Here is a 116,153-nt window from a genome sequence, read left to right as displayed (position 1 = left end):
TGAAGGCCCCTAGGGTCTTCGTTATGACTAGTGTCTTTACATGGAAGGCACCCAGGTACTATAGCCATGGGCATCAGGCTACACTCCTCAGCGGATAGGTGTGTGTTATGACACATCTAATGACATAGCATCTGCTATCTCCATAGAATCACAAGGCCAGATGCTGATACCTTTCCTCACAGTGAGTAGCACCTTAAGCTACTTCGTGTGATTTCAGTGGGACCACTCCAGAGAGCGGGGGGGTCAGAAATAGAGCTGGATGGGTGACTATGCCCCGTCCTGCCTCAACCACTCAGGAAAATTTCTCCATTTCTTAATTGGTTCCATTCCCCCAGTTTGTCCCCTGTGTATCGCACGACTAATTCCTCTCCCTCTTTGGTGTTTACATCCTAGCTCAGACTGCTTTCAGGGCTGGCTTAACCAAGCAACAGAGCTTCAGCTCTTCGGATAAGTCAGTGCCCTCCAGCACCTGGCTCCTTCTAGCTGCTCCTCCCTGATGTTCAAAGCTCTTTGCAAACATCAGCTAATTGAGCCTCCCAGCACGCCGGGGAGAGCAGTGCCTTCTTTCTGTATTGTGAACGGCCATAAAAAAACTGGGGGGTTTATCTTTTGTGGGCTGAAGCCGGAAATTTCATTTCAAGTCAGCACGTCCGTAGGCGCAAGACACACTCAGACCAGTAAGGGCTGTGTAAAACAGGAGGGAGTGCCTCTGGGTTTGGCCCACTGGACCTTCAGGCTGAGTGAGAGATGCTATTTTGACCATCCACACTGAGGGGGTTGCATATCATAGTGCAGAGATGTGTCATACTTTTTTTTTTTTTTCCTGAAAAGCTAGAACTCTGGCCAATGCTTCAGCTGAGTGTTAAACTGCAGTGCAGGATAAAGGGGACTTTATCAGCGCCGCCCAGAGAATTTAGAGGGCCTGGGGTCCTGCCGCCGAAGACCCAGCACTTCGGTGGTGGGTCCTGGGGCGGAAGGACCCCCCCGTCGCGGGTCTTCGGGGCACTTCGATGGCAGGTCCCGGAGCAGAAGGACCCCCTGCTGCGGGTCTTCAGGGCACTTCGGCAGCAGGTCCCAGAGCGGAAGGACCTCCCACCGCCAAAGACCCAGAGCAGAAGAAGCTCCAGGGGCCCAGGCCCCGCAAGAGTTTTCTGAGGTCCCTCGAGGGAGTGAAGGACCCCGCTCCAGGGGCCCCGAAAAACTCACATGGGGGCCCCCTCCCTCGGATGGCCCTGGACTTTATCAGCATGTTTTGTGTTCTCGCAGACCCTTTTACATACAGACCAGCACAGCCTGTCGCCTAAGAATTCTCCTGGCTTTGATGTATAGTATCCACGGTCAGGGTCTGATTCTGTCACCCTCACTCATGCTTTACTCAGAAGAGCGAGCCCAGTAAGCTCTTGTTTCAGGCTGTGGGATAGTCTCAGAGAGGAAGGCCTTCCTCTGGAAAAACTAGACCCCTAAAACATCCTGCAAGGGCACAATCGTGTATTAGCCACAGGGAGATGGGCTGAGCCTTCGTATCTCTAACCTCTCTGATTCTGTGACAATGAAAAGTGCAACGTCACTATGGGTTTGCTAACATGTACTGCGCACAGGTGTCAAGTACATGCATTAATAGCTGGGAGTTTATTACAAAAGCTTGTGTGGATTTTTTAGTGTTAATGGTGGGGAGGCCCACACCTGCCTTCCCTTTCCCACACACCAGGTGCTGGGATGCTCAGCTTTGCAGAGAGGATCCCTTTGCAGAACCACAGACAGGTTGTGCACAGAGAGAACTATTATCAAGCTAGCCAAAATTGTCCAGCCCTTGAGCATTATCCATCCCTGTAGCCCATCCATGCCTGATGAGCAGAGCAAATTGTATTTTAATCGCGTTTCCAGAAAAGATGGTACTTGCCCAGGACTGGGAGAATTTTGCAAATCTGCGCTTCCTGGAGCTCAAAAGCCAGCCTTCTGTGACGGCCGCGCTCCGTTCAGAACAGGCCAACTCTCTTTTTATAGCGTTTGTTGGTAGTTGTTATTCTCCATTAGCGTGTCCTCTTCTAGAGAGTAATTGACTGGACCTCTGCTGCACTGCACACACTTGACAAGCTCCTGCTTTTGATGTGGGAATGAGTCATTCATTAACGGCTGGGACAAGATGTGCATGCAAACGCCAGAGCCGATTGTTCTGCAAAAGGGGAAAAGTCAGACCTCAACAAACGGGTCTCCTTTGTTCCTGATGTAGGAATTAGGATTGATCCAGCACCCCTCTACCCAAGGGAGGCCTTGATTTATTTCTTTTACAAGAGGCAACATCACATCACTGTAGGGAGAAGAGGGAGAGTAATATGTGGCCACAAAGCAATACCAGCATCATTACATAACGGGCATGGAAACGCAGTGATACATAATTTTTCATTAAAGCACCAGAGATCAAACTCCCCGCTGAATTGTTGTTTGAGTTTTCTGTCAAGGTAAAAACCGTTGCTGCTTGGGATTTCGTTATATTCATAAAGATTAAAAATGAAGCTAATTAGAGAGAGGTTGGCAAGAAAAATAGCTCACTGAGACCAGGAGGGGACGGAAGCTGTACATGAAGCATTTACAAATGACTCCTCTTCAGAACTGATCGTACCCCCTAGCAAGTGACTAGCCCTGACACCACACGTCGCTGCTATGGGGCAGATATCACAGTGCTGGTTTTAACTCCTCTCGTGGCCTGCTGATTTGAACAGTATCTTGACAAGGGTGAGGCTGCTGATGTGCTGAGGTCACTGTCTGTCATGCTGATTGCTGTTGTCTCCTCGTTTCCTCGTACTCCTTCATCAGTCTGTACCCATCTGTTGATTCTTGTCTTGTACTTAGATTGGAAGGTTTTGGGGGAAGTGCCTGTGTTATAAACAGATAAGTAAGAATTAATAGAACAGAAGTACTTCATATCTCTTTTGCCTGTAAAGGGTTAACAAGATCAGTGAGCCTGGCTGTCACCTGACCAGAGGACCAGTCAGGGGACAAGATACTTTCAAATCTTGAGGGAGGGAAGGTGTTGTGTGTGCTGCTAGTGTTTGGTGGTTGTTCTCTCTGGGTTCTGAGAGTGACCAGACGTGCAACCAGGTTTCTCTCCAATCTCCCTGATACAGGTTCTTATAGATTCAAAACAGTAAGTACTAGGTGATAAGGTGAGTTAGGCTTATGTTTGTTTTCTTTATTTGCAAATGTGTATTTGCCTGGAAGGATTTTACTTTGTACTTGTATACTTAGGCTCGAAGACCCTGTAACATATTCCATCTGAAATTTACCAAGATAATTTTTACTGTTTTTTCTTTCTTTAATTAAAAGCTTTTCTTGTTTAAGAACCTGATTGTTTTTTTTTATTCTGGTGAGACCCCAGGGGACTGGGTCTGGATCCACCAGGGAATTGGTGGGGAGAAAGGAGGAAAGGGGGAGAGAGAGGCTAATTTCTCTCTGTGTCAGGATTACTTTCTCTCTCAGGAAGAGTCTGTGAGGGGGAGAGAGAAGGAGGGAGGAAGGTGAATTGTTCTCTCTATTTTAAAATTCAAGGAGTTTGAATCACAGTGATCTTCCAGGGTAACCCAGGGAGGGGAAGCCTGGGAGAGGCAATGGTGAGGGAAAGGGTTTACTTTCCTTGTGTTAAGATCCAGAGGGTCTGGGTCTTGGGGGTCCCCGGGCAAGGTTTTGGGGGGACCAGAGTGTACCAGGCACTGGAATTCCTGGTTGGTGGCAGCGCTACAGGATCTAAGCTGGTAATTGAGCTTAGAGGAATTCATGCTGGTACCCCATCTTTTGGACGCTAAGGTTCAGAGTGGGGAATTGTACCATGACAGCCTGGCACAATGAGGTCCTGGCCCATGACTGGGGCTCTGAGGTACTATGACAACACAAATAATCAATAACAATAATTTGCTGGATCTCCAAGCTTGCTCTCAGCTAGCTCTGCTGTAGCTGGTGGACAAAACAGCCAGTTCTAATGAAAGGCCATCGCTTACGGCGACACAGCTATAGCTGTTTAGGAAATCTTTTCTTTTTCTCTGGGAAAAATGTGGATTGAAAATGGAATTTCATTTTCTTTGACCTTTTTGGGGATTTTTGTTGGGGAAAAAATGTTTTGGCTTCGGCAGCTGAAAATTGAGAAGAGGTTTCCAAACCTGGAAAATGTAGTTGAAAATTGATATTTCCTGTGGAAATGCCCATTTGGACACATCTGCTAGTTTCCACCCAAAAAAACCCCTTTTTAATGGGAAATTCTCAACCAGGTCTAAGCACAAACCCTCACAGCGCATCTGCTCCCTCGCACAGCTGTAGCTGGATATGCAAATGAGACCCATCCTGCCAAGTACTGGCAGCCCTTGGCTTCTAGTGAAGTGCTCACCAACCCTGGATCAGACCCACATTGGGAAAAGGAGGCCCAGGTCCTTCAAGGGAGTTAGGTACTCGCTTGGAGGATTAGGGCCCAAGTGACTAACTCCTGTTTGCACACCTGGTGCTTGGTTTCTCTCCATGCCATTGGGGGTGTGTGCACATCCACATGGAAGGTTCATAATATTTGCAGCACCTGTTATTACTACATGAAGCCTTCTGGAGTGGCAAGGTCCTAAACGGGCAATAGAGAAGCACCAGCTGGGTCCTTCTATTGCATAAAGAGCAACTCACGCCCTGACTGGGCTGTGGAAGGAGTGATCCTAGCATGCTGCCCGTCTTTCTCCAAACATTGCAGGTAAAGGAGGAGGCCAGTTGTGTCACCTGTCAAGACCATATGGGGGAGTCAGCAAACCACTCTCCACCAAAACTCAACTCTCCCACCTTCACCTCCAGACAGAAGATGTTGGTTCAATCCCACAGAGGAGAGAGAACCAGGTAACTGAGGCTCCTGAGGCTTGTGGGGAGGGCAGATCCGGTGAGTGTCACTAATATGGGCCAATCACCAGGCCTTTGAGCCTCCAAAAGATTTTTTAAAAACTAACGGATGCAACAGCCTACCCAAAATGCCATGTTTCTGAGCCTCCCATATTCCAGAAACTGTTGCCTACACATGACCATTGCAGTAGGAGGGGAAAGGGAATCACAGCACACGCTTGGTTAGGTGGGTCTAACCCAAGGCCCCAGGCCTGATCACCCCGAAAGCAGGGGAAGTTTGGATCCAAATCAGAACTGCTGGGAATTAGGCACGAACCCAGCCCACATGCAAAGGATTCAACTGCTCAGAAAAGACCAAGCACCTCTGAAGAGGAAAGTCACTAGAAATAAACTGCTGAACGATTTAGAGTGAAGCCAGCAACCTCTTCATTCAGGATCAATCTGACCCCATACAAGACAATGCAAGGTGCAAATCCCCACCAGACAGAGTAGAGGAGTGGTCTCCTGCAATGATAGGTAGCATATCATCTGGCAGCACAGGTGAAATGTACCCAACTGCCTTTAATTACAGCAGGTAAGAGCTGAGCAAATGCCCAGTTCCCTGAGAGCCAGCAGCCCTTCCAGAGAGAGTTTGGGGTCAAGACTTAATTCAGATTGCTCAATATTGCTTGCAACTACAGACTGCTCTCTGGAGCTGTGGGGGCGGCTAGAGAGGTGAGACTCAGCAAGGGACTTGCTAGATCTTATTGGATTTCGACCGCAGTCGAAATTGCTAAGCCTCCCATTGTGTTCTGTGACATTTACACAGATACAAGCGTGGGAGTGAGGGATTCCCGTGGCTAAAGGCTGCATATGCATATTGCTGCTGGCATCACCAATGCACAGAGCACTTGCCCATCTGAGCCCAGAGGCTGTGTTCAATTCTGTATGGCTATAGAGAAATGGTAAAGCACAGCCGTGGTGCATAGATTTCAGTAGGATTCATTCTTTAAAAGATTGCTTTACCTAAGAAATTAAAACACACAGAATATCCATCAGAAAGTCCCTTGGGGTTTATCTGTATATTAAAGTTGCATGTCTTTAATTATCCTGCTATAATTAAAGTGGTAGAATCCCCCCTAATATGGATACAGGTATACCAGAATAAAACTGTGCATGCAGGTATTGCTTATTTCCTTGTAGGAAGGGACATAAGCTATACTGGTATACGGCACCGTTATACTGGTATAACTGCACACACACTAGAGATAATACCAGGATAACAATACAAATAAAAAGCGACAAAGAGTCCTGTAGTACAGATCCAGACTAACACAGCTACCCCCCGATACAATACAAATAAAACCCACACTCCTAACCAAAAGAGTTCTACTAGTACAAAATTGCATGTGGATCAAACCTTAGACAGCCATAGGGGAGTCAATGCAGTGAGATCACCATGCACTAATACATTCCACATAACATTTGCATAAGTACACTAGCGAAATGTGGTCCAGATGAAATCACAAAAAGGTGGGTGCAAAACTGGTTGAAAGAGTGTACTCAGAGTAATTGTCAGTGATTCGCCGTCAAACTGGGAGGATGTATCTAGTGGGATCATTTCTGGTTCTGGTACTATTCAATATTTTCACTGACTTGGACAGTGGAAAGGAGGGTATGCTTATAAAATTTGCAGATGACACCAATGTAGGAGGGGTTGAAAGCACTTTGGAGGTCAGAGTTAGAATTCAAAGCAACCTTGATAAATTAGAGAACTGGTCTGAAATTAACAAGATGAAATTCAGTAAAGAAGAATGCAGATAACTTCACTTAGGAAGGAAAAATCACATGCACAGCTACAAAAAGGAGAATATCTGTCTAGGTGATCGTACTGCTGAAAAGGATCCAGAGGTTATAGTGGATCACAAATTGAATATGAATCAGCCATGTGATGCAGGTGAAAAAAAGGCTAATGTCAATCTGGGGTGTACTAACAGGAGTATTTTATTTAAGAGCAGGAGGTGAATGTCTGGCTCCACTTGGTGCTGGTGAGGCCTCAGCTGGAGTATTTTGTCCTTTCTGGGCCTCACACGTTAGGGGAGTTGTGGGCAAAGAGTCCAGAGGAGAGCAATAAAATTGCTGCAAGGTTTAGAAACTCTGACATGTGAAGAAAGGTTTAAAAACCCCTGTCATGTTTAGTCTTGAAAAAAGGAGGGGGGGGCGACATCTGATAAGAAACTTCAAATATGGTAAGGGCTGAGGTAAAGAGGATGGGGATCAGTTGTTCTGCATATCCAGTGAAGGTAGGACACAAAATAATGGGCTTAATCTGCAGCAAGGGAGGTTTAGGTTAAATATTAGGAAAAACATTCTAACTGTAAGGGTGGTTAAGCTCTGGACCAGGCTTCCAAGGGAGATTGGGGAATTCCTGTCCCTGGAGGTTTTCAGGAACAGATTGGACATGCACTGGTCTAGGTTTATTTGGTCCTGCCTAGTGTGGGGTGCTGAACTAGATAACATTCCTGCCTGACATTTCTATGATTCTGTGACTCCCAGGATGAACCAAAGCTCAGATGCTCAAAGGCTTTTAAGCTCCTAACTCCCATTCAGAGTGAGTTGCTAAGCCTCAAGTATAGATCTTGGTATTTATAGGTGTTCATCACCCCTGATATCAATGAGAGGGCAGAGCAAAGGGTATCTGTTTTGCACCGACTTGGGCCGCTGAGAAGCACTGCTTTAGGGATGGATAACGGCTCAGCCATGACAGGCTGTCCCGTGCCCTGTCTCTGCAAGACCCTTTGTTAGGAGATCTTGGGTGAGACCTCAAAGCTAGTCTACGCTCTATGGACATTAACAATCAGAGCAGTAGATTTCCCTGGGGTGCTGCTGAAAGCCACGGATCAGGGTGTGTTGTATGTCCCCAGTCCACAGAAGATGTGGAGATGTTCCAACTCCCCTATAGAGCATGGCTCTATAGCTCAGACTGTAAAGACTCAGGCGTTGTCTACATTAGAAAGGGTTTTCTGGTATAGTTATACCGGTAACACTACAGCAGCAAACCCTCCTAGTGGAGATGCAGTTTATGCCAGCCAAAGAGTGCTTCTGCCAGCAGTTTATACCAGGTCCCCAAATGAAATAAGCAATACCAGCAAAAGGACTTTTTTTGCTGGGGTAACTATCTACACTCAGGTTTTTCTGGCAGAACTGTTTTATGCCAGCAAAACTTTGACATATAGACCAGGCTTTTAGCACTGGACAATCCCAAATTCAGTCCCTGCTGTATCAGCCAAGCGGGCATGCATCACCCTTAGGCAAAATTTCCCTTCTCCCCACAGTTCCAGGCTAGCTGGATACCCCACAACACTCCTAAGGTGGCTGTGTTGCAGTGGGTTTGTAGGCAGAGCAATTGTGAAGCCATTTTAGCTTCTTCAGATGATAGGCCGTACATTAAATACTATTATTATGTTAATTTTATTATGCAGTAAAATGCACTGTGAACCCTTTCTTTATAATAATATGCACCTCGTCGTAATTCCCATTTTATAACACAATCTGCAAGAATGATCCTGTAATGACAGAGCTCCTTAGATATCATGAGCTTATGGGTTTAACAATTACTGTGCAGAAACTATATGGTCATTTTTGCCATGTAAAATATTGTGCTGCCTTTAAACTTTATTTCAACATTAGTGTGTAACGTATTTCCTTTTAACGGGTCTGGCTGTTTGAATCTCACTTCTGTACTGCAACTGGTACAGCGCTGGTGATATCTAGTGGCCATTAGCGGTGCTACATGTTTATAGAGTCATATAGTTTGATTTAAGTGCTGGAGGACCAACAGAGACAATTGTAGACTTTGATCATTTATATTTAATATAAAAAGGAATCAGAAGAATCTTTAGTTTGGAATAAAGCAAACTTTGAGGGTGTCTTTACACAACCATAAAGTGTACAATTTTTTTCATTTGCAATTCATCTGTACAATGACTGCTGGAATCTGCACAGTATTTGTAAGATGATGTGAATAGTTCACTGTTTCCTGGATCTGGTTGTAGTGATTATATGGATATTCGAGAATAAAATGGAATTTGCTTGGACTGGTTTTTATACTAGGAATATACTCTATGGGTAATAAATATTTATGGTAAGCTTGGAATCTTGTCTTTCGCCAACAGAAGTCAATCCAGTAAAAGATATTAACTTACCCACTTTGTCTCTCTAATATTCTGGGACCAACATGGCTCCAACAACACTGCAAATAATGAATAGAAGTGAGGCCCTGTCCAGGTTCTATTAAAGTCAATGGGAAAACTTCCATGCAAGCTGGGTTGGACCTGTGATACCTAAACGCACTTGTGATTCTATATACTGGATAGAGTGACTAGCTGTCCTTTATTTTAAGGGACACCCCTTGATCATTTTAAACATTAAATTGAAGCTTGTGATAATTGCATAGTGCACATGGGGGCAGAGGAAACATACACTTGAGAGAAAATTCATGATATGCTAAGGGGAGTAGTATTTATCTAAAATGTCCCCTAAAATAAAATGTTGTCCCTTATTTTTCATGTGGTTTTCCCTTATTTCCATCCAAAAAGGTGGTCACCCTACTACAGGATAAATTAAATCAACTAAAATCAGAGCTGATTGGCATATTCACGTAGCTACATCGTTGGTCTAAGCACTCAATGTAAGGGGTGAGGTCAGTTTATTAAATGATCAGATTTCTACACATCAAATCCAGGCTGCCAAGCAGGAATCCTTGATGTACCAGGCTGTCAGTGGTTAATAGCAGGATGGATTTGGGGGGCTGGTAAGATAAGGGTCACCTCACTTTCAAGCATGCCATATTTCTGATACCTGGGCCCCAATCTGCAAACTTTCTCTTTCTCCTCCTCCCCTAGCCGACATCCTCCCTCTCGTGACACCCACTTTGGTCCGTCCCATGTGGCGCACTAGCTTGTTTGGGCTGGGGAAGATCTATCACTGCAGCATGGGAATGACCCCCAAACCTTCCTTTCTGACTAGTTTATGGATGGGACTAGACTGGCTGTACATGGAGAGGAGGAGACAATCCAACAACTCCAGTACTACCATCCGGAGCCTGCTGTGCTGATTCAACTTCTCCACTGGCCACCATGCAGCTCAACAAGTGGGAAACCATCGCAGAGAACTGGTTTGGTTTACAGAACTAGAGAAAACACTTTTTTAACATTCTGACCAAAAGGCTAAAATGGATCCCAGAAACCAAGAGATTCCCAGATTTCTAGGGTCTTTAGAACAGCTCCTCAGTTCTTACCACGTATAAAATCACTCCATGAGCTTTGTCAATATTTTATACAGGGCTGAATATTTCTAAATGTCACAGGGTCTTTCCTGAAATGTTCACTGCAGAAAGTTTTGTTCAGATGAAGAATTAAGCCTCTTCCTTGCCTCAGCTGTGATTTTTTGGAGAGCAAGGAAGGCCAGGAACATAACTGCTATACAGGATCTGATCCATACCCCACCTAACCCAATATCCTGTCTCTGACAGTGCACCAGTACCAAATACTTCGCAACAAGATGCAAGAAACCCTGCAATGGATGATTATGGAATAAATCTCTTCCTAACCCCTGACAGTGGCTGACTAATGTGTGGTTGGAATTTGCCCACACGTGGGGTAAGGCAGTTTATGAGGTATAAAAAACAAAGTGTAGGTCAGTGATTTTAAAATCAGGTCATGCCCCTGCTGTCCTGAGGTTTGCATTTCAAACTTGTGTGGGGTAACCATGACATCTAGTGGCCTCCAAGGCTCATCACACATGGGTGTCCCTGTGGCTTTGCTAGTCACCTGAGTGGAGCCAGGGCCCCAGGCAGGCTTGGTCAGCCCCTGCTGCCAGGACTTCACTGCTATTGTTATTCAAGATAGCTAGAGATCAAAGCTAGCTATGGTACGTCTACATAGGTTGCAGTCACACTTCAGACTGTGGCATACATATACTCTAACTCACTGTTGTGGAAATCGCTTGGGGGGAAGGTACCCTGTTGACTGGACTTTTCCTCGGCAAAGAAGCACTGCACCCAGAGTCAGAGGTGAGATGAATGACAGGGACTCCGAGGTCCATGGAATACAAGGCCCTGGTTATGTTAGAGTAATTGGCACTAGCATAGCGAGGTATATAGATCCTGGTGCAAAATCCCCTGATGCAGATGTACCACACCCTTGTAAATGGGGTTGGAAGGATTAGATTTGTATCGGTAAAGGTCAGTACACGTCAATTTTACCAAACACACACAAACAAACCCATGAAAAATATTTCCATCGATAACAATTGAAATTTACACATAGGTAAAGTAAGGAAAATGCTGCTTGAGAACTTATCAGAGTTTAAGAATATTTATATGTTGTATATTCTGACACACAACGTTGACAGTTTGCGGTTTTAATGGCTATAAAGCTTTAACCTTTTCAATCTCAGCATCTACCTCATTAAATAATTACTCTCTGACCCCCCCTGATAATTTCCTGCAATTGTGAACATTTAAATAGATAAAAATAAAAGCTTAAATCCCATAATTTTGCACAACCATGAAAAGTGAAATTGTTTAAAAATAGAAGAAAATGCTTAAAAAGAAACATCAATCTTATGAAACAAACAAAAAAAATTAACTTCTGCCAAGTCAGCCCGTAGCGTAGGGGTCGCACTGGGGCCCTTTTGGTGCGTTTGCAGTGGCGGGGTCACCGGGTGGGTCCCAGGATGTTAGACACAGTGGGTAAGATAATATCGTTTATTGGACCGACTTCTGCTGGTGAAAGAGACGCTTACGCTGAGCTTGCCCTTCTGGGGGACAGCCAGGGGGGTGCATCAGTGCAGATTGCCCTGCTGTAGCCAGGGCCCCTGCCTGGCACCCCCCTCCCCCATGCACCCCCCCTTCTGTTTGGGGTGAGGGACTGGGGGTGCCCTCTGCTTGTAGGGCTAGCACCCCCGTTCTCCTGGGGAGGGAACCCTCCCTTTGGGGAGTTATTGAGGTGGGGGATGGGAGACCCCTTCCCCTTTCTGGAGAGGCAGGGTTCTACCCCTTGCCCTCCCCCCCTTCGCGCTGCGCTCCGTGGCAGGAAGTTTGTCCCGGCCGCCCTGCCGTCCGCCGGGCCGGTATCCAAGGCGGGGTGGGAGAGCGGCCCCTAGCAACGGGCCGGGATCGGCTCCCGGCGCTATGGCAGCCGCCGCCGCCGCCCCCACCGTCTTCCTGCTCATGGTGAACGGGCAGATCGAGAGCGCGCAGGTAAGCGGGGCCGGCCGGGCCTTCGGGGGGTCTCTGCGGCCCTTTCCCCCGGGCTCCCCCGCCCCGCTGCTCCAGAGGGGCTCGGGGGCCTTGTGGTGCCGTTGCCCGGCGCCCGCCTCCCCTGGCCAGGAGGAGCCCATGGCAAGTCCCCAGCACCGCGGCTCAGCAGGCCGCCAGAGCTGGGGCATTAGCCCGCGGTGGAGGGCAGCAAAAGGGTGGGCCCCCCCCGGGCCGGTAACCTGGTCCCCCCTTTCTTCTCCAGTTCCCAGCGTTTGACGAGCTCTACTGCAAGTACTGCTTCGTCTACGGCCACGACTGGGCCCCCACCACGGTAAGTGCCCCGCTGCGTCTGCCCTTGGCTGTGCCTTTCCCCCGCCCCCGCTCGTGGAGCCGTGCCCCCAAGTCCCATACAGCGCCGCTGCGCTGAGTTCAGGGGTCAGGCTTGTGGGTATGGAAATGTGAGCCCCCGGGGGCTGGGACTCTCTTCTGTGTGTGCAGCAGAGAGTCCTGTGGCACCTTATAGACTAACAGACAGTTTGGAGCACGAGCGTTCCTCAGGTGCCTGTTCTGTGTTTGTACAGCGCCTAGCACAATGGGGTCTTGGCGCATGACTGGGGCTCCTAGATGCCACGCTAATACGAATAAAGGAAATACTCACAGTAGGATTTGGGGGAAGAGGGGGGACAACGACTACAAGCGTCTTTTTCCCTTTATTGTCTTGGAAAGGTGGAGTGGTCTAGTGCAGGGGTTCTCAACCTCATTCTTTCTGAGCCCCCCCAACATGTTATCAAAACTCCACGGCTCAGTTGTGCCTTAGCTACTTTTTTTCTACATATAAAAGCCAGAGCCAGCATTAGGGGGTAGCAAGCAAGGCTATTGCGCAGGGCCCCACAACACAGGGGACTTCGCAAAGCTAAGTTGCTCAGGCTTCAACTTCAGCCCTAGGTGGCAGGGTTCAGGGCCCTGGGCTTCAGCCCCACATGGCAAGGCTTTGGCTGTCTGATCTGGGCCCCAGCGAGTTTAACACTGGGCCAGCTTGGCAGACCCCTGAAACCTGTTCGCGGCACACCAAGGGGCCCCAGACCCATGGTTTAGAACCACTGGTCTAATGAACTGAGCACAGCTCTGGGAATATATCCTAAACTCTAATACCATCTCTGCCACTGAATTTTGAGCAAGTCATTTCTCTTTTCTGTGTTTTATTATTCCCTCGTTTAGAAAATGAGATGAATTATTCCTTCTCCACTTCACAGAGGAAGTGCAGAGATATTTTAACGTTGGTACAGTGCTTTGAAAAACTAGAATGCTGTGTATGTGCTGTGTGTTGTGGGTTTAGTTATACTTATCCTTTATTTTGTGGTTTACATATTCAAAACACTTCTTTTAGTTATTATGAATGCAGTCAATGCTCTTCATAAATGTTGATAAGATTAGCTACTTGCAGATTAGTAGGAATAAGGGTCAGATTTTAAATGGGTTTAATTTTGCAACCCAATTTAATTTTGCATCAATTTGTTTGCCCAACCCTGCATTTGCACATGCAAAATATTGTATGTACAAATTGAAGGTAAGGAGCTTTGGTTATTAAAAATGTAAGCTTTTCGGGGCAGGGTCTGGAACTTGGCCCTGGTGGTCTGTCTGTAAACAGGCAAAGAGGTTTTATATTTGCTAAAAGCATATGCACTTTCCAGTCTGTAATGTGAGTAAATCGCAGCAGTTTGTATTTGTACAATATGTAAGCTCTTGTTTTAGGGTTTGGAAGAGGGAATATCTCAGATCACCTGTAAAAACAGAGATGCACAGCAAGCCCTTGTGTGGAATTTTCCAATTGACATCACCTTTAAAAGTACCAACCCCTCTGGCTGTAAGTAAACCACAAAGATGTATGGCTGAATACAGGTATTTAGTACATGAAGATTGTAGTTTTGGACTGTAGGCTGAGAGTCCTTTGCATCTTCATAGCATATGCTAGTATGACCTTCTGGATAAGGGAAATTATGCCCAGCAATTGTTGGAGAGTCACAAATATGCATGGTTCTGCATGTCACCATTTGCCTTGTGAATGAAGGGAAGCCCAACATCACAGATTAATTTTTGACTTTTGTTCTATTGAGTCCAGTTTGTGTTTTCTCTTGATGGTACTTTTAGGCAATTCATTTTTTGAAGTTTCCCAAGATGAAATTACTGTGGGCTCCTCCTTTATCATTTCTGGCAATTAAACTTGCTTAGAATAGACTCTGTGCACTCTGAGGGGTACCATATTTCTTTTAATCTTTTAATATTACCTTTCCTGAATGAGACTCTTTCTTAGAAACCAGAAAGCTTTACACTAATTCAATAATACAGTTAGCACTGTTTGCTTTCTTATACCCACTGGCTTTTAGTTCCCTAATACAGGTAAATAAATACATTTTTGTCCCTGCAGTTCTTGACTCTTGCTTTCAGGTAATGTTAAATAACAGTAAATTAGGAATGAGTTTAAGAAATTATAGGGCCATATCCATCCCCTTCCTGGTCCTTGCCCTTATATTAACTCCTATTTTCTTTTTAAGGGCCACAAATAGTAGTAAGTGTCTATGGACCTGATCTTTTTGGAAATGATGTCGTCCGAGGTTATGGAGCTGTTCATGTTCCGTTCACACCTGGAAGGTGGGTTAATGATGATTATTGTTTGGGAGGAACATTTGAAACCAAAATACAATTTGATCTCAGCTCCCTCTTTTCTAAAGTAAAATAATCAGAGCCAAAATAAGTGCCCCCCAAGTGTCTGTATAACTTGCTTACACCACAGGTATGGAATCTATTCTCTGGCACAAGCCTTGGTCGTTGGACCTGAGCCTTGCTTTTTGTTCAGTGCAGGTTTGGTTTTAATTTGTGGAGGGGGGAGGGCAGTTGAACAAACTGGCCCAGATCCTCAAAGCGATTGAGGCACCAAACCCCTATTGCTTTCAGTGGGAGCTAGGCACCTAAATGCCTTGGAGGATCTGGACCTGCAAGTCTTCACTTCAGCACTGTCATGTCTCTCGTGCAGACTGTACCACTTTAGGTTTGAAGGTGCTCTCCTAGCTGGCCTCTCTCCTGTGCCCTTTGCAAGTTCCCCATGCGAGCTGCACATAGGAAAGTTTGAGTTCATTACTTACAAGTTACTTCTGGATGTCTCACATTTTTTAAATCTGTATTTGGACTTTCGTTATCATAGTAAATACAGGAGTATTGGAAATTGGCATTAGGTTTATTTAATCAATAAGTTCTCTCTCTTTATCAATTCCATTTCAGTCATAGAAGAACCATTCCTATGTTTGTTCCAGAATCCACGTCTAAGCTGCAAAAAATTACAAGGTAATAATCCAAAGCTGTTATTAGTGACATGGGAAAGGACATTTTTGTTTTAACTGATGGTGTGTCTGACTACTCAGTATGTGCACACACTTGTGAGGTTTTTTAAGGTTAAAGACAGTCCTCTGAGTTTCATGGACAATGTGCTTTATCCATCAAAGCCTTACTCTAAAATTTAACATTAGCAGTCTGCTTGGAGTAATGCTCTGGAACTTCTTCCTTTTTGTTATCCATGGATTTGAAAGTGTGAATTTGAAAAGCACTTGCAGCATTGCTGCCAGTATAGCACTACGTCTTTTTGAAAAGTAGCCGCCAAATGATAGCAAAGGCAAACAATCACACATTCCCTTCTATTCTCTGAAGCTCCCAAAAGCAAAAACATTGACACTGATGAAATTGTGTGAGTAAGAGTTCAAAGCAAACTGGCTTCCTATGTAGAATTGAAGTAAACGCATTCATTTCTTTCTAGAATAGATTTCACTAGTATTACACTTATCTTTCTTCATGTAATTCAGCAACATCTGCTGCAGGAGTTACTCCATAATGAAAACAATCATTATGAGGATGCAGAATGTTAAGTACAGCATAATATGTTTTAAAAATATAATTGGACTGTTCCACAAGGGACATTTTTACGTTCTAAGAATGAGTGTCTGAATTTATTGGTTGTAATCAGTTCTTTTTCTTGAACAGTAACTGCCTCTTTTACCTCTGTACATGAATTTTTATTGTTTTTCTCCCTCATTTTTTTTCCCTCCATCCTGTCATAAAATCTCAGTATTTAACAGCCAGAACTGATGGAGACCTTGAGCTTCACAGAAAATGCTTGTAGAAAATAGGACATCCCATATCCAGCTGCAGTGGGCGCATGGTTAAGGAGTTAGTCCTGAAACCCCTTGGGATGTCTTTGCGCACATCTGAGTCCTGTCCAAGTAGCTCTGGTTGAGGGAGCAGTGTGACCTCGTGGGTAGAGCACTGGACTGGGACTCAGGAACGTGGGTTCTATTCCTGACTTGGCCACTGGAGTGCTGGGTTACCTTGGGCATAGGCACTGACTCCGTGGGTGCTGCGGGGCTGGAGCACCCACGGGGAAAAATTAGCGGGTGCTCCGCACCCACTGGCAGCCAACCTTCCCCTGCTCGCCGCCTCCTCCCCTGAGCGTGCCGCGTCATTGCTCCTCCCCCTCCCAGCGCTTCCCTCCCACCACCTAACAGATGTTTGGTGGCTCTTAGGGCTTTCCGGGGGGAGGAAGCGGAGGGAGGAGAGAGAAGTGGGGATGTGGCACGCTCAGGTAAAGAGGCGGGGACTTGGGGGAAGGGGGTGGACTTGGGGTGAGGGTGGGGCAGGGGTGGGGGGAGTCGAGCACCCATGGGGCAGATGGGAAGTCGGCGCCTATGACCTTGAGCAAGTCATTTCACCTGTGTGTCTCAATTTCCCCATTTGTAAAATTGGGGTAATGATGCTTATCTCCTTTATAAAACACTTTGAGATCTACTCATGACAACTGGTGATAAAATTATGACGAAGAGAGCTAGGAATTATTATTTAATTGAAGGGGACCTGGGCATTGAAATCCATTAGGCAGCTATGGAAATCAGCCTCCATGTGTAAAGAATGGGTTGAATTTTAAAAAAAAAACTCTTGAGTTACTTGGAAGTACAAGTCTCATTGACAGTCACTTACATGCTTTTGAAAATTCCATGCAATGGCAATAATTTGTCCCATTTTACAGTTGTGGAAATCTAAGACACAGGGGGACTATAAGACTTGTCCTTCATCATGCAGCAAATTAGTGTCAAGACTGTCATTAGAAGCCAAATTTTCTCTCTCCCAATGGGGGCTGCGGGAAGGGCGGGCCGAGGGATGTGCTGGCCGCCCTTCCCGCAGCCCCAATTGGCCTGGAATGGCAAACCGTGGCCAGTGGGAACTGCGATTGGCTGAACCTGCGAATGCTGCAGGTAAACAAACTGGCCCAGCCCGCCAGTGGCTTTCCCTGGCAGGCCACGTGCCGAAGGTTGCCGATCCCTGCGCTGGACCTAACAGTGTACATGCTGTAATAATCTACAATAGGGGTAGGCAACCTATGGCACACGTGCTGAAGGCGGCATGCAAATTGATTTTCAGTGGCACTCACAATGCCCAGGTCCTGGCCACCGGTCTGGAGTGGCTCTGCATTTTAATTTAATTTTAAATGAAGTTTCTTAAACATTCTAAAAACCTTATTTACTTTACATACAACAATAGTTTAGTTATATATTATAGACTTATAGAAAGAGATCTTCTAAAAACTTTAAAATGTATTACTGGCACGCAAAACCTTAAATTAGTGAATAAATGAAAACTCGGCACACCACTTCTGAAAGGTTGCCTATCCCTGATCTACAATATGCTTGGCTACTGTGCACCTTATCCACTTAAAAATCTAATCTGTTTTAGTAACTATATTACATTTTGGGCAATAAAATCAGAGGGCAAGATGCATTCAGTCAGTAGTCATTGATCTTTGTGCTGCAGATGGCTCTTTTACTGTATTTTAGTAAATTGTCAGGTGACATCCTGATGATGATGCATTGATTGCTGAGAAAACTCATATTCACTCTCACTCCAACTGGTTAATTCTGAATTTGTGCTACTGACCAGCTGTGGTGGATGGAAATTACACATTGAAACAAGCTGTAGATGGTTAGTACGTTGACAGAATTTGGCTTCTTGAAACTAGTGATGAAGTGTGACCGTTAAAGGTTTCTTGAGCCCCAATACTACTGCTCCTGTTATAAACTTTATCTGTTCTGATTAACTTGTGTTAACTTTTGTGTGGCACATGCAATTTGGTGTGGCTTTTTGCAACTCTGTTAAAAGAATGGCTCCTTGAGGTTATGTACAGCTGATCTAGACACTGCATTGTGCAGTGATCCAGATTTGATCTGCCTGTTCTTCACTGCCTAAAAATTGTTCTAAACTGAATTGTCCACTAGTCTCTTCCTCCTTGTGTGGGAAAGGGCCCCACATATTGGCGGAATACCCTCTAGTCTGTCTTAGTGAAGATTCCATCATTCATACTCCAGAAGTAACTTTTCTCTGAGTTAATTGAACATTTCAGACAGATTTGTCCATCTGTATTAAAAGCAGTGGCCCAGAGGGGAAACATTTTATAGAGTCCCACAGTTTGTGAAATATCACAGGGTCCTGAGTTAAATTCAGCTGTTTTAATGCCTCTGACAATAGAGATTGAAATATACCAACCGTGCAGGATAGAAACAGCTTGTGGAATGATTTGGGCTATTTGTTGAATAGGTTAAGCAGTTTAGTAGTGCGTAACATGGAGCTGAGACGTAAAGTAGCAGGAATATAGCTGAGTTTAAAGAGAGAGAGTTGTAATCAGGTAAGACAGGTTAGCCTCTGTATGTTTTAATAAACACATTAATGTAGTATAATCATGACAACACTGCAACTACTTCTCTTTTTGCCAGATGAAAACTTCTGGCACCAGAGAACAAACTCTACTGCCTCAGATATGTATATTAAAGAAAGAAAAACAGGAATTCTTCCCAAAGTCTGGGCCGCTTTTTAACCTTCTGTTGGCCTATTATGGCATACTCAATGCAATTTCTAACACAATATACTATGGTAGAGTAGCGTAGAAATGCGATAGATAATAGGGATTTTAAAATATGAGTGAAAGGATCAGGAGGGGAGGCAGGAAAGCATTTCATAATATTTCAATGGCGGAGTGTTTCCTTTGTAGGGCAGCAAAAATAGAGCCAATGGTGGGAGGACTTATTTTAATTTGTGATCTGTGGGCAAATTTAAACCCTGGTTTACTGTGGTTATTCAAAGAACTTCCACTGAGAGTAAACACTTGCTAGTTTTAGCATGCTAATCTTTAACAATCAGATTGTGATAGAATCATAGACACCTCAACGTTAGTGGTACCGTACTCCACAAGTAAGTTGTCCCATTCATTTCAATGGGAATTCTTGCAGCATAAGATATTACTCCATGTGCCTGATCCAGTGCTCAGTGAAGTCAACAGAAGGCCTTGCATTGCATTCAGTGTACGGTGTGAGCAGGTGTATCGCAAGCTGTCCTTAAATTAGTCTTAAAATACTGCTGTAAATAAGTTAGCCAAAGGCTTTTATTTTCTGTAGGCCTCCCACCCAAAGGACGATCTATAAAGGAATGGTGAAGCATATACTTGCACAAATTTCTCCTGAATGAGGACTCCTGGACATAACTTTTTCCCTGTCCAACATGTATTTGTTATAGCTGTTAGGTCCCCTCCACCCAGATCCTTAAAATTAGGTGTTATTAAAATATCTTTGACATAAACTGACCCTCCCTCACTCAGAAATAACTAAAACTTAACGTGTGACGAGTGGGTATTTGCCCACGAAAGCTCCAATAGCTCTGTTAGTCTATAAGGTGCCACAGCACACTTTGTCGCTTTTTAAATTTAATAGAATGTAGGTGAAATTAGGAAAAAAGGAAAACTAGTCAATAATCCAGAGGTGACATTTATCTTTGATCAAAGTAGATAAGTAGCAAGGAAAAAAATATATCAAGCTTTAAAAATTCCTACTATAAACAGGGGGAAACATATTTCTTTTATTTCTGTGCATACGATGAACCTTCCTTATAACAATTCTAAATGTTACCATGTATGACACATCACTGAGTTGTTTTCTTTTCTCCTTCTCCAAGTTGGCTTATGGGAAGACATCCAGAGTTCACTGACCCAAAAGTGGTAGCGCAGGGAGAAGGCCGAGAAGGTAAATGATCAGAAATTACTGTCTCTAACTCCTCTATGATTATGGGCCAGATCTTGGCCAGTCCGTTTCTTGTTAATGCTTTAGGAGGTTAATTGAGCATATTGAGAACATCAGGTCCTGGTATTCTGTGGGATATCTAATGACTGTTCAACCAGCTTTACTGTCTAATGATGTTGCCCTCCTATTTCTAGTTATCACGGTGCGATCCCAAGGCTTTGTGACCATTTCCTTCAATGTGGTGACTAAAGACATGAAGAAACTGGGCTATGACGTAAGCCCGTCAGACATGCAGAACCCTTGAGTGGTGTCTCTTACAGAGGGGATTCATAACCATTAAATGATGGGGAGGGAGGAATTTTCAAAGGCACACATGGGAAGCAAACACCATACTTGTACTGATTTTCTATTTTAATATGAAAGCTCAAGCCATAAGGTGTGTTGCAAAATACCTTTCTATCATAACCTTTTGTACACTTTTTAGTTAACGAATAGCCAGTTTACATTTGTTTTTAAAAAATGGTTTCATATATTCCAAACATCAATGCAGGCCTAAAATTGTTTACTAATGATTTTGAAGTGGTAATGGAAAATTCAAATTGCAATGCCTTCCTAAAGGAAGGGAATCTGAGAACATTTCAGTGGCACATTCATGCCTGTTCTTCTGCAAAAGCAACAAAAAAGTGGGGTTTTTTTTCGGGGGAGCAGGGGAAATTCACAGAGAGTTAGGTGTTTAATATCCTCTTGCTTCATACATTTACCTCTCATTTGGCACCACTGAGATTTAAGTGCAGCTATTGAGGGAGAAATAGATCTCGGTGTGAGGATCTGGAAAAGAGCACACAGCCTGAGTAAACAGGACGTGCACTCAGCCATAAGCAATGGGGAATCCTCTGGCCCACCCTGTTACAGATCCCCTCTGCTGTAAGGGATTGCCAGGAGTAGCAGTCAGGGCCATCTCTTCCTGGTTATGCAACTTTCTGGAATTTGTGCATTTTCTTTGTTATTGCTGAAGGTACTTCTCCCCTTGTCCTCTTAGCCCAGCTTTTCCCTTTGCTTGATTCCACAGTAAGCTAAGTAATAACTCTGTGATGATGGCAATGAAATGAGTGTGTTCTCACAAATCCAGCATTCTAATGGCAGTCCAGGATACGCTGTGAGGCAGGTAATTGTTTAGATGGGTCCTATACCATGGCTTTCAGTAGCCAACAAACACAGTAAGGAAAATTAACGTGCTGAATTTCCAGTTTGATTTATGAAGGTTTTCCTCACTGTTTGGATAACCTTAGAAATTGTCGTAATGTTGTTTCTTGTTACAGTACATGGCAACGGCTCCAAAGCTAACACACTCTTCTCAGCTGGCTGCAGTTTGAGGGTACAAAGAAAGGCCTTCATTCCAAGGCTATGTCTACACTGCAGTAAAAGAGCAGTGGGCAAGGCCGCAGCTGGCTTAGGTCAGCTGACTTGTGCTGCGGGACTATAAGATTGCTGTGTAGATGTTTGGGCTCGGGCTGGAGTCCTGGTTCTGAGACCCTGTAAGGGGGGTGGGTCTCAGAGCCCAGGTGCCAGACTGAGCCCAAACATCTACGCTGCCAGTGTTAGCCCTGCAGCCCAAGCCTGAATCAGTTGACCCAGCTGCTGAGACTCAGTGCTGTGGGGTTTTTACTGCAATGTAGACAAACCCTGAATGTCCTCCCTTCCCTGACCGTTCACATGACTCTCGGCTAAGCTGATATTAGAGCTCTGCATTTGGGTTGAATAAACCCAAATAGCTCAATATTTGTATTTTTTGTCTTTTGTGTGTTTTTTTTTTTCCTTAAGGGAACCATTTATTGGTCCAAAGTAACACAAGCTCTAGTCTTCTTATGATCTTTCCACCATCCTTTGTGTCCAAACTACAGAACTTAAATCCATAGCGAGCCATGTGATTATTGAGTCAATTTGAGAGACTGTATTTGGGTACATGATTTGCACATTTTGACTTCAAATACCATGAGAAGACCAGACTTAATATTATTTCACCCTGTTTAGAAGTCACTGATACATTACAAATCTTTTGGAAAAAGAAGCACAAAGAAAAACAAATTTTGAACCACTGCACATGCATAGTAATATTAAATAAAGCGTGCTATTTAGAGTACTAGAATTCCTTATGTATGTAAAGCTGTACACTATGAACACTGTTTTGTAAATATAAATGAAGATCTTGTAAAACACCTTGGAATTTTGCTCTGTTACTTAATCATTTTGTACTTTTATAAATGATTTTACAAATGTGTGGTGTTCAAATTATTTTTCATACATTAGCTCTTGTTCTCTATCTTCGTTGTGCATTTTGAATGATAACACTAACACCCATTATAATTAGCTGTTCTACAACAAAGCCACAACTGAGCTCAAATTAATCAGACTATTTTTCCTGTTTATTGGCTGCTGTAGGAGAAAGAGAGATTGTTGAGTTTTTTTTAAATACCTAGTCGGTTACAACAGTGAGGTAGCCATATAAGTACCTTGATAGACCAGATTTGAAACATTTGAAAAGCAGAGAGCAATAATGTAGCACAAGTGAAATATAATACATGAGTTTTTTACTGACTTGAAATGATTTAATATCCCTATCCAATTAGAGCAAAATTGCATGATGATTCCATGCATGGTACCCTATTAAACTGAGGAAAAAGTCCAAACTTAACTGCCACGGTGATACAAGGAGTTTGTTCGCATCCAGCCCTATAGGGCATTGTGGATACATGAGCTTGTATAATTACAAATTTTAAGGGGATTTCACATACAAATTTCACATAATAGTTTGAAATTGCCATTTATGTTGTTCATTGTTCCTTCCTCCTGTTTCCATTCTTCCACTGTCTTTTCTTGGCTGAGATTGGTGAGGGCTCCTTCAACTAAGGCTGTAAGAACATGCCTTGTTGGCCATACTCGCCAGGTAAAATCATGACCTGATGGATTGAAATAATTCTCTCTTGGCATTAGTGACACGCAGGTGTTAACCACTCTAAACTGGCAGGGGGAGGGGAGGGGAATATTTTCCAATTTGATGTATTTTCAAATCAATAATCTAATCACAGTACCTTAGAGACAATGTCTGCATTTTAGATGATACAATGAGTGTCACATCTGTCAGCTACGTTTTTATAACGTCTATTGTCTTTGTGCTTCTTGAGGGTCCCTCTTTAAGATCATCCCATTCTTTTAATCCTGTCTTAAAGGTGTTGGTATCCTGTGCCTTTAGTAGGTAAGCACTTCAGAGCAGGGACATTTCAGTGTCTGGTGGTTTGCCTGTTGTGCAGCACCATGTATGTGTCTTGTGCTATCAAAATACCAAGTACAATGACTCCTGGCAGATCCTAGAACGGCTACTCCTGGGTGCATTTTCACACCAAAAAAATAAAAATTCTGCACACAATATTTTAAAATTCTGCAACTTTTATTTGTCAACATAACATGACATCATCACACTAGTTTTCGGTTATTTTGGTAATTTATTTCAAGATACCTGTCAGCAAGTATGCCTGTAACAATACAGACACACATACAAATTCCCCCAGAAGTAGAGAGTTAAAGAAACACCTATGACAGCCCAGTTCCTGTTTCTCTGTCCCCCAGAGCCCAGCTGAGGGGCCAGACGCCCACACCTCTCCTCCCTTGCCCAGATACCTGCACCCTCTCTCCCACTACAAAGCCCAGACACCCCTCACCCCTTCCCAGAGCCCAGACATGGCTCCCCCAGCACAGACACCCAGTTCCCACCCCTCCCCACCAGCCCAGGAATCCAGAGGGAGAAACAGCCTGCTGCTTGGTCCCAGGCTTGCATGAAGTTTCCTGTGCGCTGCCGTCTCCTTCCCTCAGGGCATCCTGCGAACTGCATCTGCCAGAAACCATCTTGTTCCCTAATCCCCCCCCATGCACACACCCTGTGTCTTCTATGGCCACGTCCAGACTAGGGTATTAAAATCGATTTTAGATACGCAACTTCAGCTACGTGAATAATGTAGCTGAAGTCGAATTTCTAAAATCGAGGTACTCACCCGTCCAGACGGCGCGGCATCGATGTCCGCGGCTCTCCGTGTCGATTCCGGAACTCCGTTCGGGTTGATGGAGTTCCGGAATCGATGTAAGCGAGCTCGGGGAACGATACATCGCGTCCAGACTAGACGCGATGTATTGATCCCCGAGCAATCGATTTTAACCCGCCGATGCCGCGGGTTAGTCTGGACGTGGGCTATGTGCGAGCTGGCTCTGCCAGGTCCAGAGGCCTCTAGTGGCGGCCAGCACCACTGCAGCCCTTTTCGGGGCTGGGGGGAGGAATTCTGCAAGCACTATGTTCATTTCTGCAAAATTCTGCATTGCGCAGTGGTGCAGAATTCCCCCAAGTGTAAATGGCAATCAGTGTCACTCCTTCATTACCTGTATGGCTGTCAATACACTGGCTCCAGAGACTGTCCGTTAGCTCCCCAACTCCCTCAGCCTTAAGCACTGGAAACCAAACCAAGATCGCCTGCATGCATATGCTTAAGCTACGTCTACACTACACGCCAACTGTTGGTGTGTAGTGTACCTCTAGCTACACGCCACAGTGAAAAGCAGGCTATGTCCACACTGTGGCGTGTAGCTACATGTCAGTGAAAGGCTCTGGAATAGGGGAGGAAGTGTGGAAAGGCTTCAGCAGCTCCCTGCTGCTCCCCCCAAAGCCTTTCCCTGCAGGTCTGGGAGGTGTGGCTTAGCCAAGTAGGGAGCCATGTAGGTATGTACTCAGGTACGCATCTACACCCTTCAGGTGTGTCTTTACTCTTCTCACCTACACAGCTCCTGACCATCTCCGCTCCTGTTTATCCCTATGCCAGGAGGGCTACCCATGTTTGTACTGTATGCACCGCTGGACAAAGTCGCAGTGTAGACGTACTTTGTGAAAAAAGGGTACATGCTCCACTGAGGACAGGGAGAGAGGCTTTGTTCTGCTAACATAATGAGGATAAGGAAGAGAAGAGACCACACCCTAATGCCCAGAGAGCGACAGAACAGAGTCCTAGACACACAAGCATCATATTTAATAAGATAGTTACAGTTTGTGGGAAATCTATTGAGATTTCATCTCTGCAACTAGTACAAATTTAGTAAATATTGAAGATGTCTTGTTATAAGAAGGAGGTCACCGTACTATAATAGATACCTAAAGCCATTTCGTTCTGCTCCCTCCTCAGTGAGTTGGAACAATACCAGTGGTTTTATTTATTAGATCTGGCCCAATGGGCAGGTCACCTTACTACCACCAACTGTGGCTGTAACCCTAAGCTTACAGACTGATGTCATCCAGAAAGTCAATGTGCAGGATTGCCAATTGTGAACTGCCCACAGGATTAAAAATACACATAGCTCAAGCCGATCAGAAACCAGCATGTCCAGCCTGCCACCAATGGGAGCAGCATTAAAAAAATAACACTTTTCGCAAAGCCAGGTGGATGGTCAATGCGCTTCAGCTCCACAGCAACAGAACCTTCAGCCATTGTCTCAGCCAGGACACTTGTCAAGGCAGGTTTTAGTGGCAGTGACTCAAGCAATGGGGTTTCCAGTACATCTCTTACACAATTATCATCTCATTCTGGAGTAGGTCTCGCTGTAAGGAATTCTTTATAGTCAGCCTAACTGATGTTCTCCTCCAGTTCACCCCATTACTCCTGGCTGTGTGCCTTAGGACAAGGCTAACTCTTTCTTTTTGTCTACAGCCTCAAAAAGTTTTTACACCTATTTGTACCACCTAGCCATCACTCAGCTAAGTCATGCAGGTTACCTCTAAGGAACCATGACAGAGAGTGCGATACAGTTGTCTATATTATGAGCATATGTCACACTAAGATAGGTGTCCTGATTTGGCCCAGGACTTATTTTCACAGAGGGACTGACTTTCCCAGTGGTATGTCTGTCACCCCTTCTGGCCTGCTGTCCTGGGCAGATTGCTTTCACCAGGTTCTTCTGGAAAGTGTCACTCAACACAATGTATATGAATGGGTTGATGCAGCTGCTTGCGTAACCCAAGCTGATAGCTACGTTGTAGGCATAGAGGAACATAATGGAGGGCTGGGTGATCTTGAGATGGACCAACTGCAGGATATAATAGGGCGCCCAGCAGATAAAAAAGGCAGAGCAGATGGTTATTGCCATCTGCATGATCTTCTTAGTCCTGGCTCGAAAGGTTCTCTGGGGCAGTGGCAGCACCCTGCATGAAATGTGCTTCTGTATCTTCAGGTACACAATGCAGATGACCAAGAGCGGGATGACAAACGCCAGGAAGAACTGGTACAGTGTGTACCAATAAATATCAACCGAGAGGTTGGGTAGGATGATGCCACACCCAGCTTTGCTGCCAGGCAGAGCAATGGGCTGGGTGTACATGAACACTGGCACAATGCTTAGGAGAGAAAGCAGGTAGAGCAGCAAGATCACCAGGGCGGCTGTGCAGGGGGTGCGCATGTAGGCAGAGCGGATGGGGTGTACTGTGGCCAGGTAGCGGTCGATGGCCATTGCCGTGAGGATGTACGTGCTGGCAAACTGGCTGTTGGCATCTAAAGCAGTGATGATGGTGCACATGGCAGCCCCGAAAAGCCAGACCCCATTCCCTAGGAGCTGATGGATAAGCAAGGGCATACCCAGCAGGAACAGGAGGTCTGTGACGGAGAGGCTCACGATGAAGACATCTGCAGTGTTGTGGTTTCTCTTGGGTCTTTTGGTGATGGTGTAGATCACAATGCTGTTCCCTACGGTGCCCACTAGGCAAATGATGCCAAAAATGACAGGGAGGACGATGCTACTGTGGTCTTCCGTTTCCTTGGTGCCTGCTGAGAAAAAGAACAACATATCATTTGGACACACGCCTCACAGGTAGAAGACGGAAGGGTTGTGAGCCATTCCTCTGTGGATCTGCCCCTCACCCATCCCGATAGACACACATTACTGGGAATTAATTAGCTAAATAATAATAGAATAAATAACCAACCTCAGCTTCCCCCCGAGAATCAAACCAAACCTACTTTGCAGTTGGAAAATGTTTAAGCAGCCTTTTTACATTATTATTTCTTAGCTGTACGGTATAGCAGGCCCAGAAGCATCAGATACTATTATTTTGGAGTATTTCCAGCCCTATAGGAAGCAGGCCCTGGTGGCAATTTGCATAAGAAAAATTGTTCTTCCTGTCTCCTACCTGGAAAATGGACCTTTTCAAAGGTCACTGCAAGGCAGCTCTCCTGCCCTTCCCCCGCCGCCCCGTGATGATCATCTGCCCAGCTCCCTAAGATACTAACTGTGAAAGCACTTTGGAAATACCTCTGCCCTGGCATAGAAGTGCAAAAGTCTATGAGGGTTGTTGGTGAAGTTTCAGTATCGCACCATGAGCCTCCAAGATAAATCTTCCAAGGATGTTCTCGAGGGAGAGGAATATTCAAGGTCAACTCCTCACCCTTCTAGCCTTAAATTGTTCCTCCTGCCCGATTTCTGCTGGCAGGCAGCAGCAGCAGCAGTAACCTTAATGGATGGGCTTTTGTTCATCCCCTCATGCCACACACTAGTTGTTGGCCATGCTAAGGCATAGCCAGCCTTCTCTGGCTTAGCACAGCAAACGCAAAGTGACTTCGTAGCCTGCAGACACAAGGCTAATTGAGCACGTCAATGAGACGTCGCCTTTGAAAAATGAACTTTTGACCAGAGCCAAAATGTCAAGTTAATTAAAAATAAAACGCCGCATCTGTTAGCGCAGACCAACCTCCAGCCCTGTGTGATCGGTGCAGGCGACACTTCCTGCTCATCAGCCTGACTCATGCTAATCAATCGCTGGTTATTCCAAAGGGGCATGATATCTTTGTGCCCAAAGGCCAGACCCAACTGCCATTGCTAGGAGCTGGATTGGGCTGTAAACCTGGCTTCTTTTGGTCAGGGCTGATTAGCATCTCAGGAAGACTGCACTGTCATCATTTAATGCCTTTCACAGCATCCGTCTTTAATCAGCCAGCAATTATCCTCCAGCTGAGACCATTGTTACTTCACAATGGCTAATGATCAAAACAAAACCATAGCTGCTTTTCCTTCTGAAGCGCAGGAGGTTAGTGTAAGATGGGCCATGAAGTACTCTGTTGGCTTTCGGTTTATTTTTTAACTGGAAGAAACAAACTGTACTTAAGTCAAGTCTAGTCCTCATTTAGATATGGCTTTGCTAATTGGGCAGATGATGTTCACAGAAGACAATAAGGAAGGGGAATCAAGCAAAGGAAACAGACGCTCAGGTTCATTGCAGAGCTTTGGTGAAGATAAACCTAAGAAGCGGGAAAGGGGTGAGTTTACGAACCTGCTCTGTTTTATTAGCCAACCTGCACAGCATATCTGGGGCCAAATGTTCAGGCAAGCGCTAACCCCTGTGCACTCAGATGACAAGCTTCTAATACCCATGTGACGACTTATACATGCAAATCCACCCAGGATCAGTGCATGTCAATCCTGTGTCCTGTGTGCACAGAAAGGTGTTACAGTGTCGTGTGTTTTGGGCATAGGGATTAAGATGTCCCACTCTACTGCCACCAAGAGGTCATTAAAAAAAAAACAACTCAAGGGCCACTTTGACTGATGTGATGCACTTTAACAGGCCTGATCCAAAGCCCAATAAAGTCAATGGCACTTCAATGGGTTTGAGATTAGGCCCAAAATACAGGGTCATCCTGAAGCGGTCCCCTTTAGCCTGCAGCAACTAAAAACATGACGCTGCCTCCTTCTCCGAAAGCCTGGAGCCCACACCGGTAGGAGTGCAAAGCTAGCATTCTAATGCCAGGCGATCCTTCTCCCAGGGGCGCACCAGCTCCCTCTGCACCCCACAGCTTTCAAGGGCAACTCCTGCTTGCTGTGGTTCAAAGCCCTCCTGCCAATAAATAGCAGCTTTCTAACCCCCTGTTCCATCAGCCAATTAAAAGCCTGAATTGTGCCATGAAAAAAAGTCACCAATGCATGGATTTGTTCAGTGCTTGGGGATGGGGAAAGCAACTGGCAACAGCACTTTGCTTTTAAAGGGTCTTTTACACATTAGCTGCCTGGCAGGGAGGAGAAGGGTACCCCTGTTGGTACCGTCCCGTTAAAGTACAGTTCAGGCTGAGCTACAATGGAAATTTACATTGGCCTTGCGATGTCTGGCAGGGGCATGAAAAATCCACACCTGACACATGTAGATAAGTCACCCTAACCCTGGGTATAGACAGTACAGTGTAGACAGACTTCACCCATCAACCTGGGGCAGTGGATTAACTAAAGCAATAGGAGAACTCCACCCATCACTGTCACACGTGTCTACACTGCAGCACTCCAGTTCTGCAGCACTGAAACACGCACAGGGAAGATAAGGGCCAAATCTTCAAAAGTGGCACTCTTTGAATTCTACCCTAGGTCTCCAAAGCTGAGTCCCCATCCCCTGAGACACTCCCAAATTAAGGGCCACTTTGGAAAACATGGGTCTAGAGGACACTGCAGGTCAGTTCCAGAGCCAGATGCAGAACCCAGGAGTCTTGCTGCCCAGTCCTTATATGTATATCGGTGAGAGTTCTGAGATGGTGAACTAGACCCAAGAAAAGCCCCTGAAGCTGTTAAGTCTGTGAAATGGGTGAATCTGTCCCTTCACTCACTTTCACCGGGCTGGAGCAGGGGCTTTGGGTTCGAGAGGAGATGCGGGCTCTGAGCTGGGGCCGAGGGGTTTGGAGTGTGGGAGAAGGGCTCCGGGCTAAGCCTGCGGCAGGGCATTGGGGTGTGGGCTCTGGGCTGGGGCCAAGGGATTTGGCGTGTTGGAGGGGGCTCCTGGCTAAGCCTGCGGCAGGGTGTTGGGGTGTGGGAGAGGATGAGGGTTGTGGGTGCCATCTGGGCGGCACTTACCTCGGGGGCTCCCGGTTGGTACTGCAATAGGGCTAAGGCAGGCTCCCTGCCTGCCTTGGCCCTGCATTGTTCACAGAAGCGGCTGGCATGTCCCTGGACGGGAGCAGAGGGCTCTGTGCGCTGCCCCTGCCTGGGGGCACCGCCACGTAAAGCTCCCACTGGCTGCAGTTCCTGGCCGGGCCATGGTCAGGGCTGGCAGCCAGGGCTGCAGCCAGGTGCAGAGCCTCGGCCAGGTTGGGAGCCAGAGGTTGGGGGTGGGAGCACAGCTGCAGCTGGGAACTGAGGCCAGGGCCAGAGCAGAGCTAGGGGCAGAGCAGCTTTCAGTGGCGCTGCCTCCCTGCTCCTGCCCCCCCCCCATGGGGAGCTGGCCTAGGACCTTCCACACTCCCCCAAACTTTCCTGTGTGGCCCCCCACCCAAGGGAGGCAGCCCCCCCCTCCCCCCCGTTTGGGAACCACTGCTTTACTTGACTCCAGGACACGCTTGGAGGGTTGGCAACCCTAGATCCTCTTGCATAGTCCAATGGTAAGTGCACATTCTCACCAAGGGTCCAACCCAACGCTCATGCGGGTCAATGGGAAACTTTCCACTGACATCAGTGGGTGCTGGGCTCAGACTCTAAATGTTTAAGCCCAAGCTGTCACAGGTATGGAACACCCCCACCCCCCAGACAAGGCTGACGTCAGTCCAACGCAAGCAAACTTGGCATCACAACAGCTTTGCGGTGAGGGCACAAAATGGGAAATATACAGAAACCTCTGACTTTCCAGAGTCATTAAAGCAGGGTCCATTGTGCCTGGCCTCTGAAAGACGGGTGGTACGCGCAGTGCAGGCATATTTTATGCTGCAGAGTGTGTGTGTGTGTGTGTGTGTGTGTGTGTGTGTATTGCTTTAATTCACAGTGACTGGAGTAACATTTTTCAGCGCATTCGTAGCCCAAATTCCCCTCACAGCAATTTAATTAGTGCAAGTGTTGATAGCATTAGGGAACTGGAACATGTACTTAATTTCTGCTAACCAAGAAAAATGATTACGTAACTGGGGTAATTACTCGTGTCACAAACAGCTGCCTGCCCCGCTGAAAATGCTCTGCCTCATGGACGGGGCATGGTGTTTGACACCACAAGTTAGCTCCTGGCCTTCCCAAGTGTCCTGGCTGAGACAGTGGCTGAAGGGAGGGGGAATGGCATGAGTGGAACCTCAGAGAATAGGTGGGTGGTGGAGCGGGGCTAAGGTATTTGTGTATGTGTGTGATTAGACAGTTGGCAACCCTACTCCCACCCCCAGCTGTGGCCCCAACCTCAGCCCCTGGCTCCCAACCCAGCCACGGCTCCAGTCCCAGCCTTGGTCCCCTTATCCCTGTCTGAGCCCTTTCTCCCCACCACCCCAAGGAGCTGCAGCCCTGCACCTGGCCCCAGTTCCTGCCTGTGGCTCCTGGGGGTGCATTGTGAAAAGTTTGGGAACCACTGAATTAAAGCTTAAACTTTAATTAAAGATTAAATCATGTGACAAAACCTCCAGGAACACAGCCAACCAAAACTGGCAACCCTATGGGGAAGATGCTCTTGTCTGACCCCCCCTAGGAGGGGAAGGCAGCCCTGTGGCATGCGGCTCCCTGGAGTACAAGTTGTAATATCCTGTGGCACAGCATTTCCTATGGTGAGTAGATGGCAGAACCACACTAGGGTAACAGGTCAGACTCTGACCCAACCCACCCCCCTCCAAAAAAAGGGGTATTTGAAATCCTAGCCCACTTACACCCTCCTTGATATTTCCGAAGGCTGCTACTGTGAATAACGCTGGTGGCTGGGTCCGGGTGAATGGCTTGGCCAGGATATGTGCACATTTCTAATGGCAAGCTAGGCCCCTGGCTTCGACAAATAGGCAGAGGAGAATAGCTGCACGGCAAGCTCAGGACTTGTTTAGCGAGGGGCTGCAGGGCAGGCTTGAGGGCCATCAGCAGAGCAGGGTGTAGGGAGATCAGGGGGCTTCATGTCCAGGTTAAAGCACACTAGCAGAACTGTTGAGGCGGGGAGCCCAGCACAGGAAAACCAAGGGGTTCAGGTTGAGGCGCATCAGCAGAGCTGTGTGTGTGGGGAGCCCAGAACTTGCCTCCTGGCCTTCCTGAAACACCCTTAAATATTAATCAACAGCCACATCAGAACAGTGTTTCCATTCAGCCCCCTGCACTAGCCCACAAATAGAACGAAACGGGAGCTGCAGGAAAATACATTCCCCGAGCGTACTTTAGTAAAGCAACCGATGCTGCAATTTCTATTGCTGGCTGCTTGTAACTGATGATTTTGCCAGAGGTAGCATGTAACCCTTGACTGAGAGGACTTGCCCTGCCCCATATGGGTGAACAGCTTTTCTGCACCGCCAGAAGGAGCAAACTGCCAAGCCAGTTGTTTCAGGTCAGGGTATGTGACTTTCAACTTCCAACAGCAAAACAAGCCCTGATATTGTCGCATGAGATGGGTAGCTGGTTGTAGTCAAAGGGTGAAATTCACTCCTGTGCAGAGGGCCTGCAGAAAGACTAGGCACCACTTCACTCCCGCTTTATTGCTCAGGACTAGCACAAAAGTACAGGTTACATTAGATTTAAATAGCACGAGACCAAAGAAATACAGACAGACCAGGACCTTTGCCTGACATCCCAGGGTTACTTCTGAACCAGCTGAATTCACAATATTTCGCCGGTTGTTTTCCACTCCTCCAGCTACCTCCACATTTCCTGTCTTTGGCAAGGGCTGCCATGAGAATGTCTCAAACATTCCCCCTCACCATTGGGAGGTTTGGATGAGGTTTCAGGAGCAGCTGATCATTTGGTCCTTCTCCCAAGCACCCCCATTTATTTAACTTCTCCGCAGTGTTTGGGCAAGGAAAGCCAGCACCTGTGTGATTTGCAAGCAACCCCTACTTTTACCTGATTTACTTGGGGGAGGGGGACTCCATACCACTGAGCGTTGCAGTTAAACGACCTGAATTCCCATTGTAGACAGAGCTATGACAACGGGAGGGCTTCTCCCATCGCTATAGTTACCATCACTCATGGAGGTGGAGTCCCTATGCTGCCAACAGGGGACGCTCTCCGGTCAGAGTCAATAGCATCTTCACTGGAACACTACAGCGGGGCAGCTGCACTGGTGCAGGCGTTGTAAGTGTAGACAAGCCCTACGTCTATGCCACCACATACAGATATTAGTTGTGGGTGTGTACCTAAGCTCAAGTGGGCCTCCTGGCTGCCCTCAAGCAAGTCATTTCACTGCTCTGCGCCTTGGTTTCCCCAGCTGTACTATAGGGATAATGATACTGATCTGCTTTGGGACGTGCCTTGAGCTCTCCTGATGAAAAGTGCTAGAGAAGAGCTGAGTTGTGATATCCGGGGACTCAATGATGTTAAACGTGTGACTTAAAATGCCAAGTTTCAGGCCACAAGAAGCGTTGAATACAGAACATTAGTTCTGAGTCAACATTCTGGCACCAGTGATTGTGTGGCTGCAGGCAGAGTGTGGCTGTGTGTGGACAGAGCACGTGTGTGCAGATAACGTAGCTGATACACAGCAATCTCACTGGGACAGCAGGTAGCTGTGCGAGTGACAGGTCGCAGCATAACACAAAGCGGAAGGAAGACCCTTTACCTGCCCAAGGTGCAGCTGTTATGTTGGACTCATTCGAACCCCACAGGTTGCTGACGAAATCGCTCTTGGGTTCAGCCATCTCCCTAGGATTCAAGAACAAGCAGCCACAGCTCAGTCCTGGAGCTGGGAGTCGCTCCGTAACACGGCAGGCTGTGGTCTAACATAAGTGCCTGTTTCTTACACTTCATGCCACGTTCCCCAGGGACGCCAGGATCTAGACATGCCGCGATAGTACCCGAGCCATGGTTGACAAGGTGATCACACTATGGCTTTGGCTACACTAGCATTTTTGTCTCTCAGGGGTGTGAAAAAAACACACACCCCGACCGGCGTACGTTTCACCGACAAAAGCGCCGGTGTGGCCAGCACTATGTTGGCAGCAGATATACCTACCGGCGCTTGTCGGGGGTGGTTTAATTATGCCAGCGTGTGAGTCCTCGCCTGTCGGGCTATACAGGTGACCTTACCGCGATATGTAACCATAGCCTAAAAGGCACTTACTTTGGCATAACATCGCCATAGAAAAATCTAAGCACACTAGAGCAAGCCACCTACATAGAAAACACAGCCTTCTAATAATCCATTAGCTCTTTCATATTTAGCTGTCTCGCTGCGCACCATTTAATCCTCTGTATGTGTGTGTGTGTGTGTTCCTTTTGACTCAGAGCTATTGGTTTAAGGTGCTTTGAGTCATCACAAGCCCAGAAACATACTTAGTCATCTGTCTCAGTGATTAAAGGCTATTCTTCAGTATAAAATATATTTTCTGCACTAGGGATGCTTATAAAAGATTCGGGGGCGGGGGTTACTCACAAAGAAACCAAAGCCACAGTGACCTTTTCATTTAGAATAGAGCTTTTGTCTGCAGATCTATTTGCGCTGAGCGATGCTTTCAGTTAAATGTATGTAAATAGCTGGAGAACTGATTGATCCATCAGAAATGATTTGACATGGAATATACTCTGTGTATATGCAGTGTTTGGCGCTGGTGATTTAAATGGACTAGATGTTACGGTTGGCACGGGCTCTATGTGATGGTTAGCACCAGTGCTTAAATGAACTATGCATGGTGGTTAGCACGGGTGATGAACGCGGGTGATTACACGGGCTCTACATCATAGTTAGTGTCGGTGTTCGCGTGGGATGGGTGGCCCAGAGAGCAGCAGGCACAGGACAAAATCAAAATGTTTCAAACAGCACTCGGATCCCACCCTGGTCCTAATCTGCCCTCTCTAACGTTGGGCTAGTATCGGCGAGCAAGTCCTTGGCTGTAAAGAAAGGCAAGCAAATAGCAATACCTGTGAAGCTGCTTGACGCGTCCTCCGTTTATTCTCATCAGTGGCCACGGTGCTGAGCCCCTCCCGATTCCTTGCCTGTCTTGCTGCTGAACTGAGCTGCTTTACTAATGTTCCAGCCGCCAATGAAAAAGCAGATCAGCCAGGGCGATGATAACACAAACCTGCACAACGCTTGGTTCCCACTAGTCTGGCAGGAGCTGGCCCCCAGCTAAATCCTTTGGGCTTGAGACACCCACCGGATGGGGCTGTTTTCATTAGAAATCTTTAAAGCAACAGGCATAATTGCAGTACACACTCATCACCGGCAGATCTAGCTAGGACCATGTGATGCAGCCACTTTCTTAGTCCCCACAGGCTGTGCTCAGAGCCAATGCGCTACAGCAGCTGGGATGGGGTGAAAAGGAGCCTCCCTGAAGGCTGAGCTGTCGGACTGTGTTCAGTGCCAGGCAGGGCGACCAGCCTGCTGCTGCTGTGCACTGATGTACCAATACTGCCCGGTAACAGCGCCTTCTCCCCAAGGATATGAACATGCTTTAAGGGACAGCCCCATCGAGATGTACTCGGGGCGGAGCAGGAACATGCAGCCAGCCCACAGCACAATGACCAGCACCTTGGGTTTAAGAACAACGCATCCAGGGACCTTCTGGATCTGGCTCTGGGACGGGGCAGCAAACTTTTTGGCCTGAGGGCTGCATCGGGGTTCGTAAATTGTACAGAGGGACAGGGGAGGGGATCGTGGCCTGGCCCCCACCCCCTATCCACCACCACCCTGGGACTCCTGCCCCATCCAACCACCCCTTTTCCCTGTCCTCTGACTGCCTCGGGAACCCCTGCCCCTGACTGCCCCCTGCCGGTCCATCCAACCCAACCTCTCATTCCTGATGCCCCCCCCGGGATCCCTGCCCCCATTCAAACCCCTGTTCTTCCCGACTGCCCTGACCCCTATCCACACCCCCGTCCCCTGACCACAACCCCAAACTCCCCTGCCCTCTATCCAACCCCCACCCCCCACTCCCTGACCCCTAACCACGCTACCTGGAGCACCGGTGCCTGCCCCGGAAATCCTCTCTCCGTCCAGAGCCCAACCTGGGAAACTTGCTCTGAGACCACCTGCTGTGGGGCCAGGCAGGGGAGCACCGGCTCTGAGAGGCCCAGCAGTGTGTAGCATGAGCTGGGGCGCCCAGCAGCTTGACAGCAGCAGGGCGGCATCGGGCGGCTTTGCACGCTCCTGCCAGTGGAAATGGGCGCCTAGGGGGTCCCTATAGGCACCGACAGGGCCAGGCAGCAGCTGAGCAAAGGGCTTGAGAACATCAGTGGCCCCTAAGTGTTGGCTTTCGGCACCTGAAGAGGCTGTAGCCCTAGGAGACTGAAGGCTGCGGCCTTTCTCCCCACTGCGGGCCTATGGCTGGCGTGAGAAGAGGGCTGTTGTTCTGGTAGCCAGCGTGAGAGGTGTATTTGTAAGCCCTCCAGCTCGCCGTCACCTGGGCGTGGAAGTGCCCCCACAGGACCTGATGCATATCTCAGAATGAGCCCCGAGGAGCTGTAAGCAGAGGGGCCAGAGCATGTGAGCGGCTGCTCATCCCAAGCCACAGGTCAAACACTTTGCCTCAGCAATAGTCTGGCCCCATCTCATGCTGCAGGACAGTGCTGTAAGGCTCCAGTTAAGGCCTGTGTATGTGCACGCTGGGGCGCGGGGTGGGGGGGGTGTTTGAGAAGCCCCAGGCCTGGGACTCAGCGGGTACTGAAAGGAAACCATCCTTCCTGCCGCTTGTCGGGGGTGGGAGCTGCTGGTGGGTGTTGGTTCATTTCTATCACTGGCCTCTCAAAGCCAGGGCACGCTGCCGGCTGGCACATTCCCCAGCACCGGGCCTCAGCGAGCTCAGGAGCAGCAAACAGGACGCTCAGCTAGTCTCACATTAGCAGCACTAGCCCCTGGCACTAGGTTTTATTCCATGTAATGTTAGGTGGAAGCAGGGGCTAGTAGTGAAAGCACAGGCCCAGAAGCCTGGCGTTGTGCCACTGACATGTTATGTGGTCGTGGGCAAATCACCTCCCCTTTCTCTGCGTAATGAGCCCGTGATAATTACCTGGTTCAGGATGGTGCATTTAAAGCCCTGGGTGAGATTTTCCTAGCAGCCCCTCCCAGCAGAGGTTATGAATGTAAATGGCTGTTCCACTCTGGGTGCCCACAAGTGTTCGCAAACCTGCTGTTGGGCTCACCGTAAACCTCACCTTTGCCTCTTGCTGATCCAGCTGCTTTGCACCAGCCAGCAGCATAAAGTGGGCATAGCTGGCTCAGCAGGACTTGCTGCCAGCCCCAGCTCACGCTGACCCTTAATTCCCTGTGCCCCTGCCAGGGCTGTTTGGCTGGCCCTGAGTCTCCAGCCCATGGTACCCTCTGGCTCTGCTAACCACGTCTTGCCATGGCAGTGAAAACCTGCTGTGCTGAACTCTAGCTGTACAATCCTCCAGCCACCTGGATGGCCTTCGAAGGCGTGACGGGGTTCGGGGCAAACCACCAATGTCTAGGACCTCTGCTCTGCCAAGCTGATGACGGCCTGTGAGAGGCACTAGAGACACTGATCCACCTCACAAACACACAGCTGCCAGAAAGACACGTCTCAGCCTGGGTCACGCTTACAAGCAAACTCGGCAAATGTCTGTAACTGAGGCACTTCGCTGGCTACGACGTCCTTCTCCAAAGAAAGTCCCGATGATGTGTCAAGTGCTCCAAAGGGCTACACGAGGCTTAGCGTCCTGAGTTCGATGGGGCCTGCTCACATGCTGCGTGTGCAAGGACAAACCTAGCTGGGATTTAAGTCTGAAGCTGGGCACTTGTCGGGTACATAGGATGGCCAGGGCAGAGTTAAGGTTGGTTGGGTGACTTTAGCTGTACTTTGCCCTGCTTTCCAAAGATTGTTTTTTTAAGGGGCGCCTTGATTTTTAATTTCCTGTGTTTCTAACATGCTCGTTAACTACAAGCCACATTTAAGGCAGTGTTTGCAAGCTGAATGCTGCATCAACCCCGGCATACAGAGCTGCCCTCAATCTGTGTGTTCGAGAAGCAGCAGGTGCGGGGGTCTTTGTAGTCCCAGGCTAACCCGGGTCTCCATTACAGCTCCTCAGCCGGGCTTGCGTGGCAAAAGGGGGTGGGTGGTAATTTTTATTGATGGAGAGTCGTTAGTCTCACACGGCACTGCTCAGACTCTGCAAAGACTCTGAGCTGCGTGGAGCCCTAGAGAGAGAGGCCATGAGCGCCCACCCAGAAGACAGCCCAATTCCCGGGATGGGTTTGCTAACTTTAATGTGTAGCAGGGCCTGAGACCTGCGGCATTTTCAGGTTTCTCTTGGGATGTTGGGTCAGTGTCCGAAGCTCAGTTCTTGCTTGGGCAAAGTTCCCAGGGAAGTCCAAGGGAGTTTTGCCCTCACAAGGATGAACTGAAAACTGAGCAAGATCATCAGGGCTTGACCCAATAAATATCAGTATTACTGGGACCGGGGGGTGGGGGAGGACATACATCATAGCAAGGGTTCGCCTAGCTCATTTCACACCCCAGGGGGCTCCTTGCTTCCCCCCCATGGGATCCCTGGGTGCCACCCTCCCCTCTCCCTCTATTTCAGGGACTCACAGCAATGTCTCCCCCCACCCTCACGCCAGTGGCTGTGTGTGCACCCCAGTTCCCATACCCCCCAATGGCTAGGGCTCCATATGACTCTCTCCTTCCCCTATACCAAGTTCCCCCTATTTCCCTGCACCCCCCCATCCCTCCCCCCATAGCAGGGGCTCTTAGTTCACCCCCATCCCAGGGTCCCAGTTGTCTCCCCTGCCAGAGTTTCTGGCTGCACCAATCCCCCATTCCCCCCTCACCTCCATGCCAGGGGCTCTGCATGGTTGCCTGGCCCAAGGTCCCCAATTTTCCCTTCATGGCAGAGGCGCTGTGTGTGCCCCCATATCCTCCCTGCTCTCCATATCAGGCTCCCCCATTCTCCTCATGCACAACCTGCTGCTGGGAGCTGTCTGCTGAGTTGCTAATAGAATTCAGGCCCCCTGAGGTGCAGTATCCTACCCACTAGGTCATGCTGCCTCTAGGATTAGCAGGGAGACCAGCTGGTGCAGTCATGGCAGCCCTGCATACAGACCCACAAGCACCATGGTGACAAAGCCGGGTGCTGGGGGTCAGGAGTGTTGCCACCTGGCCATGTTCTCCTAGGATCAGCCTCTCTTTTGGGTAGCAGTCCTGGGAAATCTGTGAGGCCACCTGCCAGCTGCCCAGTTTGATGGGCTCAGGATCAACCCAGCTGGCCTGGTTTTTTGTACCTCAGAGGCGGCAGCTCCATGCTACAGTTACTGAGAGCTCCTGGAAGCCGGGTCAGTAGCTGGCTGAAAGCCCAGCAAAGCACCAGATCCGTGGCACTTTTAGAACAGATGCCTGCAAGGGGCTCACAGCCCTTGCCAAACATTCATGGACTGTCCCGTCAGCTCGGTCAGTAGGAGCAGAACACAGGTGTCCTGGCTCATGGGCCTATGCTCCAGCCAGCCAGGGTGCTGCAGAAAGTGACGTGGGTGGCTCGGAGGGGGCAGGCTTCCCTTGGAGACTCTGGGAAATGGGGCCCCACGTGGTCTGTCTCTCTTCCTCCCCCCCCCCCCTGCCCGCCATCCCCTGGAACTAGTGTTTACTTGGCAGCTGATGAGCACTGTGGAGAACAGCAAAGACATCTCCGTGTCTTCCTCCAGTGCGCGGGGGCCTGGGCTTTGGCTCCTGCAATCAACCTCCTTTGCAAACCCTCAGTGACCACAACAGAGCTGAGTTTTTAATGAATGGCTTCCTGGAGACACAATGGCCGGGGTCCCTGTGTTGCTGCTCCAATGCCCTCGCAATGGACTGCTGGGGGAGTACTCAGGGCTCCAGGGTACTTTGGCACAGCCCCCAGCACCATCTGTCTCGGGCAACCACCCAGCGACAGCATCAGTTGGAAAACTTCAGCTCCCAGGGAGCCAGCAGCTGGTGCGGAGCAAGCCCTCCCCGTCTAGCCCCTAACAGACGGACCAGGCAGTGATGACTCCTGAGGGGAGCTGTTCAGCTGCCTTGGTTATTTCTATTCAGCAGGAGAAAGGCCAATAGCACCCAGGCCATTGCTGTCGCACAGGCTTGGGGCTGCTGATAAAGTGGCTTCCCGGCCCAAGGGCACTTGCAAGCAGCTGCAGCTGGGTTTCAGACTAGCCAGAGATGGGGTGAGCTCAAGCTGCAAAGCACAGGCGCCAGCAGTGAGTTTGGATTTCAGACCAAGCCAACTGCCAGGGCTGGTGGGCTCAGGGTCATTGGATCAATAACACAAAGGGACCTGACCTGGGGGAAAGGGCTAGAAACAGATTCCAAAAATGGAGAGAGGCAGAGCAGAGGGCAGATCTGTGGCCATCTCCCCACTGGGAACATCAGAGCAGTGGCAGGCTCCAAGATCCCAGGGCCCGAGCTGCAGGCAAATCACCGTTAGCAGTACAGAGGCTGTGACACACAGCTCTCGTTCCATGCAGTAGGGGGCACTACTATGCCTACCCCTGGCTAGATAATTGGATTCAGCAGCCCTCAAGGCTGCGGGTTTCCCATCCCACCTGTCTTTCATCTGCCTGTGCTTCCACTCTTCATAAATCCATCCTCTTTGCGTGTTCTGCCTGCCTGGCCAGCACACAGGGCTAGCTACGTTTGCCCCCATCGCTGCACCAGCGGGGCAGTACTGGGGCTGTGTTGCTGCCCCGGTTGTGTCATTCCCTTGCCACTTATGAAAAAGCCACCTGCTAAAATTGTTTCAGACCATTCAATTATGCATGGCCCTAGCCACTCCTGTTTCCATGGTGAGGAGGACATCAGAGGGGCTGCGTGTTGATTTCAACCCTCAGCTCCACTCGGCTCACGCCACACACCTGCTGCTCTGTGCCACGGCAGCCTGGGGACGAGGAGTGCGGAAGAAAGGCTCAGAGCACTAGGGAGGGCTGCGGCCTGGCCGGTGCGGCAGGATCTGCCGGCAGGAACAGGGGTGAGTGCAGACCAGGAGCAGAGCAAGGATGGGGCTGGCCCTTAGAGGTGAACACGCTGTCCCCAAACTCACGCTACAGCCAGAGCGAAGAGCCCCAACCCAGAAAGCGCTCCTGTCCTCCAGCCGGGGCCTGGGCTCTGCATAGCAACTAACTGCTTCCCCCTGCTCTGCCTGCAGCCAGCCCAGGGGCTGAGCACGTGTGTGCAGCAGGTGCAGCCCAGCTCCCGGCAAAGCCTCCTTCAGCGAGTGCCACGGCCTCGTGCTCAGGGCCCTGCCTCTGTGGCCAAACTCAGGTCAAGTTCTCGGGCCTGGGAGCAGCAAGGGGACAGAGCTGGGCTTAGCCGTCCGCTTGTAAAGCCTGAGGGATGATCCAAACCAGGGAGGGCCCTGGCCGCAGCCGAGGAGACAGTGTCCCATCCAGACACCTTCACAGAAACACATGACAGGATCATGGGCAAGGCGCCTGCTTCTGAGTTAATCACTGACTAGTGCTGCCTGGCCTGGCCCCACACCTGCCACCCAGCAGCCCCATACCCCGAGAACTGAGGGGCACCCCATAAAGCCACCCGCATGTCAGCTTCTCGGCGGGGAGGGAAGCAAGGGAGACGCTGGGGCTCGCCAAAGCTGGGCGAAGAATTCAGAACCGAGCCAGAACTTGCTTTGAATCACAGCCCCTTTGAGTCCCAGCTATGGCTGCAGCTGGCCTCAACTTACCTGCGCTATCTCTGCTTGGGCAAGCGTGCTAAGAACAGGCGGTGACTTGGGAGAGCTGCTCGGCGCCTGGACCCACCCCCAGGCCCACTGGGTACACACACAGGTGGCTACCCTGCCTCCACTGCTGTTCTTCGCATGCTCACTTGAGCAAACTGGGACTCTGGCCTGCAGCTCCAGTGTGCGTGGGACCCAGCCTCCAAGCTTTGTACAGGACCATGCACATCTACATATTGGAAATATCTGCTTATGAATGGCAAAGGGTCCGCTCCTGCTCAGGCCAGTGTATAGGACACCCCCCATGGTCAACAGGAGCAATCTATGCTACACTGAAATGAGTCTTAAAAAAACCACCTGAGCCCTTCCCTCTAGCTGCAGCCTTACATGTCAAACCCCAGCCTGGAACTGACTGTCGCTGCACCAGGATAACCCTCAAGTCAGATCTCCCTCTGGAAACCCTGCCAGGCCCTTAATGACTGGAGAGTTTTTCCTGCTTTGCAAGATTTCTGCCTCACTTCCAAGCCAGTCACATTCACCCTGCTCCAGTAACACCAGCACAACAGCCTACAAAAGTGATATTGAAAAACAAAGGGGCAGAGTAAAGTTCTTTTCAATGGCTTGAGTTCTATTTCTCTCCCGTATGGGAACCATTTCCTTAAAAGCTTGATGACAGCTCCCTCCCTATGGATTGCAGCCATTACTTTTATTATTCAGCAGCAGATCGACACCACTTTGCCTTCTTGGGTTTCAAAGCACAGCACCGGCTCCTTTTAGACATCCCCTTGTTTGTGCACGGTTGGATGGAGAGAGTTAGTTTTTGGTTCCTAGCTAGAATAGCACAAGGTATGGCCAGGTAGGACTGGCCACACTGAGCTACAGACTATGTGAGAAGAGGTCCTGAAACATAAGGCTTCGTATCAGAGGGCTGGGCTAAAGTAATGGTCAAAACCTGCTAATATAAAACAAAGTTAAGCTGTGAGGCCCTGTTCACAGAATCTGGCAAGAATGGGACTGATATTGTAGAAACACACATTCCCAAGTAGTGCTAGGCATATGAATATATAAGCAAACACATTGCAGAAAGGTGATACCAGAACACCTGGATACCAGCACATTCCCCTAAGATAACAGGAACACACTGACCCATCCTAAAGATAAGGTCAGGATGTCAGCATGATGGATAGAAATGTTCCGACTGAACCATCAAGTACAAGGCAACGGGTGGTGGCTAGCCACGTCAGAGGGCGGCACCTAACTACGGCAGAGGGTGATAAGTAATTTGTTGGTATCTGTGTATAAAGATGCATCTCAGAGGGAGTGTCTTTGTCCAGCCAAGGGGGCAGTGGAAAGTCCCACCACTGACTGAGCTGTGTCCATTGTCACAGGCATACACGTGTTAGTGTCTCTGTAATCGTTGAGCCTCCAGGGCATTAGCCCAGTGCTTTGTCAGCAATAAATCTGACCAAGCGCCTTTGTACCTTAACGGATCTTATGGTCATTGGGCGGTTGGCTTGAGATTTGCTGTGCGGCTGTCTGCACAGAGCTGGGACAGCAGCCAGGAAGAACAAACATCTGACAGCAGTTAGGAACTCACGCCAAGCTTAATGCTCTCAAACTCTCTAAAGCCCTCGGGGCAGAAACAAAGAGAAAGGAACTTAGACACACAAGCTCTAACTAAAGCCTCATCCGCAGAACCTGCCAAGGCTTCTTGCTGATTATTTTAAATAACCAACACAACTAAAATGAAATTAATCCTTTTGGCTAGGACTTCTCAAAAGGGCAAGTGAAGTGTGGCCTGGATAGTGTTCCAGTTAAATTCACCTTTCTAAGACAGAGCTCGGCAGTAACGGTGTTCCGTCCCTACGCTATTTTCACTTTTGATATTCTTTTTAAGACTGTGGGTCTTTATGAAATGTGGAGCCCAACCATACTGGACAGGCTTCAGCTATACTCATGTACTGCACTAGAGGGAGAGCGTTGTCTCTGGAAAACACGCAGGACAGTTTTAGGGAAGTCGGTTGCAAGGTCTCAAGCCTTCAAAGCAAATACAGCCACGTGGGTTAACAAATACCAGAAACTACTTAATTTAGGCCAAGATTTCCAAACCTTGGGGCTATAATCTTTATTCTGCACACCCCCAGGAAGGCAATGCTATTTTCCCCATTTCACCGCTGGGGAACTGGAACACGAAGACTCTGCCCTTGTCTACACTGCAGAGTTAGGCCAACGTAAGTCAGCTTCCATGGACCTCTCTCTGTTAGCGTCTACAATAAAATGTCACCCATGTAACGCGCCCACTACAGCGACTTAACTCCACCTCCACGAGAGGTGTAGAGTCAACGTCGATGCAGCTAGTTCAACGGACGCAGTGTCCATCGAGACCAGCGGTGCTCAACCTATTTACCATCGTGAGCTGCATATGCAGCTGTGTGTGTGTTATGTGGGCAACATCCACACACACATACACACACACCCTGTAGGGCCCTGCGGATGTCACCTGGCGGCAGCTGTGTGCTGACTGGGCTGCAGGTTGAGAACCACTGCATTGCTTGCACTGACTGGCACTGCCTGGCAGAAACCGTCCCACAATGCTCCACACTGAGAGTTCAAGGGCGCCCGGTGAGGACCCACACCGCCAACACAAGGAGCGCAGTGTGGAGCTGCACAAGCAATGTAATTACTGCGGTGGCCATACGTCGACGTAACTTAAGTCAACAATCTTGCAGCATCGACTTGCCCTTCGGCCCAGCTGCTCAAAGGATTGACTCCAGTGGGAGGTAGGAGGCTGAGCACCTTAGAGGACTGTGCCTAAGTGGCTTGCCCAAGGTCACACAGGAAATCTGTGGCGGAGCAGGGAACTGAGCCCTGGGGTCCCAACTCCCAGGCCAGCGCTCTAACCACCAGGCCGCGTTTCCTCTCCAGGAGTAGGTCTGGGTTCTGTTCCTAGCTCTGCCACAGATCTCCCGTGTACCCCAAGCTATTCAGGCTTCTCTCTGCCTCAGTTTCCCCATCTGTAAAATAAGTTCCCCCTCCTATGCTGCGAACACAACAGCCAGGGTGCCCGGTTAAAACAAAGCTGTCCCCTGACCTGTACAGGCACAGTTAATATCTCAAATCCGGACTGGACCCAGCCATGCTGCAAGCAGGAACCATAACCAGGCACAAGGTATTGCCTAGTTACGGAGCGTTGCTGAGGTCCCATTTGCACTGCAAAATTTTACATGTGCTCTAGCTGGATCCCCGGGCTTGGCTGTTTTTGTAGTGCTGATGGGCACTGTCGCTAATCATATTATTCTGCACCATGAGGCCTAATAGCAAGTTCAAGACAGTCAACGCCTTGTAATATTGCTGGAGCATCATGTGCTTTATACCGTGTCTCAACATTATCCATAGAGGAAGGACAATTTGTGGTTCTAATCCATGGATCCCAATCCTCTTTAGGCGTCTTTCTTTCTGAGCCAATATCCAAGCATAGCACCAGGAGGCACGGTCCTGTTAGACATACTGGATTTAGGTGAGATTCAAAACTAAGGTCCTCACACAAAAGTTAAAGTTCCCAGAGCTTTATGGGTCAGAGCAGAGGTGCTAACACTGGTCACATTTCAGGCTGAGCTGGGCTGGGAGCCCAGAATGCTAATCCTGACTCTAGCACTGACTTATTGCGGCCTTGTATAAATCAAGTTCTCTGCTGATTTTTCCATCCGAGAATGAGGTGAGTGATTTCCCAAACACCGAGAAATTATTTAATGTTTCCATAGTGCTTTTAAAATGCATAATGCTAAAATAGCATCAGGTAATTCTTTCCTGACTACCTGGTTTTCCCCTGCAGTTTCATCTGTACGCAGCACTATTCTCCACTTCCTGCCCCAAACACGCTGTGCATTGGTAAATAGCTGCGGCATTCTACTCTAGAGGTGGACGTTACCATTCTTAATTGCTTCTAAAGTATGTTAGAATACGCCGCTCAGATGTGCTATATAGAAGTGCAAAGCATTACACGGTTAGCCAAGATTTCAGTAATTCATTTGGTTTACAAGTGGAGTGAACCTGGCTCATTCACTTGAGAGAGACGGTGGGTGAGGTATTAACTTTTATTGGACCAACTTCTGCTGGTGGAAAATACAAGCTTTTGAGGTACACAGAGCTCTTCTTTAGGTCTGGGGAAGGAAGCAGCATGTCTGAGCTAAATACAAGTTGGCACAGACTATTAAGCAGAAGGGGTCACGCACGCGAGAGGCGGGCACTTGAAACGAAGTATGATCGAGTTTGTACCATCACAGCTTCAGTACACACACCCAGTAATTGATGCACATCAGCCAGGAAAACTTTTTTCCAGCATCACTTAAAAGATCTGAAGTTACTCCTCAAACATTCCCTTGAAACGGAGGCACAAGAAATCACAAATTGTTTTTTCCATCAAATGAGATTTAAGGATTTATTTGGATAAAATATTACAAAACAGTTATAATTTTGAAGAGGTGGTCACTTGTGCCATGAAAGATGGTCCATAACACAGTTCTATTAAAATTATACCAGTGGGAGAAAATCATGTCAATTACTTCATTGCATATCTCTAGCAGTTCATTTCTTCTAGTCTTCCTGGGCCCACCTCTGTTGAAGCTAGAAGATGCGCCATTCCAGTAGCTTCATCTCAGAACTGCTCCCACGTTCCCACTCAGGTAACTTGAGAGCAAAAAGTTAAAATCATATTATTGCATCTTTGTGATTATAGCTGTTTTAAAAAACATCCTGGAATTGGAGATCTGCACAGCTTTTACATTTGTGTTATCAGAACCTGATCATGTCATTTCCAATTCCCCTAGCCACTTACAATTTACTATTTTGACCTTTGCAAAAAACTCAGCTGGATTGCACTAGTTGATTGCCAATCCCCTATCGATCCCAGACTGCTGCCTATTAACCAATGTAACGAGTAATTGCCAGGGATTTTTAAAGCACCAAAGGGAATGGCACCAGGGTATTTAAATTCACTGAAACACCACGCCCCCAGCAATTACCATTTACAATCGATTGACAGTCATGCATTATGAGCTGGGATCATTACAACCATGTACAACATTGGTGGTTAGCCATTTATAATCCTTAGCTCTAAAATAAACTTCCTGTATTTATTAGATCAATAGTGTCCGAATTCAAAGATGTGACAGTGAAATATACCCGGAAGGAGGCTGGCAGCCTCCTTCAGAAGAAGCCGCTTTTAATCTCAGAGATGCATGTGAACTCGGTTCAATGGTCTCAAAGTAGATTGCAATCAGCTGTGAAAGTCTTGCTAAAGCATTTGCTCCCCCAGTCCTAAGGCATTTGCAGTTAGCTCAATGCACATGGACATAAGGCTAGGATACCGAACGCAGCAATGCGCCAAATCCAATTTTAAAACCAACAGAACAATGATGCTAATGTAACTGTGAGGGAGGAAGATATTTTAAGCAAACGTGTTAATGAGGGGGGAGCTTTATGATAACTCAGGGTGTGCCCACACAGCAAAGGAAACCCAGGGCTGGCCCGTGCCAGCCGACTCAGGCTCAGGCTGTGGGGCGGTTTCATTGCTGGGTGGATTCCAGGCTCAGGGACTCTCCCATTCTGCAGGATTCCACACAGCCCCCGTTGACTCGCACGGGCCATCTGCAAGTGTCTAGCTGCTGTGTAGACAGACCCTCAGCACTTTTCTTCCATTGATAAAAACATTTTTCATTGGCTTGGGCCTCTGAGGTGCTACCACAATACACATGATCACACACTCCCTTTTACAGAAGGAGAAATGGAAACAGCGAGCGAGTGCCTTGCCCGTGGCCTAAGAGCTGGAAACAGAACAAAACTGACCTCCATTCCATTGCCATGCTCTTCCCCTTTGGCTTATGAAGGACTGTGGTGCTGGGTTGCTTTTTTTAAAATGCTATAAGCCGTCATCAAATTTCCAATTCAAGCCCTTCCTAAATAACTGGGACCTCTGGCCTGTTGTAGGAAAGATTAAAACAAACAATGTAAATAGACCCAATTCCTAGCTGATGTGCATCAAAAGTGTGTTCCCACAGTAGAGCACATGACAGAAGTATCAGGGGCTAGGATGGGCACCAAAGCAAAACAGCAACCAGCATTCACAAGAAGCGGAAATGGCCAGAGGAATTATGAACACACAGAAGAATCACGGTCCATAGGAGCAGAAGATAAGTGACATGTGAGAACAAGCCGCCCCAGAAGTGAAAGATATCTGGGCTGGCATCTTTGGTAGCATATGGCTTGTTCATCGGTTCATTTCACATGCAGAGACTGAAGTCAAATGAATCAAGGAGGTGAGCAGAGCTGTCACAGGGGAACTGGAATGTCACTGTGGTGATGGATTTGTGGAATATTCACATCTACAGGCACAGGTGCCAGCAGCTTTTAATGGCCTACCCTCTACAACGTGAGAATAGATGTTACATAGAAAACTGACATTTCTTCCTCCCCACCCCTTCCTAACAAGACAATTCCTGACACAACAGCAGTTTTAACATTAGCTGATTGCTGATCAGCAGCAAACAGCGACTACAGGAAACGTAGAGGGTTTCCTGCCAGAGAGCTCTTGAAACGGCCTGGTAATGAAGTACACTTCCATTTAGAACATCCCGCGTTTGAAACTGAAATCACCAGGCAAATGGAGGCAGGCTCGGGGCTAACAGATCTGCCAGGCCACTTCAGTTAAGGCCATCAACGGGCAATGCCAACACTAAAGACAGGATACATACAAAGGACTGTGAACATGGGGAGCGACAGCCACCGATGTGAGTGCACCTCATGCCCACCCTTAAATCTCCATGCATTTCTTACACATCGTGGAGTCCAGTACAAAATTCTCCTTTGCAACCTTCAAGATGCTGCATAGACTCATGCCAAACTTTGTCTCCCTCCTCTACATCCCTCTTGATCAGAGGTTCTCAAATTGGGGGTCGAGATAACTCGGGGTCATGAGGTCATTACATGGGAGGTCACAAGCTATCAACCTCCACCCCAAACTCCACTTGCTTCCAGCATTTATTATGGTGTTAAATATATTAAACTGTGTTTAATTTATCAGGGGGGGTCACACTCAGAGGCTTGAGATGTGAAAGGGGTCACCAGTAAAAATGTTTGAGACCCACTGCTCTCGATCTTGGATCAATATTTGCTTCAACATACACCTTTATTACCTGACCTTCTGGCCTGCTTGATAATAATCTTTTTAGTCGCACATCGTGTGTACAGTGCAAGCACGGGGAGACTTGGAAAATTTTCTAGGCTATTATTCTCTCTGAATTTTCTATCAGTAAAGTCTCCAACAAAGCCAGCATGTTGCCTTTCTAACTTACAGGCTCCATATCAAAGTCCCGCACCCATCCTCAGCCACAGGGATATGGTACTGGCCACTGAGAAAGGGGCATGTTGTCCCATAGTGGACAATTATGGACTAGCCTGCCCAGTTTTTTCCTACTGCATGTTGGAGCGTGGTTGACATGTGCCCCTGAACGATCCCTGACCCCAGTTCTGTGAAAACAGATGGCCCTGAACAAGGCTTCACCAGATTTTTTTTTTAACATTTCACCCTTGGTATATGAAGAACTATTCAGGCCTCTTCTGATGCAACAGGTAAATATCCCTTTGAAAATGTTCTTTAAAAGATGGTGCAATTTAGAATAGCATTTTAGCCACATGGCTAGGGCCAGGCTACCAATATTTCTGTTTCACTGGATTATCAAGGACTCCACTGAATCTGAACTAAATGAGGATGGTCTCTAAAAATACTCATCTTTCTCCAAGGCTTGTTGCTTCTGACCATGAAAGACACCAAAACCTGCAAGGGAAGCCAGACTCACAAATATGAGAACTGTTACTCTAAACCAGTGGTCCCCAACACAGTGCCCGCAGGCTCCATGACACCTGCCGGGGCATCTACCTGCACCTGTGTACTGGCCCGTGAACAAGCATCCGCCGAAATGCTGCCAAAAAACGGCAACGTCAAGAGGCGTTACCTCTTGATGTTGCTGCTCCTCGGTGGCATTTTGGCGGATGCTTGTCCACCGGCCACGGTCCTCGGTGGCTCGTTGTCCGGCGCCTGCCAGACGAAAAAGTTTGGGGATGACTGCTCTAAAACACTGTTAGATTTAGCCTAGGGTCTGGATTTTTACCTTAGGCTTTTCAAGGTCGGATCCAACCCACTGACTTCCATGAATACTGGACCACATCCTAAAATGACATCCTTTTAAAAATGTATCCCTTTTAAATGGGATGCGAATGCTACAATTGAGTAGAAAAGGAATGCAACTCTAGGATATAAGCAATACAGTTTTAATTCTGACCAGTCACCTACAAACCCCTTGTCATTCCACTGTTCTGATGGCATTATTAAATATCACATTTGTGTGACATCACTAGGGAAAAAAATGACACAGATACAGAACATTATGATACAATAGTACAAATGATAAATTATATTTATACAGTAAATAATGTCAATAGTCAGCACAAATTCATAAAAAGCAGCCTGCTCCCAGTATTATGAAAACAGTTTGGTAAATATTTCAATTATAACACTTGTAAAGGAAGCGAGTTTCGTGAGATTCTGCTGTGAAAAATAAACCGTATATTTCTCCACAATTTGTGCAATATTAATACATACAGTACACAGTAGAAACGGCAACAGTAAAGGGAAGATGGATAACAAAAGCAGTCTTAGCTATGGGACTTCAAAGAGACTGTAAACAGCACAACCCACTATGGTCTCCCTCCCGGTCCCCTCAAGACATTTTAGTTTTTACATAGTATAAAACTGAATAAATAACTGAGCTTATTTTTGGGCTTAAAATTATACCAAGATGCTTTTACAAAATAATTAACACTATTTATCTTTGGTCAATTTGACCAGTAAGGCTATTTTGGGATACTAACATTTTAAATCAAAAGCACCGTATTATCTGGGAGAGAAGGGGGTGTCTGGAGAAATGAGTGTGTGAATGAGATCGGGTACACAATGTGCTCCATCAAAAAAGAAAAGAAAAGAAAAGAAAATCAGTTTAACCACTGATGACCATGAAATGGATTTAACATTCTGGACACAACCGATGCTTTGATTGGCTAGGGCAGAAACCAGCTTTCATTGTTATTTATATGCCACTGGTATGCATGAGATCTTTGCAGACACAGGGATTCCTGCTATCTCAGAAACAAAAAAGATATTTACCAAACCATCTGCATGTTCTCATTTTTATTTGATTTTGTATCCCAACAAACACTTCAGGCTGGGGATCTTAAGGCCGTTAAATTCCTTGGCCAAGCGCTCTGTAGCACCATGAGACATGTTTATCGCTGCTCAGAAACAGGGTGCCTTGTCATGGTTTCTTGTGCAATGTATGTAAAAAGTAGTATCGCTCTTACAAAAGTGGCCTGGTAAAATCTACAGTTTGCCACTCAGCAGCTTCACTCAACCAGGGCATGTAAGTTCCCTACCTGGCCAATAGTAAATGTTTATCACTCCATGAGGATAGCTCATTACTCTGAGCTGCAGATGATTTTCAAAGAATTACAAATATGACCAGCTCCATCCTGCCTCTAAATGAAGCTGTCTAAAGTCTTTCAGAGGTTGCAGTCAGAACCTGTTGGCTGAATGGATAATGCCTCTATCTACACTTCGCACATACAAGCAACCGACGAACTAAAGCCTGGGAAAATATCAAATGAACTAACTCCATAATTGAGAAAATTAAATTGAAAACATGGAGTGATCTTGCCACAGACCAACTGGAAATTATTTTTTTCATTTGCTTATATCACAACCCGTAAAAGTTCCTACTGCTAACAATAATTATGCTTTTCCTGGCCTATATTGATTAATGTCCAAAAAGTCTTTTCTTCCTTATTTTGAAAGACGACATGAATGGTTTGGTTTTGAAGACTTTCTGGGTGTGGACAGTCGTTTTTCCTCCTATATAAAATATGAGCAGGTTAATATTCTGAATCCTACTTGTAAACCCAATAGCAACAAAAGGACAGGACAATCTGCATAGAAACACCCATGCACTTAGCTTTCCGTACACTGAGATCTACTCCAACCTACAACCAACATCTAAAATGCGTGACCGTACCCTAGTTAGGATGGTTTTTCAGGCGGTTTTACTCTGGCAAAAGCATCGAAATCCCGTTCCTTTCACACCAATCAGTCCTTCCTTTTTATGGCACACTAATGGGGGCTGTTACAATCCACATAGTATAATTACACCAGAAAGTGGAGCTCTGCCATTAATTTGTTTCAGCTTTTTCGTAATCCAGGGAAAGGCCACCAAAAAGGACATCAGTTCATATGTAGAGATGCCCCAATTGAAGAAGTTACAAGCTCTAGGATATTCCCCTAAATGTGCCCGGTGTATGGTTGCATACCATGTGAAAACAGAGCTTTTAAAATGTTGCCATCTTAGAGAAGGCCGGGTTTATACCAGTAAGGCTGACTGAAACCTGCGCATGGTTTAGTGCTGATGAATCCAAGACATGTGAGTTAAAACTGTAGAGTTCAGTTTAAATGAACAGTTGTAAATAGAACCAGTCACTGACATGGAGTGCACCTTTAGTTAAAAAAAAAAAAAATCAAATCAATGAGCCACTTTCCTAGATTTAGAATTTTTAAAATTTCCAGAAGTCACTGCTACAAAAAGAAAAACAGCCTCATGACTTTCTTAAAGAGGCTCGCAGTTTGTTCAGTTTGGTAATCATCAGAAAATGGCGAGTGAATTAAAGGAAAGGCAACATTAGTGTTTTCTAAATGTAGTCGCAAGTCATATGTTCAAATTCATTTCCTCTAAAAAGTAATTAGTCATGAGAATTTGTTTTAAATTTCATTACAAAGTCTTAATTCAAAAAAAAATTTTAGTGTTAATCTTCCCTTTTAAATTTTCTTTATAGAAATAAAGAGCTAAAAGCATAAATAAGAGGAGGGCATTCAACCATAAAAATGACATTGGCCAATATCTTAATTTTTCAGCCTGACCTGATAAAAGTCTATCAAAACTAGACAGTTAAATAAGAACCACATTATAAAAATTAGCAAAAAAAATGACTATTAGGTTATTCTGCAAACTCAAATATGAAACTGTACTAAAAACAAAATATGTGCAAAAGTGTACAAGAGTAACTGCATATAGCAAGGTTAAGCCTGAATTAGTTTTAAAGCTTGCTCCGGTGAAACTGAATTCAAAGTTGTCCCACTATATTTTGTTTTTCTTTTGTCTCACATTGTAAGTCAAATAAAAATAAAATACACACAAGCACTTCCAAACGAAGTCACTACTGGACAAGCACAGAGCAGAACACTCATTTAGCACGAGTGCAGCATGCCACTCACAGGAAGTTCCTTTGCAGTCCTTAGATAGTAGTGTACAAATGCAACACTGCATACAACAGCACACATTATACTTGACAACTTGAGAATTTTCTTCAGCTTTTTTTCCTTTCGAGACAAGCCTGCTTTGCCAGTCAAACCGCCGGGAAAGCGGTGAGATTTTGTGTTGCAACGTTTAATGCGTAAAATCAGCCTTCTGGGCTCTCTTCTAAGAATAAGGACTATGGGTGAACCAACAGTCTAGAACTGTATATAGTTATGTGCAAAACCATTCACTAGCACTCCAAGTCTCAGGTCTATCATATAAACAGCTGTAGGTAACAGTAATTTTAGGATCCAGCACATCTGACATCTACAAAATAGCAAATGGAGTTTAAAATGGCAGGTTCTCCCTAGAAAGTGTATTGAAATGGTTAACAAAGTAACAAAATGGACATAATCTAACTTTGGCGAAAAGTCTGAACATTTCACGTAATGCTCAACAAGCCAAAGTAAGGTACCATCTGTAGCAAAGACTAGATTTACATTAACTGGTAAGTATAGACAACTCTTCAAAGTTTGTAACTGTAAACTGCAAATCTACTTTCAAGTCGCTTACACGCCATTCAGTCCAAGCAGATCCTGTTCATTTTCCTCCAAAGACTTCAGCTTGGAAACATTACGAAAAGAAAGTTCCTTCGATTGGGTCTTTATAGGAGGAAAGGGTTAGTTGTATTTGTGGGTTGGGGTGCTGATGGAGGGATTCCCGTACTATGAAGGGGCTGGGTCATCGATCCTGCAATGTTCATGTTCATCCCCTGGCCCATTCGAGTGATAGATGCCATGGTGCCTATAGCTGGTAACGGCGCCATTCCCACAGCCACTGGTGCCATGGAAGACAGAGGTATTGGCTCCATACTCATTGTTGGCACAGCATTAAAAGAAGGACTCGTGCCCATCACGGGACTTGCTCTCATCTGATTTAGTGTGAGGGGCTGGGGCTGATTCACTTGGAAGGGGTTGATTGGAGTTGGTGCTGTAGCTGTCCCTAATTTGAAAAGAAAAGAAAAAGAATGCAGCTCCAAAGAGGTCAAGGTTTTGCAGTCATGCCATGTATATTTACAGATAAGGTAGAGTTACACAGTACTGCCCTCCCCTCCCCCCCCCCCCCCCAAAAAAACCCAAAAGAACAAATGCCACTTCTAATGAAAATCTCTTTTACAATACCATTGACATATACTGGGCCACGTCTCTCTCAGTGGTATAAATTCCATTTACTTCAGTGGATTTATAATTATAATTTGTCCCCTATATCTTTATGAATGCCAGCAGGATACCACAACACCGATGGGTAGTTTTCAATTTTCTGTAAGACAAGCTGTACAAACAGATTCTGAATTCTATCAGTCAGGAGTGTGCCTGAACACGACATTCTGAGGCTATACTGCAACAGATATTGCGGGTTATTTTTATTCGTTTATTGCACTTGTTGTCACTTCCTCTGCTCCCAAGATTTCAGCCATTTCACTGAGTTTTAGAAGCTGTTCAGGTATTTGGCTCCGAGATTGGTCAGGAATTCATAATGTAAACAAGCCGGTTCCGAATTACAGTAAAGCTGGAAAAAGCAAAGAACTTTCCCAGCATTCAAAGTCTTTGATCCACTGCCAACAATACACATTCTTTATACCATAGATGTTTAGACTTATTCGGATGGCCCAGTGACCCCTTGTAAACTTGACAGATACACAAACTTCCTGTTGCTGAACAGTGCTAAGCTGCTCAGAACCATTCTTCACTCTGTTTTCCCCAATATTTTAAGGCATTTCATAAACAAATCTTTTTTTAAAAATATTTTAAGACAAATTACCACCATTTTAAATAATCTTAACACGTCCCGGGTTACCATGTATAGAAATTTCAGTACACATAAAGATACTAACAAATATCAGAGGGGTAGCCGTGTTAGTCTGGATCTGTAAAAGCAGCAAAGAATCCTGTGGCACCTTATAGACTAACAGACGTTTTGGAGCATGAGCTTTCGTGAGTGAATACATCTGAGGAAGTGGGTATTCACCCACGAAAGCTCATGCTCCAAAACGTCTGTTAGTCTATAAGGTGCCACAGGATTCTTTGCTGCTTTTAAAGATACTAAAGTGTTTTTTCCCATTTGTTTACTGTGGCAACACCACTTAGACTTTACCATAAATAAAGTCATAAATGCTACTACAGTACAGGCCTTTTTGCAGGAGAGCTATGAGAGCAGATAAATTTCCAAGTACACCAAGGGTTTCTTTTTGATCAGATGAGGTTATTTCAGGGATGACCTATTTATGGCACTGTCTCATCCTACTAAAAATGTGGACTGAAGTGAGCACGAAGGTTTTTTCCAGGCTTCGCCTCCCCTTATCAGTTTGTTTGCACTGTGTTACTGCTGGCAGCATTAATGAAAACAGTCATTTCCAAGGTCTTCAATAAAATTGCCTGGAGAATGGAACCAGGGCAGAGGGGAGACACTGATGACAAAAACAGATTTTGTAGGGAGAAGGCTGATGGTGAAATCTTCAGAGCTTACAGTCAGGTCTACACTTAGAATACTGCTGCTAGAGCGCTTCAGTGACAACCCTACTACAGTAGATCCTCAGGAATGAAGGTTGTCCATAACTTGGAAATGCTCGTAACTCTGAACAAAACACAGCTCCAGCAGTTCACATTTCAGGCCAGGTTCCAGAGGCAGCTAGGCAGCTTCCCTGCAGGCAACTTATTTCAGGGCAAGCTTGTCCTCCTCCCAACTGGGGTGGGGATGGGATGGAGGTGAAAACAGCATGTCCCCCTCCTGGAGGGGTGGGAGTGTGCAAAAACAGCTTCCCAACCTCCCCCCAGCCAGGGGAGGGGGTGTGAAAACAGTACCCCAGCTTACAGGAAAGCAAAGCAGTGCCGACCCCAGTGCTGCTCCTGCAACTGCTCCCACTGCCTTAGGCTGGCAGCAGAGACTCACAGCTTTGCCTGCGAATCTCCTAGCTGTAAGTGGGTGCCCCGGGTGCGGTGTTCGGGGTAGGGGTGGGGACATGCAGCTGAGATGTGCCTACCTTTAAGATACAATACAGGCACAGTATAGCATTTGGGGTTTTTTTTTGGTCTCTGCTCTTGCCTGATTGGTTACGTCCAGTTTCACATGGTGTCTGGTTGACCGGTCAGTCTGTAACTGTGGTGTTTGTATCTTTGAGGTTTTACTGTACGCCAAGAGGAGAGGTTCTCTTGTCAGCAAAGTTAATCCATCTCCACAAGAGGCGGTGCCTATGTCGATGTGGGATGCCCTCCCATTGACGAAGTGCTGTCTACACCAGGGGTTAAGTCTAGTCATTTTTCACATCGCTGAGAGATGCAGTTATACCAACCTAAGTCTATAGTGTAGATCTGGGCGAAGCAATGCAAGTTTCTAAGTCTCACTTTCAAAAGTGCCTTGGGACCTTTGGAACTGAAGGGCTTGTGATTTCTGAAGTGCACTAACGTGTGGTGCATTAATTGGTCTGTGTAAACCCTGCTGGTGTGCACTCAGAGCTCCCTAGTGGGCTTTAACATAGTCTGTGCAATATAGTTTTGATATTTTAATGCAATTCAGAATTAAGGGGGTCACAGGCATATTCTGCGTGAAAGAGTCCAGGCTTTAGGTGGGTTTTCTTGTTTGGTTTCATTGTTCTTTTGTGTGTGTGCGCGGGGGGGGGGCGTGTTTGAGCAGAATGTTTTAATACTTCTGACTGAATATATTATTTTTAGCATTTATGTTCATGTTTCAAAGGAAAGATGCATATGTGGCTAGCCAATGCCTGCTCAACAGCTGCAATTCCCACTGAAGTTGATAGTTTATCTCAGGGTCCAGCCCTACAGGACTAGACTAAGAATAGGAAGAGACTATGAAGGCTTAGGATGATACACACAATAAAGGAAGGTACTAGTATTTATTATTTGTGTAACAGTAGCACCTAGGCACAAACCAAGATGGGCCGCACTGGACTGGACAGCATAAAAACTCATAGTACAAGATTCACAGCCTCAAAGAGCTTATGATGTTTGAGGGGAAACAGGCCAAAAAAATCATGGAACTACCATGCCATCACATTGTTCACTAAGCTTGTGTGTTCTACTGCTTCCCCTGCCCTATGTCTACCTTGGCTACTTAAACAATAGGGGCTCATTGTTTCTTTGTATTCCCCCATTTGTAGTCTCTTGTATTATACCTCGATTGTAAACGCTTAAGGGTAGGGACAGTCTTGTTGTTCTGTTTTTGTGTAACACCTAGCACAATGGGATCCTAGTGCATGACTGGGGCTCGTAGGTGCTACAGTAATACAAAAATAAATAATAAAGAGAGTTTAGGTCACTGCCCCTGCCCCTGCCCCCAAGAGCCAGGACTAGAACCCAAATCCTTCCATGTATCAATCCATTACCTTTCCACAAGCCCATGCTGCCTTTCCCTCTTAACTGCAACAGAGCAAATCCTGCTGGCCAAACTAGTCCAGGATGGCAAGCAAGCCAGGAAGTACAAGATTTAAATTGTGCTATGTGCACCAGAGGTGAGTAGGGTTTCTTCTACAAGAACAAATTTGGAAGACAAGATATAAACAAAGTTATATATTGGAAAGGGATGTATTGAGACATACCTGGAGCTAAGAACGGATTCAATGATGGAACAGGCTGTGGTGGCTTAGACACCAATGAATCCAAATTCACCAAGGCTGCATTGGGCCCCAAGAAAGACTCGGGGGTTTTTCGAGCTGCACTTTGTTTGCTCGATGTCATGTTTGTGGGCTGAGAATCAAAGAGATCAGGACTTGTTGTACCACTATGCTGGGATGACAAAGTGGAACCCGACTCGGCTGTAACAAAAAGTCAAGAACAATCTGTTAGGTTCACAATGCTAAATGCTCCAATTTACTAAAGCCAGTTATCTGTCTGTTCACTATGTATTATAATCATGCAAAAAAAGTCTGATGACAGAAGCAAGTGATTTTATTCTACTACTAAAAATATATCCTCAAATCTGATTTTATACTATAATTTTGTTTAAATTGCCAAGTATGTTTCACACTTTTAGCGAGTTGTTAAATATATTAAATCTTAAGTATCCCATAGAAGTGTAGAACAGTAGAATTACAACTGCAGTGTAATATAAACAAAGCTTCTACACAACTGATCTTGATATTCTCCTTTAGTGTGCTGTGATATAGACACAAATGAATAACCTCTACGGAGAAGATATTCATGAGCATCAGAACTGTGGTCTCTGAACTATCATCTTGGTATAGTTTTTCATTCAGTATTAGCCATTCATCAATTAACAGATTTCTTTTAAAAGAGGAAATTGGGCCAACACTGAGCTATGTCACCAATCTTACAGAAGGTGCCCCTTATAAAGAGGTACATAGTCTCAAAGCATTTACATATTTGAAGTCTAGCAGTTTCATTTCCATTGGGTGAAATAAAAACTTCCACAAAAGTTAACTTTCAGTAATTCTTTCCCTAGTGTTGAATACAAGTGTTTACATGTCTATTTGACAAACCATCACTCAGGCTACTTTGTCTCCTTGCCTCCTACCATCGTCTTCACCCAGTCACCATGACTCATACCCAAAACGCGGGCTGAAGATATGGTTTAGTTAAGCATACGTTATTGCGCTCAATACAGAGGTAACACGATGAAGATATATGGCCTGTGCTACCCAGAAGTCAGACTACATGATGATAACTGGCTTTTATTGTTACATTAGCTATAAAAATGGCAACACGTTCTAAGTACTCCCTCGTTTGAACTTATCCACTGTGAAAGGTGGATCTTGTTTCTGTCATAAAAAAAAAATTAAATAGTTGGTTTAAAAAACCTGTTACTAAAATTACAAAAAAACCTGCCATTTGCCAACTATTCATTTGATCCGTACCTGTCTTTTTGGAATTTCGAAGGTTGTCAAATTCAGAAAAGTCATCTTTAACTGTACCATTCAAATTACTGAAAAGGTCAAACGATGTGCTTCCTGTTCAGGAGAACAAACGACACCTGTCATTAATAGATCTTCAACTGCATTATGTCCAGTGCTATTAAAAGCAATTTCGAAACCAATCACATTACTTGAGAAACATTTCCCTCTGTGTCCTATCATGGCTGTTAAGGTTCAGCTGGGGTGCTTCTACTGTCATTACCCCAGACCAAACTCTTTATGACTAGCAGCAGTGCATTTTCAGTATTTGGCCCTCACCTACAGTACAATTTTCCTCTCACTTTTCAGTATGGAGGGCCTTCAAGGCACATGTGGTTATGTGTCTTTAGGTTGCAGTGGAGATGGTCAGTGATTTTACTGCCCAATATAGAAGGTAGCATATATATTAACTAGCTGTGCAATCAAGTGGTGCATCCAGATGCTGTGGTGATGGGCATCACAAATTCTATGTAGTATTGGAATTAGAAGCATGGATATAAGCCAGTGATAACAAGTAAAATGGAATGTAAGTGTGGCCATACTTGGGGTAAGAATTGGATTCCCAAATTCAGCTTCTTGTTTCACAGATTAAAGGGACTGGGAGGGCAACAGAAAAGATTGCTCAGTACCTGGCGTAGATAAGGCGCTAGAGTGCTAAGCAAAGGGGAGCCTAGCTTTACCCTGCAATCAGTGAAGAAGACACATTCACTAGATGTGGAAACACCTTTAGCAAAAAGGAAGGGAAAGAAACCTATGTAAATAAAGAGTAATCATATTACCCCAAAGCTAACAGGGTTGGAATCTGAAAGTCCCTTTTTAAACAATCAGTTAGCATTAAGCTTCATTACATTTTGAATCATTACAATGACACTTAGAGGCAATTAACTCTCTGAAGACAGAATGCAAGTAAAGATTCTGTATTGCAAATGTTATTTTTTATCTCCAGCAAAAAAGAGAAAGTTATAAAATAACTTTAGTCTCATGAATTTTACAAAATAATTTCTAAAACATTCCATTTTCCTTTGCCCATATAAAGCTAGATTAGACATGATCTTGACATCATTCCACATATACATCTTTAGTTTATTATATAATGTAAAGAGATGAATGACTGCAAAAAATTCATTTAGCACAGAAAGTCATGGCACCTATCCAAAACCACCCTGCTATTATCGTTATTGGGAGCAGTAAGAGTCACAAGGCATAAGGCAAGGAGTTGCAGCAGCACCTTCTGCACTTCGTTACATAAGAATTTACAGAGGGAGCTTTTCAGAAGCAGGTAAGCATCCAACTCCCATTTGCACCTTTGAAAACCTCCTCCTCAGAACACCAGATGCTGATCAAACTCTGAACAGTTTACGTCTACAGAGACATCTTTCTGCACAGCAAGTCACCACATTGAAAATGTCAGTAGTTTTGAAGCTTTCAGATTGTTTTAATACTCTGTTTTTTGGAAATTAAATGTTTAGGCAATTAAAGAGAGGGCCAGTGGCAGCAGTGCAGTCACAGGTACATGGCTGAACTGGGTGGCAGGTGTACATAAAGTAAAGACTGGAGAGGACGTGGAAGGGAGTCTGGAGGAAAGAGCCACACGAATGCAATGCTCTGACTCAAAATAATAGCACTGAAATGTCTGTTCTAAAGTATATTATATACTCCTGAGGGCACTCTGTGCCAAAAAATTACAAATTCTGCACACAATATTTGAGTATTCTGCAAATGTTGTCAGATAAATGTGAAGGCTCCAGCCTGGCACTGGGGAGCATAGGGCACCAGCTGCACAGAGGTGGGAGATCACTGTGCAGCTTCACCCTGGGACATGGACTCAGTGGTGAGGCTGCACCCAACCCTGACACAGCACAAGGCCTGTTCCTGACCCACAAACACCCCAAGGCCCTGCCCCTCCATGCCAGATGCCCCAGGTACGGGCAGGCAGGCTCAGCAAGGCAGGATCCAATTGTGGAGAGGCTTAGTGTGGGGGGATGTAGGTGCGGGTTCAGAGGATTCTGTGTAGGGCAATCTGGGTGTGGGAGGCTCAGTGGGTGATCCGGGTGTGGGGGTGCATCTGGATGCACAGGGGCTTGTTGGTGGATTCTGAGTCCAAAGGTAATGGGGGGGGGGGGAGTCCAGGTGAAGGTGGTTGGGGCTCAATGATGGTGTCCAGATGGTGGGAGACTGGGGCTTAGTGGAGTTGGGATCCAAGTACAACTGGTTGAGGCTCGGCAGGATAGGGTTCTGGGTTGCAGGGAGGCTCGGCAGGCAGATCGGGGTATATGAGATCTGGATGCACAGGGATTGGACGGATGGGGGAGCAACATCCTATATAGTGACCCCTCCCCCTGCAGCTGAGAAGTGATGTGTGCAGGAAGCCCGGGGGGGGAAGGGAAGGAGGAGTTTGCAGAGCTTCCTACAGCCGGGGGAGAAATCTGGAGGTGGGTCTGACCCAGTCCCGGCTGCCGTGCAGGGGAAGAGGAAGTCTTGTCTCCCCCAGCCCAGCCTGGACTAGCAGCTGAGCCTGACACAGGGTAGGAGCCACCAGCCGTGTCTTCCCCAGTCCCGCCTGCAGCCCACAATGATTTACCTCTGCCCTGGGCACCCAAAATATACTGCTGGGAAGGGTCACATGACCACTTTAGTGGCTTCCCTTTGCTTCCATGTCAGCAAGTCATTTTTCCACAAGGAAACAAATCTGCGGGGGACATAATTCTGCGCATGCACAGTGATGAAGAATTCCCCCAGGAGTAATTATAGGTCTTATTTATTTTGAAATCCAGTACTACAAGTCCTTCAGTGCAACTGTTTCTTTTACCTGCTCCATTTAGCAATTTCCCACATCTCACCTTAAGTTAGTCAATGAAGAGAGGCTGAAAAAATAACACCGCTCAGTACAAAAAACAAATACACACCTTTAAAGGGATGCACACTTATACCACGGGCTCAATACAGCCTATTTACTGGAAAGGATGTCAAACGTAAACAGTCTCTTACCAGAGGTGGAAATAGGTTTGTTTGCAGCTGCTGGTCCCCATGGATCTACAGTAGCTTTTGTTGCTACAGAGGATGACTGAGAAGGAGCCCAAGGATCTACATTTTTGGAGAGAGACTGAGTAGCGGATCCAGTTGGTGCTCCCCATGGATCAACAGAAGTAGCTGGCTTGGCACCTGCAACAAGAGACAGTTGAACCACATCAGAAAGTCACTTTGAAAAGCTTTTCCAGGAAATTAATTGTATTAAGTTAAAAATACTACCCCTGTAAAGTAAGCACTAAGAGAAAATTGTGAAAAATTAGATGCTGTGTTACATCAATTTTGCCATGCTATATGTACACAGACAAGTAATTTGTGGAAGACTCTTGAAGAATAAAAATAAGCTCCCACTTGAAGATGTAATTAAACTTGCAGCAATTTGCTTTCATGGCAAAACTGTCATTCACCATGGCACAGAATTATTGTTCAGATTGAAAGTGACATATTAAATCACAGGTTACATTTAAAATAAACTCAAGGGAAAGATCATTTCTATAAGCCATTATCTAAAAGAAACTCAATGTAAAAACTCAGTGTTCAGGGGAAAACCTACTTAAAGGCTTAAAATGAGCCATTTTAAACACTCTCTCCTGTTTCCACCATATTTTAATTTTGTAAAACAAATCCTCCAACTTTCTCTGAGCTACAGTTTTTCCTCCCCATTTGTGATCGTTATTCCTGCCATAGGTCTCCTCTAAATTGCCCCCCATCTGTTTCCAAAATATCCTCTCTGTTCTTTTCTCTATTTTAATGACTACTATTGGCTTTAATTATCCAACACATATCCCTTCTCTAAGTTTTATTCATATGATCTGCAAGTTCAGGGCTCTTATTAAAGAAGGATACCGATACAGCATGTTTGATCCATCCTATTTCAGTACATTATGATTCAAGCCCGATTCTTCACTCCCACAGAACAAAACCCCCAAATTATTTATATTTAAGTAAAACCTGAAGACCCCAACCAGGGGTTAATCGAAGGCAGAGCCCCTGCCCTAAAGAGGTTATGATCTGACAAAACAGACACACAACAAAATAGCAACGCATCCAAAGCAAAGTCAGATTTCTTGATCATTTCATCCTCACCTGAACCCCTTTCCCTGTCAACCTCCCTTGTGATCAAATGCCAGTCAAACTTCTTCACAATCTTTGCTCAGCCCAAGTGTCCTCCTTCCACCCTCCCCTACCATCATACGCAAACACTCAGGCTCAAATCAGGCCTCACTGAAGAAGCCAAACTTGCGACTTCAGTGAGGCTGGGGCTTCACCCTTAGGTGAGGGCTACACTTTACAGCTGTACCGTACCAGGAAAGCACTTCTCGTGTACACATAGCTTACACCAGCAAAACTGCACTTGTGTCAGCATAGCATATTCCAGTCCTCTCCCCAAAAGAGAAATAAGCTCTATTGGCAAAAGCAGTTTTGCTGGTAGAATTTTGTCTGCATTGAAGGTTTTTGCTCTATGCTATGTTGGTCAGAGGCCCCATCTCATCAAAATGCCTGACTGACACAGCTATGCCAGCAGAAGTCTGTAGTGTGAACCTGGCCTCAGACTCATTCTAGGAGGCAAAAACCCAAACTGCTAAAAGTCTGAAAGGCCTGCTTTTGGCTGCGTCCCCTCCCCCATCACAGGGGGTGTAGGGAAGTGGGAGATTCTGCTCAACCCTAGGAAGAGCAGCATTTCCCCACTATCAACATCACCTCTCTCCTCCCACAAAACAACTCAATTCCATCTCTCACTTGCCCAGATCCAGTACTTGCTGCAGACCTCCTACCTGTCTGCAACAAGTAGCAGCAATCAGAAAGAGCATCCCCAGCCCTACCTTTGGTGTTTCCTTTTAGAGAGGCATTACTACAGTTTCACACAGTTTTTAACAATGTTCTCTGAAAGCATATACAAGCGTCACAAAGAGAGCAGTATTTACAATGCAGCCACCTACTCAACAGAAGCACTTCGGCACCTATCTTTATAGTCTGAAGATTCCAAGGAGCATCGTTAATGAAACACTTGGCAGCAAGCGTATCAGATACATGCCTGCACTCAGCATGCAAGTGAGCAAACGGGAACCCCAAACCAAGAAAATTCTACTTACCAACCCAAAATAATAAAAGCAATAATTTTGCTTTTATAGCACATATCCACATAACCCTTTAAAGTGATCAATTATTTCCAAGTTAGAATGTGTGTTCACATACACCCTTTTTCCAAAAACTAGATTTCAACAGAGACCAAGATATAGTTGGCAACAGGACATATGAGTATACAAAAGAAATTAATGCTTTAATACAAGAAGAGGACAGAGCCATTCTTGTAGTAGACAGCTGTATCACCTCGGTTCACCTTGCTGTTTCAGTTTAAAACCAAATCCTCCGTGTAAAGAGCAGCACCATGAAAGCCAACTAGAAAACTAGGAGACAAGCATACGAGCACAAGTTCCGATTTGCAGAGTTGTTAGCTCACTTTCATCAACAGGTGGCATCTTTTTGTTCCATCTACAGAACAGGAAATGCTGACGGGCTCTATTTGAATACGGCTACTCTCATTCCAGCATACACACTTCCTTCATCTGCATTGTGTGTTGAGTTACGATGGATGATGCCATGCAAGAAATGCTAATGACACTACTCCGGAAAAACGGAAGCTTTCAGAAATGTCTTTTCTTCTTTCATAAGATAGATCCCAAATTAGAACAGTTGTAACTAAGAGCATTTAGGAAGATACCTTCCCCCAGCCCCGTTCCCTCTATTGAAATATCAAAGCACAGTTAGGCAGGATTAAAATCCTCTATTTTAATGAGTCACTGTTTTACTAGCAGTCAAGATTCATAAACCTGACATCTTCAAGACTATCCTTGGGAGCCAAGTAGCTGGAAAGCAAGAACAAGGAGTTGTTATACGTGGTATTAATAAAGTTGGGAGCCAAGGACAGGAAACTCAACAGCTGCAGCTAATATTATCCATTGACAAGTTTTTGCTTGTGTTTTAAATACAAGGTTGATGTAATTTTCCCTATAAAAAAAATAAAAACAGTCTCAAACCTCCAGAACTTTAACCTTTTCTAATCTCATGTTTTACTGCTCATCATAGATGATGCAAACTCTGTTTAAAACAAAACAATGACCAAGTGGCTAAGCAGCTGCACACAGTGCTAAAATCAATGCTTCAATACTAAGCACTTTGCAACCTGTAGATCAGCTGGAGACGATTGCTATCGGAATTTCCTGATCATAGGGAAGGGAAGAATGAGGAGAAAAGGAAGTGATTTTTCCTACCTGTCAATCAGGTTTTGTCTATCATCACTGAGGTCATATAACCTTCTGTGGGATCTTGATCACTGTGGCAGGATGGGAAGGGGAGACTTTGGCCAACAGGGATATCCTGGGGGGGTTTCATATGGAATCTAGCCAACTGGAGAATCTATACATGGGACCATAATCCCTATAAGGTTCACAAGGACTTGGACCCAGGTTTCCCAAGTAGCTGATGGACTCCTGAATGAAGCATTTCCTTCAACTTATTTTACCTCTCTTCTGAGGCACTGTTGTATGGTGTCCATTTGAACCCTCAGACGCAAAATGGAACTAGTGGTATCTGGCTCCTGTTCCAGATGATCACGACTTGTACCCACATGTTCGAAAGATCTGTTGGCTAATTCACCACCACCCTGGTCAGGTGGCCCTGATCAGCAAGAATCTATGAAGGCGTAAACAAACTTCCTCATGCCTGACTGCCCGTATCAAGACTACTAGAACCTTGAAAGGTGGCTCTTTTTCCATGAGCATGAGCCAGACTTGTCCTGCTTTGCCCCTTTCAATTTTTAATTGCATTTCTTAGGAGTCCTGTGTCTCACATAAGCCAGGGAATAAGAGGGATGGTCTGTTCACTTCTTTTTTTTAAATTTACAATGGCACTGGGCATTGCCTTTTTCCCTACTCCCAGTAGCTGAGTCTTCTGGGTCACATTCAGAATGAGATATGACACTGCTGGCTTTTTAGGGAGTCTTGATATTTTTGCTTTTATTTTGTTGGCACTTGGACTCATAAAATATCAAGATTGGAAGGGACCTCAGGGGGTCATCTAGTCCAAGCCCCTGCTCAAAGCAGGGCCAATCCCCAACTAAATCATCCCAGCCAAGGCTTTGTCAAGCCTGACCTTAAAAATCTCTAAGGAAAGAGATTCCACCACCTCCCTAGATACCCCATTCCAGTGCTTCACCACCCTCCTAGTGAAAAAGTTTTTCCTAATATCCAACCTAAACCTCCCCCACTGCAACATGAGACAATTACTCCTTGTTCGGTCATCTGGTAACACTGAGAAAAGTCTAGAGCCATCCTTTTTGGAACCCCCTTTCAGGTAAGTTGAAAGCAGCTATCAAATCCCCCCTCATTCTTCTCTTCTGCAGACTAAATAATCCCAGTCACCTCAGCCTCTCCTGATAAGTCATGTGCTCCAGCCCCCTAATCATTTTTGTTGCCCGCCACTGGACTCCCTCCAATTTTTCCACATCCTTCTTGTAGTGTAGGGCCCAAAACTGGACACAGTCCTCCAGATGAGGCCTTACCAATGCCAAATAGAAGGGAAATCATCATGTCCCTCAATCTGCTGGCAATGCTCCTACTTATACAGCTCAAAATGTCATTAGCCTTCTTGGCAACAAGGGCACACTGTTGAATCATATCCACTGCAATCCCCAGGTCCTTTTCTGCAGAACTGCTGCCTCGCCATTCGGTCCCTAGTCTGTAGCAGCGCAGGGGATTCTTCCGTCCTAAGTGCAGAACTCTGCACTTGTCCTTGTTGAACCTCATCAGATTTCTTTTGGCCCAATCCTCTAATTTGTCTAGGTCCCACTGTATCCTATCCCTACCCTCCAGCATACCTACCACTCCTCCCAGTTTAGTGACATCTGCAAACTTGCTGAGGGTGCAGTCTACACCATCCTCCAGATCATTAATGAAGATATTGAACAAAACCAGCCCCAGGACCGATCCCTGGGACACTCCGCTTGATACCGGCTGCCAACTAGACATGCCAAGTAGACTTCAGGGTCTACTGTCTTGTCCTAATGGAGACAGAGGGGCCTGAGGCCTGTAAGAGGGGATCTGGAGAAAGGAGGGACTCTAGCCCATGAATGGAGATGCCAGAAGTTAGAACTCAGATCTTTGGTTTCAGGTTGGAGAAAAAAAGACAACAGATTATGGCTACTGAAGCTGGCTGCAGGTGGTAGACCATCTGAATAAGAGCCAGCTGAGTAAAACATCTGGTTAACAGCTGACATTGGAAGAACAGAAGTAGGTGTAAAATGGCAGAAGGGGATACCTAACACGTTCCTTACTGGTACTTGGGATTTTTGATGGGTTTGAGCTGTTTAGTTGCCAGTTGGTCTGAGAAGCAGAGGGAGTGGAATAGACAGTGGGTTAGGACTGCAGCCAGGAGCAGTGGCTGTTACGATGTGGCCCTCCGCAGTTTTACTCCTTTCTCAAATTGCTTCCTTCATGCCCAGGGACAAGAGGATGAGGGACAGGAGCACCTATAGCTGACTCTCCCGGATCTCTGAGCTAAACTAATTTGGTTCCTGCCTGAGTCATTCCTGGCTGGATTGAAACCACCTAGATGTCTCTGGCTGCAGATTACAGAAAATGCAGAGGCCCCCCCATCAATGCATTCAGTGATGAGGGATTTCAAAAGAAGCAATCCTTGGCCTTCCCCTGCTTTCAGGGCTTTTCTGCCATTCCCACACATCTCTGTATTTCTGAACCTCAGTGAACAAATCCCATCCAGAAAACTTCTAGGAAACACATCCTCCACCCAACTACACAGCTCAGCAAATCAACCCAGATGATATGCGTCAGACCTTCACCTAATAATTTTTGAGGGTCATTTGTTTTAATTAATTCCCTCTCTCCTCAATGTTTATAGAATGGGATCCTGTAAACAACTGCCTACAGCTGAGGAGGCAGAATTAAACTGTCAGGCACTTCAAGGAAAGGAGAAGTTTCTCTCTGCCCATGTTGTCTGGATCTGTCCCCAAAGATGAAGAGGTTTGAAGACTCACTGTAAGAGCTGTGGACTTTCTGATATAGAAGAATAACTCTTTGGACAGCATGTGTGTCTATGGGCCTTAAAAGCAGATTGCCAAACAGGCCTTGCAAATCCAACAAAAGGACTTTGCTGGGAGGCGCACTACAGAGGCAGTAGAAAGAATAGGAAAGACACCCAGAAAATTAAATATGTAGTCCTCTAACATGTGCAGGTTTGGACTGTCCACATCAAATACATATACATTGGACTTAGCATTTAAGTCAAGAAATCTTCAGTGTTTCATAAAGGATTAAAATTAAAATAGATTTAAAAAGTTAGATTTCACCCAGTATAGTTTTGTTGATAAAAAAGTAACTAATTTAGACAATTTAACTGATTTCCTATTGACTGTATGTCAGTATAAACACACTTTTTCATTAAGAACAGTAATAACACATTGTAATTCACTGCTAGTGCATTGCTAATTAGAGCAACCTGACTTGGATGCCTGTCACTGTCTAATATAGTTTCTTAATCTATGATGCTGAGCATAACTACAAATCAAAGTCTGAGTATCTCCAACATGAGACAAGCAGTTTCTGCTGCCAAGGGAAAAATTGAAAATCAGTTACCACTTCCCTCCCTTTGGGGTACGAAGCCTCACTACAGTGGCATAAAATCAAACTAAATGGATTAAAATTTCCATTACAGTTTTCTCTTGATGAAATAAGAAAAATTAACCACATTCAAAATACTTACGTTACGGAGTATGTCAGTCCGCCCATGTACAGAAAATCATGGACAGTCAGCACCATGAAAGTGTTTTTCAGCACTACTTCTGGCAGTGTTTATTCTTACCAAATGATTGCCATGAGTCAGAGGTGGTAGCTGCAGCTGCAGATCCTCCCCAGGGGTCTGTTTGGTTTGTTCCAGCTGTGGGTCCCCAGGTTTCGGTTTTCGGAGGGGCTGGTGCTGATGAGGGCAGTGCATCCATGAGATCCAACAAAGTTGTGCGCTGTGGGAAGAAATGTTTTTTAAGCTTTATTAAAGAGGACTACACTACCGTGAAGTGACATGCCCATCATGTCACAAAGCAATATTTTGTTCCGTTACACACCCTGCTTGATCAGCTGCATGGTCTTTAACCTGCACGGATGAATTTTATCTACCACAACAAAATCCCAGAAGCATATACAGGCCCAGATTAAGCTATATTTGACTGTATTTCATCATTTTGCAGCATAACCAGGAATTTCTTAATTGAAGGCACTACCTCCTTCTTTTTGGGAATTTTAATTGTGTCTCTGCGACTCTCCTCCAGAGCCATCTGTAATCTCAGATCATCTCCACGTCGGAGGCGCTCCTCCTGCAAAGGAAATCAACACTGTTGATACTGACTGTTGGGCTAAACTGTGCCTTTAAAATGGTGCAGTTTGCTCCCTCCATGTGCCTAACCCACTTGGCAGGCCAGTGCAGGGAGAAGACCTGCTATAGCCTCAACTCGCCAGCCCCTTTGGAGCAATTTGCACCAAAGAGGTGTGCAGTGGGTTACAAAGGACAGATTGTCCCTTGCCCATGATGTGATGAGGGTTCTTTGGGTATATCTCCCGACTTATGCACAAGCCAGAACAACCTGACCCTAGTTCACTAATCTTAAAAATGAAATCATTAAACTTATATAGACAGTCCACTTAAAATCTTTGTTGAAAGCTTGTCTTTTTTTATACCTTTCACAGAATGAGTAAAACAAAGATGGCTTAAATAATGAACTAACAAAGACGAGGGAATGTAAAGAAAGTAGACATTCCATCTTCAAATTATTATAAACCATTTCCCCTTTAAAACATTCAAGATTGAGACATCTGCTTTAACTTCATATTTCCTGGCTTTTGTCAGTCTCTCTCAACGTTTGATAGAATTGTTAGGTCTACAAGGAACCAAAGAGTTGTTCTTCTAGTGAACTGTGCACTTTTTTGTGGGATTCTAAAAATTTTTAGGCCATCTCTAATATGTTTATGTCAAACTGACTTATTTCAAATGATTTTGATTCCATCACCACTTTCTGAATTTCATCTTATTCCCAAATAGTTGTATCTTTTTCACTTTTAGTTTAAGTTCATTATTTCCAGCTTTCCTGCTAAATGAGAAAAAAATCCTCTTCCTTATGGTATCCATTTGCAGACAGAAGAACTTTTGTATTTAATGTACAGTTAGAAACTGATGCTTGTTGTAAAAAGACTGAAGATCATTATGGAAGTGCCTGGCATGATTCCATAATTAAGGGTGAGTTTTGAATGTATAGCTGAGATGCAATCCCTTCGTTATGTATTAAGAATATAATATAAATCTCCCCAATATTACAGCATTTACTGTGAATACAGAATGAACTTACTGTGAAGTTACAAAAAATACAGTAGACTAACAAGTTAAAATTAATTAAAAATGAGTGATTTAGGAAAATGAGCATTCCAGGTCAGACCATTTCTTCATTTTTTTTGTCCCAAATGATTGTAACAGAATAAAATGCTGTTCAATCTAAGTAGTTTATACTTACAACTCACTGAAATTTTGTATGCTTTTAAAAAAAAGAAAGGATTTATCTTTTTTTGCAATAATTTTTCATAACTGAAAGTTCAGAAGGAACTGATGAATAATGTTCTTCCACAGAAGATGGCTCATTTCAAAATGGCAGACATGTCTTATTCTCAGTGGGTCTGAAGCCACAGCTGCCCTCATCCAAAATGGCTATTGCTTCACAAAGCTCCCCAACTGGAGTGAAACCGAATTGCGCTCCTGGAAGACGGTGTTCCCCTTTGCAGTTAGAGCACAGACAGAGAATAATTATAATACACAGGAAACTCACCTGCTCTGCAACTTCTCTGCTCATTGCTAATGCAAGCTGCAGTTGGAGCTCTTCCTCTCCGCTTGTCTGAGGTCGTGCTTGCTCTAGCTCTGAAGAAACTCGAGGGGATGTAGCTGTTGAAGGAACAGAAACATATAGAACATAAGAGTATATATGAAGCTTTATGAACCTCTTAACATGCCTGATCAAATTCACTCTTCGCACTGTGTTTCATTTCTATACAGCTGCTCCTGCAAGCCAAGAATTACAAACATTGGGCCTTATCCTGAGAGGTGCCAAGGACTCACCACGCCCACTGACGTCAAATGAGAGTAGAACATGCTCAGCTTCCTGAAAGATCAGACCCACTTCCATGATGTCAACAAACAAGATGACAGCAGTTATAAAAAGAGACTTCTGGAACAATTTGATAGTTTAGAGGAAAACCGTGCTTGAAAAACAAGGGATTAATTTATTAACAAGCATTATAATATCAAGAAATACTGAGTATCTGACTACAACAGCAGCTAGATATAAAAATGCCACAGCAAATCAGAGCTTTAGAGATGGGGTCGCTGGTTTCATAAACTGTGTGGTTAAATCATTCAAAAGATGTTTCTCTTACTGTACTGTAATAACTTTGCTGAGAGCTAGCCAGTATGTAGGTAAAAAGGGATACCACCCACATTTTTATAAGCTAATGCTCAATCTCAGTCTAGACACATAAGTAATCTATTCACACATACAGTTTATAAAATAGTAATATTCTCTGCAAAAACATTTCATTCAAACAGATTGGTAATTAAAAAAAGATTAAAAGTCTGGTATTAAGGAATATCTTAAAGGTAGGATGCAATATTTCATAAGAAGCCTTGTTTAAAGAAAATGACAGCAGGTATAGATATTTGTATTATAACTACTACGGAAGTCTTCGTCTAAAGGTCAAGAATTTATCTGCTGAGAATTAGCTGCAAACCTATGCTGTCATGTCATTATACAGTAATGAAAAGCAATCAAAGATGAAAGACTACATGCTAAAAAAAATGCTTCTGTGTGTATTAAAGCAGCCTTTTTACAACTGTAACATTTGTATTACAATAGCAAGCAGACACTCCGATCAGATTTGGAACTCCACTATGTTCACTGAACTACTACTAACTAACTTTTGTGCTCTGTCAGGGATTACTCTGTGTACGCTGAAACATTGTTTCACCAAGGCATGTCAGTTGCTGTTTAACATTTCAAATACGAATTGTGATCCTGAATAATCCACTAACATTTTATTAAAAAAAGGTAAAAATTCATTTACACTGAAAGCTAGATTACCCAGGTAGTAGGAAAAATGAATGTTTCTTCTAAATAGCACAGCTTAATGTTTAAAAGTTAAATTGCTAAATGGTCATTTTAAACACCGTTTTTAATCACCTTTGATAAGAGTATTACCCCTCCACATGATTCTAGCCAATAACATTTCCTGAATTGGTATAAATTTTGACTTTTCACCAACCCTTCTTTCTGGCTGGAAAGTCACCTTAAAGGAAGTCTATGCTGCAAGGAAAAGCTAGCTCCAGAGCAACATGAGGCAGTTCCATTTCCTCCCTACTCTTCGACTAGGCATGCCATTTCCACTGCATTCCAAATCTAAAGGAGCGATGGATGAATTTAATACCTGAACTATATACTCTGACACTACTGATCCTTCGACTTCCAAACCAGCCAGCCTGGCCCACTACTTTGAATTCTAACCATATCTACATTATTTAACCACTGCAACCTCTGCCAATCTTACTACTTTCTCAGACCTCTTCCCCATATAATCAAGTTTTGTCTACTTCAAAAGTACTCTTTACTCCCAAAAAACAAGGCCAAAAGAATCTTACACATGGGAAGAACCTCCAGGTCTTCTACAGATCTTAGCATACCAATCACTAATCGAGATCTCCACTCTTCATTTACACATTTCAACACTCAGTTATATATGTACTCAGCTGAATTTCAGGGGAGTTGTATACTTACATCCCCTACTTTGGGAGATAAGAACATAATTCCTCAAAAACACTGGTTTTCAACCCTTTTTCATTTGCGGGTGCCTAAAAGGTTTCAAATGGAAGTGCAGACCTCTTTGGAAATCTTAGGTATAGTCTGCAGATCCCCAGAGGCCCATGGGCCACAGGTTGAAAACTAATGCTCTAGATAGAAAAGCCAAAAGATCTGAAGTGCTCTGAAAATATAAAAGGCTCCAAAATGTTGCCAAGTGAATGAATGGCAAAGGAGAAGCAAAAAAGATACTAAGTAAATAACCAGCTTCATTCTTAATCACAACGTCATTCTTGCTTTTTTCTTTAGCTCTCAGCTTCTGCCTTTTGATGCGCTGCCTGCGCTTTTTTTTTGGTTCTCTGGGGATGTTTTGGTAAAGAAGCGAGTCATGCACTGCAATCTCTGCCACTCTCAAATTTATATTTGGGCTCTGTTAAATATAGCATACCAAACAATTGCAGCTGCCACAGAAGATCCTGACAAAAGAAGCAGTCTGAGATAACAGGATAGGCCGATGCTAAGGGCTTTGCTGCCCAGTACCAGTATCCTACCAGTGGCTTTGGTGACAAGCAGGGAAACCTGTGAGTAGCATTACTGTACTGTGTCGTCTTAAGCTTCCTTGTAAACTTCTAATACAATCACAGGTAGAGCGAATTACAATAGTCAGCCTGTAGTAGAGGGATAGTGTCGCAGCAGGCACAGGGGAAATGGAGTGTTCTTGCTGCCCAAAGATGGAAAGCCGCTCCTGATGACCAACATCAGTACAGAACCCAGCAAGGTTAGGCGGCACACTGTCTTGAACTTGGACAGCATCATATGCCCATGGATAGTCCTCAAAATGCTTCTCTTCCAAATAGCGTAAGTCCAGCCTATTCTGTGATCATTTTAAACCGCTGTTCCTCATCCAGGCTTTTATTTCCTTCATGTATCACGACAGACAGAAGACAGTTCTGTCTAGGCTGCAGGTAAAGGACAAAAAATGCTGAGTGCTGCTGATTTCATAGCCCTACATAGCTCACATCTTGTCTTCTCACAACTGCCTCCAAGGACGGAATATAGGTGTTAAACAGCAGCAGTGACAGGGGCATCAACATGGCTCTGGGATCCGAAGGAATGAATGTAGGCAGATTACTAGTACAGGAAAGTGACAAGAAAAATACACTTTTTTTCCTCCATACTACAAAGACTATTAAACCCTTTCTACATTGCAGATGAACGTATACAAGCAATGACTGCTGTCAGCAAGAATCTAGCTGGGCTTCCCTGAATATTGTGCACAATGATTTTTCCCCTCTACAAGTGTTCTTCATCTGTGCTATAGAATATCGGGGGGTGAGAGGGGGAAGCTGTTGCTAGCATGGCTTCAAAATTATGTGGATGGGGCTCATTACGTTAACTCCGTTATTATTCTCCCCATTTCCCCTAGGAAAGGGATTCTTAGAGCTTGTGTTCATAGTAATTCCAGCTTGTAGGGGCACATATGTTGCAATATCCCAACTACTTCCACACTAAAAGCTTCAAGAACGAGTGGAAGAAATTCACTCAACTCTCCCCCTCCTTCCATTTCCTCCTATCTCTGAAAAAATGTGCTAAAGAATGACAATCTTGCCTTATACCTCACTGTTCCCAATAGCGACCAGTATTCAGCAGTGCCAGGAACTGAATACAGCTTCACTGTTCCCAATAGTGACCAGTATTCAGCAGTGCCAGGAACTGAATACAGCTCTTAACAAGAGTAAGCCATATAAAACGGCCTAAACATCTTTTAGAAGCTTCAGTAATTCAGCATATTTGCTTTTATTATTTTTAAATTAAAACTGCCTTTTGGAGGTCCCAAATTTATTTTGTCTAATTGAAATTCTCAGTTGTGCTTTCTATGAAACAAACACTGAAGGAAATTTAACATCTTTAATTAACCCATGTGAGGTGCTTATAAAACTGCATTTGCACTAATGTGGCCATCAGCACATTTTTCATGGAAGAATTAAAATAAAGTGCACCAGTATTATTTAGTATTGACTTCTTTTTCCCCAGCAACTCCATTTTTAAATTCCTGCATTATCAGAACTGCCCCTGTATATCGGCCGGTTACTGGCTTACATGTTTTCATTGAAAGGATCCAATATAAAGGTTATTGCCTTAGTAACAGTATCTCTGCCACACAAAGAATCTCTTATACCAAAGCACATGACCATTAACTCAGATGTTTATGTAAGATGGAATTGAATAGATCAATTCTGACCTGTTAAGCTCGCTTTGTTACTGCTTTGAGCATTTTCAGATTCAGGCATCTCCAGGTCACATGGAAACAACTGTGTGGGATATTTGCAGTTACAGTGATAAATGCCATTGTCCTGCTTTCTCACCAAGTCTATCTACAGTATAAAGAAATAATTTCCAACTTCAGTTAATCACTGAAGCAGGATTCTGTTCTAGCATCTGTCTTTATTATCAGCTATGACGTCTCTCGTACGTATTTACTGATCATTTATTATACTTTGGCTATACCTAAAAGCCAGCTGAAGAACCCCAAAAATTTCAGTTAATATATTATAGTAAACAGACAGACATTGATGTAAACAATAACACTGCTGACACTAGTAGAAAATCAGACACAGCATAAAAATAGGCCTAGCATTTTCACCCAAATACTTAGACTACAATTTTTGGAAAGCATCTCTATACTAAGCCATTTTATACGCTATGGGGAAGAGAGTCTGGTCTCTACCCCACTGTCCCAGGCACTCACTTCAAGGTCTAGCTTGATTGTAAAGTCAATGGTATCTTCTGTGACAGGCATTGCTATGATGTGTAGATCACAGAAACTATCATATAAAGAAAAAAGGGAACTAATGCAAGACTAAAAAGTTTATAATACCACCAGTACATCATCCTACAAACAGACACCAATCCAGTAGTAACCATATACAGATACAGTATGCTAGTCTAATCAGACAGCAATCAGGTAAACAGAATAAAGAAGAAGTGATACTTCCAAAGAACCAATATCTAAATCTCTCCAACTGTGAAATGTAGCACACAAATAGTACGTTCTACGAGTTAATTTATATTCCATGAGTCTATTGGTATAAAAGGGTATTTCAATGACAGGAGGGGAATTATGGCATGTAATAAAGTAATGTGTGAAGAAGTCAGATTTACTGCACAGTGTCTTCATAATTAACTTTGGAATGTCTCATTCCAGTTAGTGATTGGTAGGAGAATAACTGATTTTATGGGTTAACTTTGAAACTTCTCTCATTCAGTATTCAATTTAGTTTTTGATCACGAAAAAAAGATTCATTCACCAAATAGCTTAAACCTGAGACCAGTTCACACCCGTCAGACTTTTTTCAGTTACTGTGGCTCATGAAATACTAACATCCTATCTTTTTTTGTAAAAATACACCTACATGGATAAACAGTAATGGATACATAGATTTAAAGCATCACCTCTCTGCTTTGCAAAAAAATTAACAGTGTTATCTGGTCCATTCTGAGAAACCAGTAACTTAAAGTGCATTTTGAAAATCATCTAATATTGAACAGATCCCTACAACTTTTTCAATTAAGTAGCGATTTTTATATCAGCTCTTTAATCCTCCCTTAGCTATATCTTGAGAGAGGGGTTTAAAGCATTTATTGTTATTTAAAAGTTTGAATATAGTAATAATATTCATCTTTGGTTTTAGTCCTTGTGGTACATGAAGTAATATATAAGGGATAATTAAATCAAGTTATCTGTTGGGCATCACTTTTTAAGACTACACACTACATAATGAGTGGGGTCCCACAGGGATCAGTTCTGGGTCCGGTTCTGTTCCATATCTTCATCAATGATTTAGATAGTGGCATACAGAGTACACTTATAAAGTTTGCAGATGACACCGAGGTAGGAGAGGTTGCAAGTGCTTTGGATGATAGGATTAAAATTCAAAATGATTTCAGACAAACTGGAGAAATGGTCTGAAGTAAATAAGATGAAATTCAATAAGGACAAATACAAAGTGCTCCACTTTGGAAAGAACAAATCAATTGCACACATACAAAATGGGAAATGACTGCCTAGGAAGGAGCACTGCAGAAAAGGATCTGGGGCTCACAGAGCATCACAAGCTAAATATGAGTCAACAATGTAACACTGTTGCAAAAAAAGCAAACATCATTCTGGGATGTATTAGCAGGAGTGCTGTAAGCAAGACATAAGAAGTAATTCTCCGCTCTACTCTGTTGGAGTACTGTGTCCAGTTCTGGGCATCACATTTCATGAAAGATATGGACAAGTTGGAGAAAGTCCAGAGAAGAGCAACAAAAATGATTAAAGGTCTAGAAACACAACCTATGAAGGAAGACTGAAAAAATTGGGTTTGGTTGGACTGGAGCAGAAAAGCCTGAGAGGGGATATGATTATAGTTTTCAAGAACATAAAAGATTGCTACAAGGAGGAGGGAGAAAAATTGTTCTCCTTAATTTCCGGAGACAGGACAAGAAGCAATTGGCTTAAATTGCAGCAAGGGTGGTTTAGGCTGGACATTAGGAAAAAATTCCTGACTGTCAGGGTTGTTAAGCACTGGAATAAATTGCCCAGGGAGGTTGTGGGATCTCCATCATTGCAGATTTTTAAGAGCAGGTTAGACAAACACCTGTCAGGGATGGTCAAGATTGGTGGCTTCCAAACTTTTTTAATGGTGACCCCTTTCACACAGCAAGCCTCTGAGTGCGACCCCACCTTATAAATTAAAAATACTTTTTATATATTTAATACCATTATAAATGCTGGAGGCAAAGCCGGGTTTGGGGTGGAGGCTGACAGCTCACAACCCCCCATGTAATAACCTTGGGACCCCATGTGGGCTCCCAACCCCCAGTTTGAGAACCCCTGGTCTAGATAATCCTTAGTCCTCCCATGAGTGCAGAGGAGTGGACCAGATGACCTCTCAAGGTCCCTTCCAGTCCTGAGATTCTATGACATGGCAATAGCCCAAGAAAATAAATGAGCTCTACACACTCCCTTGGACTAATTAGAGTTGTTCGCATACTAGTCCATTTTCCTCACTACTGTATATGCTCTGACTTTGGCCTGGTGATGCTTTAGCATAGGACACAGGGAAAAAAAAACTTACAAACAGGAGTATTCTGAATTTCCTTTGGTGAGAAGTCCAATTAACTAATTCTACTGACACTCTCTTGATATTGAGTCAGAGAGAGAAAAGGTTGAATTAGAAGAGCAAAAACTGAAAAACAAAACATTTCATATGACTAACAAGCAACGTTAAAACTAAACAGATTTCAGACTTAAACACACATCTAAGATTACTTAGGAAAACTCTTAAAACAACCTTAAGACAGCTCCAAATTTTGCAAACTTTAGAAATGCTCTTTTTAGGACATCTTTCCTGTCACAGCAGCAAAGAATCCTGTGGCATCTTATAGACTAACAGACGTTTTGGAGCATGAGCTTTCGTGGGTGAATACCCACTTCCTCAGATGCATGTAATGGAAATTTCCAGGGGCAGGTATATATATGCTAGCAAGCAAGCTAGAGATAACGAGGTCAGTTCAATCAGGGAGGATGAGGCCCTATTCTTGCAGTTGAGGTGTGAAAACCAAGAGAGGAGAAACTGGTTCTGTAATTGGCAAGCCATTCACAGTCTTTGTTCAATCCTGAGCTAATGGTGTCAAATTTGCAGATGAACTGAAGCTTAGCAGTTTCTCTTTGAAGTCTGGTCCTGAAGTTTTTTTGCTGCAGGATGGCCACCTTAAGGTCTGCTATAGTGTGGCCAGGGAGGCTGAAGTGCTCTCCTACAGGTTTTTGTATATTGCCATTCCTAATGTCTGATTTGTGTCCATTTATCCTTTTCCGTAGAGACTGTCCAGTTTGGCCGATGTACATAGCAGAGGGGCATTGCTGGCATATGATGGCCAGCAATGGTATATTATGGTATATTACATTGGTGGATGTGCAGGTGAATGAACCAGTGATGGTGTGGCTGATCTGGTTAGGTCCTGTGATGGTGTCGCTGGTGTAGATATGTGGGCAGAGTTGGCATCGAGGTTTGTTGCATGGATTGGTTCCTGAGCTAGAGAGTTATTATGGTGCGGTGTGCAGTTACTGGTGAGAATACGTTTCAGGTTGGCAGGTTGTCTGTGGGCAAGGACTGGCCTGCCACCCAAGGCCTGTGAAAGTGTGGGATCATTGTCCAGGATGGGTTGTAGATCCTTGATGATGCGTTGGAGGGGTTTTAGCTGGGGGCTGTATGTGATGGCCAGTGGAGTCCTGTTGGTTTCTTTCTTGGGTTTGTCTTGCAGTAGGAGGCTTCTGGGTACACGTCTGGCTGGAGCAGCTGGAGTGCCACACTAAAACAGATCAACATTGTTTCACTCTCATTCTGCTGAGGACTGGTTGACACCCAGAATAATGCAGGATTCCTGCAGTCTGCTGTCTAATTTAGGCTCCTGTTTAAGGTGAACATTAAAAACATTGCTACATTGGAATGGCTGGTGGTTTCAGTCAAATTCTTAGAGAACAGGTTTCCATGTCAAACACCATCGCCTCTGACACTCATAATTGTATTAGGAACACTGTTCCATTTATCAGCAAGAAAGCTATGTACTGAACTGATCAGTACATTTCTCACAGAAATTTTAAAATGACATACCTAAATTGGGCACCCAGATCCATAGTCACCATAAAAAACTGAACCAATTTTCACACACAGCTTCCAATCACTTCAATTTCCTGGACTAAAAACTTTCCTTCTCACCCCTAGGAGGTGGCTCACTGGGTCAGGAATGAGCCACAGTGGTGGTGGTGAGGTGTTACAGGTAACTGTGCGTCAAGATGCAGCTTTGGCTTCCAGTGCTTTCAATCCAACACTAAATCAAGAGTATTAAATTAACCTGAAATAAAGTAAAATTTTGATACAAGATTTCACATAACTCACTTCAGCATATATATAAGATTTTAAAGTTTACCATTTTTTAAGCAGCTGCCCCAAACCCGAAAATTATCAATCAGATGATTTAAAACTAGAAGGCAGCAAATCATCTTTGCTATCAAGGCAGGATCTGTCAATATGACTGCCCTATTTTATTTATTTATTTATTTTTTAAGTTTTAACACTACATCACTGGACTTAATTTGCAGGTGACTTTACTAGGAAATAAAGCAGCAAAAATGTTCACACTGACGGCTATTGCAAAAGCAACATATGAATATTGCTACTATAATAATCCCCTAGGATTACTCCAGCTTTACAACATAACAGTACAATAGCCCCCGAAGATATCTAAAGTAAAGCTTTGGGGAAAGGATTTTATTTGAAATAGTGGATTGTTACGGATCAGCTGAATATACTTGCAGGGAGTTGGGAAATAAAACCTTTATAAAACATTCTCAGAAAGGTGAAGTATCATCATCTTTCATATTATGGAGACAACTCAAATTCTCACCATGCTATTCATTTCCTTTGGAAATAGTATTTAACATACAAAATCTCAGCTCCATATTGAATATAATATACCACTCAAACAACTCACTAAAATACCACCCTACAAGTCTGTGTAAGAAATAAGTACATATTAAAAATTGGGAATCATGGATAAATATAATTTGGCTGGCTCAAAAAGGTAATGATACATCAAGCATCAGAGTTTTCCCATTTTCAAATCATAGTATTGGTCCAATGACAGAAAATACTTTGTGGCTTAGGACTTGTCTACACTTGAAACACTATAGCAGCACAGATGCAGCTGCGCCACCGTGGTGCTTCAATGTAGACACTACCTACACACTGATGGGAGGGGTTCTCCTGTCGGCACAGGTAATCCACCTCCCTGAGATGCAGTAGCTAGGTTGATGGAAAAATTCTTCTATAGTAGAACCTGAGAGTTACAAACACCAGAGTTATGAACTGACCAGTCAAACACACACTTCATTTGGAACCAGAAGTACACAATCAGGCAGCAGCAGAGACAAAAAAAGCAAAAAAGCAAATACAGCACTGTGTTAAATGTATACTACTAAAAAAATTAATGGAAAGTTTAGAAAAAAAGACTTGACAAGGTAAGGAAATGTTTTCTGTGCTTGTTTCATTTAAATTAAAATGGTTAAAAGCAGCATTCTTTCTTCTGCTTAGTAAAGTTTCAAAGATGTATTAAGTCAATGTTCAGCTGTAAACTTTTGAAAGAACTTAAAATGTTTTGTTTCGAGTTATGAACATTTCAGAGTTACGAACAAACTTTCATTTCCGAGGTGTTCATAACACTGAGGTTCTACTGTTCTGATGTAGCACTATCTACACCAGGGGCTAGATCAGCTGAACTGTGTCACACAGGAGTGAGGATTTTTCTCACTCTTGACTGACAAAGATTGGTCGACCTAACTTTTTAATCTAGACTAGACCTTGGAACTCTTTTCATCAGACTATCTACAAGCCCTTTACAAAACTTTGTATTATCTCCATTTAAAGATGGGGGGGAAAAGGCACAGGGTTTGTAGCCACTGGGGATTTTTGTACATGCTACAGCCACAAGTGTAAAAAGTGACCTTCCCCAGTGCATCTTACCCACACTGGAAACTGGAGGGGGAGGGAGGAAAAGGAGGGGCTTTTCAGATTAACCCTGACCAGCTAACATTTTGAAACACTTCTTGTCTGCACTAGATAAAACCACCAAGTCGGGTTTAACATGTTAGTTAACATGTTCTCCCAACACGGTGCACTCTCCTAGTTTAGACAAACCTTTAGTGATATTTCCCCCAAGCACTAGTGTGGGGTCAGCAAACTAGAGAGGAAAAAAACTGAATCTCTGGGAATCCTAGGCACTGCTATGAGATTTCATGAGTATAAAAAAGTCTAGACTGTCTATTTTAGGGTCTGATTTAACTTCCAAAATCAATGAGAATCCTGCCAATGATTTCAAAATCCCATCAATCTGGCTCATAAGTACTTCCAAGGTGTCTATCACTGTGGTATAATTTCTAAGCACTGATTAAAGAGTGCATGAGACTGTCTTATATTGGGCAGACATCCATCTAATGGCAAAAAGAGACATCACAAAATATAAACATCCTCAAAGCAGGAATAAAGCTTTTTTGGAAGAAGCGATCACGTTCACATGCTGTTAACTTGATGTTCATAGGAACATATATTAGCAATATCAGATAAAGAACTGAGAATGGTAGATTTAGAATTATTTTAGTGTGAAGTACAATCATTTAAATGTCAGTATCTCCATAGGGCTGGGAATTAGAGCTCAAGTCTGGTGTTAATTTTAAGACTCGGAATTTGAGCTACAATTAAATAGTTCAGAGTTTAAACAGATGTCAGCAATTTTCCAAGAAATGGAAATGTTACAGATGATAAGTAGAGAAGCATTAACAGTGACTGCAAAATAAGACTATTTGCAAGAACGTTTTGTATTGAAAATAATCTTCCAATTATAAATTTGCTATTACAAATACAAATATTTGAACACCTCTCCTTTGGTGCTACGTAATCCCACCACTGTAACCCTGAGGCAGCACCTCAGAAATGCCATGCTTACTCGGCCTTTTCCATCCCATTCCCATTGCTGCTACTGCTATTCCACCACCTGTCAGTCTACTGCCAGTCAAGCAATTTTATTTACTTAACACCACACATTTCATATCAAGGTACTAAGCTCTTACTGTTTACCATTTGTAGATCACCTAATGCTTTACAACTATGGCTAAGCATCATCATCCCAGTTTTACATATGGAGAAACTGAGGCAGGAAGGTTAAGTGACCAACCCAAAGTCATATATTAAGTCAATGACAGAACTGAGAATAGAACTCCCGTTTCCAACACCAGGTCTGAAGCACTGTCCACTGGACTCCACTGCCCCTGTTTTCATGACTACTCCCACATAAAACTGTCAAGTGAGCCCTTTTAGGATCACTTTCATGAAACTCATCTCACAAAACCAGAATTATAAGTGTACAAGCCCCATCACAATAAACTTCATCTCAAGTAAAAGGAATGTACACAAAAAGCATCTGATTAAAAATTCAGAGGTATTACCCAGAATTCTTATATGTTGTCTAGCATGAATGAAGCAAAATATTATCTACAAATTCTCCAAGTCAATTACTCAACGAATGAATCCCAAGGGTCTGTTTACACTAACACGACTAGATATAAGAACAAACAAACAAACTTCAAAAGTACAAAATATTTTGAATAGCAAAAAATGAAAATACTAGTAATAAATATATGAAGAAGTGATATAGCTAGCTGTTTACCTGCACCTAAGTAGCTATGGTGGCCTTACGCAGAAGTTTGGAACCATATAAAAATCAACCCACAGGTTTATTGGCTATGTTGATGTGACCTTGCATTAAATTTTTGGAGGGATGTAACACATAAAAATATAAGCAGCAAAGAGTCTGATTCACTCATGAAAGCTCATGCTCAAATACATCTGTTAGTCTATAACGCGCCACAGGACTCTTTGCTGCTTTTACAGATTCAGACTAACACGGCTACCCTTCCGATACTAAATAAAAGTATGATATTTGCATTGGGGTTGGAGGGGAGAGGAAAGAAGGTTTTAGTATGGAGAAGTAAAATATCCTATGGCTAGATATAAGGAAAGGTGTTGTATAGTTTTGGGGTCCCCTAGGTGCTACTACAGTATAAAAATATAAAAACAACCACTGTGCAAACTTTTATAATATAGCACTACTTAATCAAAATGTTATTAACATGAGTTAATAATTGAGTAATATTTAGTGAATGTGTAGATGAACTGTAAATGACATTTTTCTAGAGGTAAGCCTCACATGCTACAGGGTGAGAAAATGCCTTCCAATTAAATTGGATGCCCCTGTACTCATCTCAAGCAGAGACCAGGCAGGGGGGGAAAAGATTATTTTCCTTTTGGAATAGATAGATCAGTGATTTCCTCCTAAACCTCCTTTCAAAGAAATTTCTCTGTGGCTTGCAAAGTGAAATGTTTGCTCTTTCAAAGTAGTTTGCTAGAACTACATGCTCAGACCATATGAGAAGAAAGGATAATGCGACAGACATGACTCATCTTCCTTTGAATGGTCTAAACATGGAAACCAGGATTTTCCATTATCTTGTATTTATTTATTTTAAAGCCTAAATTAATTCTACACTATCAGGGAAGACGTTAAATTTCGGGGGGGGGTTGGTTTTTTTTGCTCACAATATAATACTCTGTGCCCCACCATACAATCTCCCACTCCCCTGGTAACAGAACTGCTACTTTGAAATAGTTTCTGGTTCTCTGGTCATCCGCAGATGTTGCTTTGGTCTATTAAGTTGAAAGGTCTGCTCAATAAAATGCAACAAATTTGTTGTTTGGATTGTTTCAAAAAAATATTTTTAATGCCCAGCAAAACATTTGATGATTAGCATTAAAGTGTTGGGAATGCTATAGCCAGAAGCTCCGGAGCTTCTAAAACGTCCTTACTAGAGAAGCTCAATAAATCCCTGCCGCACAAGTGGTTCTGCTAACAAAGATGTGGAGCACTCAGGTGCACAAGTACAAGACAAATAATGATACACAGGACACTAATATTTTGTTTTGAAAGAATGACCTGAACACGGTTCTGCTATCAAGCACACAATAAAATTCCTAAAACATAAAAGGAATAAGAATTCGGCAGGATACTTTCTCCTGCAGCATGAATATAGCAAAAGAAAGTTTGAACGTCTGATACCTGGTTTAGTATGGCAAATAAAAAATGTTTAAATATACCAACTAATGTATCATTTGTTGAAGAACAGAACCATTATTAACAAACCCTGGTGAGGATCAATTCAATAAATCAATTAAAGTTAAAAGCCATGATACTTCAGCTTAATCTCCTAGCCAAGTATGTTTCAATTAGATTAGTACTCTGAAAGGAGACCTCAAAAGAAAACCTAATATCCTAGTGACACAATAAAGATGCTCTTCTTTCAGAGTCAATACTGAAACAATGCTCCAGCATGATAAAAAGAGGTACTCAGTGATTGGATGTTCCATGTTTTGTTTTTTAATCAGAGGTAAAACAGAGGTTCTGAGTACTTGGGATCATTTAAGAGCCCCTGGTATTTTTCACAGGAAAAAAGTATTAGTTTGGTGCCTGATAAAATTCCAGTTTGGATAATGACGCTTAACATGCTTTTCTCTGCAACTTTAAAAAGATAAAGTATTTTTCACTGCCTATCCTAAACTGTTGTGCAATATTGCTATGTGCTGCTAAATTGCTGCAGCCTTCCACACAACAAGCAGGTGGTACATCATTGGCTGTTAAGAAAATTCCTGTATTTATAACTTGAGAGGTGGTGGTAATTTCGGATGAAGGGCCTGACAAATGTAAGATTATTGTTATAATTGACACATTCAATTCACCATTGACTCCTGTTACAGCACTTCAGATACTGTAAGTAATCATTTAAAAAAAAAAAGTTTTCCTTTAGCATTATACCACAACCACTGAGATTTCAGCCAAAGCAGCCTTCAGCAGATCATTATTTATGTTAAGAAGTGCCAAACCAGACTTCATAACACAAGTGGGCCCAAGCAGCCATACAAAGAACCTATTCCTTTGACATTGTATTCTCATTAATTTTTAGAATGAAACAGTATTTAGTAACAATATTTGTACACTAAACGTTGATACTATAAATGTGCAGAGTAGAGAATTAAGCACTGAAGTATTGAACTGTTACAACAGTATTTGTTTAAAAGAATGGTTGAGCAATGAAGTAAACTGTCATGTTATACTAAAATAAAATAGCAACAAAATAAAAGGAAGTCTGGTCAAACTGATGGATGCAAGGGAATTTCCTGTGCTAATTTTATTAAAGTAGAATTCTAGAAAGAAATCTAAAAGGATGAAGTGTAAAACAAAACATACTTTTCATTACACACCCTTCTCAAAATTGGAAACGTATGGAGAATATTAACTGAAAGAATCCCCTTTGCTGCTCTGCCCCAGTCAGATGTGTCATAATAAACACTGGAATCCATTCATGAAAATGGCTGGATTTCACCACCTTTGGGACAAGGTAAGTAAAAATTGGTTTATAAATCAATTTAAATCAACATATTCATCCTTTCCCCGACTAGCAATTAAGCCTAGTAATTTGTAAAGGCATTAGTACTTCCCAGAAGACCTATAGAGTTTCAGTCACTGCAAAAACCCCTTGTGATCTGTACACTGATATTCTAGAAAGCTCCACTTACTCTCTCATCCAACTGCAAATCAGAATCTGAAAGCTCTGGAACAGATGTTGATTTACAGAACAAAACCACCCTCATTTTTACATGCATTTGATTATCTGTACTTACAGCCATGGTAAGATGCAGGAGAACCTCCAGATTTGCCATATTCTTGCTCTGAATAGCTAGTGGATAGATTAGGCTGACTGGAACCTCGGCCAAATGTGATCTGGTTACTACCAACTCCAGTGGCCACCTGAGCCATACGCTCTTTGGTCTTCAGGGCTTGGGCCCTCTCTGTCTTGAGTCGCTCATCATCCTTCAGAAGAGAGACCAGCTGCTTGGACTTCTCCCTTACATTGATGCCCTGGTCCTTACCATCTCGATCAATATATTGGAAGTCCTTCAGTGTTTGAATAGCAAAAATATTCTCTTTACATTGCTGTGCCACCCTCTCAGAGCCTGTTTTAATCAGGTAATCTAACAGAGTTAGGGCCTTATACACATGCCGCCAGTTTTTGCCATGGTCATTCAGCCGTTTCCAGATCATGCTCATAATTTCAGAAAAGGCTACCACATTGTAAGTCAGATCTGCTATTTCAGTCATTAAGGAACTAGAAGGACCCCAGGGGTCATTGGAAGTTGCTTCCCGAACTTTTATTTCGGCCTCTGAATAATTGTTCACAATGTTTTTCATTTGCCGTCTAATAGACGAAGTCGTCATTTTCTCCCCCCTTTTAATAGGATAAACTTAAAAAACCTTCAGAGATTAATTTTTTTTTCCCCAATGCACGTTTCTGGACTGAAGACTCTGTATCAGTGATCAATTTGAAACATGTTCTGCTAAGATCATTTCCTCCCTTCAAGAAAAAGGTGCAAGACACAGGAAATCATAACCTAAAAAGAAAAAGAAAACAAATTAGTTGTAGCTTTAATTGTTCTTTTGTGAATAAAACCATCCAACCAAATTGTCCAAATCTTTTAAGTCAACTGAAGGTGCTTTCAAGGTCCCTACTGCATTTTATGTGAAGAAACCCACTTTTGCTCCTTATCTCAAGACTAAGGTAAGATTAACTGCTGGAAATTCACACTAAGTAAAAAAGCATTAAAATATACAATAAAAAGAGCATGATTATTACTATACTCTGATTAGTTTATAGGTTGTTTTGTCACAAGCATGCATATTGACAATGAGAGAAAGCTAAGCCAAAGAAATTAGTTGTGAATTTAGTTTTGTTGTGAGGTCTATAGTAATTATCTCATAGGATCAAGTTCCAGAGTCAGATCCACCTCATGGGAGCAAATTTCAGAGTCAGGTCCAGGTCCTTCAAAAGTTCTGTTTCTTGCACTCATGAGCCTCCCTCTGTTGGTTAACAATTTCAATGTTCTAGTGTAACATACTGTTGTGGTAACTCGTGGTCATGGAGCATGTGTATTTCCTATAACCTAATCACACTATTTCTAAGGTATGCACGGACAAATTCATAGGGGGCTCTGAATATTAGGCCAGACACCTTGCACTGGGTTCTATATTCAACTGGGAGCCACTGAAGAGGGGCAGCAGAAGGATGCATTCAAGACAACATGCAAAGCTAAGCAGATCAGAGGGAAAAACAGTTTGTTTATTTTGTATATTTGACAGCACTGTGTGTCTACCAGAGTCACAGTTTCTGCTGCTTGGGAGCATATTTCACATAGCACTGACGAAGGATGTATTTTTAAATTACATGAAAACGGAACTGTAAATCCAAAATATTGTCAGGGGAACTCAAGTGTAAGCTTTATAAATGCAAAACCTTTTAAACTTTTTTGAAGATGATTAGATTTCAAATGGGCACAGGCCCATTTAAGCTTTAGAATGCATTACTCAAGCGAACAGACATTCAGATATTTACGCTGTATGTTTACTATGTTAATTGTATTAATATTAATTATATCCTTTTATTTTCAAATTTAAAAAAAATCGCTGTAATGTTTTACAAATAAAACCAGTTCAAATACTTAAAAAACACTGATTCCATTAGGGAAAAGTTAAGACACTGGCTGAACAACGATTGTACTTTTAAAAATGTTCTCCAGCAATGTTTCTCCAGACTTGTACAAGAAACTGCACTATCAGTAACAAAAGGCATGGGTGAGAATTAACACACTGATTGCAAGCTTAACATTACCATCATTCTTCAAATTATCATCATGCCATTTTGAATGAAGGCAGAATTAAGTTTTGACTTAGGAAGATAATTTTTCCAAGTCAGTAATAAACATACAACAGTGAAAGAACAGTACAAAAGAATATGTCCTTTCAAGATTACAATTCTCAGCAAATAAGATCAATGACAACAAGATTAATTAAAACAGATTTAAAAGAATCTGTAATAATATTTATTCTTGGAAGAATTAAGATAAAAACTATTATAGTTTAAGTATTTCAGAAAGTTGGCCATAAGACCAGACCTGTGTAAGTTTGAAAGCTTGTCTTTTTCCAACAGAAGTTGGTCCAATAAGGATATTACCTCACCCACTTTGTCTCTCTAATAAGAGTTAAAAACAGACTTCAAATAAAATGCACCAGCATAGTGTATTCCTTTACATTTACTTAAATCCAGCTTATAAGAAATGAATTTTGATCTATCATCAGACAAATACCAGAAGGAACAGAGCGTGGTAGTGACCTCTGGATAGGAAACAGAGATTACACTGCTCCTAGAAAAGTCTCCTCAGCTTTGCAGCCCCAGAGTATGGCAGAGGAATCCCCATCTAAACAACTGAATTCCACTCCCTCCATAACGAGGAAAAAAACTGGAGAAGTTTTTTGGGGGGAAGGTTTGCCATAAGATATCAATGAAGCCAATAGTTTGGCAGCATTCAGAAAAGGCTTGGATATTTACATGGATAACAAGAACATTCAGAATGATTACAGTAGGCATAAAAAAATTAATGAGATACTGCAATACCTGGATATAAACCACACAGGAAGTACAGGTTAGGTTAGAGGAGGGAATAGTACTATACTAAAAAAAAAGGATGGATACAGCTGAATCTGTATGGATACTCATCCTAAATCAGGAATACAAGTATACTAATAGGATTACATGACTGGCCATCTGATCAGGAAAAGGCTATTGGGTGCCCAATGTTATGTAAAATTCAAGGACGTAAGTAATAAAACAGCACCAACAAGCAACTTCAACTACCTACATATAAACCAGTAGTGTCACAATGGTTTGGAAAAATAATTTCAACATGCATAGCTGAACTACTAAGAAGCAAACATAATTAAGTTCAAGACCCTTGGAGGAGGATTCTTATAAAAAACTAGCATTGCTCCACTAAGCTTTAGAAAGGAGGATTTCAAAGTGAAGTCGCCTTTGAAAAGACTCTTAATTATTGCTTGACTTCTATCATGTGCATAAGAAACCATGCGTCTTGCACTCAAGAATGTGCCCTAGACTGAAGCACCTATTTTAATGGAGAGGAAACCAAACAGCTAATCCTATGCCCTGAAACAGGCCAAGAGCAGAGCTTCCTCTGATGAGTCACCAAGTGCTTGAACCCCAGCATAGAAGTAAAGTGTATATGATGGTCAATCACACTAGCAGATGGACTGAATTAGCCCCACCGTGGCCATATCTACACTAAGGCCTTGACTACACTTGCAGGTGTGCAGCGCTGGGTTACAGCTGTCTTCGTACAGCTGTGTAGGGAAAGCGCTGCAGTGTAGCCACATTTGCAGCATTTGCAATGCTGTTGGGAGTGGTGCATTATGGGCAGCTATCCCACAGAGCACCTCGTTCCATTTTGGCGCTCTGGGTTGTGGGCGGAGGGTGCGGGTCATTCTGCTTCTTGTCCCAATGCCCCATGATGCATCCCAGCAGCCCCTGTTTTTCCGTCCACGTTTGGCGCCATCCTGACTCTCTCAACGGTTTCTGTGCAGCGCGATTTCTGTGGGAAATGGAGCCCGAACTGCTGAGGAGTATGCTGACGGGACTCGCCAGCACATCACGTTTGGCAGTTGAGCTATTCCTTAAGATCCAAACTGATGAAGAGTCCGACGATGATTGCGAGTCGCCCGACGCGTACAATACGAAATTGCTGCTGGCATTCACGGAAATGCTCAGCACTGTGGAATGCTGCTTTTGGGCTCAGGAAACAAGCACTGAGTGGTGGGATCACATCGTCATGGAAGTCTGGGATGACAAGCAGTGGCTGCAGAACTTTCGGATGAGAAAAGCCACTTTCATGGGACTGTGTGCTGAGCTCACCCCCACTCTGCGGTGCAAGGACATGAGATTGAGAGCTGCCCTGTCGGTGGAGAAGCGGGTGGCTATTGCAATCTGGAAGCTGGCAACTCCAGACAGCTACCGATCGGTCAGGAACCAGTTTGGAGTGGGAAAGTCGACCGTTGGAATCGTTTTGATGCAAGTTTGCAGGGCCATTAATTGCATCCTGCTAAGAAGAATCATGACTCTGGGGAACATGCAGTATATTGTGGATGGCTTTGCACAAATGGGTTTCCCTAACTGTGGAGGGGCGATAGATGGGATACATATTCCTATTCTGGCACCACCTCACTTAGCATTCGAGTATGTTAATTGGAAGGAGTTTTCTCTATGGTTCTCCAGGCACTTGTGGATCACCGTGGGTGTTTCATTGACATTAACATAGGCTTGCCTGGAAAGGTGCATTATGCATGCATCTTTCGGAACACTGGCCTGTTCAGGAAGCTGCAGGCAGGGACTTTTTACCCAGATCGGAAGATAGCAGTAGGGGATGTTAAAATGCCCATTGTGATCCTTGGAGACCCCGCTTACCCGTTAATGCCTTGGCTCATGAAACCGTATACAAGGAAGCTTGACAGGATCAAGGAACGGTTCAACTACAGGCTGAGCTGGTGCCGAATGACTGCGGAGTGTGCTTTTGGTCGTTTAAAGGGGCGCTGGAGATCTCTGTATGGGAAGCTAGACTTGGGGGAAAGCAGCATCCCTGCGGTTATATCCGCATCCTGTACCCTCCATCATATTTGTGAAGGGAAGGGTGAAACATTCAGTCAGGCATGGACCTCTGAGGTTCAACGCCTGGAGGCTGAATTTGCACAGCCAGAGAGCAGGGCTACTAGAGAGGCCCAGCACAGGGCTTTAAGGATTAGGGATGCCTTGAGGGAGGAATTTGAGGCTGAAAACCAACAGTAACGTTTGGTGACTTGCAGGGGAGTGAAGTGCAGTGGTTACAACATTAGTAGGAATCTGTTTTTCCTAAGCTGATTTGCAGTGCCTGTTTCTTTCCTGGGCTAAGGTATCTTTTGACTTTCTGCAATAATAAAGACTGTTTTCAAAGCCAAGAATTCATTTATTGAAAAGAAAATAACTTTACTGACAGACACACAACATTTTGGGAACCTAAAAGGGCAGAGGGGTGTGGTGGGGAACTGTACAGTCACAGGTTTGAATGTGTCATGTCTGGAGTGCTGTGCAATGACTGCTGCACTTCAGGATGCCTATACTGCATGGTGATGGGGGTTGAGTGCAGAGGGTAAGGGTTGTCGTTCTCAGGGCTGGTTGGTGAACATACAGGTGTTGGAGGCAGCTGGTGGTGGTAAGAACCTGGATGCTGGGAAAGGGGGTTTAGAGCTGACATTGTGGGACAAGGGAAAGAGCTTTGGGGTGGGGGTGGGGCCGGCACGGTAGTGCTCTGCCTGCATGGCTACAAGCGCCTGGATAGCGTCCGCTTGGCGCACCAGGATGTTTATCAGCTGCTTTGTGCTTTTCTTCCTGGCCGCTGCGTTTTTCTGGCGGATCCTGCTTTCCCTTTCCCTCCAGTCCTGCACTTTTTGATTCTCTCTGGCAGAGTGATCCATAACTGCTTGCAGCAGGTCGTCTTTGCTTTTTCGCGGCTTCTTCTGGAGGTTTTGAAGTCTTTCAGATGTTGATAACACGGGCATCCGAGAACTCAAGGTTGCTTGTAGAAAGGCAAAAAAGGCAACAGTTAACAGAGGCAGCATTGTTTGTATCACATCAGACAGTTATTCCCACACAGTGAAGGAGTTTACAGTCTTCACAACAGCATAATTTTCCCATACCAAAGAGAATGCACATAACCTACAGGAGCCCCGAAATGGTGAGTAAGGGGGACTGATTGCTTCAGGGCTGTACTGGGATTTCTGTGCATTGGGGAAAGCAAACAGCCGCAGGGGGCACCTACACTGAACACTCTCCCAACATTTTCCACAGGAGTTGATCCTGGAAGATATTTCGCTACTGCGGGTCACCTGGGAAGAGCGGGAGGGTCTTCTACAGCAATGCAGATTCCGTCCTGGCCCCTATGCAGCTTGCCTGTGTGCAGCTATGGTCCCGCTACCCCTCACAGCACGGTGGCGCGGATGCATTAGCCTCACTGGGACAAGGACCACAGTGGCTCTTCCAATAAATTTGCACAAGTGCATTGCCCTCATTCTGGCTGAAACTTTTGAAGAGATTACCGAGGCCGATTACCGTGATGTGATAGACCACATCAATGGGCTATTCCACATCTAGCCATGCATGCATGCTGCCCTAACCCTCCCTCCTCTCCCGAAACATTTCTATACTGAAAATAAAAGCCGCTTACCGGGAACCCTCTCCTCTGCTTGTCCTTCACCAAGTACCGGCTGCTGCGACTGGCTACTTTCCTCCTGGCTTGAGAAGAGCTCCTGTCTGCATGCTTCCTGGGACTCCGAGGTGTCTCCCCCACTCCAATACCCTCACTCTCGGTTTCCTCCTCCCCTCTCTTCCTCTGCCTCCCCCCTCACTCTGAAGTGTCCACCTTGGTCCTCGGATTGGCGGTGGGGTCACCCCCAAGTATCGCGTCCAGCTCTTTGTAAAAACGGCAGGTCGTGGGGGCAGCACCAGAGCAGTGGTTTCTCCCATGGGCTTTGCAATAGGCACTCCACAGCTCTTTCACTTAACCCTGCACTGCAGCGCGTCCTGGTCATGGTCCCTTTCCAGCATGGCCCTTGATATCTGCCCATAGGTATCGTAATTCCTATGGCTGGAGCGTAGCTGGGACTGCATAGCATTCTGGGATACTTCCGAATACCTCTGGAGGCCAATAACAGTGCTTTTGGTGGCCACACTGGCGAAGCTGCACTGCATCACCAGCGCTGCAGTTGTTATTCCCCAGGCAGAGGTAGAGTACAGTCAGCGCTGTATCCAGGGAGATACAGCACTGGATGTGCCTTGCAAGTGTGGATGGTGTGTGAGTTGCAGCGCTGTAAAACCACCACCAGCACTGCAACCCTCCAGTGTAGCCAAGCCCTAAGAACAGCCGTACCAGGTCAGACCAAAGGTCCATCTAGCCCAGTGTCTGTCTACCAACAGTGGCCAACGCCAGGTGGCCCACAGCGAGGGAACCTAATAGGCAATGATCAAGTGATCTCTCTCCTGCCATCCATCTCCATCCTCTGACAAACAGAGGCTAGGGACACTAGGAAAAAAAACATTTCTTTTTGTAGAGAAGACAAAGCCCAAGATACAAGTGGGATTTGAAGCCTCTCTCAGTAAAGAGGTGGTTTTCAGGGAATCCAAAGTTTGGGGGAAAAGTTGAGGCTGACGCTTATGTTTTGTTTATTTTTGAGTATCAGAGGGGTAGCCATGTTAGCCTGGATTTGTAAAAAGCAATGAGTCCTGACGAAGTGGGTATTCACCCGCGAAAGCTTATGCTCCAATACATCTGTTAGTCTTTAAGGTGCCACAGGACTCATTGTTGCATTAATTTTTGAAAAAGCAGCAGAGTCCTGTGGCACCTTATAGACTATTTTTGAATTACCAATAAAGCCAAACACTGGAAATGAGTGACTTTGCACTATGTGTATACACTCTGGAATGTGATGGGAACCTCTATTTGATTATAGAGTAATTTCTCCCAGTTTGAAGGCTGTGCTGCAGTAGCAACAGAAAGTGACATGTTACAGGCACAAGTGACACATCTGCAGGAGACAGAATAGAATAAAAGGGATCTAAAGAGAAAACACTTTGAAAAATATGAAATTGTTTTCTATATTAATAAGTGAGCACACTGAATTAGGAGCAACAGAAAGAAAGGTGTTCTTAGCACTTCAACAAAATTAAAGACTTCATTTGATAATCTGTACTTCTATACCAATTATAAGATTGCTACAAAGTGCAAACTCTAGCACTCAGATACTTTACATATTCATACCTTGAAATAATTATGCAATTTCAATTGCTAGTTAAATAGCTTAGCACTGTTCTGCTGACTCATATCAAACTGAGTCCAGTCATTAACATGGTATCTTTTTTGACCCAAAGGTAAGTTTAGAAACATTTTGTCTCCCTGGTACAGCTATTCCATTTTTTGCTATTAAAAAGCAAACTACAGTATTTTGAGAGACTTTCATTTTATCCTATTAAAAATATCAAAGAAGGGTTTGGGGGAATGACCACCTTGTGTTAACGATTTTTACCTTAAATAAAAATTTGCCAAGAGTTTAACTTTATTTTTACAGCTATTTTGGCACTAGCAATAAATCAAAGTTTTGGGCGCTTCCTAAAGCAAACACTAAAAGATACACAACTCATCTGCTTCCCCATTCCTATGAAATTAATATTTTACTTGACCTTAACATTTGGAGAATATGAGAACAGTCTTTGAGGTAAAAGTTAAACATCGCCATTTGATAAAGTAAGAAAACAATTTTAATGCATGATTAGTTGGTTTCATAGAAAACAATTATTTTAATAGAACATGTAGGATTCTTTTAAGGGGCCTTAGTGAAATAGCATCTCGCCAATGAACCAATACAAAGTACAATATACTTGCAACTTCCGCAGAAATCAGCGTCCCCATTGTAAACAGTACAATTGCAACTGCAGCACAAAGTAAAACTAATTACAGTTACTGCTCTTTGCGAAAAGCAGCTGCAGGGACCACCAACTTGAACAGATTTCTTAAAAGGGATAGCCAAGGTTTTTTGTTGGTGGTGGTTTCTTTTTCCACCTGAGGCCTCCAAAATGTCATCCACCTAATATTGCTGCCTATCACTTTGGGCCACTTCTTCCTCTGTTTTCTAATAAGTTTGTCGCCTTTTGTACAAATAGGAATGGAATATGCAATTCTGCAGAGAGAAAAACTAATGTTTACCTGTAACGTCAGGCGTAATCTTGGGGGTGGGGTGATGAGAATATCTAATTTCTCAATTTCCTCTATGTCTTATTCAAACGCTTTCATGATATGTAAAACCCTGAAGGATTCTCCTCAGGACAGTTAGTCAGATACCGAATGCAGATGGAAGAACACTTGACTATTTCTGCCTATTAGATCTCTACCAAGAGACTAAATGAAATTCACAAGACATAAACCATCATCTTTAGTTTGCTAAGACAAAACACAGAAATGAGGACAACCCACACAGACATTAATAAGACTTAATTCAAAAGAGAAGCAATATAAATCCATCTAATGTACGGATTTCAGAAGAATCCATTGAGTTATCTGAAATATAAAGCCACACACTAACATTTGCCTACATTGATAAAAATAGCCTTCATTCAAAGCAAGAAACTCAATTAGAAAATTTGAACAGGGTCAAGTTGAATATGCAACTAAATCTGAAAAAAAAATACAGGTGTGAATATCTCTTTCATATCAAGAGGATGTTAGTGTCAATGTTTTAAATATTACTAAAACAGCTTGAACACAGACACTAGATTTTAGCTGGAGGACATATTGGGAAGAAGAAATACATGAACAAGCTAGATTAGTCATTACTATCAGTACATATGAGAAAAAATGGACTTTTTTGAACTGCTAGTACCAATTATCACATTACTTCAGGAGAAAATTATCAAACAGGTTAAATTGCACACACTCCTGCAAACAAAATATTTTAACTCATACAAAAATATCCAATTTGCCCACCCCTTTTCCTACAAGAAAGGGATATCTGCAAATTTTCTCACAAGACTCAGATTACATTTATAAAAAGGGATTCAGTCAAACATAACTAAAAATGTGTTCATATTCTAGAAAAGTGAAATACACAATGGATTAATGCAAGATCTGTACAGTGTTGTGTGTGCAGTTTCAAGTAGTGGTTTACACAACTATACAAGACAAAACAAATTTTATTAGTAATATCAGAGATCCTCAAATCCCAGCTCCATTCATTCATTACATGACTAACTCGTAATGCGGAAATACTGTATTTGTATTACTGTAGAACCTAGAAGCCATAGCCAAGATCCCTGTTGTGCTATGTGCTGTACTTGCAGTGACAGTCTCCACCCCAAAGAGTTGACAAACTAACTAGATAAGACATAGGGTGCAAGGGGAAACAGAGGCACAGTGAACTGACTTGCGCAAGGTCACACAGCAGGCGAGTGGCAGAGATAAAAACAGAACCCAGGTCTCCCAACTCTCAGTCCAATTGTTTCATTCACATGCTACATCCCATAAGATATGCCTTATGCCACAAATTTTAACATCAAGCCCGCTGAGTCAAATATAGACCCTAATGTAAGCAGGAGCAACTCTACTGAAGTTAATGCTTATCTGTTATTATATTATTCCTAAAGTTTCACACACAAAAATTAGGAATATTACAGTTCCAAAGTAAATTTGCAGCGTTACTGTAGCTGTGTTGGTCCCAAAATATGAGAAAGACAAGGTAGATGAGGTAACTTTTTATTGGACCAACCACTGTTGGTGGAACGTACATGCTTTTTGAGCTAAACATAGCTGAAGAACTCTGTGTAGCTCAAAAGCTTGTACCTTCCACACCCACCCACCCATCCGTGTTTTATAACTTGAAGTAGCAACCTGGTAATACCAAACTGGAAGGACTAGTGATAACATCCACTATGGCAAATCCTATACTGCTATATTAAAATCCATTTTGTAAATCTTCATGACAAGCCATGTTATTTCACACAATTGCTTAATAAAGCTATAACATCAGTTGCCAAATTTTGGAACATTGTTTTGCTTACATTTTAATGCTCCCTGGAAGATGCAAGCAAATTGTCTTATAATTTAGTAGCTACACTGTGTGAAAAGTCCTCACTTTTCACAGAGAAAAAAAGACTACCTTTACGTAATACATTAATATGTGCCGTGAAGGAGTTTAGTCAGAATTCACTAATAAGCAGGGTGGAAAAAATCAATTATTTAAAAAATAAAAATTAAAAAAAAAATTTTAATTTAAATCTAAAAATAGTTTTCATTAAGATATATTATAGCTCAAAGATATCTCATCATGGAATAGAGATTATAAATTCTAATTCTGTAGCATGACAATATATTAACGTAATGTTTAAGAAAATTTTTCCAAATGAGTTCCAATAGTTCATGGATTAGGGACCCAATCTTATGGGGTTTCAGGGGCATCTGTATAGATTATTTAGATTAATCTTTCTATCTACCCAAATGGGACTCAGTGCTCAGTCTAGAATAGTGGTTCTCAAACTGGGACTGCTGCTTGTGTAGGGACCTGCCGGGTCCGCAGGTTTGGTTCAGTCGACTGCGGCTCCCAGTGGCCATGGTTTGCCGCTCCAGGCCAATGGGGGCTGCAGGAAGAGATGCAGGACATGAGATTTGCTGGCCACTGCTTCCCACTGCCCCCATTGGCATGGAGCAGCAAACCGCGGCCAGTGGAGCCGCAATCAGCCAAACCTGCAGACCTGGCAGGTAAACAAACCGTCCCAGCTCACCAGGGGCTTTCCCTACACAAGCGGTAGCCCCAGTTTGAGAACTACTGGTCTAGAAGATATCATCAGAGATGCTTAGTTTTGCAGTTCTCAAACTGTGGGTTTGGGTCTCAGAAATAACATGCTTGTTAACAGCAAAAATGTTTTTTAAATAAATTAATAAATAAATAATATATAGAGGTAAGAAATAATTGACCTCAACCTCTATCTCTGGGTTGAGAAGAATATGTATTAAGGTTATAACAATCAACAAGAATGCACTTTTATGTAGAAATCCATGACTAAATCAAGTCTTCCTGATAAGTGATTTAAATCGATTTGTTTTAAATCAAATCCACCCTGCTAATAAGACAGTCCAGAAAAATGACAGCATGCAAATAATTTTCTAATACTAGATATATGCTTGTAAGTCCTATATGGCTTCAAATATTTTAGATTTCATTCTCTAACCCCACAGCACTTTGAAAGATATCCTCAGGCTCGAACTGATTCTGTTTCACAGATTTGCCTTATTCATAAACAATTCTTACAGAATGAATAGATACAATGAGACCCATTTAGTTATTTTCTAGTCCACACTAAAGTACTTTAATACAAACACTTGTTTCCACAACCAAACAGGAAAAGGAGCAATTGTACTTTGTAATGCCTCAGAGAAGAACATTAAAAGACGCTATGAAGCTTAGCACAATGCATAAAAGGCAATAAGGAGTACATATTAGCTTTCCAGTGCTATTGTACAGCAGAAGAAACCTTCCTGATTCATGAGAATAAAGCAATATAATGAAGACACTGAAATTACTGCTAACCCCACATCCTTCTTCAATCTCTCACACATTATTTAAGAAAACTAATTAGAGACGGGTTGACCAAGGGCTCAGTTAGAGAGAAAAATCAGTCCCCCTTCTCTGAAATCTAAACATAGGTCTTCTTTAAACTTTTAATTTGGAGGTGGGGGGAAGGGAGGGGAAAGAGACTCAGAAGCTATGTTTTGGAAGCTTTCCACTCCCCTTTCACAAACAAGTGGACAAAGCCAGCTTTCATGAAGGACAGGTGGCCAAAGAGTTTCTTTAAAGAAAGAGTTAATGCACAAAGATATGCTTCTCCAAATGTACGCATATTCATGGTTTACAAGATTGTTAGATTCCAAACTGATTTTTCAGCAGTGCCTGAGGCTCCAAGGGATAAATTAAATCTTTAATTTTTATCAGTGTGTGGAGATCCATTGTGTAGCTAAATCCCTGCCCACGTTAATCAGATATTTTATCAAATCTACTTTTTATTACATGCAATTTTAAAGGACCTTATCATCTGTTATAATATCTGAGTCCTCTATGTACAGTATCTCTACATACTTGTACAGTTTACTGAAAGGGAAAAAATGAACAGGAAGTTTTGCTTTGAGACTGAAAATAAATGAATCACCTGGCCACTTCCATTCAGGACTTGCAAAGTGAAACTTGTCAATGATTTGTATGGTTCATTCTGCGGCCTGTAACACAACTGAGATTATTGAAAAGAAAAGCAACTGTGTTCCAGAATGAACACAGTGCAACACTCTCTGGAAGAGTAGAGCAGATCACGACAAATGATCCAAGTCACAGCTACACAGTAGGTCAAATTTTAGACTTACAAGCTTTGGCAGAGTCTCTTTAAAAATAACACATTCCTTTGCCTATGGCTAGGTCAAGTGTCACTGACAGAACACAAGCTTCATTTCATGTCTGGCTTTATTTCTCACTAGCAATACAGAGACTACTAGATAGGCAATGAATAATAGAATAAGGTAGAATTGTGGAAGAATATAGGTCAAGCCATTATGCACTGAACCAAACATTCTAAATGCAGATTAATGCAATAGTAATAGTACAATAGAAAATAGCTACCCGAAGGAAAGCACTTCTGTTTCTCTTCAGTAAAGGGTAAAGAAAATCATCAAAATTATACTGTGTACTCCAAAATTACAAAAAAGTGTAACGACCTGAAATAAATGCAGATTACCATGTCTACTTGGGTGTTACCCGAGACTGAAATAAAGGTGGAGGAAGACTTTCAAAAGAACACATGGAGAGAAAATTAAGGCATTATACCTGCAAGAGGACATTTCCTTTAGAATATATTACTGGTTAATGAAGTGTGCCTGTCATTTCAGACGTTAAGAAGCCTGCAAAGGAATGGTAAACTTCCTATCAAAGGAAAATGTGAATTAAAATGTAAAAACACATTTATCTGAAGTATTCAGTGTGCTCGCATCATATAATTAGCTCAAAATTTTAGTCACTGGAAATTATGTATATTTTCTGCTATACATTGGGCTTTCACCATAAAACTATTACTGTTATTTTGAATTACAGCTACATCTGTGCATACTGAGGCCAGACAAAAACCAGTTTTTCTTTCTAGGTAGGCAAGATGCTAGAACACTAAAGGAGCCTGTGGGTCAAACTCACAACTTCTGATAGTTTCAAGCCAGATTTTGGTTACAGAATTAATGTGATTCACTTGTCTTGAAATTCCAAATGAATACAAGGCAGATGTTTGTACACTATCTAGCATAATGGGGTCCTGGACCATAAGTAGGGCTCCCAGGCATTACAGTGATACAAATAATTAAATAATAAATGTTGCAGTGGAATATTCAGAGGTTTAAAAAAGGCTTTACCGCACTGAGTGAAAAGATTTCTTTTCATGCACTTCAATGATTTTTTGCAAAACCTGTACATCATGCCTCAGCTACCTGAAAGTGTCCCTTTAAACGGGTAAGAGACAGAAGGAGACCCCTAATAGTTAGTTTTCTCATCACTTATGAGGTAGGAAACTTTCCCTGGCAAAGGTGGTGGGGATGCTAACACATTTTCTGGAGATTTTTTTTTTTTTTAAGTTACATTTCTAACCTTTATAGCTGCTGAGAGAGACTTCTGAATTTGAATGGAATTAACCCAATTCAGTGATCCCAAATGTGCAGAGAGATCTGTGATGCAACTGCTCAGTTCTGTCAAGACAGCGCATGGTGAAATTAACAAAATCCAGTCCGTTTCACTGCTGATATTCAGAAGTCTGTGGACGGCCAGAATGTGAATTGCAAGAATGCCAATTTCATGCTGCTATTGCTTGAGAAACCTGTAGTAGCAGCGGAGGCAGACACTGCTGGGCTTCTTAAACTGAGTGGTGGCCAAGAGCTGAATGGAAATCTGCTCTCCAACTCTAGGTTTTAATATATTGTCTTGGCTACATGCAGGAAGCTTGCATTGCTACATCCCACCCTGATTAAAGTTTTCAAAGGTGAAGAGAGATTTTGGGAGCCCAACTTGACACTATAAAGGGATCCCATTTTCAGAAAGTACCTAGCACTGAGAATCAGATTTCTTTTAAGGCACCAAAAACTTGAGACACTCCAAAATCACTAGTCACTTTTGAAATATATTGTCTTGTGTGAACTGGGGACTACAGTCTCCTGCGTTTACAGTCTAGTATCTTTCACAAGCACAAAATTCAATTAAAAATCCAGCAGGAATCAATTCAGCCTGTCTAACTATACACTCTGAGTTTTAGATTTCCTTCACCTAGTTCAACTGCTTCACACCATACAGGTATGGAGAAGAGCAGCAGCTTTTATTTGTCAAAGTAACTCCTTCTGACCGGGCCCATCCTAAAATGCAGAGCATAAAGCACTACCAAACTCAAGCCAGAGGACTGTATTTGTGGACAGGAGTTGGATTGGCAGCAGCACCTGAGTAAAAGCCCAGGCTGACTCTGTAGTGAAGTTAAGGCCTGGTCTACACCTAAAAATTAGATCAGCCTAGCTACATCACTCAGAGCTGTGAAAAATGTTGTGCCCCATGTAACACAGATAGGTTGACCTAACCCCTCACAGTAGGCGTGGGTAGGTCAATGGTGTCAGCTTAGAGGACTCCTTTGACAAGAAAACTTAGACATGAAGAACAAGAGCTGCTGACCACAACTGACAGGATAAGGAGGAAGAGTAAGGAATGGCAAAGCATGAAGACTTTTTTATTTTAAAAAAAACAACCGTTCTCTTTCACTCTCTTCCTCTTGTTCTGGAAATACTCCCAGAGTGTTAATTATTCTCTTAATCACAGATTTGTCAGATTCCTTCATCTCTGAATGAACTCTGCCCCTTCCTCAGCTGAGGAAGGGGCAGTCAAGCTTGCTCTTGTGCTTTTTGGCCATTTTACTCTTTTGCTTAGAGACCCCTCCCACACAAGCATTCCATTACAGCGAGTCAAATCACACAGGAGACTAATCCAGTGAGTCTCAACCTATTTACCACTGCGGGCTACATATGCAGCTCTCTGTGCATTATGTGGGTCACATCCACACATATATATACTACTACTAGGACCCTGAGGATGCCACATGGGCCACAGCTGTGCGCTGATTGGGCTGCAGGTTGAGAAGCACTACTCTAACCTATTGATGTCCATCTACTGGCAGAGGGGCTATGAATCAGTCAATACTGCCCCTAAATGTGTGGGTACAAAAACATTGTGCTGAACCGGTTATTGACTGCATTTTAAGCTGGTAAAATTCCAGCATCTCCGAGTTAAGCTGACAGCAACCATTTCATTAAAGGAGGGGGAATGGGTGTATTAAGATCACCCTCAATTTTGTTATCCCCTTTGAAATGCTTGGTAGTGTTTCCATGCCAATCAAATCCTTGGAAGAGCTGCAGCAGATGACATCATTTACCTTAGTAGAGTCATCAGCCTGCTCTTAAGAAGCTGCCATTGTCCATTTACCTGCAAAGGGTATGGGGGACCATGCCTTTCCCTGCTTGTCAATGTTTAAATAGGATATTGTTAAATATTGAAGTGAGGTTTCAGTTTGTAAACAAGAACTCCATTGTTTCCTTAATACAAGGCTGTTGCAAATGTTACAGTGCCTTGGATTTTGACTCAACCTTCTCAGATCTGTCCGTGTTATCCATTTTACAGAGCTATGAACTGACAATCTCCTTGCTATACCACAAGGAGAGTTTTTTCCTAAATGCTAATAATGCTCTAAACACAAGACAGCAGCTAAACTGAACAAAATAAAACACTTGCTTGCTGATGTTTCATAACCTAGCATCACAGAAAGGTAGAAGTACTTTAAATTCACTGTTGCTCTGTCCATACAAGTGGAACATTAGGATGGGAATAAGAAAGACAGGTTGTCAAAGATGGGAAACTGCCACTGTCTTAAAGGTGATGTGAAAGGGGTGTGTGGGGGGAATAGAGGGGAGTAATTGGAATTCTGTGTTTCTGCAGGATGTATAAAGATTACCTGACAGGTCTTCCAACAAAAGCACAGAAGAGAGGCTATTCTGTTTTTTTTAAACTTTACAGATGTCAGGAATCTCAAGTCTGAGCTTCCCTGGTTTTGGCAGAGTACTTCTTGCAGATCAACCTCAAGAGTTAACTATAGTTTCCAAAGCAGTGCTCAGCTGAGCTTATGTCTGTTTACTCTTACTGATATCAGCACCAGTTCTGCTTATGCACAAAAGATTCAGCACCACTTATTCAATAAATAGCAGCTTAGGACACATCTATAGACGTGTGTAGAGTAAAACCTTGTCTACACTAGGGAAGTTCTTGGGGGAAAAACTGGAAGTACTAAAGTAGTCTGCCAGTGGCTGCTGGCATCACTTTCAGCACTATGCCATCTAACTCAGCTCACAAGATGACCAATCAACATGGTACTGAAAATGGCGTCAGAAACCAACAGGCTGATTACATCAGCACTCTCAGTGTCAAAACAGGTAAAACTGAACCAATGTTAGCATGAATGGTTAAATTTTCAAGAACTTCTCCGGCACAGACAATGCCTCAGCGTACGAGGGTATGTCTACACTGGCAGAGTTAGAGCATCACTGTCAGCTGTCTCCACAATAGCGTGTTCACTCTTGCAGCAGTATTCGGAGCGGTGCACTCTGGGCAGCTATCCCACTAGGCATCTCTTCCTCTTCCGCCGCTAAGAGTTGTGGGAAGGCAGAGGGGGCCATGGAGCATCCTGGGTCCTATCCCAGTGCCCCATAATGCATTGCTTCATATCCCAGCAAACCCTGTCCTTCCATCCACATTTGGAACCATCTTTCAACAGTTTGTGTACTGTGCACTCTGCCTCTTTAGTCTGCAGGAATGGATCCCTCACTGTTGACCAATATGCTGCTCACTCTAACACATCATGAGTGGCAATGGAATTATTCCTTAAACTACAAAGGCAAGAGGAATGCAACATTGATCTCATCGCACGTAGTAGCTACAATACAAGATTGCTTGTGTCATTCATGGGAGGTGCTGACCACAATGAACACCGCTTTTGGGCTTAGGAAACAAGCACTGAGTGGTGGGATCACATTGTCATGCATGTCTGGGATGATGAGCAGTGGCTGCAGAACTTTTGGATGAGGAAAGCCACATTCCTGGGAGTGTGATGAGCTCGCTCCAGCCCTGCGGCGCAAGGACACGAGAAAGAGAGCTGCTCTGTTGTTGGAGAAGTGCGTGGCGATTGCATTGTGGAGGCTGGCTACTCCAGACTGCTACCGATCAGTCGCTAACCAGTTCAGAGTGGGAAAGTTGACCATTGTACGCATGTTGACGAAAGCGTGCAGGGACATGAATCACATCTTGCTCCAGAAGACCGTAACTCTGGGCAACATACATGACATTATGGATGGCTCTGCACAAATGGGCTTCCCTAACTACAGAGAGGCGATAGATGGAATACATATTCCAATTCTGGCACTAGGCCACCTAGCCACTGAGTAGAATCAGAAGGGATATTTCTCAGTGGTTCTCCAGGCCCTTGTGGATCACCGTGGGCATTTCATGGACATTAATGCAGGCTGGTCTGGAAAGGTGCATGACGCACGCATATTTCAGAACACTGGCCTGTTCAGGAAGCTGCAAGCAGGGAGTTTCTTCTCAGAGCAGAAGATCACCATTGGGGAAGTCGAAATGACCACTGAGATCCTAGGACCCTGCTTAACCTTTAATGCCGTGGCTTATGAAGCCTTACACAGGACACCTTGACAGCAGCAAGGAGCGGTTCAATAACAGGCTGAGCAAGTGCAGAATGGCTGTTGAGAGTGCTTTTGGCAAGGCCCACTGGCATTGCCTACATGGGAGGTTGGACCCGGCCAATGACAATATTCCTATGCTTATAGCCGCGTGCTGTACGCACCATAATATTTGTGAAAGGAAGCGTGAACGCTTTACTCAGGGATGGACTGCTGAGGCTCAGCACCTGGAGGCTGAATTTGAACAGCCAGAGACCAGTGCTATTAGAGGGGCGCAGCATGGGGCCAAAAGGATCAGGGATGCCTTGAGAAAGCAATCTGAAGCTGAAAGCCACTAATATTTGTTGCTATGTTTGGGAGTGCAGCGCTTGTAATGCTAGAAGGTGATTGTGATTGGTGCAGACGGTGCACTATGAATGTGTAATAAAATTGCCTGTTGCTTTGCAGTGCTCTGTTTCCTTTCAATTAATGGAATAAAGATTGCTTTCAAACCAAAATAATTATTTTATTAAAAACAACCACCAGAGGAGAGAGAGAAACAAAAACAAAAAACACCCACATCAGCACTGAGGACAGGGTGAAAAATTGGGATGGGATGGGAGGGAATAAGAAAAAGCCCCAAATATCGGGACGGTCCCTATAAAAATCAGGACATCTGGTCACCCTACCAGAGGTGTTTGGGGAAGGGAAGGTCCCAGGATAGTTAAAGATTTGTGTATGTCCAGGTATCATATCCAACCTTCTCCTTTGGAGCACAGTGCAACCAGGGTATCTACACTGGCACCATGGCGCTGTACTCCCAGCACAGAAAGCTGCATGCCTCTCATTGGGGGGGTTTCTTTTTTTAAACAGTGCTGCAACTGTGCAGTTTCTGTGCACTAAGTGGCTTGGCAGTGTGTTCACCTCAGAAGTTACAATGCAGAAAGCTGCTTTACTGCGCAGAAACTTGCCGGAGTAGACAGACTGCGCTGGTCACATCTTGAGCTTTCCACATCTTAACTGAATAACGTGTTTAAAGGTGACATCCAACACTTTTTAAATTTTTAACAGCTCTTATATGTAAGCATGTATGTCTTTAAATCCCTCTAATATTTTTAAATACTTTTCTTCTGACTTTCATTCCTCCTTGATGTTTGCCTTTCTGACACACCCCTATTACCTCAGCATCTCTTGAAACTTTTCTGTGAAACAGTGACATTACAAATGCCACAAATATGTTAATCACCAAGCTGTAATGAGTTTTTTCCTCTCCCCTGCCCTCCAGGCTGGGAGAAGCAATGTAACAGCTTTAATCAAAACAATGTAGCAACCAGTAAGTAAAGAAGGTGTGATTGAGAGGGGAATGCTATTATATCTGCTTAGCATGAAAACCGTGGTTGTGTCAGCAGACGGTGGAGCTTAAATCCCTCCTATCTGGGAATTCCATGCAGAGAAACCAATGCAAGAGTCACTATTTTTAATAAAAATAATTAGAACAGGAGTTTTGACAAAAATAGAGCAGAAATTGATCTTCATGGACCTCATGCATTTAACATCGTCTCTCATGTTTATTAGGCACTGAAGATAAAAAGGGGCTTTAAGATTTTTTTATTATTTTTTTTTGGAAGAGAGTCAAAACAAAAGCCCTGGAGTATACCTAAAAGTTATGCTGGTATAACTATGTCAGTTAGGACTGATTTTTTTTTAAGCCAATATGGTTATTCTTGTAAAAGTCTTAGGGTGAATACAACTATACTGCTATAAAGATGACACATTGGTAAAGTTATTCCCCTTCACTTACAGGAATAGCTATGCCAGTATAAAGCTCCTTTATACCAATATAACTGCGTTCACACAAGGGGGGTTGTACTGCTTTAACTATACTTTACAGTCACAGTACAGATTTCTAGCATAGACAAAAGCCCTACCTGAAAATCCTTTTCCCTCCCAACTGCTAGACTTTCAGTCTGAATTTTTAATGTTAAAAATCTCCAAAAATGTTTCTGACAAAGGTTTCATGTATGTAGCGCTGTCATAGAAAACAGCACAAGGCTTCCCTTCCCTGTCCTCCAAGTCATTTTTAAATAAAGAAAGAAACCTCTTCATAGAAAAGTTAGTGGATATGATTTCAGAAGAATAAAAAAAGGACTGCAGAAGAATCAAACTTAGCAAACAGACCAGGAAAGGTTAAAAGAAGACTGGCTGAACTATCCTGTAGCATTCAGACCAGTTTGTACGTTTGGGTATTTAGAACAAAATCTACTGCTGAATTCAGAATACTCAAGTATATGTTCTTTTATTTTAGCCATTTTGATTCATTATCCAAGATAATGACAGGCCCCAATCCAGCAAAGTACTTACCTTTAAGAATGTGAGTAGTCCCAAGTCAACAGGGCTACTCATATGTTTTAAGTTAAGCATAGGCTTAAGCATTCTAATGGATTGAGGTCATAAACTAAAAAATATTTTTTAAAAAAACACAAAAAAATAGGTATTAAAAGCAGCCCATAGAACAATCCTACTCTACATCCTTCAAAAATCTGCTTTCAACATAGAAGTATAGAATTACCACCAGGCATTATATTTCTTAATATTATACATGCCAAATTATATGACATGCTCTGACTTTTGAAAGCAGGGGTAAAATGCTTTCTTAAAGGCATAGTAAATTCATATCTTCCTATTTTTACCCAGGCGCCCCTGGCCGACCTCACCAAGGCCAGCCAGGAGCACTCACGGGCTGATGATGATGATGGATAGCAGTCATATTGTATCATCTGCCACCGGGAAGGGGATGCTGGTGTTCAGCACTGCAGCACCCTGTCTACCAGCAGCATGCAGTAAACATAGGGTGACATTGAAAAAAGGTGAGAAACGTTTTTTTCCCTCTTTTCTTTCGGGGGGCGGGGGGGAGGGAAGGGTGCAAATTGACGACATATACCCTGAAACACCCGGGAACATGTTTTTGACCCTTCAGGCACTGGGAGTTTAGCCAAGAATGCAAATGCTTTTCGGAGACTGCGGGGACTGTGGGATAGCTGGAGTCTTCAGTAACCCCTCCCTTCCTCCATGAGCATCCATTTGATTCTTTGGCTTTCCGTTACGCTTGTCACATAGCACTGTGCTGTGGACTCTGTCTATCATAGCCTGGAGATTTTTTCAAATGCTTTGTCATTTTGTCTTCTGTAACGGAGTTCTGATAGAACAGATTTGTCTTCCCATACAGCGATCAGATCCAGTATCTCCCATATGGTCCATGCTGGAGCTCTTTTTGGATTTGGGACTGCATCGCCACCCATGCTGATCAGAGCTCCATGCTGGGCAAACAGGAAATGAAATTCAAAAGTTCAAGGGGCTTTTCTTGTCTACCTGGCCAGTGCTTCTGAGTTCACATTGCTTTCCAGAGTGGTCACAAGGTGCACTGTGGGATACCGCCCGGAGGCCAATACCGTCGAATTGCGGCCCACTAACCCTAATCCGACATGGCAATACCGATTTCAGCGCTACTCCTCTCGTCAGGGAGGAGTACAGAAATCAGTTTTAAAAGCCCTATATATCGATATAAAGGGCCTCTGTGTGGACAGGTGCAGGGTTAAATCAGTTTAACGCTGCTAAATTCGATTTAAACGCGTAGTGTAGACCAGGCCTTAGATTATACAATTCTCTGCAAAGATCCTACTTAAAATGTTGTTTGTTCTAACACTATAGCACTTGTAAATGTTCAGAAAACTACACAACTGACCATAAGTCTCAAAATTAAGATTTCTAATGCAATAAAGAAACAACAAGAAGAATTTAAATATCATGATTATATGCCATCCTTAATGCTATTTTAGGCTAATACAGATACAACAAATCTTAGATAAGTCTTTCAGAGAGGGTAACTAACAGCCAAACAGAACAGGCCCAAGGAACATAAATGCTCTGATTTTCCTTTTTATGTTCAGCTGCCGAAACACTAAAGACTGATAATGTAGTGGTTTCTAAAACTAAGTTATGTAAGAGAATATCTGGAGAATTTGGAGGAACAGCTTATTAGGTCAAAATGAGGAGTGGCGTCATAAAGTAATTAGGTGAATTAAATGTTGAGCGGGGGGGGCATTTCTTCAGACCTAAAAGATGGAGATGCGACATCTTCTCCAAGATCCTCAGGCTCCATGTCTATCTTTATACAGTCACTTCTAGAATCACACACATGGTAAAAATGACCCTGCATTTAACTATCACCACATTGGACGCCAAACAATGCAAACTGACTTGCAGATTTACCAATCTGATAAAAGAAAAGATGTGACATTTTAGAGAGGTGCCTAGCACACTTCTGAGTGCAGTAAAATGATAAATAGAATCTAAGACAATCTAGCAAAAGAGTTTTGAGAGTTGCTAACAGTGAATGCATTGATATGAAAAAACCCAAATGCTGTGCTACAGGCTAGAAAAATTAAACATAGCCCCTTAATGTGCAGATAAGTAGACCTATTGCAGGGTACCATGCGAGACGATTTCTGTCAAGACTTTGGATCTAGATGCTTAGGGTGATGAAGTTTATAGGAAGAGGAAAAAGCATACCAGAACTTGCTCAGGTGTCAAACATTAATACAATTCAAAAACATATTCATGTATCCAACTGTACAAGATATGGTATGATTGCGGAGGCCAAAGTAGTAGAAGGAATAGGAGATCTTGAACAAAGACAATAAAATCTTTTTGTACCCTACTCTGTCTGTCTGGGAGTTGATTCAACTCAAGGACTCCCTCTACAATATGGCTTCTGGAGCAAAGCCATCCTATACTTACTATGCTTTGCAACATTCTGTATTTATTAAAATAAACCTACATTTCAGGGCACTCAGCAGCTGCAGGCAACTCTAATAAAGCTAACTACAAAAGCAGCATTGGGAGCATAGAAAGGAGCAGCTGACAATCTACAGGGAGAATAGTGCAACATCAGAGGAAGAAGTCTAATACGGGAATTGAGACCAACAAATATTAAGAAGCTCAAGGAAAACAGATATTTCTAAAACTTGAGACTGTTCAGCTCTATGTGCCTATCACCACCCGGAAGCTAGGATGCTATTAGAAGGGATCCAGAGAATATTGCTTGAGAGACTTAACTAGTTCAAACTCCTTATGCTTTTCATATATTACATAATATTTAGAAGGAAATCCTCACAATTTGGGGCATGTATTATATAGTTAATAAATTGATCTGTATGTTTGACAAGTATCTTTCTACGTAAAAACCCTGTAAAGATGGACTACAATCAAAATTAAAATATTACTGGATTCACAACTGCAAAGCAATCTGGAAACACACAAAAATAGTTTATAACATTAAACTGTCTCTATTTACCAGGGCCCAAATCATGCAAACACATGTAAAGTGAAACATGTATATACCTGAGTAAATTTGAGCACATATGAAAGTTTGCAGGATCACAGCTCAGACATGTAAGTTACTTACAGTTAAAGAGAAACCACTTGAAAGGTGGTGTTAAAAAAGTAGTTTTAGGCATTACATATGCCTAAGTACTCACATCAATGTTTATGATTTTACAAAATCACATCTGCCTATGACTTATAATAGTCTCTCATCAGTCGATGTGTGAAAAATCAGTACTAACAAGAGGAAAATAGCTAATGCTATGGGGCAAAAATTAAACTGACCATGCACACAGTGCTGCCAAATGCACAAAGTGAACAAACTGAAAAGATAGAGAATTCTTCCCTCTAATCTTTCAATTATGCTTCTCTAAGCTTGTCTATACTCAGAGTTATTCAGGAATAGCTAATGCACTTCAAAAATTCATAACCTACTTTAATTCAAATTACCATTCAAATGCAGACATACCCTAAAGAGTTACTTGTAACACTAGTAGGGCAAAATATTTTCAGACTGAAGCCTAATTTTTTTTAAGTTGCTGTGCTTTTTAAAATCAAATGTTGATAAACATTTAAGCTTTGAGATATGGACAAAATACCAACATTTACATTTCTTTTATCAGTTTGTCATTTCAATAAATTGATAAACAATGTTTAAAAGGAGCCCATTCACTTAGATCAGTCTTGCTGAGGAGAGCAGCTCAATGGATGGGTTGTAAAAGCCACCTTTCTAAAGGAATTTTTAGCTAACTTCAGAAGTTTAGTTAATCTCACAATCTCTCCATTTATCAACACTTTAGAAACATTATCTAATAAAGCCAACTGAAACCCAGAGCTCTGAATCCATTACAACTGCAGTAGTAGAATACCAGAACAAAAAAAGTTGGTGCTTGCTTATTTTTTCACCAATGCTGCCCCCTTTGCTAATGGGCTCAGTTTTTAAACCTGTATTTTAGGGCAGGATCAAGAAAGCTGTGATCATTGAATTCACATACTGTCTAACAAGTGCGTGGCTTGAAAATATTCTTTTTTCACAGAACAGGAAAAATAATCTTATACCAGCAACCCAAAAATCATGAATTCTGGGAGTTTTAAAGTATACTATGCAGCACTCACTGATGCTATAGCCCAATAAAAGGACATCATCAAGGTTGGGAAGCATAAAATTAGACCTATCCATTTTGTTTTACAATAGCATGCACATTGTTCCTCTCTATTTGTACCTGTTGCATTCTTATGAGCTGGCAAGGTATCAAAATACACTAAAATCCTGCTCTTGGAAGCATTTAAGACAGCAGGATACTAGTACATTTTGATACCTTTCCTGTCCACATCAAAACAAGGCCAAGCAGAAAGACAGCATTACTGCACTCATACAAGCCAGATACACTGGATTTTCTACCAGCGGCTTGGCCAAGAGAGTAGGTGACATTCTGTAACTATGGTTTTGAAAGGCTGAAGAGTTGCTGTTTTTTCTGTAGATTGTAACTTATCCTAAAATCTTTATTAAATTATATTTAATAAAAACCTGGCAGTGACCATTACAAATCTTAACATTTGTTTTCATTTGTCAGTATCTTTAAAACTGGCTTAAAATAATCTTTTATCTTTGCTATGTAACACCATATACACCTCTACCTCAATATAACACTGTCCTCAGGAGTCAAAAAATCTTACCGATTTATAGGTGAAACTGTGTTATATTGAACTTGCTTTGAGCCACCAGAGTGCGCAGCCCTGCCCGCTCAGAGCACTACTTTACCACATTATATCCGAATTTGTGTTATATCGGGTAGCATTATATTGAGGTAGAGGTGTAGGATATGATATTCCATATTAGTGTATGCTTCTATTTACTTTATTATATATCAGTCAGGCAAGCACAGTCGGCAACGGTACCTACGTATTGGTGCCAACTTCATCACAATGCTTTCCTGCTGGTATGAAATCTAGCTAACCTAGGGACATTCATATTTAGGGACAGTTTAAACCTTAGTAGCTTTGAAAACGTCATTAAAATATTGATCTATACTTGAAAATTCATCAGCCTGGTTTACCAATAGCTAAAACTTTTGATCATTCACTGGTATATGTTAGTGCTCTTCTGTATGAAAAGCCAACGCAACAAACATTTAAGATCAAAAGAAATGAAGACATCTGAGTTTGTCTGAAAATAATTTATTGCAAAATGAGTTGAAAACATAGCATTTAGGAAGTAAGAGTGTAATGATAGTATTCATCCATTACAGAAAAAGGATTACAAAAGATTTACCTTTTTCTATTTTGCCCAAACTAAGCTGTAGTCTAAAAAACGTAAAACTTTGCGTGCAAAGTTTTACATTTTACTGTGTTCTAACATCCCAATTTTCTAAGACCATGTTCTGCATATTTTACGCAGTATAGAATCATCCAAAAGAAGCTCCATATTACCATAAAAGAAAAACATGTTTGGGCAGATAATCATTACGCAAAGCTCAAACTAAAAGAATCAGAATGACTAGCATCCTGAGCCAGAAGCCCCAGTCTACACAATTCATGATGTCTGCAATATATCTGAAGAGTCAGAGCAAACAGTGATACTAAAATAAACAATGTATTTTCAGCAAAGATATACAAGAATATCAGTTTCTCAAAGAGTTGAAAAGAAAACCACAATAGTAACTAATTTTATACTTTATGTGACTAAGTGGAAAACACATAGCATACTGTTAGTGCTACCAGAAACAAATTATCAATTTTATACATATATAAAACCCACAATTCTGACCTAAGAGACTTTCATCATTGCTAATATGCAATAATCCTTTATTTAAATGACAATAATAAGATTTAACATAGTTCAAACACAGCTAACTATGCACACTGACTACCTACAACTAATCTGCAGCAGCAAGTCCACCAAAACTGGGGGAGGAGAGGGAGGACAACACTCAACACCTTTAATATGAGTCTATCTAGAAAAATATTATACTGGTGCCACATTTGATATTATCCATACATCTACTTTGACAAACAAAATACAGTTTCCAAAACTTGTCTCCAAAACTTGAGAATTTTTTTTTAAATGGAGTAAACTGATTGAAGTTAACCTAACAAAATCAAAGTGAAACCTGTAGCCAGGTAAATTTGAAACATGAAGTTTGCTTTGTGGCATATGCAGATGGAAACAGAGGCTCCAAACTTTTTGGTTTATGGTGAATCCCTTCAGGCAGTTTTTAATCAGTACCACAATATATGTTACACCACAAAGGAAAACTGTAAGAAAATAATTTCCTTAGTAATAAAGACTCTGCTAATCCTAGAAATACTCTTCCAAGTCTGAAATCTGTGATCACAGAGTTAGCTGCCATGATGGGAACTAGTTGTTGTTACCATCCTGAGACAACAATGGCTACTGAGAACCCAAAGGGCATTCATGACATTCAAACAAACCCTACAATTACCCCCACAAACTGCAGACCTCCCTCAACACCAACACTCTCTCCTCCCCAAACCCCCCCACACACACCCTCCAGGCCCAGAGCTACATACAATACATCCCAGTCACACCCTTAGGCACCACCACTGCTCTACACACACACACACACACACACACAAAACCAACCTCCCCCCAGAATACCCACAACCTGCCCTCTCCAAATACACACCCATACCCCCAAACTGCCCTCTGGAAACACTGAGCCCCTAACCTCCCCCCCAAACCTCCCCCAACCAGCCACACCACACAACCTCCTCCCTCCAAATACACCCCATAAGCCCCAGACCCCCCCAAACTGCCCCGAACACCCTATACCCCAAAAACCTCCCCCACTTCCAGACACACACCCCTACCCCCTCATCCCGACCCCCCAAACTGCCCCCTCCCAACACGCTGTACCCCAAAACCTCCCCCACTTCCACACACCCCAACCCCCTCATCCCGACCCCCAACTCTGCCCCATCCCAACACGCTTGTACCCCAAACCTCCGCCACTTCCACACACCCCTACCCCCCCTCATCCCGACCCCCCAAACTGCCCCCTCCCAACACGCTGTACCCCCAAACCTCCGCCACTTCCACACACCCCTACCCCCTCATCCCGACCCCCAAACTGCCCCCTCCCAACACGCTGTACCCCCAAACCTCCGCCACTTCCACACACCCCTACCCCCTCATCCCGACCCCCCAAACTGCCCCCTCCCAACACGCGCTACCCCAAAACCTCCCCCTCCAGATACACCCCACACCCCCTGACCCCTAGCTCCCCCATCAAACACCCCGCACCCCCCTTCAGAGACACAGCCCGCACCCCCTTAGCCAAGGCAGCTGCGCCCCCGCCCTTGTCGGGGTCCCCTGCCAGCCCCGCTCCCATCCATCACCCCGGGGGGCGGGGAGCTGCCCCCATGCCCGGGACAGCGGGGGCGCCCGGCTCCTGGCTGACCTGCTGCCGCCTCCGCCGCGGGGCTGGGAGCGGGCGCGGGGGTCTGGCTGCCCGGCCGCCGCCGCCGCCGCCTCTGGCTGGCTTTGACACCCACACGCACCATCCAACATGGCGGCGGCGGCGGGAGGGAGGCGGGGGGTAGAGGCTGCCGACTCCCGGGCGCGTCCCCGAGGCCGCCCTCCCCGCGGGAACGCGCGGGCGCGAGAGCGGAGAGCGAAAGGCGGAGCCGCGCGGGCAAAGAACCTCCGCCTTGGCCCCGCCCCGAGCCCATGGGGGGAGGGGCGCTCACTGTGCATGGTGGGGTAACGGACCCCCTCCCCCTCTTGGGGGGGGAGTGGAAATCACAGGCCCTCTCCCCCCTTTTGAGGGGTGGAAATCACAGACCCTCCCCCTCTTGGGGGAAAGGGGTGAAAATCACAGCTCCTCTCCCCCCTTTTGAGGGGTGGAAATCACAGACCCTCCCCCTCTTGGGGGGAAGGGGTGGAAATCACAGGCCCTCTCCCCCCTTTTGAGGGGTGGAAATCACAGACCCTCCCCCTCTTGGGGGGAAGGGGTGGAAATCACAGGCCCTCTCCCCCCTTTTGAGGGGTGGAAATCACAGACCCTCCCCCTTTTGGGGGGGGGGAGTGGAAATCACAGGCCCTCTCCCCCCTTTTGAGGGGTGGAAATCGCAGACCCTCCCCCTCTTGGGGGGAAGGGGTGGAAATCACAGCTCCTCTCCCCCCCTTTTGAGGGGTGGAAATCACAGACCTTCTCCCCTCTTTTGCGGGGTGCATGGAAATCCCAAGCCCTCTGTCCCCCTTGGGGGCACGTGGAAATCACAGACTCTCCCTTCCCAGGGATCCTAATCTGTTAATGCACAGACTGGGCAGGGGGAACCCAGTCATTTTGCAGACAAACTTTGAAATCCCACCACACACCCCCCCAGACCACAGCAAATCTAAGTCTCTCCTTCCTCAGGGCACCCACCTCTGACCTCCCCCCACATAGCTCCCCAATCCCTGTAAAGAGCCAAGAGTCCATCTCCCCTTTCCCACCGCAGTAGGTGGCTCACCCCCGGGTCCTCCTCTAGCTCCCCATCATCATGGAAGTACACTCACCTGGCAGGATGTCCCCAAAGGCCATGTATGGCAGTAGCTTTAAGGCAGATTTTTAACAGTCTCCCTCGTGTGAGGAAGGATTTTGTTGTGTGTGCTCCAAGAAGACATTACAAATGTCACTCCCACAGACTGTCACATCCTGACAGCCCCACCCTGCCAGAGGAGTGACCGAAAACCACCACCATTCTTAGTTCCCCTCCCCAAACCCTACCACACCCACTCCCAGGAGTGACTGAAAATCACTCAGCCAAGCAGTCCCCACTCACCACAAGTCTCTCCCTTCTCCCCTCCACTCCCTGCCCCCACCCCAGGGACT

The 116,153-nt window shown here is 44.0% G+C and overlaps 3 protein-coding genes across 8 annotated transcripts; 1 reads left to right on the top strand and 2 right to left on the bottom strand.

The window, feature by feature from the left end:
* The first annotated feature begins 11,984 nt into the window (after positions 1–11,984).
* Positions 11,985–22,421, top strand: B9D1 (B9 domain containing 1). 2 transcript variants are annotated; one of them, XM_030578599.1, is made up of 7 exons: positions 11,985–12,103; positions 12,366–12,434; positions 13,856–13,967; positions 14,656–14,752; positions 15,380–15,442; positions 20,141–20,208; positions 20,400–22,421. In XM_030578599.1, the coding sequence occupies exons 1-7, from the start codon at positions 12,035–12,037 to the stop codon at positions 20,507–20,509; spliced, it is 588 nt and encodes a 195-aa protein (XP_030434459.1). In that variant the 5' UTR covers positions 11,985–12,034; the 3' UTR covers positions 20,510–22,421. The 2 variants fall into 2 exon arrangements, with proteins under 2 accessions (XP_030434459.1, XP_030434460.1); XM_030578600.1 differs by lacking the exon at positions 12,366–12,434 and having other exon boundaries at positions 11,987–12,103.
* A 2,018-nt stretch (positions 22,422–24,439) lies between these two features.
* LOC115658792 (melanin-concentrating hormone receptor 1-like) lies at positions 24,440–35,270 on the bottom strand. Of its 2 annotated transcripts, none has more exons than XM_030578234.1 (3): positions 35,056–35,270; positions 33,758–33,840; positions 24,440–27,056 (listed from the first exon to the last, which is right to left on the bottom strand). In XM_030578234.1, exons 1-3 carry the CDS (start codon positions 35,091–35,093, stop codon positions 26,014–26,016), a joined length of 1,164 nt encoding a protein of 387 aa, XP_030434094.1. In that variant the 5' UTR covers positions 35,094–35,270; the 3' UTR covers positions 24,440–26,013. The 2 variants fall into 2 exon arrangements, with proteins under 2 accessions (XP_030434094.1, XP_030434095.1); XM_030578235.1 differs by having other exon boundaries at positions 24,440–27,053.
* Positions 35,271–50,105: 14,835 nt separating this feature from the next.
* Positions 50,106–115,865, bottom strand: EPN2 (epsin 2). Of its 4 annotated transcripts, none has more exons than XM_030578165.1 (9): positions 115,838–115,865; positions 86,365–87,132; positions 71,018–71,130; positions 69,428–69,520; positions 69,013–69,169; positions 62,098–62,271; positions 59,074–59,166; positions 57,799–58,014; positions 50,106–54,188 (listed from the first exon to the last, which is right to left on the bottom strand). In XM_030578165.1, exons 2-9 carry the CDS (start codon positions 86,957–86,959, stop codon positions 53,851–53,853), a joined length of 1,779 nt encoding a protein of 592 aa, XP_030434025.1. In that variant the 5' UTR covers positions 86,960–87,132; positions 115,838–115,865; the 3' UTR covers positions 50,106–53,850. The 4 variants fall into 4 exon arrangements, 3 of the variants coding, with proteins under 3 accessions (XP_030434025.1, XP_030434024.1, XP_030434027.1); XM_030578164.1 differs by lacking the exon at positions 115,838–115,865 and adding an exon at positions 114,738–114,801; XR_004002380.1 differs by lacking the exons at positions 50,106–54,188; positions 115,838–115,865 and adding exons at positions 59,739–59,833; positions 114,738–114,801 and having other exon boundaries at positions 57,933–58,014.
* Positions 115,866–116,153: the final 288 nt, after the last annotated feature.

This window comes from Gopherus evgoodei, chromosome 10, assembly GCF_007399415.2.
Source record: "Gopherus evgoodei ecotype Sinaloan lineage chromosome 10, rGopEvg1_v1.p, whole genome shotgun sequence".
NCBI classification, from domain to species: Eukaryota; Metazoa; Chordata; order Testudines; family Testudinidae; genus Gopherus; species Gopherus evgoodei.
The sequence above is the reverse complement of the archived record's forward strand: the minus strand, read 5'-3'. Positions and strand labels throughout refer to the sequence as shown.

Bases quoted from the DNA above. Each gene is read 5' to 3' on its own strand.
- B9D1 (XM_030578599.1), top strand. From the start codon at position 12,035: ATGGCAGCCGCCGCCGCCGCCCCCACCGTCTTCCTGCTCATGGTGAAC. The intron at 12,104-12,365 runs GTAAGCGGGGCC...TTTCTTCTCCAG, and splicing joins GGCAGATCGAGAGCGCGCAG to TTCCCAGCGTTTGACGAGCT. The intron at 15,443-20,140 runs GTAATAATCCAA...TCCTTCTCCAAG, and splicing joins AAGCTGCAAAAAATTACAAG to TTGGCTTATGGGAAGACATC.
- LOC115658792 (XM_030578234.1), bottom strand. From the start codon at position 35,093: ATGAGAATAAACGGAGGACGCGTCAAGCAGCTTCACAG. The intron at 33,841-35,055 runs GTATTGCTATTT...CTTGAATCCTAG, and splicing joins CGCGTCAAGCAGCTTCACAG to GGAGATGGCTGAACCCAAGA. The intron at 27,057-33,757 runs GTAAAGGGTCTT...TCTTTTTCTCAG, and splicing joins AACAGCTGCACCTTGGGCAG to CAGGCACCAAGGAAACGGAA.
- EPN2 (XM_030578165.1), bottom strand. From the start codon at position 86,959: ATGACGACTTCGTCTATTAGACGGCAAATGAAAAACATTGTGAACAAT. The intron at 71,131-86,364 runs GTAAGTACAGAT...TTCCTTCAACAG, and splicing joins TCCTGCATCTTACCATGGCT to CTACATCCCCTCGAGTTTCT. The intron at 69,521-71,017 runs GTGAGTTTCCTG...TTTCCTTTGCAG, and splicing joins GCAGAGAAGTTGCAGAGCAG to GAGGAGCGCCTCCGACGTGG.